This window comes from Gopherus flavomarginatus, chromosome 1, assembly GCF_025201925.1.
Source record: "Gopherus flavomarginatus isolate rGopFla2 chromosome 1, rGopFla2.mat.asm, whole genome shotgun sequence".
Classification (NCBI taxonomy): domain Eukaryota; kingdom Metazoa; phylum Chordata; order Testudines; family Testudinidae; genus Gopherus; species Gopherus flavomarginatus.
The window spans coordinates 165,566,597-165,687,037 of NC_066617.1; the positions used below are offsets into that span (position 1 = coordinate 165,566,597).

Here is a 120,441-nt window from a genome sequence, read left to right on the forward strand (position 1 = left end):
TTGAGGGCGCACAGCTCCTTGCAGGAGTGGGGTCTTGGAGGCAGCTCTGTTACACATATTTCAGTATAATACCCCCATGAAAATACAGGAACATAGGGTCCCCCACCAGTGGATCAGTCCATCTGATGCGGTTCTTGCCTCTAGCACTAGCCAAAACCTGAGGCACCAGAAGAAAGTAAAGTCCCCCATCTCCTCATAATACACCTAGACAATGTTGTTTAATGGAGTGAGTATGTGTGGTGTGGTGTGGTGTGGTGGAGATGGGGGAAGGGGGCTGGGGCTGGGGCAGGGAGGGAGAATTGCTTCCTGATTCCTGCAGGTAATCAGTCTGTGCCCTGGAGTGGGAGGTTTGAGTGCCCTTATCACTGCCTTAGGCTAGGTCTACATTAGGAGCATGTTGCTGGTGTAGCTGTACTGGCACACTCTACCAGCAGGGCACTCTTAGCACAGACACAGATTATACAAGCAAAATAAGCCATCCCGGCAAAAGCGCATTTTTGCCAGAATAGCTGCATCTACACTACAGGTTTTGCCAGCTCAGCTCTGTCTGTCTCAGATCATATCTCTTCACATAGCTATGCTGGCAAAGGTGTGTAGTGTAGACCTGGCCTTAGACTGCAGCACTACAGGAATTTTTAGTGGCAATAAAATATCCAGACCTTTTTAAAAATCTACCCAACGTGTTTGACTCTGATTGTCTGCAGTTATGCATTCCACAGGCTGACCACACACCGTGTAATGAAATATCTTCCTCTTAAGAGAGTTGGACCCAATCCAAAATGCCACAGATTTGAACACCCGCTTACCTGGATCCAAACTTCCCAACTGGCCTGCACCTCTAAAATGAGCCATGACAAAACCTGAGATCCAAGCAAACCCTGAACTTCATGAGTGAGGCCCATCTCCTCTGTTGACATGTTTCTCACTGTGCTGCCCTTTAATGCATTCAATATTCCCCTTGTTTTCATTCTGTTGGGCAGACTGATCCGTTTTCATTGTCACCTTCACTGCTTTGAATAATTTAACCAAGACCCTTCTCATTCTTTTCCTTTAAAAACTAAATAATCCAGTTCAAATATCAGCCCCATCTAATCCCCTAACCAGCTGTGTTGTCCTTCTCTGAACTATTTTGGTCTCCACTATACCTGTCTTAAGGTAAAAAAAAAATGGAATTGTGTACAGACTCCAAAGGATGGCCAAGTCATTAACATGGCAGGTCAGCGATGTTTAATATGTCATCATGATACATGTGTAGGAACACAGATAATTGCTATATTGGATCAGACCAGTGATCCATCCAGTCCAGCATCCTGTTTCTGATGATGACCAGTACAAGAGCTGTACCACAAAGGTGTAAAAATACCTGTAATGGGCAATGATGGAATAGCTTGTCTCTAAGGAACCTTTTTTCCTTACCTCAGACATGGGTCATCTTATGCCCTGAAGCATGCGGACATTACAATCTTATAAATATGCATCCTGTGTCATGCAGTTCTGGATGTTCTTATTATCCATACCGACGAATAATCCTCTTCTGAATCTTTCTAAGCTCTTGGACACAATAATAGTGGCAGTATTAATTATGCATTATGTATTCTCATTTATCTCCCAGATTTTCCACTGTCATATCTAAGCATCAGTGTATTTGCTCAGTGTTAATCTCTATCCCTATTTTAAAACAGCCAAGCATCCTAGTTTCTTTTTTGAAACTGCAGTTATACAGGTCATTAAGCTGCCTGCAATGACTCCATCCTAAGCCTTTGTCTTTAGAGGATCCTGCAAGTCCAGGTGTAGAGAAACTTAGATTACCTTTGCCAGCAGGCATTATTGGAGCCTTCTCTGTGTTAAATTTCATCTGACATTGCCCTGTCAAACCATCAAGATGTTTAAGTCCCTCTGGAATTTCTAACAATCATCCACAGCTTTCGCTAACTGAAACAAATTACTGTAATGAGCAAAATTCCCCAGCTCACTGTCTATTTCCTTCTCCAGATACCGAATGCATGGAGAGAATACCACCAAGCAGACCCTGGATTGTTGATTCCTGGGGCTGCACACCATTAACCTCTCTTTGTTCTGAGAGAGCAGTGGAGAAGGCTGCTGAAATACAAGGTGGAAGGATTACAGAGGTCTCCTGTCTGTGGTCTGGTAGCCTGCTGGTCTTGCTGTGACAGAGGGCAAGAAAGCCTGTCTGCTTCTAATCTGTCCAACTGGATGTAGAGGGGTAAGTGGGAGGGTATCATAACCTAGTCCCAGATTTGGACCTTAGCGTCCAAAATATGGGAGTTAGCATGAAAACCTCCAAGCTTAGTTACCAGCTTGGACCTGGTAAAGCTGCCACCACCCAAAAAATTAGAGTGTTTTGGGGCACTCTGGTCACCCCAAACCTTCCCTGGGGACCCCAAGACCCAAATCCCTTGAGTCTCACAACAAAGGGAAATAAACCTTTTCCCTTCCCCCCTCCAGGTGTTCCTGGAGAGACACACAGAAGCAAGCTCCGTGAATCTAAACAGAGGGATTCCACCCTCCCCGTTTCCAGCCTTGGAAAACAGAAGAACCGAGAGCTAATCTCTCTTTCCCCCTCACCCAGAGGGAATGCAAAGTCAGGCTAGTAAATCTAACACACACAGATTTCCCCCTGACTTCTTCCTCCCACCAATTCCCTGGTGAGCACAGACTCAATTCCCTGGAGTTCCCCACTAAAGAAAAACTCCAACAGGTCTTAAAAAAAAAGCTTTATATAAAAAGAAAGAAAAATACATAAAAATGGTCTCTCTGTATCAAGGTGACAAATACAGGGTCATTTGCTTAAAAGAAATATGAATAAACAGCCTTATTCAAAAAGAATACAATTCAAAACATTCCAGCAACTATACCCAGGTAAATACAAAAGAAAACAATAGAAACCTTACTGCCTTACTATATTTGTACTTACAACTTGGAAACAGAAGATTAGAAAGCAGGAAACAGAAATCCTCTCATAGCCGAGAGAGAGACGGACAGAAGACCCCAGAACAAAAGACTCACACACAAACTTCCCTCCACCCAGATCTGAAAAAGTCTGGTTTCCTGATTGGTCCTCTGGTCAGGTGTTTCAGGTACTTCTTTCCAGGTGTAAGAGACATTAACCCTTAGCTATCTGTTTATGACAGAGGGGCCAGGTGGGAAGGGGATGTCAGTTACATCTGGGCTCGTAGGTGCTCAGCTGATCTCAGGATTTGGCCCTCTGTCAGTTGGTTGCCTGGCTGTAATTCCTGGGATCACTCTCAGTTCAGTTTTGAAGATGGCTGTAAGCACCTGTTAGCGAAAGGTTGCTACAATTTGATTTTGTTCAGCGTTGTTCATGCAAACTCTAGTTCAAAGTGCAGCCAAACAATACTGTCTTGGAGCTCTGTGTGTGAATAATAGCGCTCCGGAGAATGGAGATGATGGCAGAGATGGAGTTCAGAGGGTGGTACCTCTCCTGCCTCAGAAGTCTTACTCTCCATTGGCAGGCATGGTTCTAGGCTTGGCATTGCTGGGGTTACAGGGGTTGGGAAAGTGAGTCTCATCATTCCTCTTCAATGGGCTGGAAGGAGACTAACAGGCTACTTGGTGGGGGACAGAAAGGGGCTTAGAGCAGCAACTTGGCATCCATAAAAAACAAGAGCTGTTCCTTCCTGCTCATCTCTTGTCACTTCTCTTCTCCTAGCCCAGATTCTTAAAGGCAGCAATCAGAGGAGCTCTGCCTGCCCTATGCAGGCGAGCTGTGGGTTCGCAGCCCGGCAAGCGCTCTACACGCTCAGGGCTGAGGCCAAGCGAGATGCAATAGAAACAGAGAAGCAGTCATTTCCCTGACATGATGAGGGCCTACCAGGAGCTGTTGATAGAGAGGATGGGGCAAGCACACCCTTCCCTCCAGTTTCAATAAGCTGTTCCCCTAATGGTCTGGGTTAGCTCCTCTGGGCAGTCTGGCCTCCTTGTATAGGCAGGATGTACCTGGGCCTCCTCATGCACACAGGAATGAAACTAAGCTCTTTGCCGTAGTAGCTGTAACTCAACTCACTCTTCTGCCTCAATCTGTGTTTGCCCAGGTCCTGTGTTCACGACTCCTGGGCTACACGTCTACCTGAGCATCGTACACCATGCGCCATAGGTTCTCGTCAGGAGTCTCTCCGGGACCCTGGGGAAACTGGCTGTTCCTCAATCCTGGTTGGAAATTATCTTCCAGCAGTAACTCAAGCCCAGCATGGTTTGGGGGCCCAGAATTTCTGACTGATCCATGCCACATTTCACTTTAATCCATCCTGGGTAAAAGGCTCAATTGATCAATATTCAGCTACTTGCCTTTCAGGCACTAAATGTTGTTTTAGTGCTTGTTGACCAAGAAGTGAGGCCCATGGAATTTTTTGCAGCTGGATTTGGATAGTAAGCTAGGTTTGTGGCAGCCCCACAGCAGTGATATAATATGCACAGAGGAGGTGGGTGCAGGCTTGACCAGGATGCAGCAGTTGGTGTTATTTCAATACTTGGCTCACCATTAAATTGCAATGCTTTTAAGCTGTCCTTTGGCTGATCCGATACCTCACTGTTTTGTTAGGCTGTCATTAGACACCCTGGCACTTCCTCATTCATTAATAATAGGAGATACACCAATCTCCTAGAACTGAAAGGGACCTTGAAAGGTCATCAAGTCCAGCCCCCTGCCTTCACTAGCAGGACCAATTTTTGCCCCAGATCCCTAAGTGGTCCCCTCAAGGATTGAACTCATAACCCTGGGTTTAGTAGGCCAATGCTCAAACCACTGAGCTACCCCTCCCCCATATTAATAACCTGTATTCCAACAAACTAGCTATGAAAGAGGCTCCACGCTCACCTGCAGTATCATTCCTGAAAGCCTGGTTACTTGTAAGCAGACCTCTCCCTAGTGCAAGTGGACATCTTGTCCCTAACCCAGCACACCCACACAGCCTTTGCAGGAGCTGCAGTGGCTGCCATTGGCAGGCGTGAAGAGCAATAGAGCTGAATGCCAGTTATCGTGTGTTATTTGTCCCCCTTCATAGCCAACCCACAGGCAATGTGTCTGTTGCAGCAGTCAGCTACAAGAAGTGGTCCTTTAGTTCAAGCTGCAGAGTCTCATTTTTAGCTCAGGAGGTTCCCTCGTTCAGTTCACCGTGTTGGATGAGATAACGCAAGTCATGCCTCTTCCAGGCAGGCCTGCCTATCCCACTCTGAGAGACAAGGTGGGTGAGGTCATATTTTGTATGGAATCAATTTCTGTTGGCAAGAGAGGCAAGCATTTGAGCTGTTCCTCTCCTGAGTCGGGAACACACAATCTTAACCTGGTGCTGTGAGCAAGCCATTCACTTAGCTCCGAGTCAACATTTTCAGAGATGCCCAACCTGCAACACCATGGCAGGTAGCTTGCAGCTCAGGCTGAGGTGCACCACCATTGCTATGTCAAGCATTCTTCAGCTTCACTCGAGTCCTTGGGCATTTCTACATGGTGCCATCTTCACAGGCTGTAGGATATTTAAGCAATAATGGTCAACGAGGGGAGGTGTTTCCTGGCAGACAACGACAGCTAGGTGAGGTTAAATGCCTGTAGCCGTCTATGAAGTGCCCAAGTAACTGCCTCATGCCCACCTTAGCATGTCTTATTGTTATTATTAGGGTCTCGCCACTTAATTTAACAAGACTTAACTAGTTGTTATATTTTGGCCACATCCCTTCCACCTCACCCCACTCCCACCTAAGCATTCCTCCCCACCCTGAGTCACATCACCCTTCCACCTCCAAAGACCTGTTCCCCCGGCCATTTGTCTCCCACCCCATCACCTTCTCTCCCCACATGACATTCTCTTTCACTGCCAGATGCATGCCCCCATCCTCATGCTACCCCATCACTTTAAAACAACTTTCTTACACCCACACAGCCACCCTAGTCACCTTCCTCTCGCACTCCTCTATGACACATTGCCTCAAAACCACCACCTCCATTCACCTTGTCACATGTCCCCTTATTTCCCATGCCTCAGGGACAGATCCACCACCTGACTCCCCCATAATTGCCAATCCCTCCCTCCTGCCACCAGGGGCTTCCACCCCAATCCTGACAATCTTAAGAAAAGTGTCCTGATTTGGTGGAATTCAAAATCTGTTCACCTTTAGCTGTTAAAATGTCTTTCACTTTCCTGAGTACTAAAAATGCCTGAGGAGATCAATCACACAGAGAGAGAGAGAGAAGCAAAGGCATAAAAGCCTGAACAGAGTGCATTTAAGCCACATCTGCACTTAGAGATGGACTCCTTGGACATGTACTCAGGGTGGCTAGCTTGTGCCACTGCTCACTACTGCTTATAATACTGTGAATACACTGCTATTTTTAGTATGCTAGCTTTGATGAGAACTAATGCAAGAAGGTTTACATAAGCTGTGTTGTAAACAAGACACGAGAAGTCATTCTTCCGCTTTACTCTGCGCTGGTTAGGTCTCAACTGGAGTATTGTGTCCAGTTCTGGGCACCGCATTTCAAGAAAGATGGGAGAAACTGGAGAGGGTCCAGAGAAGAGCAACAAGAATGATTAAAGGTCTTGAGAACATGACCTATGAAGGAAGGCTGAAGGAATTGGGTTTGTTTAGTTTGGAAAAGAGAAGACTGAGAGGGGACATGATAGCAGTTTTCAGGTATCTAAAAGGGTGTCATCAGGAGGAGGGAGAAAACTTGTTCACCTTAGCCTCCAATGATAGAACAAGAAGCAATGGGCTTAAACTGCAGCAAGGGAGATTTAGGTTGGACATTAGGAAAAAGTTCCTAACTGTCAGGGTAGTTAAACACTGGAATAGATTGCCTAGGGAAGTTGTGGAATCTCCATCTCTGGAAATATTTAAGAGTAGGTTAGATAAATGTCTATTAGGGATGGTCTAGACAGTATTTGGTCCTGCCATGATGGCAGGGGACTGGACTCGATGATCTCTCGAGGTCCCTTCCAGTCCTAGAGTCTATGAGTCTAAGCTGAGAATCATGGTCCTAGCTCCAAGTGTAGACATAGCCTTAGGGGGATTTGGTAAATAGTGTAGGCACAAAAATTTGACCTGCCTTCAAACTATTAAGGTCTTGTGCAGAACAACCCACAGATTGTAAGTATCTGTAGATGCTGAGGTGGAAACTGGCAGGTACAGAGAACAGAGGAGAGACTGTGCAGCCAATGTAGAGAAAGAGACACTTTCTACTCCAGTGTCCCTAATAGGAGGAATTCTCTCCAATTATCAAGAATCTTAAAAGAAGAGTGCTCACCAAAAAGTTATTAGAAAAACCAGTACCTGACCCTGGGAGATAGGAGAGAGATGCCAAACATGGCATCATGCCTCCAGATCAGGAGTGGGCACTAATGACAAAGGGGAATCAAACCCCAGACACAGTGCGTAAGCTATCATGGGTGGGTGGTACCTGCCCTCAATAGATACCCCAGCGGTCTGTCTTTTCCTTACCCTTTGCCTACACTCGTGTAGCTTGTGCTGCCAATAAAGTCTCAGTGAATTAAAGTGAATGGAAATGGACTGTGTTTTTTCATATCAAGCTTCCTCTTGCTGAGCAGCCCCACATGCCCTTTGGCTCCCTGTCACACAGAAATCAGGATACATGCCTTGACATGGACTCGCCCCCATTAAGGCAACAGGACCTTGCATTGGTTTTGCTCAGTCAAGGCAGCTATCCTGTCAGTAGAGGGCGCTCCCGTTAATTTCTTTGTCCAAATGAAAAGGACAAACCAAAAGTAGGGGCACATTGTTCTTTTCAAGCTTCTAAAGAATCACAAACAATGGAGGGTATGAATCTCTCAGCTACTATCTGGGCTGGGATTTTCAAAGGAACCTGACTGAGGGAGTGAGGCACCCAATTCCCATGTCGGATTTGGGCAGCCAAGTCATGTAAGGTATGTCTGCACTGCAAACCTGCTGCGCTGAGCTGAGCCCCATGAGCCTGAATCAATTGACCCTGGCTCTGAGACTTGGCACCACAGGATTTCCTGTGCAGTGTAGACATACCCTTAGCCTCCTTTAAATATTCCAGCCTGAGTGCACCTATCTCAGAAACCTGACATGTAGGAATAGCCTCTTACTCAACATATCTGATGCCTAGGTTGGAGGCTCCTCGGAGCTTTGCCTGTCCTGCATTGAGTCTGGTACAGCTTGATCTTTAGTCGATGCTGTAAACTGGCTCCGATCACAGTTTTGTGTGTCAGTTTTGCCTTCCCACTTTCAGATATCATCAGGCTCTCCCTGAGTCCTTGTGCCTCTTCAAGTCACATTGGCACACTGTACTGACCAAACATGGGCTCATTATCTAGCTTGTATACTGCCTCCATCACCACAAGCAGCTGAGCATCTCATGAGTTTTTATAACCAATTGAAGTAAGTTTCTCTCTGTGCCTGTAGTTGGGAGAAATTATTCTTCTGATTAGAGGTTGTGAGGGGTTTTATCCCCCTTTTAACTGGGAAAAAATTATGGCGGGGAAGCTAAGTGGAAGAAATGAGCTTTGCATTTAGTTCTGAAAGCCCTGAAGTTTTATCTTCACCCTTGTCCCTCACACAGAATAGTGCCCTAGTGAAAGTTCCATCTCCTGCACTCACAGGGCTCCCCCTAGTGGTCCACTGCTTCATTGTTACCTTGGAATGGCGCTGTTATGGGGGGTGCTCATGGTTAGGAAGGGAGTGGTGATCTCAGCTATCTAAGGTCAGATCCCTGACGGGTTTTGAATATTAATGTATTGTATAGAAAGCGGGTAGTATCCCTTTAAATAGTTTGGGAGCCCTCTAGCCCGATAGTCTGTTGCTGAAGCCGTGAGAACCTAACAGAACAGCGATGTAGCTAAGCCTTGTGAGTTGTACATAGTAAACAAGGCAATTTGGAACCCAGCTACATCCATTTGGTTATCACATATCCTTACCATTGTGTAAAGAGTAAAGACACAACAATGAGGGACAAGACCTTGGATTTCACTATGCTCAAAGGGGAGACAGTGCAGACAGCAGAACACTAGCCTGATATACTCCACCTATCCCAGAGGATCTGCATAATACAGCTGTGGGAGAGGGAGCTGAATTCTGTTATGGTTTATTTGTCATCAGCGGAATTGTCAACCAAGTTCCTATGGCAGAATTTGTGCTGCTGGTGGCAACTTAAGCAACAGAAGAGCCCGTGGTGGGGTCAAGCCTCAGGCGCCATTCAGAAACAATAAAATAAACAGCTTTTGACTCAAACAGAGCACTTTAGAGAGGGAATCTTTGAAATAGAATAGAACTGGGACTTCATCATTCCATTTTTATAGAGTCCTTTTTCCATTTCTTCCACCAGTTGCCCCCATGCAACCCGAATGACTCCTTGGATATAACTGAGAGCAGAGTTTAGATCTACAACCGATCTTCAACAGTATCCCTTTTAATAGTGATCAGATGACGTTTATTAAAGTTACAGTGTAATCTGTAGTAATGAACTATCATCAGAAAGTTCAGTTTGGTTCAGAGGAGCATCCAAAGCCTGAATGCTTATGCAAACCTCTTTGATTTTGAAATCTCACAATAGCTGGATAGCCTTGGGCTGTCTCTAAGAGCAGTTTTTCCTGGGGTGTTTTGCTAGTGTTTCTCAAAAGAGTTACCAAGCTTTCTTTGAATGGCATATATGTGAAGAGAGTATACCTGACTTTGTCATAAGCAACACGCAGGTGTTGGTTCAAGGCCACTGGCAAACAGCAGCAAAATCTAAATAAGTAATGATAACCTCGTGGTTTGTACTGTTTGTTTTACATTGAATGGGGTCACACAGGTGCATCGGACAGTAGAATTTGGCCCTCATGTTCTAGGGTACTTTGCTATTTTTTAACTATGCTGTACAATCCCCTGAATGCTTCACTTTAATAACAAAAATATTGTTAAAATGAAGGGGTAGAGGCTGATTCTCCTCTCACGCTAGTTTTACTTTGACATAACTCCACTGACTTCTGTGACATTTCTGCTGATTTACATTCATGTGACTTAGATCACAAGTGGGGGCCATTCTATTTTTTCTGATTGTCAACTAGTTGATGTCGCAAGCCTATTTCACTTGGCCAATCAGAAATGACTGTTGTAGTTACACTATGGTAAGGAATATTGACTGAACCCCTGCAAGAAAACTGAGGCTTTCTCCTTTTGTTTGCGACAGGTAACAAGGGAGGGTGCAGGAATTCCAGGATACATATAAGGAGAGAGATGGTGGGGTTGGCTCCAAATTGCTGGGACAGGGAAAGTGGCGAGTATAAGGAGGACACAGTGAGTGCCAGGACTGTAGGGTAACAAACACCCAATTCACCCCGCCCCTCTAACATTAAATCCTCACACCTGTCAGACACCCCAGATTCTGCTGGCTAGAGACAACAACTTCCACTTTTGAACCCTCTACATTTCTATGGCTTTGCCACAAGCCCTGTCTGACAGGGTAGCATGTAGCTGCACAGGGAAGAATTTGTGCGCCAAAGGCTTCCTCTACACTGCATGCTTCTTTCAGTGGTGTGTAGAGTACATACTCCGCTGGCCACCCTAATACGCGTTTAAGTAGCAGTGTAGACGGTGAGACATGCTGAGTAGAGCACAGACACATCTGAAGGATGCTGGTACATATCTGAATACGTACCTTACATGATTCTCTACTCACCCAAGCTGTGCCTTCCCATGTGCACAGCTATTTTTAGCCATGTAGTGTCCCGCTGCCTCCCAACTGCTGAAGACTTTCCCTGCTGCAGGAAAGGACTCCAGCAGCGGGGAAAGACTTTAGCAGCAGGAAGGCATTGGGGAAAGACTCCAGCAGCAGGGAACGGCTCTGGCAGTGAGAAGGCAGCGAGGAAAGACTCCGGCAGCTCCCCATGGCTGGAGCCTTCCCCACTGAAAAGAAAGACTCTGGTAGGGGGAAGGCATCAGGGAAAGGCTCTGGCAGCAGGGAGACAGAAGGGGAACACTGCAGTGTGGACACAGCTTGCTTTTCACTGCTACCTATAGCTACACATACGCTACCCACTGCAGAAAGAAGCATCCAACGTAGATGTAGGAGGTACAATCCCTCCTTGCACTGAGTGGGTAATTATTTGTGCTAGCCTATGCCAGCAGCAAATGAGACACCCCTGGCTCGGCTGCACTGGCTGACCCATTGTGGGATAGTACCAGGGCTCTGCTGACTACCTGCCCACCCACCATTCACCTACTCCAGGGCAGAGTAGTGACTGCAAAGTGTCCCACTTACTCTTGACCATCTGGGTTCTAGGTCCAGGTAGCCCGTGAGCAGCAGATCTAACTTCTCTTCACATCCAAGGCACAATCTAGCCCTAGGTGTTTTGCCCAGTCCAATTCTAAATGATAAAAGTGATGGTGCATCTACCGCTTTCTTTTGGAGACGATTGCACTGCTCAGTTACTGCAGTGATGGGAGTGGAGTTGCTACAAAGTTTAATAAAACTAGACAGATCTCTTGGTCAGGAATGTTCCTGTTACATTCCGCCTACATTTTCCTTGGATCACTTTCATCCCATCGCTCCTAGCTATGCTCCTTGTATCATTCTGAATAACACCTCACCCTCCTTGTCCCATCTTAGTTGTCATCATTTAACTGAGCCATGCAGATTTCTTCTTTTTCATTTTTCCTCATCAATCAATCTCCATAGATTGGTTGCTTGCCTTTTCCACATAGGGAGCCACCATTATTTCCCCTGCTTGGCATTTATTTATTTATTTATTTATTTTTGCCCTTTACGGTGAATCTCCACATTAATGTTTTCAACGGAGGAAACCCAGACACATTTTAGTGACTCAGTCAGCAGTTTCCAGCAAACGCATGCATGACCTCTGCAGTTACTAATGCTGAAGTGCTGCATACACTCCAGCCGTTGAGATCAGAGCCAGCACTGCTGGGAGGGCTGAAATAAAGGAGACACAGCCCCCTGTGCTAATAGGAGTCACTTACAAGGTTACTCTCACCAGGGTAAAGAAGGAAATAACAGGTGAACAGAACAAGATCTTGTCCTTTAACAAAATTCAGTAAGGAAATGGGTACTTACGCCAGCTACTGGGTAAATTCCAATTCAAGTAATTACATTCTGCACACCTAAAGTCAACCTGAAGTTTCTTTTGGCTATGATCTAATGGAGTGTGCTAGGGGCAAAGAGCGAGGAATGACTGAATTCTAATCCCAGTCCTGCAACTAATTTGCTATGTGGCCTTGGGCAAGTTACTTAAAAAATCCAGTCAAGGCTCAGGGAGAGCCCTACTCTGGAAGCCTCTGTACAGTGCCTAGTACAATGGGGCATTGATCCTTGACTGGAGTTCCTAGGTGCTACTGCTATACAGATCACAGTAATTAACCAAACTGCATCAGTTTTTCCTTCTGTAAAATGGGACACAATAGTTGTTTATCTACACCCTAGGACTGTTGGGAGGATTATTATGACTTAACCGGAGAAAGGGAGGTCTTTTAGTCAGGGCAGTGGATTGAGACTCAGATGGTATGGGTTCAGTTTTTGACTCCACTGCAAACTTCCTGTGGGAAGTTGGGTAAATCAATTCATCTTTCTGTTCCTCATCTGTAAAACAGAACTAATAACAGTTCCATTGTCCCAACCTGTATCTGCCTTGTCTCTTTAGGCTATAAGCTCTTAGGAGCAGGGACTATGTCTTACCAAGCGTTTGGACGGCTCACAGCACAGTGGGGCTCTGGTCTCAGCTAGCGTCTCTAGGTGCTACCATAATACACAGTCAGAATTCACCCCAGTTAATATTTGCATAATGATCTGAAAATGGTACATGCTAATTATTGTTATTATCCTGCATGTTCACTTCACTGCCTGTTCCAAATTGTGGGCTTGGGTTGCTACGCACTGTTAAGCACCAACTGTGCTCTGTCCCAGAGTTGGCTGCATTTACTGGAAGGTGAAATTAGCCTTTCATGTAGACTGTAGGGAGCTTTGGGATCCTTCTGGCTGAGAGGTGCTGCAGAAATGTAAATTGTTAATAACAGAGGTGAATGCAAAGCTTATGGCAATGACTCCCACTGTGCACTCAGTGCTCTCATGTCTTTTGTAAGCATCACTGGGGAGGCTGTTGCTCAGCAGCTTTCTGCCTCCAATATCTGCTTTTTCCAGCAAAACCTTACTGCAGCATTCAGAGCATAAATCCTAGCAGAGTGCAAAAGGACATCTGCATCCCTGAATTCAGCTGTCAAGAAGCTTCACTAGCATCTAGCCCCAGCAGTGGAAATGGCAATTAAGGACCCTGGGCACGTCACCACTAAACTGAGCAATAGCCTAGAGGGTCTTGATAGATGTGGCATGGCTGAAGCGCTTTGTGTGAATCACAGGACAGCTGTTTTCCACGGAGTAATAAATCCCCACACAGAAAACTCTAAACCGAGAGGTAAAGTTGCTAGACTGTATCTTACTGACATAAACCCTAAAAACCAAAGAAATATGCAGCAGAGTCGTTCTACACCCCCATCTACGTTCCACTCATCAGTCGCCCTTCTGCTCTTAGATCCCCACCCTCACCCTCACCAGCCCTTAAACTCAGGCCTGTTTGTGGGTTCTATGTACAGCTGTCCGACAAATGGTCATTGTTTTCAACTCGTTTCCCTGCCTTCCTCCTTTTCTTTTTATTAACACCTTTCTCTTTTCCTCCCCTTTTCTAGTGGCAAAACAGGGGGGGAGGGTTAAGGGAGGGATGGGAGGAAGAAAGGAAGGAAAAATGGAAAAACCAAAAACCTATAACTTGACCTTGCTAAAATGGAGCGAAAACTGCTACCCTGCATCTACGCTAGGCAAAGTGGTTGAGTTTAGATCAGGCTTAGCTAGTGTGCCAAGCCCACCTCAGACCTCAACCACCTTTCCTGAAGTAATCAAAGCCTAAATTGTTAAAGAGTTTTGGTGGCAATTTCCTAGGCTGTTTTTAAGAAGTGCAGCTATAGGCTGGTGGTTATTCACATGAATAGCTCTCGTTGGTATGTATCATCCCTTTGCTACCTGCAGAGCCCTGATTTCTTCCCTGGCCCCTGGGGAGCTGTATTCTTTCCCTGTGTCCCACCATACAACAGATTGGACCCATGCGTCTCACCCTGCACAGTCCTGTTCCCACCCCCCCCGCTGCACCTCAGTATATCTTCTATATACCTATTACATTCAGCTCTTAACTATTCAAGTGTCTCAGTGCTCCTACAGATTAAAATTGTGCTGGTAAATAGAAAGACAGCCAGCTCAGGGTCATGGCTGCTGGAAGACAGGCACCTGAAGCAAGAGTGTAAAGGCATGATCGTAAGACAGAGATGAAAACAAAAGACAAGGGGGGGAACCAAATAAACAAACAGGTACAATACAGGGCCCAAGTGAGGAAGTGAAATTGTTGTCTGTAGTGTTTGAGAGCGAGGGCATTGGTTCTGGACTGACTCAGGGGGAAGAGTGCCACCCACGGATCGCAAGCAATGCTGCCTGTGGCATCCCAACCTCACAGAACACTAGAAAAGCCCTGTTAGTTCACCCATTAGTACTGACACTGTGGTTGGCAAAAGAGCTGCATTCTATTCTTAGCGCTGCTCCAAACCTGTGGTATGAGTGAGGCGAGGCAAGTCACTTCCTCTCTACATCTTGGTTTCCCTCTTACTTTTGATCATTTTATCTACGTAGGCTGTAAGCTCGTTAAGGTGTGCACTCTTTTACTTTATGATTGAACACTGCCTCGCACAAGAGGTCTTGATCTTGGTTAGGCTTCTAGGTGCTACTGGAACATGACTAATAATCTTCAGCCAGCCCATTGCCTTGGGAGCTAATGCAGGATTGTTCCCTACAATTATTAGTGTTTAGACCTGTTTAAATGTAAAATTTCCAAGAGATGGGACTACCACCATGTATTCCACACCTAAACACGTGTAATTGTCTAGAAATCTTCCCTGGTATTAAGAACATAAGAACTTCCATACGGGGTCAGACCCAATGACCCATCGAGCCCAGTGTCCTGTCTCTGGCAGACCAGGTGCCAGCTCACTGCAAAGCCCGTAGGTCCCAACTGAACACTGATGAATACATAGCTGGAAACCAGTCTGGCACACCTGTGTGTTAGTATTGTGAACATTTATAAAAATGTGTTTAGTGTTTAGACTTTATGAAATGCTTGTAGGATGCTGCATGCATTCATCTCACAACGTCTGTGACCACGTTATGAGATTATATTAAATGTTTGCTCTGAAACTGCAACACACACACCCAATCAGGAGAGATGCATTACTAAGTATGAAATACTAGTTTTCCACAAGAGGTGTCATTTCTTGCCCAACAAAAGAAGGCCCATAGACACCAGACAAGCCGTTGTGTAACATCAGTGGCTAAAAGACTTTGGTGATTGTTCCCCCCATCACCCATGAAGAGGAGACATTTGCAGCTAGACCCATCCGATCAGTTTGAACTATGGGGGAAATGAATAAAAATCCCTGATGAGAAGGAACTGTATCTCTCTAGGCATTATATTATACAGACATGCTCAGCCTACATTTTCCCTAACTTAATTTCATCACAGTCTTCCCAGCTATAGCCTCATGTACCACAGTACAGCTACTGCTACACTTGGAGCTACGGGTGTGATTCCCAGCTCACACTGACATACTCAGGCTAGCTCTCATCAAGCTAATGTGCTACAAATAGCAGTGTAACCATGGTAACATGGGCGGTAGCAAGCAGTGGTGCAGGCTCACCACCCCGAGTATGTACCCATGGGTCCAGGCAGGTTTGTATGCCAGCCACCACTCAGCACTGCCCATGCTACCACAGCCACGCTCTTATTAACAACATGCTGGCTCAATGAGGTCTAGCACAAGTCTGTCCCCTCAGGCAGAGAATCGCACCCGGAGCTCCTAGTGTAGACATAGTCTCAATAATTCCTTTCCCTTCCTATGCTAATCCCATTCAGATACTTGTAGATTGTTGTCACGTCCCTCCTTGGCTGTCATTTATCCAAGCTCACACAGTTAGCTCTTGTAATCATTCCCCTTAAATCAAACCTTCCATCCTCCTGATTACTTTTCTTGCTCGCCTCTGAACTCCTTCCAGTTTGTCAATAGCTTTCAGGTCACGTGGTGCCCAGAACAGAATGCAATATTCCCTCATTAACATTCTAAGAGTGGCCTGGCCAGATGAATAGCTCTGTCATAACTTGCTGCCAGCTGACCATGTTGAAAAGTTCACCTTTTTAAAACGCCATCAGATTAAATCATATTAATATGGTTCCTCTCACAGTGTCACAGCAGCAGTGCATTTCAGTCCAGGCATACATGGGGAGGAGAAAGGTATCCAAAGGCATCAGTTGCTAGTGATATTGGAACTTTCTACAGGTGCTGAAAAGAGTCAGAGCACTTCCAGCATCTCACTTGGTAGAATTCTACCCACAGAATGCTGGGGAGCCTCATTCAGATACCCATCTTCTGCAGCTGCATGGCTCCGTAGCAGACCTAACCAGCTTTAAATATTCACCACTGCTATGGGGTGCCATTTGTCTCTCATGGAGTTGAACAGCAAATGTGCGGGCATTCCTTCCCTTCTTGGTACTTCACTGTGAGAGCAAAATGGCCTTCCATCAAGCAATAATGAGTGGAGACTGGAGAATGGCTGGCCAGCAACTAGCTTCATAAGCCATTTCTCTGGTTGTGGAGGGTATGAATACCCAGAGATGGAAAATCAACAACTGATTATGGTTAAGATACGTCTATTATGGCAGCACCCAAAGGTCCCAGTCATGACTGGGGTTGCATTGTGCTAGGTGATATACAAACACAGATAAAACAGGCTAGTGATGTTCGCCCAACACTCACTATGCTTGCATCCCACATAGCAGAGAAGAACTATTATGGGACAGAAAAACTACTCCAAATAGGCTATAGCCATTGTTGTCTGCAGTGTTGTTGTAGCCGTGCCAGTCCCAGGATATTAGAGAGACAAGGTGGTAATATCTTTTATTGGACCAACTCTCACCACAGAAGCTGGTCCAGTAAGAGATATTACCTCACCCACCTGGGTCTCTCTTTAGCCATTGTGTTATTTGTAGAAAACAGGTAGCGAAGCCAGTGCAACAGTTCAAGTATATTTATTTAGATTTATAAGCACACACCAAAAAGGGCACCTCTCCATACGCTCTTGGCACCCTTGACATAATTTAGAAATAGCCACATGAAAAGTAACACTCCACCATGCACTACAGCAGTACCATTCAATGTAACCTATAATGAGCACAGCACTTGCACCAAAAGCTAAAACCACCCTCCCTTTCCAAGAGTTCGCCGGTGTGTTTTTAACTACAGTCGAGAGATAATTAAACCTTCTTGGCTTTATCCATGAGCATGCAAGCAGCAGGATGGATGAATTTCAGTGCAGAACATTTTATCATTTGCAATTTATTGGTTTCAGCGGTAGCTCATGTATCAAGTGGTTGAGGCAAAACACATGTCAAAGAAGAAGAATGGGACATTGGTTAGTGCGAGTCTGAGATTTTGGAGACCTACATTCAGTTCCCTGCATTGCCACTGGCTTCCTTGAGCTCTCATCACAGGATTGCTCTGTGCCTCAGTTTCACACATCGATAATGACACTTCTCTTCTTGACAGGAAGTATTGTGAGAAGAAGTGAATTAAAGACTATGGAGCGTTCAGATGCGGTAGTAATGAGATTGTCATAGAAGTACTTAAGACAGATAGATCCAATTCTGTCAATTTAGTATGCTCCAGCTAAACTGGCAAATATTGTATTGGAGAAGGCTATCATGTTCCATGCTGACACACAAGTTTTAGCTGATATGGTAGAAGAGAAAAGGTTGATATTTACTAGCATTGTACTCTGTTAAGATGCCCAGCATACTAAGTAAGATTTATATGCACAAACAAGACACTCGCCTTCCTCCAAAGGGCAGTGGGAACAATGCTTTTGAGTCAGATTCAGCCCTTGTTTACTACAGTGTAAATTCAGAGTAATGCATTCTGGATTTCTACCAACATCAATGAAAGCAGCCTCTTGCCCTTCAGGAGCTAGGACATTGAGATATTTAGTTGCTTCCCCCAGTTTACTATAAGATATTATGCTTGATTCAGCCATTGTTAATTTGATTCTGCCTTCAGTTACCCCAAACAAATCTCTAGACTAGCTCCTTTGACTACCATGTAACTGAGACCAGGTTTTGAAAATAACAGTCCCTCTGTGCCTGTTCTGTAACTTTAAATTCTGCCTTAAAAAGATTTTCTGGCATCAAGGACACTTTTTCTTGTACCTAGCATCATAACTAATGGCTGGTGTCAAAAGATTAGTTCAGTCAGTATGGCAGAGTGATCACTCATGTTTCAGTCCCATGCTATTGACAGATTCTGCCCCGTTTTGCTTCTAGTTCCAAGTGTGATGTTCAGAAGAGTTCATCACCCGACCAAAACATTCCCATCAAGAATGCTGAGAGCTGCTGGGTGCATAGGTGCTACAACTGGGGTACTGGGGGTGCTGCTGCACCCCCTGGCTTTAAGTGATTTCCATTATATCCAGGGTTTACAGTTTGGTTCATTGGCTCTAAACAACCCCACTATACATATTGGTCCAGTGCCCCTGGCTGGGTGTTGCTCACTCATAAAAATCTGGCCATTTAATTTAGCTCCTGAATGGGAGCTGAGCCATTTCGAAAACCTGGCTCTACATCTTCTAGTAGGACTAGAGACTGAGCAACAGGGCTGGACAAAAATGTTCCATCAAAATTGATTTTTGACGGAGAATTGGGTTGTTGGCTAAATGTTGTTGTTTTTTTTACTGAGAAGTGTCTATTTGCCATGGAAAATTTCAAGTATTTATCAAAAACGTTGGGGCTTGGGCCAAAAATGTTCAGTTTTTCAGTTAAAAGATTTCCACAGAAGAAAGTCAGTTTTCTGGCCAGCTCTTCTGAGCACTGAAAACAGAGATGATCAACTGGACACTCCCATAATCTGAGAACATTCCCAGATCCCCAAGTAACCTCTTTCAAACCTCCTGAGTAAAGTCCCACCTATTCCATGAAGCATTCCAGCTATGGCTACACACCATCTTGTTCTGTATCCTATCGAACTGTGTTTTACTGACTTGGGCCTTCAGATTTGTTGCTCTCAAGGGCTAGGATTCTGCTATTCATTCAGCACTTTTTTACCCCTGCACAACACATGTGGCCATGGAGACACTCTACATCCATGAGAAATCTTCTTGTCATAAGAGCTATCCTGTGGTTGTCAGTTTTGCAGCTTATTGGGCAACTAACTGGGCAATATTTAAAAGAAAAACCCTAACCATTGTACTGATATGTGCAGATAAGAATAACACCTGCAGATGTATTATTTTGCTATGACATGTCAGGAAGGCAGGATGCCTGGCTACTTGAACCACCAGTGTGTTGTGGTGTAGCAGAGTGACAGGAAAACAGATTAGATCGGGGTTCTCAAACTGGGGGTCGGGACCCCTCAGGGGGTCATGAGCTTATTATATGGGGGGGTCGCGAGCTGTCAGCCTCCACCCCAAACCCCGCTTTGCCTCCAGCATTTATAATGGTGTTAAATATATAAAAAAGTGTTTTAACTTATAAGGGGGGGGTCGCACTCGGAGGCTTGCTTTGTGAAAGGGGTCACCACTACAAAAGTTTGAGAACCACTGGTTTAGATGGCCCATTGCTCTGGAGCGATGAGACAATTCCCGTATTCCAAATTCTCTTCTCTCTTGCTAGCATCATCAAATGACTCTGCTGTGGGCTGGAGGAGTTTCTTCTTTCATTGGTGTTAAATGCCTTCAGCGGGTTTTCCTTGCTGGTGCTGTGCTGGCAAATGCAATTCGACGTGCTGCATTGCTGCACTACGCTGTGCATTGCAATGTCAGGAGCAGCGCATGCCAGCTGATAGGTGCTAAAAACTGCAGTGCAAACTGTCTAGCCTGAGGTACCTTGTGCTAGTGCTGCAGCCCTTTGCACTCACATACTTCCTGTCTGCACTTTGATGCCTATGAGCCATGATAAGCAAACTTTTTTCCTGTTTGGGGTCTCCTCCTGCAACCAATTCCTTTCGTATTTATTACATCTCCAGACTGATGTGTCTCAAAGGACACCCTTTTCTTAAATCCGAGAGCATCTCGTAACTGTTGTGTTTTTCCTTCTACAACTGTAGAATGCTAATAGGTACCTCTATCGCAAAGGATCGCAAAGCACTTTACAACTGTGAATTCCTCCCAACAGCCCCCTCTCCCCAGGAAGCAGGTCAGATATTATCCTTCCCTGTGACAGAGTGAGGCACAGAAAAACTAAGGGCCCGCCTACACTAGAACCGCTACAGCAGTGCAGCTGCACCGATGCTGCACGTCTGGTGAAGGCGCTATATGCCGACAGCACTTAGGCCAGTGTAACTTACGTCGCTCAGGGTGGTGGCTAATTCACACCCCTGAGCCACATATGTTTTACCGACATAAGAGGTAATGTGACCAAGCCCTAAGAGTCACTGCACCAGAGGTTGTGTTGCCAGGGCTGTGATCTGAGCTACAGAGGGCTGTCACTCTGCCCTGGCACAGCACAGCTCGTGTGCAAGGTGAACACAGGGCCCACCAGAGGCAGTGAAAGGGTTATAGAGGCAAGAAGTCTGCAGTTGTGCCCCTGCCCTCAGTGCTGATCTACTGCTGCCCCTGCTAGAGTGAGGCTCCCCCTCTTGACCTATATCCAGCAAACAAAATAGTAGTAGTACAACCGAAGGAGAAGGAACAGCAACAGACCTATGCACAAACCCCACATCCACGGACCACCGTCTTCCTGATTAGCTAGGCAGTCGTGTGGGGAGATTCATTCCCTGTGCCAAAGATCCTGCGCATGTGAGATAAGACCACCAAATGGTACAGCCATATAAGCAATGGTCTGCTTTGCCTAATGTTCATACACCCCTAATGCATAACCAGAACTTCAGTCTGTCTCAGTGGGAAAAAATTACCCGGAAATCAAGCAAAATGGCAATTTGCCATCTGACGTGTTACTCATGCTCTCAAGTGCACATAGTACAATAAGGCCTCAGGTCGTCTTAGCATCTACAAAATGCAACACCTTCCACTGAGCAGACAGACACATTATTGCTCGGCTCACGCGCACCCCAGCACACAGCAGTGGTTACTAGTGTCTATGCACAATCAGCCTTATGTACAACTCAGAAACCAAAGAGAGCTTTATTTAATCAAAGTGATGCCGCGTCTGGAAACAGAAGGGCAATTGCTGATGCCCGGCAGCATTGCAGTCTATTGAATGTATTTATCAAGGTGCTCTGCCATTTATGTTGGGTAAAAACAATTTTATTGTAAACATATCAAAAAAGCAACAATAACATCAAGCTTAAATGACAGCAGGCGACATGAGTAGTGTCTTTGCTATCTGTTAGGTATATGCCCATGAAACAAATCATCTGGGCTGGGCACACAGCTGTAGAGAGAAAAATACTTTTTTTAAAATGGCTCCTGCTTTCCCTAGCTTTATCTCCCAGAATGTGTGCTAAACAGAGGTACTAATCATCAGTAGGATCCACAGTGGACCACATACGTACTACTGGATCACTGTGTTGTTCACAGGTCGCCATCGACCACAAAAGTGAACCAAAAAACGTATCAGAAAATGATGACCACAAATACCCCTGTCTTTACATTAGAAAATTGCCAGCCATGGAAGGACGATCCAGTGGTTAGGGCACTAGTCTACAAGTTGGGAGACTTGGGGTATGGCTACACTTACAGTTGTACAGCGCTAGGAGTTACAGCTGTCTTCATACAGCTGTGTAGGGAAAGCGCTGGAGTGTGGCCACACTGACAGCTACCAGCGCTGCACTGTGGCCACATTTGCAGCATTTGCAGCGCTGTTGGGAGTGGTGCATTGTGGGCAGCTATCTCAGCGTTAAAGTGGCTGCAACATGCTTTTCAAAACAGGGGGGAGGGGTGGAGTGTGACAGGGAGCGTGGGGGAGACAGAGAGAGTGGATTTTTGGAGCTGACACTGTTCTCAGCTCCCTGCCTTGCAAGTTCTAAGGACTGGAAGATACACAGCACCAACCTTCAATCATTTTAAAAGTTTCGACCCCTTCCCCCACCCCTCTCTTACTCACTCAATGCAAAGTATGCACTCCTAAATAGCCTTCAGACCACATAAGCAGCTGCTCAACACGGACTCCCCTCTCTCCTCAAGCAAACAGCTGTGAACATTCCAAAGCAATTCCCCTGCCTCCGCTCACTCGCTGGAGCAAAGAGCAGCTGTGTTTGGTTTTTAGATAAGTAGCTCCAGGAAGCTCGGAGTTCAGCCATTCTTCCGGTGTGTTGTGGACAGGAATTCTAGGATACCTCCTAATACCCTGGAGGCCAATAACAGCGCTTTTGGTGGCCACACTTGATGAGCAGCGCTGCATCACCAGCACTGCAATAGTTACACCCCAAGCAGACCAGGTGTACAGCCAGGGAGTTGCAGCGCTGGATGTGCCTTGCAGGTGTGGACAGTTACTAAGTTGCAGTGCTGTAAACCCACCACCAGCGCTGCAACTCTCCAGTGTAGCCAAGCCCTCAGATTCAATTCCTTGCTCTACCACAGACTTCCTGGGTGACCTGGGGCAAGTCACTTAGTACCAGATTTTCAAAGGGATTAAGCTGCAGAGGAGGGCTAGATTCACAACGGTTCTTAGGAACTGCACCGAGGTGCCAGGCTGCCTTGTGGATTTCCCAGCAGCCAGGCTCCCAATGCATCATCTGGCCTGGGAGATTTAGGTGCCTAAAAAAGGGGTTCTCAGAAGCCAGGGAGCTGCCTAAGGTAGCCAGGAGTGAAATGCAGAGAAAAGAAGAGGGGCTCAGGCTCAGCTCTGCAAAGTCAATTAGGTGCCTAACTCCCATTGATCTGGGCTTTAGCCCTCTCCTCTGACTGATGGGCCGGAGGGAGGCACCTCCCTCTGCTTGGGATTCTCAGCTGCAAACCCTCTTTTGGAGTTAGGTAGAGAAGGGCAATGCCCTCTTCTAGCCAATAGGCTGGGGGTTGGGGTACTCCCCTGGGCTGTGGGAGATCTGTGTTCTAGTTCCTGCTCTGAGGCAGAGGGGAGATTCAAAACTGGCTCTCACACATCCCCGGTGAATGCCCTAAGCACTGTTGGGCAGGCTGAGGGCCTGCCTGCCAGCAGTCCCTTGTACTATTTGCAGGTACTGGGACAGATAGGTCTAGGCCCACCTAAAGCTAGAGGCCAGCAGTCCCTTGTGCAGGGCCCCAGCCTGTAGGTACATTCAGAGCACACCTACAGGATTAGGCCCTGCTGGCAAGACAGACAGGGGAACACAAAGTTTGAGAATCCCACTTCAGGGCCACCAGGGCAACCAGGCTCTGAGGAGCTCATTAGCTGTGGCATGGCATAAGGATTTAGGCAGTTCTGTGCACACCCATCAGCAGAAACTTATGCCCCTCCTCAGTTAGGCAGCAGCTTAGTAGTGGTTTTGAGAATGCCACTGCTGTCTGAATATTGGATTTAGGTGCCTAAAGAGGCAGTTTGGTGCCTAAGTGCCTTTGTGAATCTGGCCCTAGTGCTACTTTCAAAAGTGCCTTGGTTCCTAACTCCCATTGGTTTCAATTCAGGACACCTATCTGCCTCTGTGCGTAGTTACCCTGGTACATCTGGCCCATAGTCTTTCTGTGCCTGAGTTCTCCATCTGTATAATGGGGATCATAGCACTTCTCTACCTCCCAGGGCACTGGGTGGGTAAAAACCTTAAAGATTCTGAGGTGCTCAGGTCCTCTGATGGTAGAGGCCATGTATGTATCACATATACTTTAAAAAATTGCCTAAACGGTAAGATACTGGGCATTAAGTAACAGGTAGGTGCTTAAATTCCACTAATGAGGCTGGTTATTGGGTTAACAAAATCATAAGAGGCACCGTCACATACTCTAGCCCAGGGGTTCTCAGGACAAATTTTTTGGTGGCCTCAGAGTGCCGCTGCTCTCACACTTTTTCCTAAAATAGTCAATCAGCTTTAGGAAAAACAAAAAAATATGCACATACACACGTCCAAATCATTGTAATGTATTTATTGCTAGCTAGTAAGTCTGTTGTGACAATTGATATTAACAAACATACAAGTATCACTTTTCACAGCCAACTTACTCAGCCCTGGCAAGTCTGGGGACAAATTAAGCCCCGGATGGGGGTTGGGGGAGGAAGCAGGGGCCAGGGACAAGAGGATGGGTGGGTGGGGGGTCACGGAAGTAGCAGGGGGCTGAAGCCTGAAGCCCCACAGCCAGAGCCTGAAGCCCCATGGTCTGGGGACGGGGCCTGGGGATGGCGCCCAAAGCCATGTGGCTGGAGCCTGGGACCTGCTGCTGTGCAGCCAGAGTCAGGGGATGGAGCCCAGAGCCCCATGGCTAGAGCCTGCTTCCCTGCCACCCTAGGGCTGAAGCCCAAAGCCTGAGCCCCACTGCCCCTGGGAAGGTGGGGAAATCACTGGCTGCCAACTCCTTCAGCATTGTGCCCCAGATGTCTACAGAGGGGGGCAAGGCCCAACCCCTGGTGGTGGCCCCAGCAACCAACACCAAGACAGCGTATCCAGGAGCAACAGGAAGGGGAGGGGCCGCTACTTTACCCCTCCCCCCACCCCCAATCACAGTCCATGAGGCTCTGACCGCAAGAAAAGCCCCTGGTAGCCTCATTTGAGAAACGCTGCAGTTTAACCACCTCTTACAAGTAGTTAAAACCACATTTAGTACAATTACTATAAACAAAAGAAATAGCAACAGCCTGACAAAACAGGAATAACCACATCTGCCATCCTGTGCATAAAATACAGAGAAATTCCCCCACCCTTCCTAAAATTCATTTGCAGGCAGCATTTCCCTCCCCAAAAGCAGAAAAATTATGCACCCATCTATCTACTCAAGCTTTGAAAATTCCTGTTCAGTGCCTTAAATTAGTGAATGCAAAGTTGCCCAATCAGCAAGATAGCAGGACAGACAGCAGGCTGCCATTGCATTCCTGCTCAAACACGTATCACTGTGACAGAAAGGAAAATGCCTATAGACTAGCTAAACAAGTTACAGCAGCTGCTGATCCAATGGCTTCTTGAGTGGTGATGTGTCAGAGATGTATGAATCATAGGATGCTTCTGGCTATTCTGCCTATATATTCTATATGACAAAAATAGCATCAAAAGTTATCTGCATATTCATAGCATGAGAACTCTTCTTATTCCTATACATTTCCTCAAGCTAACTAGAAGCAGTTATAGTGCAACCAATGGCAGTGATGACATCAAGGAACCCTGCTGTGCTGTTTCTGAAGAATACATATAGGCTGCCATATGGTTCTCCATGGCATTGAAGAGTTTTGTGAAGGAGTGATTCCCCTCCATCCCCTCTTCCTAGGGTAACCAGACAGCAAGTGTGAAAAACCAGGACAGGGGGTGGGGGATAATAGGAGCCCATATAAAAAAAGCCCCAAATATCGGTACTGTCCCTATAAAATAGGGACTTCTGGTCAGCCTACCCCTCCCAAGCATTACACTGACATCCTCTGGAACCACTCCAGATCCAGAATGACTAATAAGACCAAAAGAAGAGCTCTATGTCAGCTCGAAAGCTTGTCTCTCTCACCCACAGTAGTTGGTCCAATACAAGATATTACCTCACCCACCTTGTCTCTCTAACAAGGCCAATCATTCCTGTAAAGCAGGCAGTGCATGGAGTTGACTCAACCCCAGCTTCCAATTCCCACGCAATGCTGCTGTTGCATCAAGGTTACTCTGTCTCTTCTGGTGGAATTTTGGATATGCTCTGTGTCTGGCAGATCCAATGCTCTAATGCATTCACCTGACGTGCATCAGAGGTGCATCACATTCCCTTCTCTGCCATCTGTGCTGCCAAATCAGCACACATCATGTAAAGCCACCGCGTGGCACTGTTGACAGACTTTATACCAGCAAAAGACTTAGGGCGCAACTACACTGCCCCTCGATTTGGACTACGAGGGTGTGACCCGCAGTGCACACCAAAGTGTTCCGCTGTAACTTGGGACCTTTAAGTTCACGCCCACAGTGTCCACACAGGGGAGTTACAGCACAGCACTTTGGGGCGCACTGCAACTCACATCTCCGCAGTGCAAACGGCTGAGCAGAGTAGACATGCCCCTACTAGATGGAGTAATGCTGGGCTGAAAACCTAGCATACCATGAGCAATTTCACTAATCCATGCAAATATTTCATTCCATGGATCATCACCCCATTTTCATTGCAGTTCTTATCAGATTGACCCAAGCCTGTTGCCGATCATAAATGTTCCTCACCATAAAACAGCATATTAACTTCATGCAACACATAATATAGTTCATATATTGCACTATTTCAGCTATGGACACATACGAACATATGGCAGGTGTGTTATGCATCTAAAAGCCTAGAATGGTCCCTGAGTACTGCAAGTCCCAACCACTGTAGTGCAAAAAAGCAACCATACTTTGAAAGGCAGGCTGCCAGGACATCAATCCCTGTGCATAGAGCATGCTTATTAACACATACAGTGTTATTTCTCCATACTGATGAAGGTATTGTTAGCCTCTATTCACTATAAATGGTCACTAGTGACCTTTCCCAAAAGCCTAATTAGAAACCTTCAGTTAGACATTCTTGACAAGCCAATAGACTACGACAATCTGTTCAATGGTTAAAAACACACCTAACATGCAAGGCAACATTGTTCATAAGAATTTGTAGAAGAACCACACACTGGATGAAAAGCCGTGTATTATACTCATTAATATCCATGCTCAGGCAACATCCTTATTGCTGAATACTATATAGATCATGCAAAACATGCAGTCATTGCTGTCCGCACATGAGCGTAACTATTCTTAAACCTTCTCTCACACACGAATACAACAAATGACGCTGAGCATTTCACTGTGAGACAGATGCTAATACCCTTTCTCCTACTGAGTAGTATCTTACTCCATGATAGTCCTATTGATCACTTTGGCACTACTGAAGTCAGTTACTCAAAATGAGTGACAGTATCAGAATCTGATCTACACATTATTATTTATTGGTCTGGTGATAACACTTAGTGTCCCCAGCCCCCTCGTGCCAGGCGCTACACTAACCCATCACAAAAAGATGGTCCCTGTCCCCAAGAGCTCACAATCTAAGGGCTTGGCTACACTGGAGAGTTGCAGCGTAGGTGGTGGCTTTACACCTCTGCAATTCACTCACCATCCACACTTGCAAGGCACATACAGCGCTGTATCTCCCTGGCTACAGCGCTGGCTGTATTCCACCTCGGCCTGGGGAATAACGACTATAGAGCTGGTGATGCAGCACTGCTCCGCCAGTGTGGCCACCAAAAGCACTGTTATTGGCCTCCAGAGGTATTCGGAGGTATCCCAGAATGCCTTTTCAGCCACTCTGCTCATCAGTTCGAACTCTACTGCCCTGGCCTCAGGTGACCCGCCCTTTAAATGCCCCGGGAATTTTAAAAATCCCCTTCCTGTTTGCTCAGCCAGGTGTGGAATGCAATCAGTGAGTCTTTCCAGATGAGAATGCCTCCATGCGCCAAACGAGCCCCAGCATGGAGCAATGGCGAGTTGCTGGACCTCATCAGTGTTTGGGGGGAGGAAGCTGTGCAGCCCCAGCTGCGCTCCAGCCATAGGAATTACGATACCTATGGGCAGATATCAAGGGCCATGCTGGAAAGGGGCCATGACTGGGACGCGCTGCAGTGCACGGTTAAAGCGAAGGAGCTGCAGAGTGCCTATTGCAAAGCCTGTGAGGGAAACTGCCACTCTGGTACTGCCCCCACGACCTGTCATTTTTACAAGGAGCTGGACGCGATACTTGGGAGTGACCCCACTGCCAATCCGAGGACCACGATAGACACCTCAGTGTGGGTGGAGGAGGAGTGGGGGGAGGAGGAAACTGAGAATGAGGGTACTGGGGTGATGGGAGACACCCCAGAGTCCCTGGAGGCATGCAACCAGGATCTCTTCTCAAGCCAGGAGGAAGGTAGCCAGTCGCAGCAGCCAGTACCTGGTGGAGGACAAACAGAGGAACAGGTTCCCGGTAAGCAGCTTTTATTTTCAGGATGGAAATTTTTCGGAAGAGGAGGGAGGGTTCTGCATGCATGCATGCCTAGATGTGGAATAGCGAGGGGTGGGGGGACCATTGCTGCACACAGGCAAGCTGCACAGGGGCCAGGGCGGAACACGCATTACTGTAGAAGACCCTCCCACTCTTCCCAGGTGACCCGCAACAGCGAGATATCTTCCAGGATCAACTCCCTTGGAAAATGTTGGGAGAGTGTTTAGCGTAGGTGCCCCCTGCAGCTGTTTGCTTTCCCCAAAGCACAGAAACCGCGAGGACAGTACAGCCCTGAAGCAATCAGTCCCCCTTACTCACCATTTTGGGGCTCCTGTGGGTTATGTGCGCTCTCTTTGGTATGAGAAAATTATGCTATTGTGAAGAATGTTACTCCTTCACTGTGGGAATAACTGTCTGAGATATAAACAATGTTGCCTAAGTTAAGTGTTGCCTTTTATGCCTTTCCGCAAGCAACCTTGAGTTCTCAGCTGCCCATGTTATCAACAGCTCAAAGACTCCAAAACCTCCAGAAGAAGCTGCGAAAAAGCAAAGAAGACCTCCTGCAAGCAGTTATGGATCACTCTGCCACAGAGAATCAAAAAGTGCAGGACTGGAGAGAAAGGGAAAGCAGGATCCGCCAGAAAAACACAGCAGCAAGGAAGAAAAGCACAAAGCAGCTGATAAGCATCCTGGCGCGCCAAGCGGACTCTATCCAGGCACTCGTAGCCATGCAGGCAGAGCACTACTGCACTGCCCTCCCCCAATATCCCAAAGCTCTTTCCCTTGTGCCCCATTGTCAGCTCCAAACCCCCTTCCCTAGCATCCAGGTTCTTACCAGCACCAGCTGCCTCCAATACCTGTATGTTAACCAGCCAGCCCTGAGAACTACGACCCTTACCCCCACTCATCCCCCATCACCATGCAGTATAGGCATCCTGAAGTGCAGCAGTCATTGCACAGCACTCCAGACAGGACATATTCAACCCTGTGACTGTACAGTTCCCCACCCTATACCCCTGCCCTTTTAGGTTCCCAAAATGTTGTGTATCTGTCAATAAAGTTATTTTCTTTTCAATAAATGAATTCTTGGCTTTGAAAACAGTCTTTATTATTGCAGAAAATTAAAGATACCTTAGCCCAGGAAAGAAGCAGGCACTGCAAATCAGCTTAGGAAAAACAGATTCCTACTAATATTATAACCACTGCACTTCACTCCCGTGCAAGGCACCAAACATTACTGTTGGCTTTCAGCCTCAAATTCCTCCCTCAAGGCATCCCTAATCCTTGAAACCCTGTGCTGGGCCTCTCTAGTAGCCCTGCTCTCTGGCTGTGCAAATTCAGCCTCCAGGCACTGAACCTCGGAGGTCCATGCCTGACTGAATCTTTTACCCTTCCCTTCACAAATATTATGGAGGGTACAGCACGCGGATATAACCGCGGGGATGCTGCTTTCCCCCAAGTCTAGCTTCCCATACAGAGATCTCAAGCGCCCCTTTAAATGGCCAAAAGAACACTCCACAGTCATTCGGCACCGGCTCAGCCTGTAGTTGAACCGGTCCTTGCTCCTGTCAAGCTTCCCTGTATACGGTTTCATGACCCAAGGCATTAACGGGTAAGCACGGTCTCCAAGGATCACAATGCGCATTTCAACATCCCCTACTGTGATCTTCCGGTCTGGGAAAAAAGTCCCTGCCTGCAGCTTCCTGAACAGACCAGTGCTCCGAAAGATGCGTGCATCATGCACCTTTCCAGGTCAGCCTGTGTTAATATCAATGAAACGCCCACGGTGATCCACAAGCGCCTGGAGAACCATAGAGAAATACCGCTTCCGATTAACATACTCGGATACAAGGTGGGGTGGTGCCAGAATAGAAATATGCGTCCCATCTATCGCCCCTCCACAGTTAGGGAAACCCATTTGTGCGAAGCCAGCCACAATGTCCCGCACTTTCCCCAGAGTCACGGTTCTTCTTAGCAGGATGCAATTAATGGCCCTGCAAACTTGCATCAACAAGATTCCAACAGTCAACTTTCCCACTCCAAACTGGCTTCCAACCGACCGGTACCTGTCTGGAGTTGCCGGCTTCCAGACTGCAATAGCCACCCATTTCTCCACTGTCAGGGCAACTCTCAATCTCGTGTCCTTGGGCCGCAGGGTTGGGGCGAGCTCAGCACACAGTCCCATGAAAGTGGCTTTTCTCTTCCGAAAGTTCTGCAGCCACTGCTTGTCATCCCAGACTTCCATGACGATGTGATCCCACCACTCAGTGCTTGTTTCTCGAGCCCAAATGCGGCGTTCCACGGTGCTGAGCATTTCCGTGAATGCCAGAAGCAATTTAGTGTCGTACACGTCAGGCGACTCACTATCATCGTCAGACTCCTCATCACTTTGTATCTTAAGGAATAGCTCAACTGCCAAATGTGATGTGCTGGCGAGACTCGTCAGCATACTCCTCAGCAGTTCGGGCTCTATTTCCCACAGAAATAGAGCTGCACAGAAACCATTGAGAGAGTCAAGATGGCGCCAAACGTGGATGGAAAAACAGGGATTGCTGGGATGTGAAGCGATGCATCACGGGGGGTTGGGACAGGAAGCAGAATGACCCGCACCCTCCACCCCCTTCCCACAACCCACGGTGCCAATATGGCGCCAAAATGGGACAAGGTGCTCTGTGGGATAGCTGCCCATAATGCACCACTCCCAACACTGCTGCAAATGCTGCAAATGTGGCCACATTGAAGCGCTGGTAGCTGTCAGTGTGGCCACACTCCAGCGCTTTCCCTACACAGCTGTACGAAGACAGCTTTAACTCCCAGCGCTGCACACCTGCAAGTGTAGCCAAACCCTAAATATAAGATAAAAGACAAGTGGTGAATTCAACAGATGGGGAAAGCACAAGGAAACAATGAGATGACTCTGAACAGCAGTGGTCACAGCACCCCAGCTGCCTTGCTTGGCTACACACATATTCAATCTTGCTTAGATTCATAGACAGAGAACACACATATGCAGTTCCCATATCTCTATATAGACACAGAGACATAAATACGTATTGCTATCAGAGTACATAGGTTTCCATGCAGATGTAGATATCCATAGGTTCCCACCGATACTCCCACAACTATGCTCCCCCCTAGTTCAGAAACATATTGGGCTCAATTCTCCACTGGGGGCCTGTATGGAACTTGGGAGGGAATGGGGCTGAAAGGGAACTGACTGTGGCTCCCTGATTCTTAGCTATCCAGCCCGGGTGGAAGCTAAAGCACTAGGGATGCAGCTCTTACTTTTGCCACAGTCATAAGCTCTTACGCCAGCTGAGGATCAGCTTCACTGCACCATGCCCACTCTTCCTCCTCCTCAGGCATCTCTCTTTTTCCCCTGAGCTACCTCTGCCTCCTCTCTCTGCCCCCAACATGCCCCCGTACCCATACACCAGGTGGCAAAAGAAGCAGCAAGTGGTAGACTTGATACAGGAGGCAACAAAGCTCCCTCCACCAGCTTTACACTGGCTGCTCCCATGTGCAGAGAACTTAGCAGACTGGAGAATCCAGTCATTATCTATATCAGGGGTGGGAAAACTACAGCCCGCAAGCCGCACCACGTGGCTCTGCCCAGCGCTGGCACTCCGGCGGGGGGGGGGGGGGCGGCTGGGTTGGTGCCAGCACCCGCTCCAGCTCCTACGCACTCCAATGGGAGCCGCAGGGGTGGTGCCTGTGGATGTGGCAGCGTGCAGAGCTGCCTGGCAGTGTCTTCACATAGGAGCCAGAGAAGGGACATGCCACTGCTTCCAGGAGCTGCTTGAGGTAAGCGCTGCTTGGAGCCAGCGCCCCCTGAGCCTTTCCCCACACCCCAAACCCCTGCCCCATCCCTGATCCCCCTCCTGCTCTCCAAACCCCTTGATCCCAGTCCAGAGCACCCTCCTACACCCCAAACACCTCATCTCCAGCCCCACTCCTGAGCCCACACTCCCAGGCAGAGCCCTCACTCCCTCCTGTACCCAAATCCCAATTTTGTGAGCATTCATGGCTTGCCATACAATTTCTATTCCCCAATGTGCCCCTGGGGCCAAAAAGTTTGCCCACCCCGATCTATATAGTTACACACATGCACGATGAGTTCACTTGCAGCTAAAGAAGATAGACTGCATAGCCCACCAACACGACTCCTGAAAGCAAGTTAATAAGCAGTTAAGTTATTCAATACCCAATTAACATTCCTCATATCAATTCATCTTCTCAACCTTAGCGACCTCCCACTGCCCATATTCCGCTATCAATCTCTTTTATGTTGGGATTGGTTCAGTAGTTGCTCAAGGTGAAGAACCCCATCTCCTAAATCACCTAAACTGCTTCTATCAGCATACCAGGTTTTCCTGGGAGATCTCCTGTCGTGCACCAGCCCTACCTAGCTGAGCTGATGAGATCTCTCAGTTTCACATGCTGAGGTGTTATGGCCACAGGCTATGCAAGGACACATACACTCTTAGGCCTTGGCTACACTGGCGCTTTACAGCGCTGCAACTTTCTGGCTCAGGAGTGTGAAAAAACACACTTCTGAGCACAGCAAGTTACAGTGCTGTAAAGTGCCAGTGTAAACAGTGCCCCAGTGCTGGGAGCACGGCTCCCAGCGCTGCAAGCTAATCCCCTCGGAGAGGTGGAGTACCTGCAGCGCTGGGAGAGCTCTCTCCCAGCGCTGGTGTCATGACCACACTCGCACTTCAAAGCGCTGCTGCGGGAGCGCTCCCGCGGCAGCGCTGTACGGCTGCAAGTGTAGCCATACCCTTATACCCAGCCAAACACTTTAAGCTGGTGCTAAGCACATAGTAAATAAAACATCATCAAAACATTGTAGTTACCATAAAAAAAGTAGTAGAAAGCTGGGTAATTCAGAGTGAAGGCTCCATGGAAAAGAACCCCAAAATTTTGAAAGTATGGAAACTACAGGTAAGGCTACAGCTCTCCCCCCGCCCTAGCAACACCAACTCCCATCTTCCCTTCATGACTGCTTTATAAAATCCAGTATTTTGGATCGAGACTACCTCCTGCAATGTGGCTCCTGCTCATTCTGGGAAAACACTGAGTTCTCATCACCCTGATACTATTGTAATGGACACTCATATAGAGGACTCGGTGTGCAGTTTGGAGGAGGGACACGAGTGTGCTCTCTCTGCACACAATGGCATGAGGATGTCACACAGGCAAGGCAGACCAGAGGAAGGCTGGCCCAGTGGTTAGGGCATTGGCCTAGGTGACTGGGTTCAATCCCCTGGTCTGCTGTGAACTTCCTGTGTCACCCTGGCCAAGTCACTTAGTCTCTCTGTATCCCCGTTCTCCCTCTGGAAGATGAGAAGAACAGCACTTCCCTACCTCACAGGGGTGTTGTGAAAGGTTATGAAATATCTTGAGAGCTATTGATGAAAAACATTTACCAGAAATGGGCATTATTATTCAGAGATAGGATTTGCTTTTTAGACCATGAAAGATTTACCTCTCTCCTCTATACCTAAGTGAAGGGTACCCTGCCTCTCTGGGCTTGGCTAAGTATTCAGATGAGGTATGATATGTAAACTATTTCTTCTTAATCTGACTCTCTTTTTTAAAAATGCATCTTGTTTTAAAAGAAGCTATTCTTGTCCGGGCTTTTCACTGAGTCCACTCAATGTAATACCAGGGAGTATGATCAATGTTCATGTTGCACTTCCTATCAGTACCCAGCCCAAGCCAGGGAAGCTAATGATCCAACCAGCTGATTAAATTCGGTGATGAATCATGATCACGTGCCACTTGAGGCACGTTGCGCATACGCTAAGAAGACTAAGTCCATTCCCAGAAAGAGCAAAGTCCTTCAACCTCTAAGGAGAAGTAAAGAAGGAAAAAGGTGTGTCTGGAATCTAGCCCTCCACCTAGTCTTGGTCAGAAGGGTATGGACAGAGCTTTCCTTCCCCAGCAAGGGGTGCTGCAAAAGGCTATAATGTGCATACACAAGAGGAGAAAGCCTAAGGACCTAAGGGGGAGATGCTGGTAGGAAGCGTGCAGGAGACAGTAATGTCTATCAAGTGAAGCTTTCCTCAGCATTCCAAGCACCGAGATCCATGTCATTACTTCAAGCATCTGTCACCCTGTTGGCACACCAAGGTCCAAATCCACAAAGATATTTAGACCCCTTGATCTCAGTGGGAGTTAGATGCTAAAATAGCTTTGAAAATCTGAGCCCAAGTGACTAGAGCATCATTGGTGCCCTGAGTGTCTGGGTTAATGTATCCTGTGCCTTGCAGGGCTTATCAGTGCCTTCAGTACCTGGGGAAGTATATCATACCCTGGCATCTTGTAGGAGGCTTTTGGGCCCCTAGAGAGTCTCAGGAGGCTCATCAGTCCCTACAGTGCCTTATAAGCTCTGCAGGAGGTAAACCCAGGCCTACAGAACTTTGCATATGTGAGGATTTCAGAGAATGCGTGTGGTTGAGTGCTCTGGTTTGCTGCCGCTAGGCTTGTGGTCTAGCAAATGCAGTGATGCTCCCTAGTACTCCACCTAATTTTCTAAGCATCTTCAGAGCCCCAATGCCTCTCACAGAGGCCTCCAGAGTCCAACATGCCCCATGTGACATTGCTAGTTCAGCATTTAATAACATTTAAAATCTGATGTGAAGATTCAGATGCTTGTTTCTCTGCCCCCATAGGTGGGTCCAAGAAACTTGATTTTAATCCTTTCCCACTTTCCATCCAAAGGGTAGAATCTGGCAAGAAGCCCAGCCATGTTTTCTAGCTATGGGGAATGCTTGGTTTTCTTTCTAAAAGTCCTTTTAGAAACAGCTCACCACAAAGTTGGTGAAAACTCCCCGCTGCACACAGACTGGGTTTGAAGCTGGAAAGACTTTTCTTGGGAACTTCAAAGGTGGGACTTCCTAAATCAGTCTTGTGATGGAAACCAAGAATCCAACTGAATTATGACAAAGCCTCAGCCACTCCAGGATAGAAGAAGGGGGGCTGCATCAAACTAGTGGAAGATTTGTGGTGACCGTGGTTATAAAAAACCAAAGAAAGGTTTCCCTGATCATATAACGGGACATTCTAAGAGTTAATTTTCTGAAACAAATATGCAAAAGTCCAGATAAAGCTGCTTGAGTCGATCATGGGTTTCTTGTTTGCGGTGCCTTAAATGTACTCGTAGGTTTTCACACTTCTAACTTGGCGGAGGGTGGGGGGATATTTTAAGTTATCTGGTTCATCACTAAGAGACGGAGCACGAAGTCACACCCACAATGGTCAGATGTGCTGCAAGCTCACAGGAGCCACAAATGATCATTTCAGTTGTTTACCTAGATCTAACATGAGTTGTTTCTCACCCACTTTTCACTTTCACTTCACTTTCTTCTTGACCGTTTCTTTACATTCTTTTAATGCAGACATATCTCTCTCTGCTTGCAGCAATGACTGGCTCTCTGCGTCTCGGTCTCTTCTTTTATTGCTCTCTCTTCTCTTCCCTACTGCGCAACAGCACTGTCACACTGTCAACCCCACCTCCCCCTATTTATTTATGCTAGCAGTAATATCAGTTTAGGCTTGAACTCACTAAGCAAGGCTGGTAAGGTCAGTGCTTTCATGGTAAATAGTTCGGTGCAGCAGGAAAATAGGATTGAAGATTCAGAAGATGGAAGTCTTCCCTCTCCATCAGTACTGATGTAGAAAATTCAGTACAATAAGCTATGCAAATGGAAAGGACAGGCTGACAATGTAAACACACAAGAGTCAGAAAATTAAAGGTTAAAGTTCCAAGAGCCGTAGCTCAGCTGCGGAGATGATACTATTGAAAAGCGGCTCTGCTCTGAAAAGCGAACATGTAAAAATGGCCCCTTCCAACTCCACAAATCCGCTCCTTGTGAGACTCAGATTATGATTGGCTGCTTTATGGCAAAACTTAAGTGTTTACTGCTTACTACTCCTGTCAGCCCTGCAGATGTAACCCAGCTGGAGTGTATTCCTCATCAACAGATTTGTTTAATGAGTCCCAATCAATTACACCTGTTGAAAACCTTTGACAACAATGGGTGTCACATGTGACCAGCAGAGCCTTCATTATTATTGGTGATGATGCATGAGAAGCAAAGAAATCTGGGCTGACTCTAAGGGCCTAACTTTTAGGTGCTCGTAAACAGGTGCAAACTCACTCAGCAGCTCCTGCTGGTCCTCTCAGGAATTAGCTCACCAGTCGTTGGAGTGCCCTCTGCAGGCCAGGTGTCCCACCTGTCATTGGCCTCCATGTCCCTCTCGGACCCCAGTGCCCTTGTCTTGGGTGCTGCCCCACCAGCAGTACCCCATTCTTTCTGAGTCTCCCCACCCAGGAGAACCCCCACCCCCTCTCCCCACATCTCCTCACTCATGGTTACTGCCAGTCACCATCTAGCCCCAGCACCCTGGGGCGGACTGCAGTCTATCAGCCAGTCATCACAGGCAACAAGGGGTTGGGACTGCCTGCCTTTACCCACCTTCAGGCTGCCCCTCTGCAACCCCAATACCTATGTGGGCCTAGGACCAGGCCCTGCAGCCTGGGGAGTTGCTGGCTTAAGACATCGCAGCCCCCAAGGCCTTTCTGCAGCCCTGCCTCACTCTAAGTCCCCGGGTGAGTTCCCCAACAGCCAGACCCATCTCTCTCTCCAGTCAGAGTGAGACTCCTTAGCTTCTGGCTGCCCTGGCCTTCTTATAAGGCCTAGTTGCTCAGTTTGGGGCATGGCCCCAGATGCAGCCACTTCCGCCAGTCAGCCGGGGTTTTGCTTTCTTCTGCAGCACCAGCCCTCTGCAGGGCTTCTCCAACCCCTTCAGGGCTGGAGTGGGTGTTCACCCCACTACAGTGCCCTCCTGCTGAGTGGAATCCATAACCAAGTGGAATGCCATGGCTTCCTGTAGAATGCATGGTGAAAGTTAGGCACCTAAGAATTGGATTCGCAGAAGCCAGCACTCTGAGTGGGGAGCTGCCCAAGCTAGCCTGTCAGCAGGGGCAGCTCCAGGCCCCAGCACGCCAAGCGCATGCTTGGGGCGGCAAGCCGTGGGGAGTGCTCTGCTGGTTGCCGTGAGGGCGGCAGGCAGGTTGCTTTCAGCGGCTTGCCTGTGGAGGGTCCGCTGGTCCCTCAGCTTTGTGGACCTCCCGCAGGCACGCCTGTGGGAGGTCAGCCGAAGCCGCAGGACCAGCGGACCCTCTGCAGGCAAACCGCCGAAGGCAGCCTGCCTGCTGTGCTTGGGGCGGCAAAATACCTAGACCCACCCCTGCCTGTCAGAAATACTGAGGAGAAGGGTGAGGCTTATGTTTAGGCCCTACCCTCAAAGGGAGTTAGCACCTAGCTCTGAGCCAGAGGGAATCACTAGCTGCACTTAATTCGAAGCAATGAACCCTCTCCAGGAGTTGGGAACTTAAGTCAGGTCAGCTCTTTCTAGCAAAAAAACAAAACAAAACAAGGAGGCAACCCCCTCTCCCTTATACACAGTAGCCCGGTGGTGAGGGCACTCACCTGCAAAGTGGGAGAGCTTGCTTCAAGTCTCTGCTCCAAATCAGGCACAGCAGGGACTGGAACCAATTGGCCAGTAGATAGGCCACATCTTAAAGGAGAACCCTAGCCACTGGGCTTGCAGGCAGCAGCTCTGTTGCCTGTTATGTGGGGTAGGCTTGCCTTGGGCATGCCTTCCAGATCAGGCCCCAAAGGCAAGATAGAGAGGGAACACCTTGTTTGTGAATCCTGCCAGGCCTCTGAGCAGCTTGGCAGCATCAGAGGATGTCACTGGTGGAAACTTAGGCACCTAGAGGGTTGGCAGAAGCTCATCAGGGATTTTGTGAATGCCAGCAATATCTAAATACTGCATTTAGGCACTATAATGGGACTTCTCCGGTGCAACCGGGACTGTGGGACTGCTGAGCCCTTCAAATGCACCAACCTGGGCTGCCTTTCACACTGTGACAAGCTACAAACCTCTGACAAGAACTGCACTTCCACAGCCATCCACAGGCAGGCACACACCCAACCGAGCTACATGAATGACCTCCGAGCCACACATGAACTGTCAGCAGAGAGGCTCCAGCCAATTCCCCCCGGCTCTCCAGCCTTGCATCTCAGAATTGTACCATCTTGCACTGCTTAAGGTTCCCTTGGACAGTGCAAACTCATTAATAAGTTTGCCACTTCTTCATAGAAAGTGGACATGCACCAGCCTTTTTAACCTGAGCTGAGATTCCCTTAGCATTTTGGCCAAAACCACACCATTTTAGGTAAAATATAAAACAGATTTATCAACTACAGAAAGATGGATTTTAAGTTATTATAAGTAGCAAGCATAGGAATCAATGTTTGTTACCCAAGAAATTAAAAATAAATTTGCCATCTAAATTCTCACTTAAACAGACTAAGCAAGATTTGAATCAAGCTGTGTCTCACCATTACGGATGGCACAAGCAGGTTACAGTTCCTCAGTACCAAACTTCCCCAGTTCAAAGTCTTTGTCTTCCAGATGTTCTTCTAGGGGTTGAGTGAGGTGTGAGGGGGAGACCAAGTGATGATGTTACTCTCCCTCTTTTATACTTTCTTCCAGCTGCCAGAAAGATTCTTGCTGTGACATGCGTTAGTCTAATAGTGGATAGTCATTGAGGAGCCATTAAGGCCTGCATGGCTACTCCTTTGTTGCAGCTGAAAGGCTGACTGTGGGTGTCTCCCAACCTCACAAGATATTACAGTAACACACACATAGCAAAACTTCATAACTTCACATACAATTATAGCACATATGATCCAACAGGATATTAAAGCTCAACCAATCACGACTTTTAAAATGATAGCCCTCAAGGCATACTTTGTACAAAACATATCATAACCATACGACAGTGGTGAATATGAGGGTTCCAGGAGGCTACTTTGAGGTACAGAGTGTCACATGCACCTAAAGAGGCAGTTAGGTGCCTACTTCGCCCTTGTGAATAGCCTTTAGAGCTCCTTAGCGTTCAAATATTTTGAAGCCGAAAAGCATAATATTAAGTCTTGGAGGTAAAATTCCTTGGCAACCATCCCCTTAACTCACACCACAGCCACTGCACTTTGTCAGTAAATGCTTGGTCCCTTTGAGGCAGGATGGGGGAGTTGGTTACCTTCCAAGCAGTTGCCTGGAGCCTGGCTTTTGCTTATCAAGGCTTGTCCTTGAGTGCTGCATTCCCAGAGGAGTGAGTTCATTTGTGTTTCATTTGCAAGGTACAAAATGGTTATTTCTCATGGAGCAAGGGACCTGAGATGCAGCATGTTCCCAGACTGTATTTGTTAATGGTAGGAACAGCTTTAGGGGCAGGTTTTGGGAAGCTGCCATCCCTTGCTGACAGACACCTATGTCATGTCCTAGGCAAAGCAACTTAGCAGGGGGAAATGGGGTTGTGCCCTGTTTGCTTCTTTAAGGTGTGTCAGGAAGGCCTGAAAAGTGATGTTGGTTGGCTGGATTTGAACCAGTAACCAGGGGGAGGTGAGCAGGGGCACTCGGCCTGGGGGGTGCCACCTTCCAGGGGGTACTGCACTGCTGTTCCATTCAGCTTTTTTTAACCCTTCATGCTCTGGTTGGCCGGCCATTTTTGCTTCATTGATTGGCTGGCTGTTTTTTGGAGGGGGGGGGGCAATTCTTGACCCACTTGGAGGGTGGGGGGGGAACCACAAACATTTTCCTCTCTAGCCAACAAAACAGCTAGAGCTGCTCCTGCCAGTGACTGGGTGGTAAAATGCCTTCAACCCTTCCAGCCCCTTTGCTCTGGCCTAGATCATTGCAGCTGCAGCTGCTCATGAAGGAGGTGTGAAGATGCTGTATCGCATCAACCAACCACCTACCCTCCGCCCGGCCCAGGAGGGATTTTGGTTCAGTACGCCAGGCGCCAGAATTCTTCCTGCTACCAAAGCTGCAGCTCCAACATCTTGGGGAAGGGTGGCACTTGTGCTCACTTCATGCCCAGCCAGCTCCATGGACCAATGTGGTGAGGCTCACTCTGCATCTTTTAGTGCCACCACCGGTGCTAACTAGCATGCACAGGCTGTGCACTCCCCACTCAGACTGCAGCAGCCCCCGGTGCAAGGTGGTGGCGCTCACTGAGTCCATCATCCTGGGCAGAATCAGCCACAGCCTCACCCTGCATATGTAAGAAACACTGGCATGAAATGCTGTCAGCTCCATTCCAGGCATTGAGACATAGTTTGTCAACATGGAATTTCCAGTTACTGCAGTGTGGCCTGATGCACTGTGTTAACACTGATTATCAGCTTTTGCCCACAGCTATCATGCAGTGGTATCTGAGATCTTCACAGCTATCCTTAGACTAGGAGATACCTTAGTAACCATGTGGAAACAGCTGACGAGTGCTGCATTTTTATGGCCTTACTTTATGTGTGGCTGGCTTCTGCTTTCTATATGATTTGGATATTCTATACGAATATAAATATTCTAAAGATGGCACTCACAAGAACATTTGATATGACTGGACTCATAGACTCATAGACTCCAGGACTGGAAGGGACCTCGAGAGGTCATCGAGTCCAGTCCTCTGCCCTCATGGCAGGACCAAATATTGTCTAGACCATCCCTAATAAACATTTATCTAACCTACTCTTAAATATCTCCAGAGATGGAGATTCCACAACTTCCCTAGGCAATCTATTCCAGTGTTTAACTACCCTGACAGTTAGGAACTTTTTCCTAATGTCCAACCTAAATCTCCCTTGCTGCAGTTTAAGCCCATTGCTTCTTGTTCTATCATTGGAGGCTAAGGTGAACAAGTTTTCTCCCTCCTCCTGATGACACCCTTTTAGATACCTGAAAACTGCTATCATGTCCCCTCTCAGTCTTCTCTTTTCCAAACTAAACAAACCCAATTCCTTCAGCTTTCCTTCATAGGTCATGTTCTCAAGACCTTTAATCATTCTCGTTGCTCTTCTCTGGACTCTCTCCAATTTCTCCACATCTTTCTTGAAATGCGGTGCCCAGAACTGGACACAATACTCCAGCTGAGGCCTGACCAGTGCAGAGTAAAGCGGAAGAATGACTTCTCGTGTCTTGTTTACAACACACCTGTTAATGCAGGTTAATGGAGAACAATATTAATAAAGTTAAATGAAAAAGCCTGTTCTGACGTAATTCTAAAGGGGTTTCTGTAATAATCTCATGCACTCCCAGCAGGATGAGAGGCTGCATCTGTAGCTCAGTTGTAAAGTGATTACCTGCAAAGAGGGAAATCTAGGTTAGATCGATTTGGGCCATCAGACAACAGCAAGCCTTGATGCTGTTATATATTTCGCATCTCTGATATGCTGAGTTGTCACTGCACCTGCAAAGGAGCAGGGTGAATAGGGCTGCAACTTCTGGGAGGATTTCTACCAAACCAAAAGGGAAAGCTTGAAAATGGATTCTGCAGTTTAGGAGTCTGCGGGCTGCTTTAGGACCTGACCTTGCAAGGTGCTGTGTGGTCTCCGCTCTCACAGACTTCATAGGAAACTGAAGCTGCCTAGTACTCTGCAGGAGCAAGCCCTTATACTGTAATGTGCATTTCCCGGACATCCTCTTAATTAGAGATGGGCCTTAGAGACCCAGGCCCCTTAATTAGAAAGGAGAGTTCAAAATTCAGATCTGGTTTTCCAAATTCCCCAAAGCGGGGAGTAGGGGGAGAGTTTCCACATTCAAGATCCTAGTTCAGCAAATTATGGAGCTGGAACAAAGTTCAGATCTGAATATGGATTCTGGAGGAAAAGATTCTGCCCCTGTTCAGTGGTTCTCAGTGATCATGTATGATTCTTATTTGGCCAGTACATTTGAGTGCTATTTTTTTTCAAATGTTCATTATGGCTAATTTAGTGCTGGTGAAAGGTGCTGGACTAAGTGCCTTGGAAATGGAAGGCACAGAGCAGGGCAACAGCAGAGCAGTTTTTCCTCACGCTCTCTCCCTGCCAAGGTGCAAACAAGCTATTACTTCCATTGATGTCCAGTTTCGACACATTCAATCGAGATGAAAAGGGTTCAAAATGGACATTCCAAAATACATATGTTCTTACACCTGAGTGCTTCACAATGACAGGCCGCTTCAGTCACCATTGGGGTGGAAGAGAGAGATGGATGGACGGGTGAGTGAGGGCTTTTCATGAGTGCTCAGTGTCACAGTCAAAAATAACAGCTGTCACAGTTTAAAAAAACCAACACCCATCTTCACTGAGCTTCCTGGATGCCTTTTCTACCTCTATTCAGCAGGCAACCACTTAGCCATGATGGTCAGCAACCAGCTTCATAGTTAACACCCTGTTAAACAGCGGAAAGCTCACCACGCTCATGGGGACAATTTGTTCTCAGCACAGGAAGAGAGCTAAAGATGACTGCATACCCCACAGAGGCTATTTATTCTTGTGACCATAAATGATGTAGCTGCTGGCTCATTGCGGGGAAATGCCCTCACTCCACCGCGCCCAGCCAGTGGACGGCTCCAGAATCTCCATACATGTAAAGGAAGTTCTAGTCTGAGGTCAGAGGGGACCAGGCTCAACAGAGGCTGAGTGAGAGCAGGTGCAGCAGGCAGTCTGAGAACAGCAGCTGAGAGTTGGCCAGAGACACTCCCTGCTATAGGCAGGACACGGCAGCAGTGCGCAGACAGAAGAATAGCATGAAGAGGTTTGACGGAGACTCCTACCATTACCCCCCTCTGCTGGACTGTCCCTAGGGGTTGGGCTAGGGACTGTGGTTTTGATCTTCATTGTTTTTGTAACAAAGGAACTGTGTCTAGTTTCAGGCCACCCTAAAAAGGGTGCTACTTCCTCAGAGCATGTGAGTGTTTATGGGAATCCACAGAGGTCTAGCAGCTCGGTAGCCTACTGTTTGGAGTGCCTACAACACCTGCCTTTGAGCTTGTGATAGACAGAGCACTCTAGCAGACATCTAAAGGGGACAGGTTTACTGCTGCACTCAAAGGGACACCCTGCAGTAACATTGGTTACATCCTTACTATTATCTTGTTCCCCAATGAGCCTTTACGCATTTGTCCACCTGTTACAACTTGTCATGTTCCTATATTGTGAGTTCTTGGAGGCAGGAACTGTCTTTGTTTCACTTACTGAGAAGCACCAAGTACAGTGAGGCCATGACCCCTGAGTGGAACATGTAGGGCCTGTCACAATAAGGAAAACTAATCTGTTCAACCAGAAGTCCTAAGGTCACTTTTTCTCCCTATGAAAGCTTAGATTCTGAAGAATGCAGCAAAATATGTGGGAAGACCTTAAATCCACTGCTTCTGTGGCAGGTCCCCATTTCACATCTTTCTGCAGGTACCGCTAGTCACCTCCCACAAGATAAGCAGGGTCAGGTTTTGCTAGAACTTCAATGGCAGACCTCCAAGGAAATCCCACTGTGTTTCAGGAAGTTGTGTTGGGGATTCAGTAGGTGGCATTCTTACCTCTAAATCGGTACTGAACCAATGCTTCAGAACAGTGGGGCATTGAGCACTTACTGCAGAGAGAAAATTAGACATGAATTTACCATGTAACTTTGTAGCCAAAAATGCTGGTGTGCTTTTGGCATGCAAACACACTGCAGAGAGAAGCATAAAGTTCTGGTGTGACTGCACCTGAAATACAGCATTCCATTCCATGCACCTCAGGACCAGAAAAGTCTGGATAAGCTGGAGGGACCTCAAAAAAGAGCAGCAAAAATGATCCCTAGCATCATTTCACTTTCTAGGATCTTAGAACCCCGAATACCAGGGAATCTTGACTACAAGTGAATAGGGTCTCAGTGTTATGTCTCCTCCAGAAAGAGACAGCCCCTGAAATACTAGTACCTTCTACATATAAATCTAAATTAAATGGAGAAATAAATCCCATAGATTCATTGAAATTCTAAATGAAACAGTCCACTGCTGGGCTACTGCTTGATCATGTGTCTATTGAAATCAAAGGTAAAGCACTTATTGACTTCACTGCGGCTGGATCAAGAACCTAATCTAGCTCCCTCACACTGCAGGACTGATCCCTGGAGACAATACTTTCTAGTGGTTTGTTCTGTCTATTATTATTTCTGTTATTAATTGGTGTTGCAGCAGAACCCAAATGCCCCAGTCAGGATTGGGACCCCATTGCGCCAGGCACTGTACAAACACACAGGTAGGTACAGTCCCTGCCCCAAAGGGTGGGGCTAGCTACACTGCAATAAAAGACCCCATTGCACATCCACAGCTGGCCCAGCTCAGCTGACTCGGACTCAGGGAGTTCAGGCCATGAATTGTAGTGTAGACATTCAGGGTCAAGCTGGAGCCAGGCTCCATGAGAGGGGAGGTTCTCAGAGCCCAGGCTCCAGCCTAAGCCCAAATGTCTACACTGCTATTTTGATTCCTGGAGCCCAAGCCCTGAAAGCCCGAATCAGCTGACCCTGTCTCTGACACTGGGTGCTATGGCTTTTCTATCATGGTGTAAACATAGCCTGAGAGCCTCTAATAAATGGTTTTCAGTCCCAAGCAACTGGGCTTCCACTATTTTCCTTAGCAAACTATGGCACAGATCAATACATCCCTCTGTCAGGAAATACCACAGGGGAAACGAGTGTTTTTATTATAAGACATTTAAGTATTATTAATCACACTGCCATGCTCTTTCACTTCAGAGCCTACAATCTTAGTCCAGTTCTCAGTGGCAGGCATCCACATGGCAACAAGCATTTAGAATTGACCACTTTCTCCTTGGCAGTCTCGGCAGAGTGGTGCCAGAACTGCACCGAAGAGCGCTGATGGCTAGAGGTAGTCCCTGCAGCTGCAGTTTAAGACACCTATATTGGGGGAAGCGGGGTGTGGACGCATGAGGTTCACATTGCTTTGTCTTTTATCTTAAATCAGTTCTGGTACTAGGAAGTGGCAGGTGCAGCCAGAGAGGGCTGAATCTTCTGACTGAATGTAGGAACCTTCAGCACCCTATTTTGCTACCACTGGTAGTACACTGAACACATCTCTGAAATGAGTCCTGAGTGTTTACAGAACCACAGGGATGGCTTGAATTACAGAATTCCAACTATATCTGAATTTAAAATACTCCAAACTATGTGACCGTTCAGGGCTGGGGAGGGAGGTTTGGCCCATTATAAAGAGAGGGGACATTTCTGAGATTCATTTCTAGCTCTAGGCTTGGCTTCCAAGCGCCACTTAGCCCCCAGGGGTTTGGTTCAGGCCCATCTCACAGCTCTCACGTTATTTAAACCAGGACATATTTCATTTGTGTCAGTTTCAGATAAGAGAATAATAGCTTCTCTGTGCCTATTCTGCAGTGTTCTCTGAGGAGACCAAGGAGGCTGGAGCTCTGTAGTGTCATGGGCGGCTGCAGATCATGTTCACTACCCAAAAGATGCTTTGCCAGCTCCTCGCTGTGCTGCAGAACGGGCCAGCTCAGTGGAATGTCACCTTCGCTAGCAGCCGTGATGGATGAGGCTTCTATTCTGCCAGCTTCCAACCTGCCAGATGGCTGGGGAATCACGCACATACTGAACGAAACTGCTTACGGCTTAGAACGATCCCTCGTCACACCTCTCTCACACTATTATAGAGAACGAGCTTGGTTCTCTGTAAATCTGATAACAATCAGACTCAAATTCATATCCGCAATGAGTGTGCAATGTAATGTTAATTTGCACGGTTTGTGACTATGGGTGGGGACAGGGTTCAGAGTCTGAGATGAGGGCTTGATCCTTCGCTCCCTAACCAGGATTGGCTAGGAAGCAAGACTATGCAATCCCTGGGGCGTAGAGGGGAGAGGAAATACCTTGTGTCACTCTGCAGTGACCCCTCTGGCTGATGCAAGAATTGCTCGGATGGGCTTTGAAGGGGGTCATCATTGTCACCAATTCTATGCCCTGGGCCTGCCGTGATGCAGAATAATCAAATCCAGGGATACTGGAAGGGTGTTAACTGTTAGGATGGTGCACTGAAAGGGGCTCAGAAAATTTTTTTCCCCCAGGGAACAAATAAAATAAAATCCTGTTATATACTTTGAGGGGAAATAGAGGCAAATGTGATTGATTGTCATTTGTGAAGCACCCCAAAGGTCTTGTGGATGAGGAAGGAGGCACTTTTATTAATCATTCATCATTTTTCATGGAATTCCACTTACTAATAACTCCTCCTTCTTATAAGAACAGATATGAAGTCAGTGGGAGTCAGGACTGCTGTGTTCTGGTCCCTCCTTAAAAGCATGCTATTGTCCAGCCAGTCCTAAAGAGTCCTTCACTGGATGCTATGGACCTTGCCAGTTCCTGCCCAAAGTCAAACCACCCCTTTCCCAAGAAAGCTAATTGAGAAGCTAGTATAGAGCTGCTTCCAAATAATTCCATCCACAGCCAGGATCCTACATCCTTCTCAACCAGGTTTCAAACAATGAAAAGGGTGTACCCATGTATTGTACTGTACATGAGAAAGTCAGCAGATCTGCACTAATAGTAATTTGCAATTAATATTACAGGCTCATTGCTGCATGGGTTCAAGTCCTTTTTTTAGCATCCAAACCAGAAAGCACTCCATCCCCCTTCTGGGAACTGTGAAATGCATGTGCTCCTTTAATGCCTCTAAGGATCGTTATTTTTTGCTATGCAGACTTTTTTCATAACTAAAAATCAATGGAGCTATTAGTAAGTTTCAGTGGCAATGTTTCCAGCATTAATCTGATGGAGCAAGCCACTCTCTCTTTCTCTAGGAGACTAGTCACACTAGTCTGGCAGCAAAAGAGCCCTGTCCTTGATTTCAAGATGGATGAACTCAAACCTTTGGATCCTCTCCTTTTACTCCATCCTTGGAGCTTTGTGGCACCAACAAATTGCACTTTGTTGCTGGAAGATCCTACTTATTGACCATCCTGTCATTTAACTTTAGTCCTTGCAGAGGAATATCACCTGGAACAGTCACAGCACCAGAAGTAATTATCTTCTGAAACTCCAGTAGAGTTTGCAACATTGCACATACCAATTATATCAGACACTCAAAACATGCCAGTGACATAGGACAGTTGCATGCGGATTGAACCCCAGGACCTTGTTCAGTAAAAGCCTGAGCCTGGATTGCTTGAGTTAAAAGAGTAACTCTCCTGGCTGGCAGCCATAGCATCCTCATTAAGTTCTTATGTGGTCCAGCCACCAAAAGGGCTAGACCCATACTAGGGTAATGAGGATTATTGTGGCAGCCAGCCTGGAGAAGAATGGCCTATGCCATGGGCTCTGCATCAATCTTTACACAGTTAAACAATAAACAAACTCAGAACTTGAGTATCTGTTCCCCTAGCCTGCACACAAATATAAAAAGTAACTATTTAGCCACAGCACTTTAAGCCAAGGTTCTGGGCTAACACTGACGGGTTCTCCTCTGTCCCAGCATCACCCAGCATTTCCCTTTCAGAGAAAGCAGGCAAGCCTTCTTAACTGGCTTGCTAGTTCCCAATTGTTCAGTGTCTCCTCATGGCCCTTCTAGGCCTCTGGAGGACTAAGTCTTTTTAGAAGCTTGGCCTGAGCAGATTTTCCTTAAACAGGGGGGTGTTAGGATGCTGATGCAGCCAGTAAGGGGCAGAGAAGGCCTGCTAGGCCCCGCTACATTATATATTCTTTAACTGGTAACCATCCCAGATAGAGGTAGAAAACAAACATGATGAACGTCTTCCTGATGTACATGATCTTGGTGGTCTCTGGTGGGGTTAGTCATCAGTTCATTACATCTGTACAGCCAGGTCAACTGTCAGTAGCTCCTGTCTACTGAATGACCTGCCAAAGTTAAACAACCAGGTGCAAGGCAGTATTTTGTGGCAAAAGTTGGTGGCTCCCTCCAGTTCCCAGTGGACAGATGTCCACATTTCAGAAACCACAAATGACATTAACTGCTATCCTTTGTAATCATTCTTATGTACTACTAGTATTGCAGCAATGCCTAGAAAACCCTGTAGAGAATGGGGGCTCACTGTGATAGCCGCTGTACCCACACATTGTAAGAGACTCTCCCTATGTCCAAAAGCCATCAATCTAAGCAGCTAAAACACAAGAGAAAGGCAGTATTATCTCTAGTTTAAAGATGGGAAACTGAGGCACAAAGAGAATAATTTACCTAAGTTCACACAGGACATCTGTGACAGAGACAGAAAGCAAACCAAGGTCCGCCAAGTCCCTATCTAGTGCCGGAACTACAAGACCAGCCTTCCGCTCGGCCTCATCATTGTTAGTCTCAACGGCAGGGTAACGGATTGAATGGGACTCCGCTCCACCGAATGAACAAAGAACTGCATTCCTACCCCTAGTGATGGATCCTCTAAGTCAGTGGTTCTCAAATTTTTGTACTGGCAAGCCCTTTCACATAGCAAGTCTCTGAGTGCAAGCCCACTTATAAATTAAAAACACTCTTTAAATACATTTAACACCATTATAAATGCTGGAGGCAAAGTGGGGTTTGAGGAGGAGGTTGACAGCTCGCAACCCCCCCCATAATAACCTCACGACCCCCTGAGGGTTAATGACCCCCAGTTTGAGAACCCTGCTCTACATCAAGTTGGAGTGAGAGGGAAGCTGACACTTCCGCTGCCTATGTTGTATCTGTTCTGGGGCAAAGAGGACATCAGTCTTCAGAGTGGTTAATCTGATACTCATAGACTTTAAGGTCAGAATGGACCATCATGATAATTTAGTCTGACCTCCCGCACATTGCAGGCCACGGAACCTCACCCACCCCTAACCTCTGGCAGAGTTACTGTAGTCCTCAAATCATGGTTGAAAGACTTCAAATTACAGAGAATCCACCATTTACACTAGTTTAAACCTGCAAGTGACCCGTGTTCCATGCCGCAGAAGAAGGCAAAAAAACAAACAAACCAGGGTCTCTGCCAACGTGACTGGGGGGGAAATTCCTTCTCGACTCCCAGATACCTTTAATCAGCACTAAAACTCACACCATATAACAAAAAAATATGCATAAGTGATGAAAAAGGGAGACTACCTTGTTGAAGTGCATTTGTTGAATATAGATCACTTTGCCCTGGTTAACTGCCTGTGCTGAATACAGATTACATTCGAAGGTTGCACAGCCCTGATAATTGCTACAAAGAAATCAGGTGAGGATGACATAGTCATAACATAGAGAAGCCAGTCCAGGGTTAGTATAAGAAATGTGATGCCAGTGGGGGCTGAGTTTGGGTTTTGCAGCTTGCAATTTCTAGTTCTATTTTTACTCTTTGGAGGCTCTGTTTCACTCCATCGAGTGGTTCATCAGCATTATTCCGAGCTGTCCCTGTGACGCCATCCGGGGTAAGCACTGTGGAGACCTGTTCTCTGCATCACGTAAGGCTGCAGTGTGCATAGAGCTGCAAAGGGGGGCGGGGTGAGAGGAGGATTTCTGCCTTTCAGAGTGAGAAAAATAAAGAAAGAATAAAGAGCTGGATTAAGCATCTGGAAAATTACTGCAGCCTCACAGCTTTTGCTGCTTGCTACCCAGGATGAGTCATCTGCCGGTTGTCTAGGCAACGGCTATTTTCCTCCTGCTGATCAATTTGGTTTGCATGAAGGTCCCGTGAAACCATGAGCTGTGAAGACAATGTAATCGAGGGAATGTCTTTCCTGCAATGTAAGCGCAGAGTTAGTAGAACTCGAGTTAGCAAATCTTGGCTCTGTTAACCTACGGCTTGAGCACCTGAACTCATTTGTAACCCCAGGTTAGAAATTGTTGAACCCTGGTCCCAACCTAGCAGGGCCATCCCTATCCATATGCAAAGTACGCAGCTGCATAGGGCACCAGGAAATTTTGGGCACCAAATTCCTGGCGCCCTACGCAACTGCGTGCTGCTCCAGTCCCTGCTCTGCCTCTTCCCCATGGCCCCTGCCCCTGCTCCACAATGTTTGCATTCTGAGTGTGCCAAGCCATGGGCTCTTTGAAAAACAAACATAAAAACACCACTTCTGGGGATTATACTCATTTTTATCCAGGCTGCATCCCCTCGGGGTATGTAACATTGGAGACGTAACACACAGGCTTTTTAACGACAACTCCAGAGACCTGGTCTGGAAATGGAATTCAACGTCTCATCCTAGAAACTAAATTAAGTTTGGCAGCATCATTACTGGATGTTTAATGGTTCAGTGCATAAACCGCTGGTGGACAGGGAGTCAGGAATCCTGGATTCTACGCCTGCTTCTGCCACTGACAGATCATGAGACCTTGGGTAAGTCACTGCACTTCAGTTCCTCCCTCTGTGAAATCTAACCTACATGGAGGAAGATGATACTTAGGAACCATCTTTTAAGTGCTTTTTAAACTAGTGATGAAAAGGGCTAAGTGCTAAACAATATGAGACTCCCTGGAACTACAGTTTTGCATCCTAACAAGGTTTTCCCCCTTTCTTATCTTTCTGCAGTAGATGCCTGGAATGCTGTGTAGTTTCACATAAAACCTGAAAGCCTGAATTCCTGTCTGTTCTGCATGGATATTCAAGACCCCACCAAACACTTTTCATAAGGTTAGGGGTTCACCCCAGTGTCCCTGGTTATTTTTTTTTCATTTTGCCATGAGCCTGGATTCTAACCTGCACCACAGAGGTAGCTGAAAACACTAACCTCTGCTGGTATCTGAGTGAAGCTAGACATGTGATTGGAATTTGGAAGAGGGAAAGGTGGCAAGAGCTCACTGCAAACAAAAATGAGGCCCTGGTGGGGAAAACAGCCTGACAAGTCAGTAGGAATGATATCCACACCCTGTCTGAGGATCATGGCAGCCATCTGTCACACAGTTTACAGCTAGGGGGTCTTATTGGATCCCGAGCTGCTCCTGCGTGCTCGGGTAGCCGCTCTGGTCCAGAACAACTATTTTCTACCTAAGCCTGCTGAGAAGAGTGTGACCAATTCTCCCCAAATACAGACCTTGCTACAGTCATCCATGTACTTGTCATCTTGAGACTGTGCTATTGTAATGCATTCTGTGTGGGGCTGCTTCTTGGCACCATTCAGAAACTGAAGCCAAGCAGTTGCGTTGTGCACTGCATTGTTCATCACTCAGGGGTACCCTTACGTCATGTTCTAGGGACTTTTCTGGCTGACTTTTAGCTTCCCACTTGGGTTCAAAGTATTTGTGATGGGCCTATGGAGTCCTAAATGGTTTAGAAATTGGTTGCCTAAGGCAGTGATTCTCTACCTTTTATGGCCTGTCGCAACCCAGTAAATATTCTGGGGGTGGTTTTGATTGGGTCCTGCCAACCACAGGGCTTGGGTCCTGCCTGGCACTCACCCCACAGTGGTGGCTCCTGCAGCTCCTGTGCTATGGGGATGGCTGGACTGGGCTCTCCACTCTGGGTATTGCAACCTCCAGGACTGCAGTGCCACTCAGATTTAGCCCCCGTCCCCTGACTGGACCAAATTTGTGTGAGTTCAGTTGTGAGCTGGTGCATGGGGTTGCAGTGCCACTCACTCAAATTTGGCCTACCCGGGCTCCCATCTTCATAACGGCTGGGCCAAAGCTGCATGGTGCTGGGACCCCAGAGGCTGAAGTACCTGGAGCAGGGAGGCGAGCCCAGCCAGCCCTGCAGAACAGGAGCTACAGGAGCTGCCACACAACCCTTTGAAACATTCTGGTGACCAATTTTGGGTCCCAATCCAGAGGCTGAGAAACTCTGACATAAGGGACCGTTTCACCCACCAGTTTTGTGAAGCCTACCACTGACAACATCCACACTGACCCTCAGTATCCAATTGTAAGTAAACTCTTTGGAACAGGAATTTTGTTTTGTCTGTGTGGATTTTAATTAGTATAAAGAATGGAGGTGACCCGATGAAAGACCTGAAGCTGAAACATATAGGAACCTTTAACTCATACAAGCTACCTACTAGGCATGATTGCTATTTCAATGGAAGGCAGTCTGTTCTGCAGTTGCTTCCCAAACTGGCCTGAAACAGCCCAAGTCCGGGGACTTCAGGGAATGATGTAAAACACGTCTTAGACATTTGCCTACATTTGAGTAGAGTGGATGGACCGTTTTTCAGTCTTTGTTTTGGTGGAGGGTGGAATGTGCATTTCAGTTTTGCTCTATATATGTGAAATACTATATGCAGTTGTGTTGAAGTTGTGTTGGTCTCAGGCTATGAGAGCGACAAGGTAGGTGAGGTAATATCTACTGCACCCCCATATTCCTCATAGTTGTATTATTATGATATAATTATTACATAGTTATGATGCATTTTGTACAAGATGGGTCATGTGAGATGTCACTGGAAAAGTTATGATCTGCTTACCATGATTATCCTATTTGTATGCATGAATCATTTTTGTATCTTAAGTTAGGAATACTGACTTTGTATCTGTATTTCGAATGTGCTTACTTTGGAAAACACCGCAGCTAGCCTTTCAGATACAACTATAGTGAACCTAGACAGTTCTAATGGCTCTTCAGCAAAGACGATGGACTATGATATGGTTTAGCCTTTCTGTAAATATTTCAGACAGCCTGCAACTCAGGGATCAGCAACCTTTGGCACGCGGCCCGTCAGGGAAAGCCACTGATGGGCCAGGCTCGTTTGTTTACCTGCCGCATCCGCAGGTTTGGCCGATTGCAGCTCCCACGACGCAGTTCGCCATTTCAAGCCAATGGGAGCTGCGGGAAGTGCTGCAGGCCGAGAGATGTGCTGGCCGCCCTTTCCGCAGCCCCCATTGCCCTGGGACGGCGAACCACGGCCAGTAGGAGCTGCAATTGGCCGAACCTGCGGATGCGGCAGGTAAACAAACCAGCCCGGCCCATCAGTGTCTTTCCCTGACAGTCCGTGTGTCAAAGGTTGTCGATCCCTGCTGTAAGTAATCGCTGCTATGACTCAGCAAGAGCATGTGACCAGACCACCTGATACTGAACTCCATTTTCGGTATCTATATTTTTCCACAAACTAGGATGGGAACTGTTTCTGGAACAAAGGGTTCCTGCCATATGTTAAAGTTAGATAAGGTGGGGTGTGACATCATCTAGTGGCCTCACTCCCCACACAAGAACACTCCTGGAAACACCCAAGGACCAAAGACTGAACTGGGGGAAGTGCTAGTCCCCAGCTAAAAGGATTTCTAGCTTGTGTATGGAAATCTGGTGGACTGCTTGCGTCATCAGCCAGGGTGATAAATTGCTAATTCAGATCCAACTTACTAGTATTTTAGGCTTAGTTTGCGGTTTTGTTTACTTGCTAGGTAATCTGCTTTGATCTGTTTGCTATCACTTATAGTCACTTAAATCTATCTTATTGTAGTTAATAAACTTTGGTTTTTGCTTTATCTAAACCAGTGTGCCTTTGAGTGAAGTGTCTTGGGAAAAATCACAGCTTGGTTAACATGGGCTTGTGGTATATTCCTCTCCACATTGAGGGAATGGTGCACTATTTATGAGCTTACATTTTACAGATCCCCGTGCAACGCAAGACGGTATAATTTTGGGTTTATACTCCCAATGAAGGGATGAGCCTAGGAAGCTGGGAAACTGGCTGGTGTCTCCTGCCTGTCTTTGAGTGCTTAAGTATAGCAGCACTCAGCTAGCTCAGTTTAGGTGTGTGGTACCACCTACTGTTGTCAGGGCCGTCCTTAGCCATAGGCAGAACAGGCAGCCGCCTAGGGCACCACTAGGTCTGGGGGCACCGCTCTGCTGGGAGCCTGGACAGATGGGAAGCAGTGGAGCATGTAAGAGCAGGGTTGCTGGGTCCTAGAGAGAGATGAATGCAGCACAGTCTGAGGGAGGGGATTGGCTGCTGGGGTCTCTGGGAAGGGGTAAGGGAAGGAACTCACCTGTAGGGTGACCAGATGTCCTGATTTTATAGGGACAGTCCCAATTTTGGGGTCTTTTTCTTATATAGGCTCCTATTCTCCCCCACCACCGTCCCGGTTTTTCACACTTGCTGTCAGGTCACCCTAGCTAGTGGCAATTGGTACCTCTATAAGACAAAGCCCCAAATATCGGGACTGGCCCTATAAAATCAGGACATCTGGATCTGGACACCCTAGCTGGAAAGCGTGTCTCTCCCCCGGGCTGGCCATCTCATCTGGGGGGAGCTGCACAGGGCAGGATGAGCTGCTGTGGCTTCATGGATGCCCCATCCCTGAAATCAGATGCTGTGCTAATTTCACCATGGTCCGTAAGGCCGGTGGTGGTGCCCATTGGTGTGTGATCGGACCTGAGGGTTTGCTGCTGCTGTTGACACTCTGTACCCCAAGAGGTGGATTTTGGGGGTCCTGCAGGTTTCCACCTATCTCCTCCTCTACTGCAGCTATTGGATCAGCAGGTTGCGGGGTGAGCCAAGCATGAAAGCAGTACTGTGTTTCCATTTAGATTGTCATTTAACAAATTTGGTCCCCAAAAAATGTTTGCTAACAATCCTGCATTCAACTTCAATATATTTTTTTAATCAATATCTTAACCAAAAACAGAAAATTAAGTTGACAATTATTTGTGACAAGTTTGGTATGGAGAAGGGAGTGGGCTAGTTTTAATCAGAGAAACCAAAAATGTTGACTGACAAAGGACCGTGGCAGTGGATAAGCATCTGCCAAAATGCCACCAAAATTCGGCGGCATTTCAGCGGTGACCCCTCTGGATGACGCTGCTTATCGGCAGCAAGCAGCGTCATCCAGAGGCATTGCCGCCAAAATGCTGCCGAATTTCTCTGGCATTTCAGCAGATGCTTGTCCGCCGGCCAGTAAGCAGGTGCACTGAGAGGCCCTTGCGGGCGCCATGGCACCCACGGGCACCGCGCTGGGGACCCCTGACCTAGAAAGCCTCCAGAAGCACGGCGATCGTTTTGATTTAAATGGACTTGAACTGTATGAAGAATTGAGTATACTGTCATCTGTGTTGACATATGCAAAATCGACGATGGACATCGTACAGTTTACTCATACCAGCAAACTTGTTGACATATATCCTAATGTGTACATTGCCACTCGTATTCTACTGACAATTCCTGTAACAGTAGCATCAGGAGAACAGAGTTTCTCTGAACTAAAGCTCATTAAAAACTATCTCCGCTCTACAAGGAGTCAGGAACTCTTGACTGGTCTTGCTATTCTTGCAATCGAACAAGACATCACTTTGTCTGTGTCATACCATGACATTATTCCTCATTTTGCAGCCAAAAAAGCCAGAAAGATTGCTTTTAATTAAAAACAAATCCTTGTTTCAATACCTCTTCATATAAATTTCCAATAAAATGTTGACAAATTAAAAAAATTATATTATTTGCATCATTCTGTCAAATCAGAATTTTTTCTATAGTGCTACTTTAGTGCTAGTCCATCAGCATTACAGGCCACGTCCACACTACAGATTAAAATCGATATTAGTAAAATCGATTTTATAAAACAGGGTTTATAAAATCGATTTTACGTGTTCACACTAGGGCACATTACGTCGGTGGTGTGCGTCCATGGTCCCAGGCGTCCACTGATTTCCGAAGCGTTGCACTGTGGGTACCTATCTCATAGTTCCTGCAGTGTTCCCTGACCCTTGGAATTATGGGTTACTACCCCAGTGCCTGATGGGGCAAAAATCACTGTCGTGGGTGGTTCTGGGTACAGCCTCACCTCCTCCCTTCCTGAAAGCAGCAGACAGCCATTTAGCGCGTTTTTTACTGGGTGAAGTGAGCAAACGCCATTTTACAGCAAGCATGGACCCTGGTCTGATCAGTACCTTGATCGTGGACGTTGTAAACAGTTCACGCATTCTCGTGCTGTCTATGCTGAACCATGAACAGCAAACACAGGAGAGGAGGCTGCAGCTACGGCAGCGCGGCGACGAGAGTGATGAGGACCTGGAGACTGATTTCTCCGAAACCGCGGGCCCTCGCGCTTTGGAGCTCCTGATGGTAATGGGGGAGGTTCTACCCATTGCTCGCCGATTTTGGGCCCGGGAAACAAGCACAGACTGGTGGGACCACATAGTTTTGCAGGTGTGGGACGATTCGCAGTGGCTGCGGAACTTTCGCATGCATAAGAGCACTTTCTTTGAACTTTGTGACTTGCTTTCCCCTGTCCTAAAATGCCATAATACCAGGATGAGAGCAGCCCTCACAGTGGAGAAGCGAGTGGCAATAGCCCTCTGGAAGCTTGCAACGCCAGACAGCAACCGGTCAGTCGGGAATCAATTTGGAGTGGGCAAATCTACTGTGGGGGCTGCTGTGCTGCAAGTAGCCAAAGCAATCATTAAGCTGCTGCTACGAAAGGTTGTGACTCTGGGAAACGAGCAGGTCATAGTGGATGGCTTTGCTGCAATGGGATTCCCTAACTGTGGGGGGGCCATAGATGGAACCCATATCCCTATCTTGGCACTGGAGCACCAGGGCACCCAGTACATAAACCGCAAGGGGTACTTTTCAATGGTGCTGCAAGCACTGGTGGATCACAAGGGACGTTTCACCAACATCCACGTGGGATGGCCAGGAAGGGTTCATGATGCTCGTGTCTTCAGAATCACTACTCTGTTTAAATGGCTGCAGCAAGGGACTTACTTCCCAGACCAGAAAATTACAGTTGGGGATGTTGAAATGCCTGTAGTTATCCTGGGGGTCCCAGCCTACCCCTTGATGCCATGGCTTATGAAGCCATACACAGGCAGCCTGGACAGTGGTCAGGAGTTGTTTAACTACAGGCTGAGCAAGTGCAGAATGGTGGTAGAATGTGCATTTGGGCGTCTCAAAGGTCGCTGGAGAAGCTTACTTACTCGCTCAGACCTCAGCCAAACCAATGTCCCCTTTGTTATTGCTGCTTGCTGTGTGCTCCACGATCTCTGTGAGAGTAAGGGGGAGACCTTTATGGTGGGGTGGGAGGCTGAGGCAAATCACCTGGCCGCTGATTACGCGCAGCCAGACACCAGGGCAATTAGAAGATCACACCAGGAAACGGTGCGCATCAGAGAAGCCTTGAAAACGAGTTTCATCATGGGCCAGGGTACGGTGTGACTGCTGTGTTTCTTTCCCCTTCATGAACCTCACCCCCCCGTATTGAGTCCTGCTGCAAGCAACCTACCCTGCACCCTTCCCTAACAGCCTGCTTATGGAAATAAAGTTACTATGTTTTAAAAACCTTGTATTCTTTATTAAAAGTCAGTCCCTGTAAGCAACCTACCCTCCCTCTTGCTTTAAAAAGCATGTAATTAAAAATAGATTACAGAGAAATAACAAGGTACACCGGTAGTGGTTTTGGAGGAGGATGGGAGGGAAGAAAAAGGCCATTAAGGAAGCCTTGAAAACGAGTTTCATCATGGGCTAGGGTACGGTGTGACTGCTGTGTTTCTTTCCCCTTCATGAACCTCCCCCCCCTGTATTGACTCCTGCTGCAAGCAAGCTACCCTCCACCCTTCCCTAACAGCTTGCTTATGGAAATAAAGTCATTCCCTGTAACCAACCCACCCTCCCACTTGCTTTGAATAGCATGTCATTATAAGAAGAGTAAGAGAAATAAAAAGGTACCCCGGGAGTGGTTTGGGAGGAGTATAGGAGGGAAGAAAAATGCCATTAAGGACATTTCAATGTAATGACAGCCTTTTGGTTGGACTGTCCACGGGGGTGGAGTGGGCAGGTGCAGAAAGCCATCCCCCACGCGTTCTTACACGTCTGGGTGTGGAAGATATGGGACATGGTGAGTACTGAGGGAGGTTAAACATGGGCTGGAGTGGCACTCTGTGACCCCGCAGCTCTTCCACCAGACGTCGGAGGATGTCAGTTTGATCGCACAGCAGCTCCAGCGTTCCATTCCGCCACCGCTGATCTTCCTGCCGCCACATCTCATCTCGAGCGTCCCTCCTGTCCTCACGTTGGTCCCTCCTGTCCTCACGTTCACTGGCAGCTTTCCTGTACTTTGCTACCACGTCTTTCCACTCCCCCAGATGAGCTCTTTCACTGCGGGTTACTGCCATGATTTCTGTGAACATCTCCTCCCGCGTCCTCTTCTTCCTCAGCCTCCTTATCTGACCTATCCTTCGGACTGGAGTAGGGAGGCTTGAAAAATGTGCAGCTGCATGAGTGGGGGAAAAGAGTGATAGAAGGATCATAAGAGATACATTTCACAGAACAATGGTTATACTCTTTCACAGTGAACTACACTATTCACCGTACGTAGCACATGTCACTTCACTACAAGGTCGCCTTTGGATTCTTTTAGTATTTAGTGCTTGAGGCTGTGGTGTAACAGATCGACACAGACGCAGGTCCGGGGATTACAAATCAGCTTGCAGGCGGACATGGTAAGGCATACATCTAATGGCAGTTAACCGTACAACCTCCTCCTTTCCCCCCACCCATGGCTATTAGCAGGTAAAATTCATGCTGGGCAGCCAAACTGCTAAAAAGCACATCTTTTGCTTCTTTTCTTATGCCATCAGAAAGGTTAAGCACTAGAGGAAAATTGTGAATGGTTTCCCCCCCCCCGCATGTCTGCTGTAATGGCAGGTCACTGAAACCTTACCCCCTCCCCCTTCCCCCCCCCTTGGCAATTAGCAGCGAAAATTCCTGCTGCCCAAATGCGAAAAAGGTCAGCGCCTTTAGAGACACCTCCCCGTAGGAATGGGCTGCTTTTTCCCTTCCCCCCGCATGGCTAACTGCAAGGGAAGGATTTCTTTTAAGCCGCAGGAAAGCATCACTGAAGGAATGGTCATCTCTGTCCCCTTAATAAAATACATTAATTTTTACCAGGTGACCATGAACGATATCACTCTCCTGAGGATTACAGACAGAGAAAAAGAAATTATGCTTCTTGAATGCCAGCAATCCCGGGGACCATACGCAGCTAGGCTTTGTCATGCAATGATACCCGATTACGTGCTCCAGGCATAGCGTGGTAAAGTTTCGTACCATGGTGGACGGAATAAGGCTGCCCTGCCCAGAAACCTTCTGAAAAGGCTTTTGGGGTACCTACAGGAGTGCTTCATGGAGATGTCCCTGGAGGATTTCCGCTCCATCCCCAGACATGTTAACAGACTTTTCCAGTAACTTTAATGCCAGCTAATGCATGCCAAGCCCTCATGACAAATCAATCATTAAAAAACGCTTGCTTTTAAACTATGTTTTATATTTAAAAAAGTACACTCATCAGAGGTCGCTTCCATGGCTTCATTGTCTGGGCCAGTGGCTTGGGAGGGCTGGGAGGTAATTCTGTCTGGGTGAGAAAAAGCTCCTGGCTGTTGGGGAGAATGGAGTGCTGTGTGGTCTCTGCCATCTCATCCTCCAGTTCTTCCTCCTCCTCATCTTCACCCTCCGCAGAATCATCAGCAATGGCTGAGATTATTACCCCCACCTCGGAATCCACAGACAAGGGGGGGCTTGTCGTGGCGCAGCCCCCTAAAATTGCATGCAGCTCCGCGTAGAAGCGGCATGTTTTTGGCCCAGATCCGGATCTGCCATTTGCTGCTTTGGCTTTCTGGTACGCTTGTCTGAGCTCCTTCACTTTAACTCTGCACTGCAACGAGTCCCTGCTATGGCCTCTCTGCCTCATGGCATTAGAAATTTTTTCAAAAGTTTTCTCATTTCGTCTACTGGAACGCAGTTCTGATAGCACAGACTCTTCTCCCCATACAGCTATCAGATCCAATAACTCCTGTGTGTTCCACGCTGGAGCTCTTTTCCTATTCTCAGGAGACTGCATTGTTACCTGTGCTGCTGAGAGCTCCACGCTGGCCAAACAGGAAATGCAATTCAAAAGTTCCTGGGGCTTTTCCTGTATACCTGGCCAGTGCAGTAGAGTTCCTTTACCTGTCCAGAGCGGCCACTGGTGCACTGTGGGATACCTCCCGGAGGCCATTAACTTCGATTTCCGTCCACACTAACCCTAAATCGATTTAGTAATACCGATTTTAGGGTTACTCCTTTCGTTTAGCTGGAGTACAGAAATCGATTTTAAGACCCCTTAAAATCGATTTTAAGTGCCTTGTAGTGTGGACGGGTACAGCGTTAAATCGATTTAACGCTGTTTAAATCAATTTAACGCTGTAGTGTGGACCTGGCCACAACAGTGTGCTTCATTAAGTTAAACTGGTTTTAATAACATGCATGTGGCAAGTTTTCCAATAGTGTAAGCTTATGTTTGTGTTGCTAAGAGCAAGACAGGCACAGGGGCACCAGTTTAATAATCCCGCCTAGGACACCATAAATCCTAAGGACGGCCCTGACTGTTGTGTTGGGTGTTACCAAGGCCTGATGAGGCTGGCTGTAATTCCAGCACAGCAGTGTGGGCAGGAACAGCCCAAGTGTGTGTCTTAAAGGAGTGTAGCGGTTCTCACAGCTCGCACACTGCACCCCAGGAGTGACAACCCACCATGCTGATATTGGACCCACTTCTGTTGGTGAGAGAGACAAGCTTTCGAGCTCACACAGAGCCGGGGCAGTACATTTGTATAATTTTTTGTGGTGCCCAGAACGGGTCCAAGTCCCGCCCCTCTGCACCTGCCTTGTAAGCCAATATATATATTTTACAATAATGTAAAAATGTCAGGGCCCAGGGGTGGGGCTAGTGATGAGGGGTTTGGGGTGTAGGAGGGGCTCAGGCAGAAGGTTGGGGTGCAGGAGTGAGGGCTGCAGGGTGGGGCCATGGATAAGGGATTCACAGTGCAGGAGGGGGCTCAGGGCTGGGGCAGAGGATTAGGGTGTGGGGAGATGAGGGCTATGGTTTGGAATGAGGAGCTTGCGGTGCAGTCAGGTGCCCCGGGGCTTGGGCCAGAGAGAAGGACTCCCCCCAGTGCTCTCCCCGCCGACAGCACACTCACCTCGCACCACTGTCACTACACATGCTCTTAGGACCCCTCTCAGGTCCAGGAAGCCCCCTCATCTCCCTGTGGTAGGTGCGGGGGGGGGCTGTCATCACATGTGCATCTCCTCCACTGCTGCTGTCCCTCACTGTAGCCTCACTGGGGGTGGGGCTGCCCCTTGCCCAGCATGGGGCATGAGCGGTGACTGGAGGTGCGGGGGGGGGGCCCTGTGCTGGTGGAGGGTCCCACTGGGAAAAGCAAGGGTCCGAGGTGGAAGGGCAGGGTCAGCCTGCCCGGGCATTAGTGGAGGAGGCACTAGGAATCTGCAGCGGCAGTTGATGCCAGGAACCAGCAGAGCGGAGGCAGTGGGGAAATGCAAGGGGCAGCCGTCCACTTGAGGCAGGGACGCTCCAGGGCCCAGGGCAGGCGCGTAGGGCCAGGGGCGAGACCCAGCCCCAAACATTGGTGGAGCCGGGCCCCCAGCCCTGAATATTGCTGGAGCGCAGGCACCATTGGCCAATATAACTCACTGCCCCTGCACAGAGCTCTTCTTCAGGTCTAGGAAAGGTGCTCAGGGTGTCACAGTTAAAAACAAGGTGGAGCAGATAGTTTAGCATAAGTAGTTAACACAGATTCTAAGGGATCATTCAAGGTGAAGTGGCCTGTTAATACCCCTGCAGTCATAGGACTGAAGATGAGGATTAGTGGGTTACAGATTTATAATATGCCATAAATCCAGTGTGAAAAGATAGGCGAGATAATATCTTTTATTGGACTCACTTCTGTTGGGGAGAGAGATAAGCTTTTGAGCTTACAAAGCTCTTCGAAAAGCTCAAAAGCTTTGTCTCTCTTCCCAACAGAAGTGGGTCCAATAAAAAAATATTACCTCGCCCACCTTATCTTTCTAATATGCTGGAACCTACACAGCTACAACAACACTGCAGAAATCTAGTGTCTTTATTTAGACCATGATTTTGAGTGCCTAGCAAAGTAATGAATTTAAGCTTCAAGGTTCATCTTTCAAAAATGTGCAGATTTCCTTTGAGGATGAGGACTGAGAGGTCAGATATGAAGTGATTGCTTTGTGAAAAGTGTTCGCCCAGGGGTGATATGACATTTTTATCTTTTATCATTTTTCTGTGTGAGTTCATTTATAGTTTATTACAACAGTCCGTAACCCACTAACCCCCCTTTTTTCATCCTATGACTGCCGGGGTCTTAACGGGCCACTTTACCTTGAATAGCACCTTAGAATATTTGTTAACTACTTATGCTAAATAATCTCTTCCACCTTGTATTTAGCTGTGACAATCTGAGTACCTTTCCCAGATCAAAAGAAGAGCTCTGTGTAAGCTCAAAAGCCTCTCTCTCTCACCAACACAAGTTGGTCCAATAAAAGATATAACCTCCCCTACCTTATCTCTGAAATATATCTCATTTAATTTTAAATTCGATTCTGTATTTGTGTTGGAGGTGGAATACAGTGAGTGTGTTTCATGAAGACACACACGCACACATGCTCACACACACAAGACACCAGGCACCACCACAAATGAATGAAATAAAATTTCCTTTTATACTGCACTGACTCTCTCACTTGATTGTCTTTTGCATCCCAAGATCATAACCCAAGTGGGTGGTATCTTCTACTGAACACAGGGACTTTTGCCATGTGTTCTGTCTTTATATGATTCAGCTTCATATTCTGATCTGTGTTTACAATACACTACCTAATTTATAGTGAAAAATAAGCAGATCATGAAATATCCTATTGCAGAGGATGAGGAAGGCTTACAGAATTCTCTCTCGGACTCATAAACATTTGGTGACACAAGCATTTAAGATAACGGCAGCTTTAAAAGACTGCTTTGAAATAACAAAACAAACAGCAACAGTGTAAAGATTTTGTGTAGGTTTTTGGCCATGGGAAGATTGTAAACCAGTAACTTGCCATGACTATCTCCCAGCTGTTATCCTTAGAATACGACAGCACAAAAGACTGAAATTCTCTTCTCTTCTTGTGTTAACCTGGGGGATTCTGTTGCATATAATGCTAATCAGAAGGGGCCAGAAAACAGCAAATTGAATTTTTGTTTTCTGAAATGCTTTACAATATTAAGCTCTAATATTAAGTATTGGTGCAGCAAAATTATGCAAAACCAGTGAACTCATTGCCACTCAGAAGTGCATGGGTCTGGTCAGGTCCACTCTAGGGTTTGATAAAGAAACCTGGATCAGCACAGCACAAGAGTACAAGTCTACTATATGAAGCCAGGAAAGCAGTTCCTTCTCTAGGCCTTGATCAGGTTGCTTTGTATCACTGATGGAGCAAAGCAGACCTGAAGCTAAGGAACCTTGCTCCCCTTACAAGTCACTCAGCATAGGGCAGGAGTTTTCAACCTGGAAATTGTGACCTCCTGCTACATAGGAGGGGGATCCAGGTAGGATCCCCGAGGTGGTCCTGGTAGGTAAAAGGGGATTGTGGTGTGGGAAAGGTTGAGAACCTCTGGCATAGGGCAGTTATCAGGTGCTACACCTCATGCTGATCTCCCACATAGTGGTTATGGCCAGGGGAAAGAGGACATGACAGGGGGGTACTTGCAGAACACAAAGCAAGATTTGGTCTACAGTGTGCATAGCACTCTGGGATGAAGATGTAAGACTCCACTGACTAAAATTAGAGATGGACTGTCAGGCCTTAGGACCTTGTATGAAGGCACAGATCTATTCTGCTGACTCATCCAGATTGCCAGAACAAGTGAGCCTCATTGGATTCAGCTCAGGAATACAAAATTTGAATGGCTCCTCTACATGGGGACATTTGCCAGCAAAAATATACTTGTATAATTATAGTGCTACAGTTATACCTGTATGACTCATAGTGCAGACACTCTTATTCTGGAGTATGAGTGTTTCTTTCCAATATAGGTTATGTCACTTTGAAAGTGGTATAAGATGTACTGGAAAAAGGCACTCTCATACCAGAATAACAGTATCCACAAAGGGAGTTATACTGGTACAACTACAGCAATATAATTATATCGATAGAAGTCCTAAGAGTCTCTCTCAGGACTCAAGTGTCTGCGTAAAGGTAAGCACATGGTGAAACACTTCGTTGAATAAAAATGGATTTAAGCATGTGCTAAATGCTTTTCTAAATTAGTACCATAGTACATTAAAGTTTGTCACCCGATTTCCAGTTGAGTCAATGGAAAAACTCCCATTGACTCTAATGGATTTTGGATTTGGCTCTGTCATAACTATAAAGAGAAGGGTAACAACCCTCCTGTATACAATTCTATAAAATTCCTCCTGGCCACTGGCACCAAAATCCTTTTACCTGTAAAGGGTTAAGAAGCTCAGGTAACCTGGCTGACACCTGACCCAAAGGACCAATAAGGGGACAAGATACTTTCAAATCTTGGGGGGGGTAGGGGCTTTTTTTGTGCTCTTTGTTTTGGTGGTGTTTGCTTTTGGGATTAAGAGGGACCGGACATCAATCCATGTTTGCCAAATCTTTCTGCACAAGTCTCTCATATTTCAAACTTGTAAGTAACAGCCAGGCAAGGTGTGTTAGTTTTATCTTTGTTTTCTCAACTTGTAAAGGTTCCTTTTGCTAGAGGGTTTACCTCTGTTTGCTGTAACTTTAAACCTAAGGCTTGAGGGGGTTCCTCTGGGCTCTTTGAATCTGATTACCCTGTAAAGTTATCTCCATCCTGATTTTACAGAGATGAACTTTACCTTTTCTTTTAATAAACTTCTTCTTTTAAGAACCTGAATGATTTTTCGTTCTTTTAAGAGCCAAGAGTTTTGGATCTGGGTTCACCAGGACTAATTGGTGAGAGTATACTCTCAAGCCTACCCAGGAAAAGGGTGTAAGGACTTGTGGGGGGAGGAATTAGTCTCAAATCTGCCCAGTAAAGTGGGGGTTAGGGACTTGGGAAATAGTTGGGGGAAGGCAAAGTTTCAAGTGGCTCTCGCCTAAGATTTGAAACACACTTGGTGGTGGCAGCTTACTGTTAACCTAAACTGGTAAATAAGCTTAGGGGGTCTTTCATGCAGGTCCACATATCTGTACCCTAAAGTTCAGAGTGGGGAAGGAACCCTGACAGGCCCAAAGGCAGAGGTCCTGAAATTGGAGTCTGTGGTTCACAGAGCTGCTTCTATGCCTATGGTGAACCACCTATTGGTCTCTATGCAGTGATGCCAGCAGGTAGTTGTAGCCTGGTCTGGAAATCTGTTAGTTTCCTAAGGCTTCTCCAACTAAATTATCACAAAACACCTACCCAAGCCTCTTTGCATCTTGCACACTTATTCACGTATTCCTTTCTTGAGTGTCTATTTGGTGCAAATATAAACATCACCAAATTTTCAGACATGACCAAAACCGAAGGAACATAAAACACACAAAGGGAAAGGACCCAACGGCAAAGTGACCCCGGAGAGACCAGAGCAATAGATGATTTTTGTAACAAAGAGAGATTCTTTACTTATTATATAAAGTTCCAATATCACGAGAAAAAAGAACAGGAGTACTTAGAGGCACCTTAGAGACTAAAACCACAAAAGCTTATGCTCAAATCAATGTGTTAGTCTCTAAGGTGTCACAAGTACTCCTGTTCTTTTTGTGGATACAGACTAACACGGCTGCCGCTCTGAAACCTGTATCATGAGAGGAAATAAAGAGCACAGGTACAACAAAATGGATGGGATGTACCATAGTTGCACCCATCCCAATAAAGAGACTTGTTTTCATCTTCTCTACAGTAACTTAATACAACAACTGCCCCAGAGAAGATGCTGAACCAGGAGGTTAGGAGGGAAAATGTCCACAATAGGATCTTTGTCTTAAGAAATGGTCTGCAGTCCAAGGAAGACTGTAAACCATTCCTTTAAGGCAACCACAATACTCTAAAATAAATCTGTGCAATTTCCTTGAGGGGAATCATGTGAGTGTAACCAAGAACTGGGACCCAGAATCAAAGATACCCTGTGATTAGAGACTACACAAGAGGCAGCATGGATTTATGGTCTGAGTTCACAGCACTTGGAGACAGAAAGTCCTGACTTCTAATCTCATCTTTCTGACTTGAGGAAAAGCATCTTCACTGTCTACTTCAGTTTCCCTACCTGTGCAGTGAGGTAATACTGATTTGCCTATCTCACAAGGTGCTTGTGACAATTAAAAGTTGCCTGTAATGCAAGGCAAGAGAAATGTGGAGTGAAACCCTGACCTCATTGAAGTCAATTGGAGTTTTGTCAATGGACCCAGGATTTCACCCATTGTCTGAGGGCTTGGCTACACAGGAGAGTTGCAGCACTGGTGATGGGGTTACAGCGCTGCAACTCACTCTGTGTCCACACTTGCAAAGCACGGCCAGTGCTGCAACTCCCTGGCTGCAGCGCTGGCTGTACACCTGGTCTGCTTGGGGTGTAGCGATTCCAGCGCTGGTGATGCAGCGCTGCTCATTAAGTGTGGCCACCAAAAGCGCTTTTATTGGCCTCCAGGGTATTAGGGGGTAGGTATCCCAGCATACCTTTTCAGCCACTCTGCTCATCGTTTCTCACTCCACTGCCCTGGGCTCAGGTGACCCGCCCTTTAAATGCCCCGGGAATTTTAAAAATCCCCTTCCTGTTTGCTCAGCCAGGTGTGGAGTGCAATCAATCAATCAGTGACCATGCCTCCATGCTCCAAACGAGCCCCAGCATGGAACACTTGTGAGCTGCAGGACCTCATCAGTGTTTGGGGTGAGGAAGCTGTGCAGTCACAGCTGCGCTCCAGCCATAGAAATTATGATACCTATGGGCAGATATCAAAGTCCATGCTGGAAAGGGGCCATGAATGGGACGTGGTGCAGTGCAGGGTTAAAGTAAAGGAGCTGCGGAGTGCCTATTGCAAAGCCCGTGAGGGAAACCGCCGCTCAGGAGCTGCCCCCACGACCTGCCATTTTTACAAGGAGCTGGATGCCATACTTGGGTGTGACCCCACTGCCAATCCGAGGAGCACGATGGAGAGTTCAGAGCAGGGAGAAGAGGGGGAGGGTGTAGAGGAAGCCGAGAGTGAAGCTACTGGGGTGGAGGGAGACACCCGGGAGTCCCAGGAGGCATGCAGCCAGGAGCTCTTCTCAAGCCAGGAGGAAGCTAACCAGTCGCAGAAGCTGGAACTTGTTGGTGAAGAAGAAGCAGAGGAGCGGGTTCCTGGTAAGCAGCTTTTATTTTAAGGATGGAACTGTTTTGGGAGAGGAGGAGGAAGTGGGGGTTATGGCTGCATGCATGCATGCATGCCTAGATGTGGAATAGCCCATTGATGTGGTCTATCACGTCACGGTAATCTGCCTCGGTAATCTCTTCAAAAGTTTCAGCCAGAGCGTGGGCAATGTGCTTGCGCAAGTTTATAGGGATAGCCTCCGTGGTTCTTGACCCAGTCAGGCTAACACATCCACGCCACTGTGCCGCAAGGGGTGGGGGGGACCATTGCTGCACACAGGCAAGCTGCATAGGGACCAGGGCCGAATCCACATTGCTGTAGAAGACCCTCCCTCTCTTCCCAGGTAACACGCAGCAGTGATATATCTGGCAGTAGAAAATCCTGTTGAAAATGTAGGCATAGTGTTCAGTGCAGGTCCCCCCCAGCTGCTCTCTGCTTTCCCCAATGCACAGAAACCCCTGTGAGCCCTGACTGAAGCAGCTCCCCTTCCCAGAGGAGTAACTGCTGTGGCAATTGTGGGGGTGGTGTTCAGTGCACTTTCCCCCCAGCTGCTCTCTGCTTTCCCCAATGCACAGAAACCCCAGTGAGCCCTGACTCAAGCAGCTCCCCTTCCCAGGTGAGTCGCGGCAGAAACACTCACCCCATTACTCACCATGTCTTCGCTGCTGTGGCCTCTCTGTGCTATGTTTGCTATGTGTAAATGATGCTACAAACAGTCTACAAACTCCTTCACTGTGATAATAAATAATGCAGCCTCTGTATTAAATGTTTCTATTTCTGTTTTTTTTAAGTGTCCTTGAATCCTCCGGCCCTATCACAGCCTGCTGAAAGACTACAGAACTTGAGGGGTAAACCAAGGGAAAGCAAAGAAGATTTGGTGAAAGCAGTTATGAATCAGTATGCCAGAGAGAATAAGAGGCTGCAGGACTGGAGAGAGAAAATGCATGAGTGGAGGGAAACACAAAGCAGGAGAAAGGAATTGGGTATCAAGAAAAGCACAAAGCAGCTGATAAGCCTCCTGGCGCACCAAACAGTCAATGCAGTTTCTCATAGCCATGCAGGCAGATCAGTACCGTGCTAGACGCACCCCCTCCAAAAAAAGCTCTCTCCCTTGTGCATCAGTGTTTGCTCAAAACCCCTTTCTCCAGCAGCCTGGTTCTTACCACCACCAGCTGCCCCCAACACCTGTACGTTCACCTACCAGCCCTGAGAAAGACGACCCTTACCCTATGCACTTAACCCCCATCACCATGCAGCATATTAATCCTGAAGTGCAGCAGGCATTGCACAGCAATCCAGGCACGACATATTCAAACCTCTGAATGTACAGTTCAGCACCTTATCCCCCTGCCCTTTTATGTACTGTATTTTGAATAAATGATTTCTTGGCTTTTAAAACATTTTTTATTATTGCAGAAAGTGAAAAATATTGTACCCCAAGGGAAAAATAGGCACTGCAAATCATTGTAACCACTGCACTTCACACCCGTGCAAGGCACCAAACATTACTGTTGGCTTTCAGCCTCAAATTGCTCCCTTAAGGCATCCCTAATCCTGGAAGCCCTGTGCTGGGCCTCTCTAGTAGCCCTGCTCTCTGGCTGTGCAAATTCAGCCTCTAGGCATTGAACCTCGGAGGTCCATTCCTCACTGAATGTTTCACCCTTCCCTTCACAAATATTATGGAAGGTACAGCACGCGGATATAACAGCGGGGATGCTGCTTCCCTCCAAGTCTAGCTTCCCATAAAGACACCCCCAGCGTCTCTTTAAATGGCTGAAAGCACACTCCACAGTCATTCTGCACCAGCTCAGCCTGTAGTTGAACTGGTCCTTGCTCCTGTCAAGCTTCCCTGCATACGGTTTCATGAGCCATGGCATTAAGGGGTAAGCGGGGTCTCCAAGGATCACAATGGACATTTCGACGTCCCCTACTGTGATCTTGCGGTCTGGGAAAAAAGTCCCGGCCTGCAGCTTCCTGAACAGGGCACTGTTCCAAAAGATGCGTGCATCATGCACCTTTCCAGGCCATCCTGTGTAAATGTCAGTGAAACACCCACGGTGATCCACAAGCACTTGGAGAACTACAGAGAAATACTCCTTCTGATTAATGTACTAGGATGCCAGGTGGGGTGGTGCCAGAATAGGAATATGAGTCCCATCTATCCCCCCTCCACCGTTAGGGAAACCCATCTGTGCAAAGCCAGCCACAATGTCCTGCACGTTCCCCAGAGTCACGGTTCTTCTTAGTAGGATGCGATTAATGGCCCTGCAAACTTGCATCAACACTATTCCAATGGTCGACTTTCCCGCTCCAAACTGGGTCGCCACCGATCGGTAGCTGTCTGGAGTTGCCATCTTCCAGATTGCAATAGCCACCCGCTTCTCCACTGGCAGGGCAGCTCTCAATCTCGTGTCCCTGCGCCGCAGGGTGGGGGCGAGCTCCTCACACAGTCCCATGAAAATGGCTTTTCTCATCCAAAAGTTCTGCAGCCACTGCTCGTCATCCCAGACTTGCAGGACGATGTGATCCCACCACTCAGTGCTTGTTTCCCGAGCTCAAAGACGGCGTTCCACGGTGCTGAGCACGTCCTTTACTGCCACAAGCAATTTAGTGTCTTGCGCGTCAGGCGAATCAATATAATCGTCTGACTCCTCACTGTCACTTTGGAGCTGAAGGAATAGCTCAACTACCAAAAGTGATGTGCTGGCAACATTCATCAGCAAGGTCCTCAGCAGCGTGGGCTCCATTTCTAACAGAAATCGCACTGCAGACTCACAATGGCGCCAAACTGCTGGGATCTGTAGCGATGCACCACGGGGCGTTGGAACAGGAAGCGGAATGACCTGCACCCTTCCATCCCCTTCCCACAACCCACAGCGCCAAAATGGGATGAGGTGCTCTGTGGGATAGCTGCCCACAATTCACCACTCCCAACAGCGCTGCAAATGTTGCAAATGTGGCCACACTGCAGCGCTGTCCCTACACAGCTGTACGAACACAGCTGTAACTCCCAGCGCTGCACAAATGTAAGTGTAGCCATATCCTAAGTGCGCTGAGCTGAGTTTCAGCTCGGACTCTACACGCTTCTGTGGCTCCAAGCAAATCACTTAACATTTCAGTGCACCTGTGAAGTGGCAGTGGCAACTCTTGCCTATCTATCTCACTGGGATCTTGTGAGGGTTAATTGGTTAAGGCTTATAAGGAACTTTGAAGATGAAAGATGTTAAGTGTTATTATCTTTGGCTTTTTGAATGAAGACAGGACTTAGCTAACAGGTCATGATAAAGGAGATTCAGACTATAGGTGGAACATTGATGTTCATAAATTCTTTATAATGGGCATACGTAAGTGTTATTGGTAGAGCTGGGTGAAATTTTTCAGGCAAAACTTTTCTTTGCTGAAAAGTGCAGATTCAGGCGACTGAAACATTTTGCAAATTTGTGGTAAATTTGCCAGATTGTTTCAGTCAAAAAAAAGTAAGAAAGAATCTAAAAGTTTTGTTTTGATATTTTAGAAATTAAATGTTTAGATTTTTCAATTCAAAATGACTTTTTATTTTATTTTTATACAATTTTATACTTTTATACCATTTTATTTTTAAAAGATTTTAAAAACTCAAAAATGAAATGAAACATTTTGTTTGACCCAAAACAATTTTTGTGTGTGATTTTTTTGCCCAGCGAACTGAAAAATCATTTTTTTTTGCACAGCTCCCATTATGGGTTTACGTTGCCTGTTTTTGAATCCTTAGTACAATATTGATCAGTGAATGGTCCAATTTTTAGGAGTCAAATCCCATTGAAGTCAATTGGAGCTATAGGTGTTCTGCACCTTTGACAGAACACCTATGGGTTTTGTGACATCCCTACTGTATCTTCTTCATCCTCTGGCCTACTTCAAACAGTCCAGACACACATTTGCAGGCACCACAGTGTTATTTACTGAGTCCCCCTTTACCAGTACAGCCTTGCGCATTATCATACAAGTGGAAGTAACTTCCCCTTCACCCACTCCTGAGGAAAGAAGGAAAGATCTTCTCCTCTTCAGATTCCATCCCCCATCAGCCTTTTCCTTTGTACTTCCTTCCTGTCATTTATGATTGCAGTCATTAGCTCATCAACCATTGCCTAATTAGACTATTGAGCATCCTGCCATCTCCCAGTTAAGTCCACTTGAGGGGAGGGGTGGGGGAAGATAGCTAGTACCTTAGCTCTGGTCTACACTACAAGTTTAGGTCGAATTTAGCAGTGTTAGATCGATTTAACCCTCCACTCGTCCACACGACAAAGCCATTTTTGTCAACTTAAAGGGCTCTTTAAATCAATTTCTGTACTCCTCCTCGACAAGGGGATTAGCACTGAAATCGACCTTGCAGGGTCTAATTTGGGGTAATGTGGTCGCAATTTGATAGTATTGGCCTCCGGGAGCTATCCCAGAGTGCTCCATTGTGACTGCTCTGGACAGCACTCTCAACTCAGATGCACTGGCCAGGTAGACAGGAAAAGCCCCGCAAACTTTTAAATTTCATTTCCTGTTTGGCCAGCGTGGCAAGCTCAGAGGTGACCATGCAGATCTCATCAGCACAGTTGACCATGGAGTCCCAGAATCGCAAAAGAGCTCCAGCATAGACCGAACAGGGCCGCTGGAGAGGGGGGGCAAGTGGGGCAATTTGCCCCAGGCCTCGGGCCCCACAGGGGCCCCGCAAGCCCTGGTCCAGCAGCAGTCCGGGTCTTCAACGGAATTGCGGCGGCAGGGGCCCTTCAGTGTTGCCGAAGATGTGAAGCGACTGAAGAGCCCTCGCTGCCGAAATGCCACCGAAGACCGGTACCACTGCTGTGTGAGTACAAGTGCCACAGCTCCCTCGCTCTGCCCCAGGCCCCCTGAACCCTCTGGGTGGCCCTGGGACTGAACGGGAGGTACTGGATCTGATCGCTGTATGGGGAGAGGAATCTGTGCTATCCAAACCCCATTCCAAAAGACAAAATGCCAAGACATTTGAAAAAATCTCCAAGGGCATGAAGGGCGGAGGCTATAACAGAGACTCGCAGCAGTGCCACGTGAAACTTAAGGAGCTCAGGCAAGCCTACCAAAGAGCCAGAGAGGTAAACAGCCGCTCCAGGTCAGAGCCCCAGACATGCTGCTTCTATGATGAGTTGCATGCCATTCTAGGGGGTGTCCCTACAACTACCCCAGCCCTGTGCGTGGACTCCATCAATGGATTCTCACACAACAGGGATGTGGATTTTGGGGACAAGGAAGATGATGATGAGGAGGTTGAAGATAGTGCACAGCAAGCAAGCAGAGAAACCGTTTTCCCCAACATCCAGGAACCGTTTTTCACCCTGAATCTAGTATCCTCCCAACCCACCAAAGGCAGGCTCCCAGACCTAGAAGGCGGAGATGGGACTCTGATGAGTGTACCTTTGTAAATATAATACATGGTTTAAAAGCAAGGGTGTTTAATGATTAATTTGCCCTGAAGACTTGGTATGCATTCGCGGTCAGTACAGCTACTGGAAAAGTCTGTTAACATGTATGGGGATGGAGCGGAAATCCTCCAGGGACATCTCAATGAAGCTCTCCCGAATGTACTCCCAAAGCCTGTTAGCCACAAGGTGGGGGGAGGGGTGAAACGATCATCCCAGATATTTGTGGGGGGGGGGTAGTTGGGTTTGTGCTGCATGTTAACCTGAAAACCGCAGCCCCTACTTTTAAATGGCCAACTCATTTTAAATGGCCAACCCAATGGGTGCTTGGTATGTGAAATGAGGGTGCTGCTGTTTGTAACCATTCCCACATGTTATGAAGGTTAAAGAAACCAAAAGACTGTGGCTTACCATGGCTGCCTGCAAGCCAAATTCTGTTGCCTGCCAGCCCTGCGTGTGTGATCTCTCACACCAAACTGGCAGGCCCTCAATATAAGAGGCAAAATGCGACCTTGTAAAGAAAGCACACGTGCTATGTAATGTTAACAGCTTGGTTCACTGTGAAAGAGTCTACCCATTGTTCTCTAAAATGTGTCTTTTTAAAGACTACTCTCCCATTTTTTTCCTCCTGCAGCTGCAAATGTTTCAGTGCTCCCCGTATCATCTCCATTCCAGAGGCTAGCAAAGATTAGAAGGCAAAAAAAATGCACTCACGATGAAATGTTCTCTGAGCTCATGCATTCCTCCCGCACTGAAAGAGCCCAGCAGAATGCATGGAAGCAGACAATGTCAGAGTGCAGGAAAGCACAAAATGAACGTGAGGACAGGAGGGACGTGCAAGAGGACAGATGGCAGGAGCAAGAGGAGAGGTGGTGGGATCAAGATGATAGATGGCATCAGTGTGGTGAGAGGAGGCAGGAAGCAATGCTTAGACTACTAGAAGATCAAACTGATATGCTCCGGTGTATGGATGAGGTGCAGGAAAGGCAGCAGGACCACAGACTGCAGCTGCAGCCCCTGTGTAACCAACCGCCTTTCTCCCCAAGTACCATAACCTTCTCACCCAGACATCCAAGAACGCGGTGGGGAGGCCTCCGGGCACCCAACCACTCCACCCTAGAGGATTGCCCAAGCAACAGAAAGCTGGCATTCAATAAATAAGTTTTGAAGTGCAGTGTGGCCTTGTCCTTCCCTCCTCCCCTCCTCTACCACCCCACTTGGTGCTTCCCTCCTCCCTCACCCCTCCCGGGATACCTTGGAAGTTATCCCCCCATTTGTGTGACGAATTAATAACGAATGCATGAACTTGAAACAACAATGACTTTATTGCCTCTGCAAGCGGTGATCAAAGGGGAGGAGGGGAGGGCCATTGGCTTACAGGGAAGTAGAGTGAACCAAGGGGGTGGGTTTTCATCAAGGAGAAACAAACAGAACTTCCACACCGTAGCCTGGCCAGTCGTTAAACTGGTTTTCAAACTTCTCTGATGCACAGTGCACCCTGCTGTGCTCTTCTAACTGCCCTGGTATCTGGCTGCGCATAATCAGCGGCCAGGAAATTTGCCTCAACCTCCCACCCAGCCATAAACGTTTCCCCCTTACTCTCACAGATATTGTGGAGCACACAGCAAACAGTAATAACGATGGGAATGTTGGTTTCGTTGAGGTCTAACTGAGTCAGTAAACTGCGCCAGCGCGCTTTTAAAAGTCCAAATGCACATTCTACCACCATTCTGTACTTGCTCAGCCTATAGTTGAACAGCTCCTGACTACTGTCCAGGTTGCCTGTGTATGGCTTCATAAGCCCTGGCATTGAGGGGTAGGCTGGGTCCCCAACGATAACTATAGGCATTTCAACAACCCCAATGGTTATTTTCTGGTCTGGAAAGTAAGTCCCTTTCTCCAGCTGTTCAAACAGACCAGAGTTCCTGAAGATGCAAGAGTCATGTACCTTTCCCGGCCATCCCATGTTGATGTTGGTGAAATGTCCCTTGTCATCCACCAGTGCTTGCAGCACCATTGAAAAGTATCCCTTTTAGTTTATGTACTGGCTGCCGTGGTGGTCCGGCCAAGATAGGGGTATGCATTCCGTATATCGCCCCATCACAATTAGGGAATCCCATTGCAGCAAAGCCATCCGCTATGACCTGCACATTTCCCAGAGTCACTACCCTTGAAAGCAGCAGCTCAGTGATCACATTGGCTACTTGGATCACAGCAGCCCCCACAGATTTTCCCACTCAAAATTGATTGCCGACTGACTGGTAGCTGTCTGGCATTGCAGGCTTCTGAGGGCTATTGCCACTTGCTTGTGAACTGTGAGGGCTGCTCTCATCTTAGTATTCTTGCGATTCAGGGCATGGGAAAGTGAGTCACAAAGTTCCATGAAAGTGCCCTTATGCATGCGAAAGTTTTGCAGCCACTGGAAATCATCCCAGACCTGCAACACTATGCAGTCCCACCAGTCTGCGCTTGTTTCCCAGGCCCAGAATCGGTGTTCCATGGCATGAACCTGCGCTATTACCACCATGATATCCAGATTGCCAGGGCCCGTGCTTTGAGATAAGTTTGTGTCCATGTCCTCATCAATCTCATCACTGCGCTGTTGTCACCTCCTCGCCTGCTTTTGAAGTTTCTGGTGCTACATATACTGCAGGATAATGCACGTGGTGTTTACAGTGCTCATAACTGCCACGGTGATCTGAGCTGGCTCCATGCCTGCTGTGGTATGACGTCTGCGTGGAAGAAAGGCGCGAAACAATTGTCTGCCATGGCTCTCACAGAGGGAGGGGCAACTGATGACATGGCTTACAGGGTTGACTTACAAGGAATTAAAATCAACAAAGGGGGCAGATTTGCATCAAGGAGAAACACACACAAATGTCACACCAAAGCCTGGCTCTTCTAATCGCAAACAGCCTAGTCAGCAAACAGCACAAGCAAGATTTTAAACGTCCAAAGGCACATTCTACCACCATTCTGCACTTGCTCAGCCTATAGTTGAACTGCTCCTTACTACTGTCCAAGCTTCATGAGCCATGGGAGCAAGGGGTAGGCTGGGACAGGTGCGCAGTGCTGCCGGCTGGGAGAGCAGCCTGAGACAAAAGCCTCCAGCTCGCATGATATTCCAGGCAGGACTGACAGGGGTGACTCTATGTTTTTGCTGCCTAAAGCACGGCAGTCAGGCAGCCTTTGGCAGCGTTTTCGTGGGAGGTCCATCCCGGTCACACGGATTCGGCGGCTTTCCTGCCGGAGGTCCGCCGGTCTCGCGCTTTCAACGTACCCGCCACCGAATTACTACCGAAACCGCGGGACCGGCAGACCTCCTGCTGAAACGCCACCAAAGGCTGACTGACTGCTGCCCTCACAGTGACCGGCAGGCCCCCCCCCGGCTTACCACCCTAGGCACATGCCTGCTGCGCTGGTGCCTGGAGCCGCCCCTGAGGACTAAATCTCCATTAGACTAAACTTAAAGAAGAGAATGACCTAGAGTCACTTCCATTTATGTCCAGGCGCCCCCGACCAACCTCACCAAGGCTGGCCAGGAGCACCCATGTCTGCCCAGGCGCCCCTGAACAATCTTCTCGAGGCCGGCCAGGAGGAACCAGGAGACAGCAACAGACGGTGCAATATGGCTGCTAACTGTCTTTGCTAACTTGCAAAGGCAAGGAGCTGCTGCTGTGTAGCAATGCAGTACCGCGTCTGCCAGCAGCACCCAGGAGACATACGGTGACAGTGAGCTGAGCGGGCTCCATGCTTGCCGTGGTATGGCGTCTACTCAGGTAACCGAGGAAAAAAGGCAAGAAACTATTATCTGTCGTTTCTTTCACGGAGGGAGATGGGGGGCCTGATGACATGTACCCAGAACGACCCGTGACACTGTTTTTGCCCCATCAGGCATTGGGAGCTCAACCCAGAATTCCAATGGGTGGTGGAGACTGCAGGAACTGCGGGATAGCTACCACAGTGCAATTCTCTGGAAGTCGATGCTAGCCTCGGTACTGTGGATGCAGTCTGCCGACTTAATGCACTTAGAGCATTTTGTGTGGGGACACACACAATTGACTGTATCAAACTGATTTCTAAAAAATCGACTTCTATTAAATCGACCTAATTTCGTAGTGAAGACATACGCTCTGCAACCAGAATTCTGGGTCAGCTCTAGGCTCCGAAGCACTCTGTCACATATCTAGAATGTGGGAAATTTTAAATAACGAGAAGGGTGCTGTACCTTCCACCACTGAAAACAGAAATAAAAACATTTCTCTTCCTGTGGAAGATAATGCTTCAAAATATGGGAAATAGCAGCATTTAGGTTACGGTCAAGACATGCATACTATTGAATAATATAGGAAATGGCTGCATACCTGGAGCAACCAGAAAACATCTTGATTCCTTCAAGACAAAAGTTGCTGATGCCGAAAGTACAATGAAGATCAACAATCCTGTCTAAAAAATAAAGCAGGGTCTGATTTCATGTAGTGCCTGCCATACCTGGAGCCTTTCAAAGCCTTTTACTGAGCAAAAACTGGTCATTTGTGGCCCATTATCGGGATGCTTCAGTCACATTGCAAAAGAAGTAAACATTTAAAGAAACAACATCTAGAAGTTTTGGAGCATTACTTACATTTTGCAAGAACAGAATTGTTGTAGGAAGGGATAATAAACCAATACTCCCTGAGCCTTAAAAATCCACTTCTAGCACTGGAAGGGAGTTTCTTTCCTACAGGAATCCAATAATATTCTGCTGAATTCACTCTGAAGAAAGGAAATTCCCTTCAATGAGAGCTGGACCTTTAAAGGGCCAGCATTGTTATGCAAATAAAAAAGAAACATTTTCTTAAATCTGAAACAAAACTCCAAGGGAAGCAAGTTTTGTCAGTTCAAACCTGATCTTATGTTCTTGAGAACCCAGCACAAGAGCATAGGGCTAGTGCATGGGAATCAGAAAGTGAAAGTCACTATAAACAGAGAGTGAAACTAACCAGACTAGATTCACTGGCCACATTGAGTGAAGAGCAAAAAAATAAAATAAACAGCATGAATGGTGAAAACATATTTGAATAATAGAAATTGTTATTAAAGTGACTGGGGAAGAATGTTTAATTTTTTTAAGAATATTGGCTTTTATCTTGAAAGAGTCTCTCTAACGTACAGACAGGAAGTATTACAAATATCATTCGGATGCCTGAGCAATATCTACATTTGATAGTATTTTTAAAGGGAGTTTAGTGCTGGTGAACAATGGCCTGGAGACTGAAGCAATCCACCAACCGAGTAGATGTGGCCTAGGCAGCAGCAATACAAGCTTCCTGCAATGCCCTGTCAAGATCCATCAGCAATTAAAGGAGGCCATTTTAAGGCGGGGTCTACACTAGAAACTTAGGTCGGTTTAACTGCGTCGGTCAGGGGTGTGCGAAAACTGTCCTAAGTCCCAGCACTAGGTTGACAGAAGAATTCTTCTATTGACCGAGCTACCACTTCCCGGGGAGGTGAATTACCTTCGCTGACAGGAGAATCCCTCCCATCTAAACAGGACACGTGATTAGAGACAGGAGCTTTAGACAACAGGAATAAGTGCACTAGCCGCTGATGCACAGCACTGAAGCACTACGGTGGCACAGCTGCAGCACCACCATGTAATATTTTAAGAGCGGACATGCCCTTCAGGGTGAAAAGGATGTCCATTCCTTATCAGTCCTTAGCCTCTTTGCTGAGACTGCCAACAAGGAGGCCAAATACTGAGGGTGGCCTTTTATCCTCTAACATATGGCCTGAGATCAACACACTTTTCACATAGGCCATGGAACAGTCAGTGTGACCTTGGTATCAGTCAACCCAAGCTAGTGCTGAATTGGTGATGGTACAGTTTTAAGGTCCCTTAAAGGCTTTGAATCCCTTTGCAAGTCCCTAGCGCCATTTAGTCCTTCAGATCCCTGGGAAGCAATAAGCAGAAATCCAGCACATCGAAAGGGACACACTAGGCGGCTGGCCTGACACAGCTCAACTGGTTAAACCCATCTCTACTATCTTGTAACATTCTGTCATGAAGGCAGCTCCCTCTCAAATTGATAATCTGGGAGATTAGCACCTATTGTTGAAAATCAAAACCACAGCCTGGGTTGCTTTGTTACCATGACAACAGTTAAAGGGTCATCATAACTTTTTTTTGCTGTCGAGGCTTAGGAACCATTTCAGAAGGCTCCAGTCCCCCTCAGCCCATATAGTGAACTATAGGATATTCAACCTAGCTACCTTGGAAGGGTGAAGAGCTAAATTGCCATGAACAGGATTTGAACCAGTAGTTCAAGGGAACGAAGGTACTACAAAGCTGCTGCTCAGGTGACTAACCCATCTCCTGTAACTAAGTGCTTGACTGTAGGTGTGAAGAATGGGGGAGCGGGTAGAAGCAATCTTTCCTTGTATGTTCCCCCCCTCCCCCCCTACGCACACTCAATCAAGGACAAGGCAAAAATCACAGTCACTCTGTTTGGGAGAGCATGGAGACAGCCCCTTCCTAGCATGGCAGAGATGCAAACCATCCCAAGGACCCAGGGATCAGGAAGGAGGAGCATGGTCATAGCCCTGCCCCCTCTCCATGCCAGACAGGCAAGTTGGCCAGCCAAGGAAAGGAGGGCACTGTACACCAACAGAGGGGATAGCACAGCTTTCACTATATGGTGCTCCAGGATAAATTGTGCCTCCTAAGGCACAATCCTGACATGAGTTGACCCTGGAGCAGCACAGAACCGCACTGCCCCCTAGAGGGGCCAGAATGGAACCTGCACAACCTCACAGTTTGTAGGGAGCTTTGGGTCCCTCGGAGGTGAAAGGTGCTATCTAAACATCAGTCATTCTCACTCCTGGGTGTGGATTTTATGTAATATCCTTCATAGCGTACAGGAGAATTACAATCTCTTGTCCAGTCAAAGGACCATGATAGCAAGGCAAAGCAGCAGTACTTCAGTCACTAAGGAGAGCTGTTCTGCAGTTCCCTCCTTTTCTGTGCCTCAGGCCAGGACATTTATATACCCCTTGTGCTATTCTTAGGGACTGCTCAAGAATAAGTATATCAAAGGGAATACATTATGCCATCATGAAAAGCTGTCACTTTATAAAACAAATTTCTTGGTGTTGCAAAAATTATGCCTTTGACTATCATATCAGGGTGGCTCAGCTAATGTTTTCCATGGGTCACTTGCTGGTGGATTCTCTGCAGCTTGAGGTCTTCAGACCACAATTTGAAGACTTCAATAACTCAGGCATAGGTTAGGGTTTGTTATAGAAGTGGATGGGTAGGGTTCTGTGACCTGCTTTGTGCAGGGGGTAGGACTAGATGATCACATTGGTCTCTTCTGACCCTAGAATCTATGAATCTATGAATCTATAAGGCCTGTATGAGAAGCATCCTGAGGCTGACAGTACTGAGTTACTTTTTAGCCAAGCCCACATATGAACTGTTAATCTCAGGGTGAGAGGTTCATAGTCTATCACTCAGCCCTGTCCCACCTCTTTTCTTTGGGAGCGTGGAATGTGCATTTCTCACTCACAGCAGCATGCTGCGGAGGCTGTCTTGCTGTGTCACTCTCCCTGCTGCAGGGTCGGACAACTAGAAAAGCAAACAGGGATTTTTTATTTCTTGCTCCTATTTTATTAGTTACTGTTAGGAATCAGAACAAGGACTATGGCAATGAGAAATGGTAGTGGACAAATAAAAAAATCACAGTCTAAATTAAGGTTACATGAATTCAGTGGCTCAAGAGTAACATAATCAAGCTGAAAGAGTGTTCTGTTAACCTCTTGGGAAAGAGACATAAAATACACAGAGCCAGGCTCTGGGTGTGATGAATAGCAAAACTAAGAAGCAACCACCCAAAATAGCTAGGCTAGTAGGATGCACACACACAACACAATTGAAGCAACAGCACGTCTGGGCTTTCAAATTCCACGCACATCCTTGAAAACTGGCAGCTTTCCTCTAACATCTTTCAGCTCTATCAGCAGAATGATCCTTTTTCCTTTTTGAGCCCTGTGTGAGTCATTAAACAGCTGTCTGACACCATCTGCTGGACCGAGAGGAAAAAAGTGCCAGCAACTGGCTGCCAAGGAGAAAAGAAATAAAATGGGAGGGGTTCCCCCCCACCCACAATTGAACAATGATTTAGGCTGTGGGATTTGGCATACATTCGCTGTTGACGGCAATCATTCCTTTGCATTGGATAGTGCAAATTGAGGAGGGGGAGGATACAGTCAATGTAATTATGCTTCAAAGCAAGAGTTTAAATGGTGAGCCAAACATATGCTGTTTTTCCCTTTCCAGGGCGACAAAGGGAGAAGAAAACAGTTAAAACCAGCCTCCTGCAATGTCAGATTCGAATTCCAGTAGCAATGGCAGAGAAGGGAGCTGGGTTTTAAAATACAGTACCTCAGAGCAGTGATGAGTCAGCCACTGCGTAGGCAAAGGAAGCGGCCATTATACATTCAGCAATAGCTTACACATTAGGCCTTATCTGCATTGTGTATTTTGTGGAGGATGTGGGTCAAAACACTCAGGTTCTTTTCCCCAAAACACTCTCTCTCTCTGCATTGTGTGTTTTGTGGAGGATGTGGGTATTCACACACATACACACACACACACACTCTCTCTCTCTCTCTCTGCATTGTGTATTTTGTGGAGGATGTGGGTCAAAATACCCAGGTTCTTTTTCCCAACACTCTCTCTCTCTCTTGCCAAAGAGTACCAGAGGATCTTTAACATCCACTTGGATACCTGCCACCAGGCAGCAGGTTTATTATGTTATTTAAATTAGAGGGGCTCACACTTCATAGATTCTAGAGGTCGAGTTCATTGCAGGTGCCAGGGGCTCCTTCCATCCCTCCATTCCACCCCACAAGCTCCCTGTGTCCCATACTCCCATCCCCTTCTGTTTCAGGGACTGCCTGAAACCCCCAAATCCTGTATGCCAGGAGCTTAGTGTATACTCTTTCCTCCCATGCCAGGGGCTCTGTGTCCACCATTCCCCCTTCTTTCCCAGGCCAATGGTTTAGTGTGTCCCACATTCTCTGCTCCTCTCCCATGCCAGGGAGTCTGTGTGGGCTGATCTCCCCTTCTCTCACATATCCATCTCCCTCCCTCCCCCTTATTATTTCTTTTCTTTCTGTCTGGGAAATAAGCCATTCAGGGTATCATCATTTGAAACTCCATTAGGACAATGGGCAGAGCTGAGCAGTGGGGGATTGTTATGCTGGAAGGTGTTAATGGCTGCCATCAAGCAATTATTTGATCAGTAGAGAATTACAGCTCTGGCTGCATCTGCTGGGTCTGTTAACCCGATGCCAGGGGCTCTGTATGTCCTCTGTCTCCCCATTTTAACACCTTGATCGTCCAGTGTACCCACTGATGGTTTGACAGGCTGCCTGCTGCTGATGCACTTGAAAAAACTTTTGCTGTTAATTTTTGTCTCTTTTTCTAGTTGTTCTTTAAATTCTTTTTTGACCTGCGTTATTATACTTTCACACTTGACTTGCCAGTGTGTATGTTCCTTTCTACTTTTCTTGGTAGGATTTGACTTCCAAGTTTTAAAGGATGCCTTTTTGCCTCTAACTGCCTCTTTTACTCTGCTGTTTAGCCATAGTGGCATTTTTTGGCCCTCTTACTATTTTTTTTAATTTGAGATTTATTTTTAGTTTGACATTTCTATTGGGGTGTTTTTAAATAGTCTCCATGCAGCCTGAAGGCATTTCACTCTTATAACTGTTCCCTTTAATTTCTCTTTAACTCACTTCCTCTTTTTTGTGTAGCTCCTCTTTTTGAAGTTAAATGCTGCAGTGGTGGGTTTCTTTGGTATTTTACCCCCTACAAGGATGTTAAATTTAATTGTATTGTAGTTGCTATTACCAAGCAGGTCAGCTATCATTACCCCTTGGACCAGATCCTGTGCTTCACTTAGGACTAAATCAAGAATTGCCACTCCCCTGCAGTTCCAGAACTAACTGCTCCAAGAAACAGCCATTAATGGTGTCTACAAATTTTATCTCTGTACCCTGTCCTGAGATGACATGTACCCAGTGAATATGGCTATCGGTGAAATCCCCAATTATTACTGCATTTTTTGTTTCTGTTTTGAGCAGGCCAGATGGTTGGTCATATTATTCCAGCATGGAATTTTTATCCATAGAGATTCTCTGGTACTGCTTGATTCATTTAAGATTTTTACTACATTTATTTTATTATGCTTTCTTTCATATATAGTGCCACTCCACACCAGCACGACCTACTCTGTCATTCCTATATATTTTGTACCCTGGTATTACTGTCCCCGATTGATTATCATCATTCAGTCATGTTTCTGTGATGCCTACTGTGACCATGGAGGCTTAAGCCAACTTCAGGCATATGTATCAGCTGAGAGTCTGTATGCAGGTGGAATGTTATTAAAATTAACTTGTTAAAATTACAGTTAAATATGTAGTGTTTGGACTTTCCTAAATGCTAGTGAAAGGATGACAGTAACACTCAGATGCTAATCTCTGTATTTCTCATGTTCAGAAGAATATCTGTACATGTGTGTTACATAATCCTCACATGGTTGGGACAGACTCCATAACGACTAGGCTCATTAATCATTGCTGAGTTTCACCCATAAAAGCAGCTACAACCCTTGGGGAGAGAGTGGTCAACTGATACTCATTAAAAAGCAACATGTCCAGAGGAAACTCCTCGATTCTCAATATAGTAGATAGAAACCAGTACAGGGGACAATTCAGAAGGGGGAACTCCCACCCAGAGATGAGTCACACAGGATGACTTCACAGAATAATTACTTCCTGGACTTCCCCACTCCCCTGCCATCTCTATCACCTTTTGCATCTGAGAGTCATAGGGTCAAAACAGTCACATGGCAGGGTTTTCAGATAAAAGCTCCCTAGAAAGAAACAGGGTTCTTTTTTTTAACCAGATTGGATCCAAAGAGGCAAGGACTTTTTCTGCCAGGTAAAGAACCCCTAGCTGCTACAGCTAGGATAAGTCTCCAAAGTTGACTGTATAAGAACTTTGTTACTTTGAACAGAAGTTTGATAAGATAGTAACCTAAGTTTGTCTTTTTCTGTCTGTGCCTTTAGTACGCTTAGAATTGTGCAAATATTTCTTGCTTCATTTTCATTTAAGTAATAATGCCTAACAAAGATGATTACAGGATCAGACTGAGCATTGAATAATTATATAAAGGCGGGAGATCAAAGAAGAAACTGACCTATGGCATGTGTCTGGTCTTTTGAAAACAAAGGAACTTGGAGTTTCCTTGATATTACGGTGAATAGGGCCTACTATCACAGGCATCCACTTAGTTGGTGTCAAGAGGGACAGGGGCTTTCAAGGGGATTGTTTAAAATCTATATTAAGGCTGGCCAAAGCCTTGGGAGTTAATAAGCAATGCGGATAGCTGGTATCTCTAAGGCATTAAAGTCACAGCTGATACTGGGTTAACTTCCCTGTTATTGAACAGCGTGCCCTGAAGTGGAACTCGGGGTCTTGAAATACCAAGGGGCATGACGCCTATTATATCAATATCCTCTTACCATCCTTAATACCAGGCACTCAAGTTGATCCATCTTAGTATTTAGACTGCTTGCATTTGTATACAAGCACTTATAAAATTTGTCAGTATTTAGTTGTCTGCCTTCATGTGGGGTGTCACTGAATGAGACTCTTTTTCATTTGAGTGGTTCTCTTCAGTTCGTACTTGTACTTTATATCATAGTAAACAGCAGAAGACAGAAGTTGAGAGAGTATCCTCTTTAATAAATCCTCTCCTAAGGGATGTGTCTGTCCGAACCCGTTGGCTTTCCCGCAGACTTTAGTTTAAAAACTCCTCTACAACCTTGTTAATTTTACATGCTAGCTATCTGGTTCTGTTTTGGTTTAGGTGGAGCTCCTCCTTCCTGCATAGGCTCCTCCTTTCCCAAAAGGCTCCTCAGCTCCTAATACACTAAATCCCTCCTCTGAACACCATTGTCTCATCCACACATTGAGACCCTGCAGTTCTGCCTGACTGGCCCTGCACATGGAAATGGTAGCATTCTCTGAAATGCTTCCATGGAAGTCCTGGACTTTAATCTCTTATGTTGCAGCCTAAATTTGGTATCCAGAACCTCTCTCCTACCTTTCCCAATGTAATGACCATGACCACCATCATCCCTCCTATCCTCCTACCCTTCCAGCACTGCACATAAGTCTATCTAGATGTCTCAATAGGTTCTCAACCTTCACACCCAGCGGTCACCACAAACCCAACTCTCTTTCTAAAAACTGAATCCTCCATTACTATTACTTGGGTATCTTCCTAATAATTGGGGTCCCCATATCCTCAGTGTGACAGGATACCGTGACATCATCTGGAAGGAGGGTCCCAACTATGGGATTGTTTCCCTTCACTCCAGCTTGATGTTCTCCGTCCCTCGGAATTCCATCCTCCTGAACATCACAGAGGCTGTCAAGTTGGGGTGGAACTGCTCTAGTGTGTCTCTGAAAATCTTGTCCATGTACCTTCCCATCTCCCTTAGCTCCTATAATAGACCCGCTCTGGTCTCAAGAGCCCATATGCAATCTCTGAGGGCCATGACTTGCTTGCACCGAATGCACACACATGCCACCTGCCCACAGGGCAGGTAATCGTACATGCTGCATACAGTGCAGTAAACTGGATTAGCTCCCACTCCGCTGTGGACTTCTGCCTGCATTATTTTCTTTACTCTTGCAGGGGGACGGGGGTTGTGTGTGCATCCGTTTGTCCTTTGTGGGGTATTTTTGAAGGGGTGGTTATTGGCCTAAGTTTAGGATATGTTTGCTTGGTATATCTGGCTCTGAAGCTCAGTAGCGTAACTGGTGGGATTCAGCGAAAGCAGCTGCTTCCGCTCAGGCCGGCAGGCGCGGAAGCGGTGCCTGTTAGCCACACGGCCTGAGGAGCCGCGAGGCGGCAGCAGCAGCCCGGCACGGAGGCTGCACTGCCCACTGCATGGCCGGAGGAGCCGCAGGGCGGCAGGCCAGCACAGAAGCGCAGGAGCTAAGGTGAGCAGTGGGGGAGGGGGTCCGGTCTGGGGGCATGGCCAGAGGGGGGGAGCCAAGGGGGCATAGCCGGGGGGGGGGGGAACTGAGAGGGCGGGCGCCTTTTTTATGTTTTTTGCTCCCTCTACCCTGAAAACCTGGCTACGCCACTGCTCAAACTCCCTCTCTAAACTCCCTTGCAAAACTCCCCTGGATGCCAGCTCCTCAGGTTGATTAGAAACTGGCTTTTTAACCCCTGTTCTCCATGAGTTAGCCCCGCCCCCTTGTCAAAGGATCCTAAAGGGATGAGGAATCAAAAGATAGCAGGCTAGAGCCTCATTAGAGAGCTTTCAGCCTAGCAGGATACTTGGCTTTGCACGCAACACACATTACCAAATTGCCAGGCACTGTAGCAACTTCTTTAAAAAAAAATCCGCAATTAGTTTAAAACAAATGTTAAAAGCTGAAATGTTTCATCAAAACAAATTGAGGAACTAGTGCTTCCTCCCACATGCAGTACCTTATAGCCAGTGATGAGCTGCCAAAATCTTAACAACCGGTTCCCTATAAAAAGTTCTGATTTAAGGGACGTGCCACAGTATGTACTTTTTGTACAGGGTTAGGGTTACTATACGTCCGCATTTTCCTGGGAAGATTTTTTGAAATTTAAAATTCCTCCTGGCCAGCGATTTAAGAACCAAAAAGCCTGACATGTCCGGGAAAATACGGATGTTTGTTAACTCTACCTAAAGTTCATTTTTAAAAAGTTGGGCCTGAACTAGAAATGAGCTCCGTTTCACATGTATGGGGCCCCACCACTCCCTGGGGTGTGCTAGGGTGACCAGATGTCCTGATTTTATAGGGACAGTCCCGATTTCTGGGTCTTTTTCGTATATAGGTTCCTATTACCCTCCACCCCATCCTGATTTTTCACACTTGCTGTCTGGTCACCCTAGGGTGTGCATATGTGTGGGTCCCAGCTGCTCCCTCCCCCCTTCATTGAAGCAGGTGTGCAGGGTTACTGCCCTGGGAACTGCAGGGCACCACTGGACATGGGGCTGGCTGCAAACAGGGGTACGGAGCAGGGTTAGCTGGAGGCAGGGAGTGCAGGGCTGGCTGCTGACAGTGCAGGGGGTGCAGAGCTGGCTGGAAACAGGAGGGTTTGGGGTTGGCTGGAGGCAAGGAGGTGTGAGGTTGGCTGGAGATGGGGGGTGTGGGGCTGGCTGCAGGCAGAGCAGAGGGGCACAGAGCTGGCTGGAGACAGGGAGGTGTGGGACTGGCTGGCTTTGGGCAGGGCCACAGGGGGGTGCCGCAGGGATTGGCTGGAGACAGAGTGCAGGGCTGGCTGGCTTCGGTTGGAGGCTGGCTGGAGATAGGGCAGGGGCTGGCTGGAGCTAGGGTGGCGGGTACTCACGGGGAGAGCAGCTCGGAGCAGCAGGACCCAGCCCAGGCCCAGCAGAGCACCCGGGGAGCCCCAGGCCCAGCAGCAGTGGGAGCCCCAGGGCCAGGGGAGCAGCAGCAGCAGCAACAGGGCCAGTGCCCAGGGCCAGGCGGCAGCCCACATAGGTTCCACAGCGGCCGGAGGAGGAATTATATCACCTCCCAGCCGCAGCCCATCAAAGCCACAGCACCTCCTCATAGGGAAGCGGGTTAACAAGCGGCTCAAAAACTGCTTTAAAATTTAACAACCAGCTCACGCGAACTGGCTCCAGCTCACCACTGCTTATAGCTCCATGAAGTGAGCGTTAGCTAGGAGGCCAAGCTGGCAAACTCACAGGAGCAGTCCTTAGAGAGACAGACAGACACACACACACACACCACCAATGCGATGACTGGCATGAGTAAATCTAATCTCAGTAATCCTACTCATCTTGGACAGTGGTGCTAGATTGCTCGATTTCACTGTTGCTTCTAGTCAGTTTCATTCACTCGCCCCCATATTTAATAGGCTTGTGCTTCCAGCACTGCAGGGTGTAATAGACATGCTGGTGAGAGGCTGAACTTTTATTTCCTGTATCCAGTTATATGATTTGGATCAGGGTTACAAAGTGAGCCCCCCTCCGCCCCTTTTCAGCAAGGTACTTACCTGCCTAACTGAAGCACATGCCTATCTTCTACTCAAATACTTAAAGTTAGGAATGCGCTTTAGTACCTTGTTGAATCAGGGCCCTGTTACGTGACAGAAGTCAGTATCCATTAACTCCAGTGGTTACCAACACACAGGGGAAAGTTCAGCTCAAATAATCTTGTTTTCATGAAGATGGGTGGTTATTTTTTTTCATGTCACGAAAATACTATATATACACAATGACTAAACTTTCATTTTGGGCTGTACTAATTTGACAAACAATTTTAAAAAGAAACAGTGTTTCCTAGGCAGTATAATACAAGGACAATAATGTTAGTAACACTCAGTACATTTATTATATTGCATTTACCACCAGCAAAACACTTTACTAATACCAATTAAAGCCCCTCAATACCTCTGAGAGGGAGATCAATATCCCCTTTTTATTCCCATTTTACAGGCATAGTTCCTCTATCACCAGACTTGTCCAAGATTACAGAATCAGTGGCAGAGCCAGACACACTGCTTTCCAGCAATCCCCATGTAAAGGGCACACGCTGGTAAAGTTGTCCACTTAAATCAACTCTTTTAACAGACAAGTCATTGAAGAAACATACAGGCTCCCAGAACTACAGTTCTTGCTATGGGCAACCTTGAGAAAATCTGCTCCAGGTTGCTGAAGTCTTGAATTTAAATGGATACAGACAAGGCATTTCACTGTACACTGACATGAGGTACCTAGAGCAATATGTCTCCTCTCTGTAGGCAGGACCGGCTCCAGGCCCCAGTGCACCAAGAACGTGCTTGGGGCGGCATGCCGCCGGGGGCACTCTGCTGGTTGCCGGGAAGGTGGCAGGCAGCTCCAGTGGACCGGAGCGCGGCAGAGCACCCACCATGGTGTGCCGCCATGCTTGGGGCGGCAAAATGGCTAGAGCCAGCCCTGTCTGTAGGATTGGCTGTTCAGTACAGAACTAATAGGCGTACAGCAGCATATGTTACAGAAATTGATTTTCTGTCCTGGTATTTGGTTATACACAGAGGGACTTTCATAGGAAGGGGCAGAGAGGGAATGGGGGACAGTTAATCACATCAGACTTGGAACTGGGTCATTTTCCATACTGCCAGCTATAGCTAAGTGAATGGTTTGCAGGACAGATTATACACACGCACGCGCACACTTAACTTTTTGGTCTTCAGTAGGTTAAAGGGCAAGAACCTCATAGAGGTCCCAAAGTAACATCTGTCTCCAGATTCTAGGGGCCTGATTCTCTGTTGCGCTGCACATTGCATATTATTTACAATGGTGCAAAGTGATGGCAGAACGGATGTAAAATGCTACCATTCTGATGTGGAAGAAATTTACACCCACTTGGCAACAGTGTAAATGACTGCACGAGATCCAGGGCAATAGAAAATCAGGCCCCAAGAAATGCAAAGATGCGCAACACAGAAATCAAAACCATATCCGTTACACAGCTACATACACATCCCAAGTAGAGGTGGGGCGGCAGGGAGGGGGAACCTCTCTTACCTGTGCACAAATATTTGCATTTGGCTCCCAGAAAATGACTGACTGTGTAATTTAGTTAGTGGCTTTGAAACTGCTGTCATTCCTTTCAAAGTTGCTGCAGTGTGAAAGTCTCTAAACATTTTTTCTGTTGTTCATTCCACAGTCAGTAGAAAGGAGTTATGCCTCTAACTCCCCACAAAAACCTATTTTTAAAAATTTTACAAATCATCTTCCTACTCAATGAATAGATATATAGTCAGTGAGAAAGTAATTTACATTTTAGAAATGGAGTTCTACTAATTGATTTTATCCTTATCAATACATTAATACAATTCTAGCAATATATATATATATACACACACACACATATATACACACACTATTTTCCATGCATACTACCAGTACAAGGAGACAGTTAATATCTTATTACATTGTTGTTAATTTGCTGTGAGCTGCCTAGAGGCCCCACTTGAGATCACAGTCCCACTGCACTAGGCACTGTACAGACACACAGTAAGAGACAGTCCCTGTTCTGATGAATTTATAGTCTAAATACCCGTGGCAGACTAATGGTGTGGGAGCAGAGGCAAAGGCCTATCCACAGTTCCATTGCAGGTCAGTGTAGAGCCAGAAAGAGAACCTAGCTCTTCTGAGACTCTCCACCGAAGGCACAGTGCAAATTCCACATCTTATAAGTCACGATGAAACTGATTTGGGGAACAGTCATCTTCTTGAGCAGGGGATGGATTTCATCATGTAATGGGCCTTCTCTATATCTATTATGATCCTACCACTCCAATTACATGTGATTTGAGCATCACCTTCACCCCGTATGTCATAATCAAGGACAATTTAAAGTCTGGCCGTTCTGAAGGCCCAATTACCCTTTCTGTACATATGTACAGACAGACAAGCATGAAGTTATTCAGAACAGCACTAGGATTGCATTGTATAGGTGCTCACTTACCACAGGGACAAATATGGTATAAATAAATAGATAGAGCAGATGGCTAGTTTATGCCATATTAAATCATAAGCCACAATATTTCAATGTGATTTCTGCTAACCTCTCATCATCGGGAAGTTAAAATTCTATTTTTTGTCCAGGCCATGTTCATCCCTTTCTAAAAAGAAATCTTGCAACAGGAAAAACACATAAACAAATGGCTGTTACGAATCATAGCAATCAGTAAGCAACATTTCAAAAGCATTTTTAAAGGGCCATTCAGTTTGTTAGAGCCAGAGCACCACCTAGAGTTTTAGATGATATAGTAAAAAGAGAACACAAGTGCTTTTTGGAAGGGCTTCCCTCAGTGTCTGATTCAAGGTGTTTTGGTGTTCCAGCTGTGCCAAGGATGCCTTTTGGTTTCCATGCACATTCTGTATCCTGTTTGTCATGGGCAAATCCAAAACATCACAGAACCACTGTAAGCTGAGAGACTGTTGAATAATATAAAGTAAAAAAATGGGACTTTCTAAGGGCAGACAGAGCACTACCTGTACTTCGGCACTGCAGAGTTCCTAGCTACTCTTTGTTTCCTTCTACGTGTCCTCCATCCATAATTAGGAGATTTCCACACTGGGAGAATAAAATAAACATCTCACTTGCAATAAACATGGTAACCCTGACTCTAAGCAAATAATCATCTGCCCAAGGGAGCATGTGCTTCAACTGTCTCACCCCCCAAAAAATGTTTAGGCTTGGAAAATAAATGATCAACATGAGAACTTAGGAACTGAATGTCTTATGGTGTGCGTTTAATGAGCCATGTCTCTCAATAGTGGGAAAAGGGGTAGAGGGCTGCAACAAGGAATCACCAATGGTTGTGTTAATACTTGCACAGGGCACACACTACAAACTGATACAAACAAGGACTCTGAATGAGTCACAGGCTGGGGGGAGAGCAAGGTGCTGCTAGAAGTGATGCTGGTGACTCAACAGCTGGTGCTTTTCCATCTTGGTCAGTACTTAGGATATGACCCAGGATGGTGTGGAGAGCACCGTGCAGCTAAATAAAGATGATTTTTTAGGTGCGCCCTTCCCTCTGTAGCCCCGCCTATAATACAAGCGCAACCTGTTCTGTTCACAGCACCTGGACAGAGAAGTTGGATAAAACATCAAATGTTCTCACTGGAAGTTGCAATGTAACGCTACTTTATTTCTTAGAATTCAGAACAATGACACACAAAAGCCAAAACCAGAGCAGAGAGACGAGGCAGGCTGCTCCATAAAACAGAGGCACAACTCACTCCACCTTATTCTAGGCTGGCTGGCCACAGACTGATTGCTAGTTGCATGCTTCCCTACAGAGCTCCTTAGGCTGGATGCAGGACCAGGAAACTCCCCTGCTCTCAAAGTGATAGCTTGCAATTTCAACAGAGTCCTCAATATGCCACACAACCACATTTCTGGAACCAGGCCCTGACTTGCTCATCTAAGCCAGTTACAACAAGAATGGCTGAACTGTGCCACCACATAGCTGTTCCCACAACAAAGCTATGTGTCAGTCATGGCTCCATATCCATGCTTTTCATGCTGCCGTGCCTGCCTATGTTTGATGAATGCATTCTGGGAAAATCTGGGCACCCATCCCATTGTACCTCAGCAGAAGACAGAATGTCTGCAGAACATGCACACACACGCGCACACACACACACAGGCATCAGCAACACTTGGCAAGATGTAGAACTGAGGTCCTGACCAATTGTGGCTGTTCATACTCTCCTCTTGAGTTGCCTTTAAGAGCAAGTGCCACTTCAAAATCCTCTCCCCATTTGCACAACATTTCCCTGAGGAATAACACACCTCGCCTGCTGGCACATTTAACCCAGCTGGTACTACTATGGAAATCCATTCTGTGGGAAACGGATGTCCTTACACAAACTGTTCAGATCTCCCAAGAAAAAGAGGGATACCCCCTGCTTGGCTCAGGTCTTATCTTCCACCAAATATTACTTTTTTAGAAAATGGCACCTCAGTCTTATGATGCTAGCTGATTCAGGGTTGTGGAGCTCAGGCTAATGGTTTGTTTAGTTGTGATGTAGATGTTTGACTGGGACCCTTCCACCTTGCAGAGTCCTAGGGGCTTAGATGGGAGATAAGGAAGCAGCCATGTTCGTGCCCAGAGGCAGCAATTTAAGGGCTGAGGGTATGGCTACACTTGCAGCTGTACAACGCTAGAAGTTAAAGCTGTCTTTTTACAGCTGAGTAGGGAAAGCACTGCAGTCTGTCCACACTAACAGCTGCCAGCGCACAGTCGTGGCCACATTGGCAGCATCTGCAGCGGCATTGGGAGCGGTGCATTATGGGCAGCTATCCCAGTGTTCAAGAGGCTGCAACATGCTTTTCAAAAGAGGGAGGTGGGATGGAGTGTGACAGGGAGTGTGGGGGAGAGAGTGAGTGGATTTTTGGAGCCGACACTGTGTATCAGCAGCTGCCTTGCAAGTTCCAACCCCTCCCCTACCCCCTCTCACTCATTGAAAGCAATTAGCCCTCTTTGTTTTTTTCCTCACAGACCAGATAAGCAGCCTCCCCGAAACGGACCCCCCTCCCTCCTTCCCGCTCGCAGTGCTGCTTCTCTCCTCAAGTCCCCTCCCTTCCCCTCTCTCCAAGCAAACACTAGCTGTGGGCATTCCAAAGGGAGCCCCCTGCCTGTTCACTCATTCACAGCAAACAGCAGCTGTGTTTGGTTTTTTGATAAGCAGCTCCAGGAGCCCCAATTTCACAACAAACCAAACAGAGGCATCAAAACATAACAAAGAGAGTTCTCTTTACTTAAAAGGATTATGGGAAGGTTCCGGAGGTCAGTTACAGCGTACTAAGATTATTCCCTGTTTACACTGGCACCCCAGCGCTGCAGCACCAGCGCTATTCTCTTCATTCCTCTCTTGGAGGTGGAGTACAAGCAGCGCTGTAGCCAGGGAGATACAGCGCTGTATGTGCCTTGCCAGTGTGGACAGGGAGTCAGTTACAGCACTGTAAAGCCACCACCAGCGCTGTAACTCTCAAGTGTAGCCAAGGCCTGAGTAAGTTTAGGCTCCTACAAGATTTGGTGGGAGTTTTGTGGATCACAGTGCAGCCAGCCCTGGGACTTAGATGCCCAAGTACCTTCTGTGGATGTGGGCCTATGTACGTAATCACCCTGATCCATTTTTTTCTCCTCTCGGTCCTGTAGAGCTAACACACCTATGGGGAAGTTCGCCGCATTCTGTCCCGGCTTCCACATCAATGAAATAAAACCGCAGTTTGCATATCTTCTTGTGATGGTAACAGCATAGCCAAAGCACAGCTCAATGACTCAAGAGCCAGTATGTGGATCTGGCAAAAAGAGCAAGTTAGAAGATGTGTTAACTCATCCTTTGTCATCTAACTATTTGGGGAGAACAGCACATCCTGTAACACTGTGGAGTCACTGGTTACCCTCTGCTAGGGTGACCAGATGTCCTGATTTTATAGGGACAGTCCTGATTTTTGGGTCTTTTTCTTATATAGGCTCCTATTAATCCCCACCCTCCTATCCAGATTTTTCACATTTGCTGTCTGGTCACCCTACCCTCTGCAATATCCATAAGCACACAATGCAGCTTTTGTGCTGTGAAAGGGGAGCTGAACAGCCAGCAGAGGGTAGCACAAGTTAGTCAATAAACCTATTCCTAGAGGAGACTGCTGCAGTGATCAGAAGGGCTCAGAACCACTTGTTTAAAATCTGTGTCTACAAACCAGAAGAGACCAACACTGAGAAACTTAATTATCATGCTTTGAAGAGGATTTGGAAAACAAAGATGAAAACTAACATTCATCGGCATTTCAAGTGCAGATAATTGCAGGAAACTAGAGTGGGGTGACAGACTTCATCACTTTTTACCAAAGCCATTAGCTCCCATTTGACCAAGTGTCTTGTAATGAAGAGTCATTAGCCGATGGCTGGCTTGTGGCAGTGAAGCAACCTGGTGGTTTCAGTTCTGAGGGCAAAGGGGTCCACCTCAAATAAACTAATGGCAGTGCTGAGTCAGGTGGGGACGTGGCCTTGACTGGAACACGTGTCCTGAGAGGGAATGATGTGTCTCAACAATACTGAGAGAATCTGGAGGGGACAGCACAGGGGTGTTGGTACCAGAGTGTTTCATCTTTAGCTTAGTCAGTTGTACACCAGCCAGCCTGACTGAAAATGCTTCCAGTCTGACAGTTGCCCTGGGGTGCCTGAATGAGACTGGTATCAGTCCAGTTCACGGTCAAGAGAAGACTCACAATCATGTTTGACACCAGTTGAAACACTTGTGCAGACACAACAATGTGGAGTAGTCATGGGGAAGCCTGGTCTGCCCTGGCCTCTTACGTAACTACAGTGGGGACTTAAGCCTGTCGTGCTGTTAATCCAGTACCTCTCATTAGTCAACAAGAATTGATTACTGGTTTTAAAGAGAATTTAAGAACTGTCGTGCTTTCCTTTTACCATAGTACAGATGGTCACCTCTAAAGCAACAGTCAACTAACGACACTCTTCTCTGTGTATCTCAGATTTGCTGACCTTCAGGGAAGGCTGCAAGGCCTGTCTTCTTAGGCCTTGTCTACAGCGGGTATATGCCTTGGATAGCCATCCACTGGCATCGCTACAGCTGCACAAATACAGGCACCTCCTGTACTCAAGGACGTTGCAGTTCAGTATGGTGCAGTTTACTGCTGCTTGAAAGCAGGATAAACAGCACAGCATGAGCTGTGGCTTTCCCTAGCTACACCAGTGGCTGGTATCATGGTGGAGCAAGGCCTTAGGCAGGCTTTGGGGGTATGAAGAAACTTGATGGAAGCTGGTGTTTGGGAAATGGGGGGAGATGGTCTGCTGGGGGCGGGAAGCTAGTAGTAGTAGTGGTAGTACACTAGCAGCTAGATGTCCCACGTGAGATCACAGCCCCATTTTGCTAGGCACTGTACATAGACTCAGTAAGACAATCCCTGCCCTGAAGAAGTTACAATCTAAATAGACACGACAGGCAAAATGAGGACGTAGGCAAGAGAAGGGAAGGGACTGCCCCAAGGTTATACAGCAGGTCAGTGGCAGAGCTGGGAACAGACAGTTCCTTTCTGGGTTGAGATTTGCTGCTGGTTGAATTATTTTGAACTTTGTCTGAAGCCTCTACAGTAAGAGAGGTGCTTTATTATTATTATTTTGGTAAGACAGTGAAACTAAGTCAAATCATTTCATTTGTGGTTTATTTTTACTCTGTCTGCACCCTGAAGCAAAATGGAAATGCAAGATTCTAATATTCTCTTTTGTAACTATTTGCTCAAAAATAATAATAAATATATGCCACTTAAAGAACTTACATCACTTTACGAACTCTGTATAGGAACCACTTCAACGCTGAAATGCAGCCAATTTTTTGGCAGCCTTGCTAGGTTTTCTTATAGCACACAAAGATTACACAACAGCTATAGGAGAGGAAGGGAAGAATACCACCCTATGCAGGTGAAACTAGAGGGGAGTGTCTTAGGGAGACAGAAGGCAATTTCCTCCAAGCTGGAAGTTAGCTTCAAGAATTTTAAGAACTTCATAAAACAAGTATTTAAAAACATTAGGGCATTTACGGGCAGCATTTCCACTTTAAAACACTGCTCTGGGACTGTATGAGGATGTCATGGTTTCTGGTTGTTATGAAGTCCCTGCCAGCAATCTAATTGTGTCTGGCCTAAGTTACAATACTTATGCCTTTGAAATCCCATTAAAATACCCAGAAGCCTCCACTGGGACCTGAATCTCTGGCCCCTTTGCTTTGACATGGAAGCAAAGCTGACTCTAAAGACTTGGATCAGTCATCTGTCTGCTGTAGTGCTGAATGGTACAACAAGAGGCCAGCTCCTCTCTAACTCTTCCCCCTCCTTTGCACTAGGCCTCTTGACACAATCTTTCATTGCCTATTTGGAAATGGAGAGGTGCAAGGTTTATCATGGAATCTGGTGCATCGCTGAAATAGGTTCCTTGTGCACATGTCCCCTCCCCACTCTGAACTGTGATCGTAGGAGGCGTTCTTGTCCTATCAGGCTTGCTTGGAACCTGTGGAACATTCCTAAAGAGCTTCCCGCCCGTTAAAATGAATGCAAGGACGTCCAGGCAGAATCAGCTAGTCTGGCTAGAGCGGGTTCCCCTGGTGTTTCCATGTTGCTGGCGGCTGCTCCCTGTAGAGGAATCGAGGCAGAAGTGGTGGGCAAAGGGATGTTACCTCGTAGGAACGTGCCTGGAGCGCTGCCATTCATGTCACTCCCCGGGTTGGCAACATTAAGGGCACTGTTGCTGACTGTCCACAGACAGGGATAGTGGCTGGAACAAAGCAGTGTAAACCACAATAGAACTTAAACAGGTATTTCAAAGTAGATTAACACTTACAGCCCCTCTCGCTCCCATGGCACAATGTAGCAAAGTAAAGTGCATTACCCAGTATTGGCTACTGTCCGTGATAGCATTCCAGATTCAACCGGCCCCTGGTCTCAACTGGCAGCTCCTATGTGAAAACCCAATAAGAGCTAGGGCTGGTTTGGGGCAACGGGGGAAAGGGGAGGAAATGTGAAGCTAATTTTGAAATCTGAAAAGGTTTATAGTTCTAAATTTTGAAAATAGGTCCACCAGCTCTGCAGCTGATCAGCCAAGGAGAGGACATTTTTTTTAAATGTTTTCTCCAGTGACTTTCAGAATTTTAAAATTAAAATCCGCATCCAAACTCCTAAACTACTCTTTGCTGCTTTGAAAAGACTAACTGTGCACTAACTAAAGGGTGGGGCTAATACTAATTACCATTTATTTAGTGCTCTCCATTTCAAAGAACAGCACAAAGATTAACTATTTAAGCCTCACAAAACTCTGCTGGTACACATTATTGTCTTCATTTTACAGATTGGGAAACTGAGGTAAAGTGATTTGGGCAACGCCATGCAATGAGGCGTGGTCAGAAAGTCCTGAGTTCTAAACCTGTGCACATGCTTCCAAGCCATGCTGCCTAACCACAGTGAAGGAGAAACTTCTGGACTTGTCCGTTCTCTAATATCTATGGTTCCACTGTAACCTTACCTAGGACCCGCAGTGGCAGTTCCCTTGGCATGTGGTACTGAAAGCAAGTTGGCATGTGGTGTGGATGGTAAAGAAGTCCAGCTATCGTGTCCTGGAAACATCTGCAGATTATTGCTTGAGCTCTCGATCAAATTCACTTTGGAGGGAACACAAAAGTTTGGTGACTATACCAAGTTATTGCAAGGCAATAAAAGAATGTAGAAAACAGGCAGGACTGAGAGAGAATTTAATTGGCTAATTAAGGCTCCTCCCCATGGGCTTGCAACAACAAGCACACAGGGAAGAGCAAACTTACTTTACTGATGGTTTTTTCACTCAAAAGGTGACTCACGACACTAGTGTGGACGGCAGAGGAATGGTAACAGGACCAGAGCTGGCTGACTGATTTCAAACAGAACATTTTTCAATTGGAAAATGCTGTACTGTTGATATCAAAACTTTCCATGGGAACATGTCTATTTGGACTAAATTTTGTTTGGAAAAAAATGGTGAGCGTTCTGAAAAGGTTGATGTGTTCTGTGCCCTTATCACAACAGAACGGTTCAAATTTTCATTTCAAAATGATTGTTTGCTTAGAAATGTATTTTATATTATAAATAGAGTTGAGTTAATAGCTGGGTGTCCCAGGGCTTCCAGGCTCCTGTTTCCACAGGGGAAGCTTGGTGGGGCTATGCACCCTGATCCCGGGGCAGTCTGGCAGGTGGGTCTGCCCCAAAGCCATAAAGCGGAAACCCTACCTGCCCAAGAGACCCAGCTCCAGCCAGCCCGCCAGGGCTGGCGGGCTCCCAGGCACAGAACTGTGGACAATGGAACACCAGCTGGTTTCCAATGAAAGCTTGCTTGTGTTTTGGCAATCTGCAAGAGATTCGGCGAAAATTTTGGTCCAGACAATTGGCATTTTCCAAAAAAGCCAAGTTTCAATGGAAAATTTCCAACCAGCTCTACTTATGACTAATATTAGAATTTAAAAAGTCAAAATCTCAATGAAATTTTTAATTTTATCAAAAAATTACCATTTTGGCTGACTCAAAACAAAAACAAACAAAAATATCAAAAATTTTGTTTTGTGGGAACTTTTAAATTTACTTTTGTTTTTCTTTCTGATTCAGAACAAAACAAATTTGGAAATGTCAGCATTTCCTGTGGAACAGAAATTCTGGGTTCTGACCCACTCTAAATGGAATGTAGAACCTTTCATCTCTAGCATTGTCGGTTCAAATCCAGGGTCAGCCAACAATGAGCAAAGTTACTACCAGTTGCTGATTGTTAAATGACCTATGTGAAACAAACTGATGCTCTCAGTCCTGTTCCTGGTGAACATGTATCCATACCAGAGAAACTGCCACCATGATTGGTATTAATTGGCAGTCACGACAGGAAGATGAAGGACTGAATGGGACACAGTAGAGCACCTCAGAGAATTTACAGACAGAGGGGGCTCTAAAGACACACTGACAATACAAAAACCTATTTCCAAATCAGCTCTTAATATTCCCTTAAGGGCTGCTTTAGACTCTGGAGGGATACTGTTTCATTACTTGGAGTGAAAGGAAGGTCTGAAATGGTTCTGGGATTTTTGGTATAATTAATAAGAAGTAATTTAAACACAATTGCTCTTCTCCCATTCTCATCTATCTTCACCTACTTAGCCTTTGTGACATATCTATCTCTGTAACTTTTTATACTTTTGTTTTCTGTAAACTACACCATTAAATTTCTGAATACTCTCCTCATGTATGGAGTTCAGGAGCTATTTTATTCTTAGAGTTCAGTGCAGACTGATACAGAAGAGACACACACTGTGCTCTCTCCACAGACTTCTGTTTTTTCTTGCTTTGCTGTTTCTTTTAATGTAAGGAAGAATTGTGCAGGCTATGTGCGAGGAAACATTGCAGCCTTACCTGTTGGGGAATGATTTCTCTGCATGTACGAAGCAGGATATGGTGCAGCCCGATGCCCTCGAAGGGCCGCATAATGCTCACAGCCCTGGTGGGAATGCGGGGCAGGCAGAGACAAAGCTCCTCCATACTGATAATTAGAGTTTCCTGCTGCGCACACTGCATCTGGGTTGGAAATCAACCAGCCACCTACTGCGAGGGGAAAGGAAGAAACAGCAAGCAAAATTAATAAAATCTGAATGTGGAAAGTAACCAGGCTTCCTAATAATGTATCCAGCCAGATCACAAGAATTCCAGACAGTAGGAAACCTGCTTGTTGCCTAGCATTTGTTTTGTACCAAAGAATTAGTTCTAAGCCACAAAAAAGACATTTAGACACCAGATAACAATATCGCTAAGGCTTAGATAGCATTTTCATCCCAAATGATCCCCCAGCACTTCACAAATTTTAAAAAGAAAGCCATTCACTCCCCCAGTGAAATGCAGCGGAGGGTGGAACATGGCAGCTTCTTATCTGCACAGAGCAAATACAACTTTTAGATAATGTTTTCAACTCTTAGTACTACACAACAGCTTAAGGCAGGATGTGAAGAATACTACAGTATTCAAATGAAGAGGGGCAGATTTAGGAAAACAAAGTTAGTTTCCTAGCAGTGTAATGTGGCCAGCACACAGAGGTGATACCTTTACTGTTATGAAAAGTACCATAGGATCTTTAATGAGCATAAATGGTCAGGACCTCAGTTTGCCCTCTAATTCAAAAGATGGGAGCAAGGTACCAACCCCTAACAAGGTCTGCCAAGATTACAGAGTGAGAGATCTTGGCTATTAACCTGGCACTTTCATGTATTGACTGTCCACTCAGATTTTAGAGGGGTGCAAAACACTTGCTAACGCAGAGACTTTTTCATCCCATGGAGTTCAAACAGCCCAAACAGAAGCATGTACCCTATGTTAGTTGTACATTAGGTGTTATGAGCAAAATTCAGACAGTCTACAAATCAAATTTAATCCCCAGGATACACATCAGGAGTTGGGTTTCATTTGTCAGTTTTTTTAAATGACACTATTGCCTGTTAATTATAATTAACAGGCAAGGTAGTTTTAGTCAAACAAATCAGTATCTATATTGAATAGAGTTGTCTTCTAGGATTGCTTCCTAACCCCTCACTCCAACTTTCACTTCCCTCAAAAGCCCCACAGAAGACTCATCAATTCCTCTGTCCAAACAGAGCTGGCTGTGCCTCCTTCTGGAATCCACCCAAACTGCACCTGAGTTTGGCATTTCTCTAAAGAACAGTGTAACTTGATGCCTTTATGCCTATCCACAATGCTGAGCTCACTGCCTCTCAAGCAATTCCGTATGCTGCACATCCATGGGCTACCTATTCTGTAACACCCACCATGTGCTGTACATACAGATGCCACAGTTGCCAGCTACCCATATGTATGATAAGGGAGACCACGAACCCAGGGCCTTCTGGCACACAAACAGAAGTACCTACTACTGGAAATAAAGAGGATCTTCTTCAACCAGACTGAAATAGAAGAGTTGTACTCTGTAGGCCTCCGGACACTGGAGGGCCGTGATGCACAAACACCCAGTATTAATAATACTGAGCAGATAGCTATGACTTTCTTGTGAACTATTGAGCAAATTAAATATCTTGTTGTTGTTTGCTGTGGTTGGGACTTCATAATGCAGTCTGTTCATGGGCATTTGTACAAACTTAATTTCATTCGGGAACAAAACAAGATGGGCAATCCAAAGTTCATTTATAGGTGGGAACAGAATTGCCAGTGTGACTGATTATAAAGTACATGGTGGCAATTAAAAATAATAATGGGAAATGAAATCAAAATAGTTTGTGGAACGGGCAAGAAGTGAAATATGTCAGTACAAATCTGGAAAGAAAACATTTTTCACAAATATCAGAGTTTATGAATGGAAGAAAAGCCAAATTTGAATAAAACAATAACCACCACCACCCCTCATTTTTTATGAATCATTCAGCCAGCGATAATGATGGGACATTTGTAGGGATAAGAAGAGATTCCAGAGTTATAATACTAAACAAACAAAAAAAGAACACAGCTTTGGAAAGGTTATAAGTCTCAAACTGCTGGGCTCAAGCAAACCTCTAAATATCGAGGATTATAAAGAAAATGTCCTTGTAGGTAGATTATCCCGTAGCTGCCTACTACATGGTTTCTTGAACCTCCCTCGGAAGTATTTCTAGTACTGGCTTCCATCAGTGACAGGATTCTATAGCGGCCATCTAGTCTAGCACATCCTGTGTCCACAATACCTATTATATTACATAATACTTCAAGTTCCCATGAGAAAAATGATGTTGAGAAACCTTACAGTGAGAATATGTCATATGTTGACCTTCCAAAACATTTTCGGGAGTGTCCCGGGGATGGTTTCTGAAAGAGAGAATAATGAGTGGTTATGTTGTGCTGTATTCAAAGGAAGGTGAAAGGGTTAGGGAAATGGAAATTGAAAAAAATAAAAACTGAAAATTGTTCAATTTTAGGTTTCATCAACAAAGGAAAATGACGAGAAAAAAGGAAGTCCGCCATCTTCAACTGATCACTAGAGAACTATAGACAGCTCTGCACTATGCAGGAGGTGCAGTCAAGAAGACAGGAGCCCCAGCCTCATTCCATGTGCAACAATGCCCCTGGCTCTGTCGTTTTTGGGGATTGAACCCTAGTGCTCTGGATCTAAGTACATGAACCTTTTTTGCTTGAGTGAAAGGACCAAGCCCATTAACTTCAAGGCAGTAGCAGACTCATGCACCTCTATACATGGTCCAGCCACCAAAGGGGGACAAAGAGCCATATTTTCTTAGCATGGGTGGCACATACAAACCATTTAAAGATGACAAATAAATACATTTATTTTCTGACAGTGCATGTCTCTCTAACTACTTAAATACAGTGATCTCCTATGAAGACTATTTTAATGAAATGGGTCACACTTTACCATAAAGGTATAGTAATTACAGTGTAGTAACATTGCAATTTGACTGTAGTTAGGTTGATATCTGTGATTAGTACTGATTCATATAACTGGATAGTTACATGAAATGAGAATATCTGAGAATAATTAAAGGGTAAATACAATGGAGCTTACATACCTAAAATCTAACACTATACGTATGAAATGCAACATTAAAGGGTTAATAAGAAGCATAAACAGTCAGTGTGTTAAACTTCTATTTCTATGAATTAGTGGTAATTTTATACTGAAAAGCAAAACTAAAGATAACCGTAATGTAACTATACTGTAATTATAGTAGTCTTATAAAATATGACCAATAAATGATATTTCAGCATTTTGTATCAGCAGTGTATTCACCCATGTAGGACCAAAATGTGATGACAAATACAATGTGATGACAAATCTGGCATTAAGACCACTGACCTCAATGGAGATACTCTGGATTTATAGCACTGGAAAGGAGGTTAGGATTTGCCCCTTATATTTCTCAGAGTATTGTTACAATTTTAACTGTAACAGCAGCAAAAGTCATCAAGCTGTGTAAAAGCCAAACTCACCTTTCCTTTGCATCCAGGAAGGCTTTGGCAAAGGGATTATACTTGATTTTGAGAGCTGTTATCTTGGGTTTACAAAAAACAAGGCATGTTAGTGAAGGTAATTTTAACAGAGACTTGACACAGCATTGTCCGGAATACGCTGAATGGACTGAGTTCTGCCTCAGTCAATGAAACAAAAGACAGGCATTTTATCTACCATGTGGCTATATGTCAGCCAGGTGCATTGTGTGGGAGCATTGCTCTCCTCTGAAGCATCAGACATTGGTCACTGCCAAAGGCAGGAAACCAGAACTGATGAACTAATGGTCCAATTCAGTATGGCAAATTCTGTATTACTGTGAATACTTCTCCCAAAGCTGCTGAATTGCATAGAAATATGAATATCTGTAGTGACATTAACTAGGAAAAAAGGGACAAGGGCCACCAACCCTCATGCTTCAGGGCACAGCCTGGTTATAGCTTGGGGTCAGGAAGAAATTTCCCCATGGTACAGTACAATAGTCTGGGTGGATTATAGGAAGAGTGGAGGGGTTATACTTCCACTGAAATATCTAGCACTGGCCAGTGTTAGAGACAGATACTGGACAAGACAGAAAGTCAGTTTGTTCCAGCATGGTAAGGAGATGGGCTACTGATACAGATAGACCAATCCAGTATGGCAGCACGCAGAATATCAGACTAGCCTGACTATTCACCTGTTTTGGTACTGCAGTCAGATTCTAGACAAGGTGGACCACGGGTATATTTTGTTCCAGCAAGGAGACAGAGTATTCGATTAGATGGGCCTTCAGTCCACTCTGGACTGACAGGGAGACAGGATACTGGATTATTTTCACCATTGGTGTGTGCTGATCTGGCAGGTCTTAGGTTTTTAATATTTCTCACTCGCAATGATCAAATTGTGTGACATTATTACCCACCTACCTCTTCATTTTGATAAGCAGTGACAGCTATGAACTGAGTTTCTGGAAAGGAGCAGTTCATCACCATCCTATGTGGGCCTCCCACACGAACAATGTGAACCTGAGGCTCATATTTATGCAAGGAATTCAGCATTATCTGCAGAAAACAAGAAGGAAGAGAGATGGAATTAATAGGCAGCAAGCTTAAAACAAACAAAAGGAAGTATTTCTTTACATAGCACACAGTCAACCTGTGGAACTCCTTGCCGGAAGATGTTGTGAAGGCCAAGACTATAACAGGGCTCAAAAAAGAACTAGATAAGTTCATGGAGGATAGGTCCATCACTAGCTATGAGCCAGGACAGGCAGGGATGGTGTCCCTAGCCTCTGTTTGCCAGAAGCTGGGACTAGATGATAGGGGATGGATCACTTGATAATTGCCCTATTCTGTTCATTCCCTCTGGGAAACCTGGCACTGGTCACTGTCAGAAGACAGGATACTGGGATAGATGGACCTTTGGTCTGACTCAGTATGTACATTCTCATGGACTGTCACAGCTCCATCAGTAATACCCAGCCTGAAACAACTGAAGAGCTATGTTTGTCACCAAACAGAGCCACAGAGGAATTACGAGCAATGAGCTGACCTTGGCCTTGTGGTACTTGTATCATGTCATCGATACTCGTTGTCAGTCCCATATTGAGGGGACATCATGTACCAACATCACAGTGCAAGCCCAATGTCAGCACAGCTCTCCAGGGTCATCCTCTCTGTGATTCCACACTACACTCTGTCCCCTCCCCAATTCCTGGTTGCTTAAGGAGAGAGAGAAGGATTTCTTCTCTCCTCCCTCTGTCCGAGCTGTGGGTATGGACAGGGACCAACTCCAGCTGAATTACATTAGATGCTTCTAATGCAGCAGTAAATATTTATATTATGATAGTGCCCAAAGAAGACCCCAGTCAGATTTGAGGCACAACTGTGCTGGAAGCTGTACAAACAGATGAGACAATCCCCACTCAGAGGTGTGTATGGCCTAAAAAGCACTGGGACCATACTCTTTTTCTGTGTTTTGCACAGTGCTGAACAAACCAGGGGTCCTCAGTGAATAATACAATTATTTGTTATTATAAAATACCTCCCTCCAGGTATCACATTGTGATTAAGAAGAGGAAGCAGAGCCTCAGACAGATTTGTTTGTCCATCATTTTTTCCCACCCTTCAAAAATATCCTCCCTTCTGGGGGTTAGGAAGGAAGGATGGTCTTATAATTAAGATGCTGAACCAGAATGTGGCAGGCATTGGATTCCATTCAAAGCTCTGCTACTGACACCTTGTATTACCGTGGGCAAAGCATGTCACTTGTCTATGCCTCTGTTTCCCCATCCATCAAATGGATATAAACAATTCCCTACCTCATAAGAGTGCTCTGAGGCTAAATTTTAAGGCTTGTGAGGTGCCTTGGTGAGCATAATAGAAATGACAACAAACAAATTAGAAATACTACAATAAGGAGATAGTACTCAGGACTAAGGTTAAAGTAAAGAAAATATTTATAGGTTTAGCAGAATTCAATTTTTATACATATATATAATTTTGACAGATAATATTGATGTTTAAAAATAAACATTTTTTCTATTTTTTTATATATATATATAAGTTCACAGTTGCACAAAATTATGGGCATGACAGACAACGGGAGGCGGGTCAGATGATTATTATTTAATGACAGTAGATGTTAAGATTTGAAAAATTAAAGCTTTATAATTGTTAAAACACGAATTGTCAACATCATGTCAAACCATGCTTAAATCAATACCCTTAAATCAAACTCTAATATGTTTTCAAGCAGCATTTTACTTACTTTGCCTATCTGTACATTTTGATTATCATCAACTGAAATATTTTTTGTTGGCTTGTGCGTATACCTAGTAAAATTGACATTTACTGATAAAAATCAAATACTTCCAAGCCTAAATATTTACTTGAAAGGAATTGATTCCTGGCTGACAAGTAGCTTCCAATATAGGAGTTTTGTACAAAAACAAACAAGCAAACAAAAAGATCTTGTGCAATATTTTACTTTCAGATACATCTTTAAAAAAAAAAAAACAGTCCAAACCAATTTTTCTGTTTGTATTTTTAAGGGGCTCAAAGTGAATGTCACTTATTTCTAGTACATGCAGTTTCCTTCCAAAGGCCAAAGCTGACTCAATAGAATATTGATAATTATCATGAGGCAGAAGCAGACATAGCAATTATTTCATTTAGGAGCAGCCTTTTATTCTGGTATCTGACTCTTGCCAACATTCCACTTACACCAAACAACATGGGGAAAAACAACAAAAACCTAATACCCACAACCATTTTTCCCCTTTCTCTAAAGTTCTATGTAAAAACCCAGCACACAAGACAAACTATGAAAAGCCCCCGATGATTAAATAACCCACAGCACTCTGTCTCTCTTAACATCAAGAAGTCCATTAAAATCTGAAAGTGCCAATTAAGACCTGTTTACGTTTGGGCTCCAGAGAATAATTGGCATCCGTGGGTGCATAGGGCCCCTCTAATTGCATAAATGCACCCTTGATATTTCTTGATTGGTAGGTGCTTGCGATGGAAGACAAGAGGTGTATGGGAAACATTGTCCTGTACCTGCCCGCTTCCATTGAGCTTGTTGGTAAGTTTTACTTTGCTGAAGGAAACAGAGGCTTTCATCCAGTGTGCCCCGAAGTTGGGAGAGTCTGGGTGAATGTAGACGCAGCTGTGGCTTGGTGGCTCTGGTTTCCCAGCAGGCACCCATTCACCGTTCACATACTTCCAGCGGTGGCCGTCGGTCGGGGCAAAGTCCAACAGGAAGGAGTACATGGCGTTGGGATCCAAACCTGACACGCTAATCTTTAAAACCGGGAACATCCGTCTGTAGTGGAAACAGAAGGCAGGAGTGGGAGAAGCATCATTAATCCTGCTATAAAAGAGGCTTGTTAGTATGTTTCTGCAAAGACGCTCCCTGAGTTGCTCAAAGAACAAATTACCCTCACTTTGGCTGAACCAGAGATGATGTTAAAGGGCTGCCATCACTCTGTTTTCATTTCCTGTTGATCAGTCAGAAGCAGTCACAAAATGCTTTTATGTTTCACCTGAAATATGGAATTTCACCCCAAAATCACCCTAACTGATGGGACCAGAACTGGTAATATTGTCCTGCACTAGTCACACTCTTAGGGCTACCAGCTTTATTCCACCGGAGAGGTGGTTGGAAATCCCTATGCCTCAGTAGTACAGAGCTAGAAAACAGCGAGAATTCAGATCTTACAATTGTAACATCTCAATTTCTAGAAAACTATTAAAAAATCATTCACATGTCCCCACTTTTATCCCTGATCAGCCAATGGGGAACCATAACTCTGACCGTAAACAAGATATATCAACACAGGCAGACTGAAATTCTTCCTTCACTACATAGACATTTTGGAAAATTCACTAAGATGGCAGGAGTTGTTCAATTCAGCAGAGAAAGGTGTAACAGGATCCAATGGCTGGAAGTTGAAGCTAGACAAATTCAGACTGGAAATCAGGTGTACATCTTTAATGGGGAGAGTAATTAACCATTGGAATAATTGACCAAGGGTTGTGCTGGATTCTCCATCACTAACAAATTTTTAAATCATGACTGGGTGCTTTTCTGAAAGATCTGCTCCAGGAATTATTTTGGGGACATTCTATGGCCTGTGTTATACAGGAGGTCAGACTAGATATTCAAAATGGCCTTTCTGGCCTTGGAATCTATGAATTATATAGGATGCTTGAAGGCACATATGGAACATACATACATAAGAACAGCCTCACTGGGTCAGACCAAAGGTCCATCCAGTCCAGCATCCTGCCTTCCAACAGTGGCTAATGCCAGGTGCCCCAGAGGGAATGAACAGAACAGATAATCATCAAGTGATCCATCCCGTTGCCCATTTCCAGCTTCTGGCAAACAGAGGCTAGGGAAATGATCCCCGCCCATCCTGGCTCATAGCCGCTGATGGACCTATCCTCCATGAATTTATTTAGTGCTTTTTTGAACCGTGTTATAGTCATGGCCTTCACAACATCATCTAGCAAGGAGTTCCACAGGTTGACTGTACATTGTGTGAAAAAATACTTCCTAGCTTCTGGCAAACAGAGGCTAGGGACACCATCCCTGCCCATCCTGGCTATTAGCCATTGATGGACCTATCTGCCGTGAACTTACCTAGTTCTTTTTTGAATCCTGTTATACGAAATAAAGCTGGGCTTTAAAGCCACCTGCATATCTATATGGTTGATTAATGTGCACAGTGAATGAGGAAGATCATTTCAAAGGGCCTGATCCAAAGCTCATTGAAGTCAATGGAAAGACTCCCATTGACACTGGTGGGCTTTGGATCAGGCCCTTAGTGCACAAAAATGCACACTTGTTGCGTGTGCATCTTGAGCGGGAATTCGTTCTACTGATGTCTAGCAAATAGCTTTGCATTGTGGAATTTTTGTTTTCTTGTTTTGTATGTGGAGACTTGTTTTTTTACATTGTATATATCATACAGTTTTATTTTTACACACACACACACACACACACACACACACACACACACAATCCATGTTGTAAATAAGCCTACTCTTGCCATGGTCCCCCCAACACATATTGCCCCCTTGGTTTCACCACAGCCCCACTCATTAACATCACTCCCTACACCTACATCGTCACGCCTCCTTGAGGCCCACACTTCTCTCATTCAACTTGCAAGCTATGAGATGCACCAGCTGTTAGCCATGTCAGTGATACATAACATTTAAAAGCTGCAGGTGGTAGGCAAGCATGGAGGCTGGGGTGGGGAGGGGCTGTGCGGGGAGCATGTTGGAGAGTAAGCCTGGGGGTGATTGGGAGAGTGCAGAGATGGGGAAAAGAGGGTTTGGGGGCAGCACTCTGGCCTGTCCATGGAAAAGTGGCCTGGTGGCGAAGTGCTGTTCTGAAAATGATCAGGAGGGGAAGTGAGTCTGGGGGTAGATGGTTTGGGGGAAGAGAACTCAAGTTTCTGTAGGGATAACAGCAAGGAGTCTGGTAGCACCTACTGATAGCTGTCCATGGGAATGATTCTCCATGTTGATCCATATTAATTGAAAACCTGGGAAAGGCACACAACCTCCTCCTCCCCACCCCCAGTTTTCACTGAGAACAGGTTGCTAGACCACTATGTCCTACCACTGCAAGCCTTAGAAAGCATGCAGTGAGGTTGAAAACAGGGGTGCAAACTCTGCTTTTGTTATGTTTAGGAAAAGCTGTATGACAGGGTGATCTATGGGGTTAGCGGGAGGGGTTCTACCACTGTTGTAGTAAATTCACCTCCCTAGTATGCAGTGGCTAGGTCGATGGAAGAATTCTTCTGTTGACCTAGCACTGTCTGCACCAGTGGTTAGGTCAGCATAGCTGCACTTCTCAGGCATGGGGATTTTTCACATACCTGAGAGATGTAGCTATGCCAATGTAAATTTTCAACATAGACCAACCCTTAGTCTCTCTATGCCTCAGTTTCCCAGCCATAAAATGAGGATGATAGCACTTCCCTACCTCACAGGGGTGATATGAAGATAAATGCTTTAGCGATTCTGAGACACTCAGATACTACAGTGATTTGGGGGCTATACCTTAGATAAAACTTTTTAAATCAGGAGTTACGTTATGCTTAGGATATGGAAACAGCTCTAACAAACAGCACAGAATAAAAACAGTGGTGAATCTCACTGCATCAGCATCACAGCTCAGATGCGTTTCATACTATCACAAACTAGGATTAAGTGGTATATCAATTTAATAACTGGTATGTCCAGCCCTTCTTGTGGCAATCAGAGTGCAGATGCCCCAAGGACAGAACAGATGGATTAAACCCCAGAAATGAATGGTTGATTTAACTGATTGTAGACAATGATATTGTACTATAAAAACATATTGAATACATATGCTCAAATAAATGTTCATCTCTAAGGCCGCAAGTACTCCTGTTCCTTTTGCGGATACAGACTAACAGCTGCTACTCTGTAACATATCGAGTAAGGTCTTTTATGAAAGCTTGCAATGTTCTGAAGTTGATGGTCATTAGGAGATGTGTACACACAAAGGTTAGGAATGTATGTATGAGTATAGATAGGAAGTTGTAAATTGTAACTGTGATGCAACTTTACTTCTAGGCCCTGTTGTGAGGTGATGCTAATTAGGCTGGGAGGGGCTACCTCCCAAGCCAGTTGTGTACATGATTCCAGCTTCAAGTACCCAGCCGTTGTCCAGCCCAGAAAAGGACAATGGTGAACCATTAAAGCTAATGGAAAGACTTTGAGACAACTGGAGACAGAGGAGCGAGAACACTTTGTATAGTGGGGGTGTTGAGAGCCATTGAATCGAAGTGTAAACCCTGTGTATGACAGGAACCACTTCAAGCCCAAGGGGTGCTGCCGCACCCTCAGCACCCGTAGTTCCATCCCCTATGACTGGGGATTTCCCCAGTCTGAGTAACCATGAATTACCCAGTCTGACAGAAAAAACAGGAAGTGGGGGGAAGGGAAGCCTTTTAAAAAGAAGGCTCGAAACTGAATTTTTCATCCAGAAACAAGGACAGTTGGTTGGCAGGTGCTGTCCATGAAACACTAGTTGCTCCTTATGGCTAGGGTGTACACAGGGAAACTGTTCCAAGGCACAAGGAATCTTGTATTAGACAAGAGACTTTATCCAATATGGAAATGGAAAGCCTGAGATTGCATCTTCCTGTTTATTTTCCATGTAACTTGTATGTTTGTTTCCCTTCCTCCTCCATCTTTGGATCTGTGGCTTTTCTATTAAATAAACCTTTTGTTTAGTTTTACCCCAAACAAGTCTACAATGTGCAAACCACGTGGAGTGTGTGTGCCAAAGTAAATTGCTGTCTGAGGGCTGGTTTCATGCCTTCCGCGGGGAGGAGCCAGAGGGGAAAGCCCAAGTGCCTGGAATTCATGAAGGATGGATTTGGGGAGTCTCAGGACTAGAAGGACCATTCATGTCACCCTGCAGGGAGGAACGAGGCTGGTGGAAGCCAGGGTGAGACCTTGTGCTTGTGGGTAGGCAACTGGTGTCAGGGGTCTGAGCCATCGCATCACAGCATAAAGGCACCCCAGGGTACAGAGCAGGCAGTGACAGAACTCCTTCCTGGGCTGCGTGATCCTCAAAACATCACATGTATCCACCTCTAACTTCTGTGAGTCCCTATATCCTGCTATGCCAGTTACATTATTATAAGGGAGCACCACATTGTATCAGATACATATATCAGCTATAGTATCAAAGTCTCTAATTCTGACTTGATATTCACTGTGGGCACTTGGAGTCACTATGATGCAAGCACATTTAGGGAAACATCAGTGCCTACTGGAGACTAATCTATTAGAAATTGTTACATTGTACATGTTATACTTGTGCTGCTAAGTCCTAAACTTTAAGGCTATGCAGCCTTACATTTTTCTGGTTCTATTTGTAGCACTGCCTTTGATTTGGTAGATGACTTTGGCCAAGTCACTCCACCACACTGGGCCTCAGTTTCCCCAGATAACAACACTTACTGATTTGACAGTGTGTTGTCAGGATTAATTCCTGGGTGTTCATAATAAAGTTCTTAGGATGGGATTTTCAAAATTGCTCCGTGTTCTTCCTTTGAAGTCAATGGGGGTTTTAACAAACTTCAGTGGGAGCAGGGTTAGGCCAGTGTCATGAGAATATAGTATTCTATAGTATTGCAACTTTTTTTAATGGAAGGGGCCCCTGAAATTGCTTTGCCCCGGGGGCCTCTGAATCCTCTGGACAGCCCTGTTGGATTCTGCAGGGCATTGTCTATGTTTCCCCAGCCTGTACTCTGGTTTTAATTAAAATACACTTTTAGAAATTCAAAGAGAGGCCTTTTTACAAAAGCCTACATCAAGGGTCAGCAACCTGTCAGAAGTGGTGTGCCAAGTCTTCATTTATTCACTCTAATTTAAGGTTTCGTGTGCCAGTAATACATTTTAATGTTTGTAGAAGGTCTCTTTCTATAAGTCTATAATATATAACTAAACTATTGTTGTATGTAAAGTAAATAAGGTTTTTAAATGTTTAAGAAGCTTCATTTAAAATTTAATTAAAATGCAGAGCCCCCTAGACTGGTGGCCAAGACCCAGGCAGTGTGAGTGCCACTGAAAATCAGCTCGCATGCCGCCTTCGGCACATGTGCCATAGGTTGCCTACCCCTGGCCTACATGATTTTATAGTAACAGCCCCAAACCCTCTAACAACATAACTGTGCTTAGGGCCATAAACCAGAGACTATTGTACTTCAACTTATTTATAAGACAACTTATGTTTTCTATTACAGAAAGGACCCAGTCCTGCTTCCACTGATGTTAGTGACAACTCTCATTGACTTCAGGGGGGGCAGGATCAGGTTGATAATGAAGGCAGAGTTTAGAACAAAGCAAAAATATTGAGAATTTGATCAGTGGAAAGCTATCCATAGCCTACCCAAAAGTAATCACAAACACCTGATAACAGACCCATCAAACTCCCTCTTACCCATGGCAAAAATCATTATCCACACATACTCACTTGTACGCTTTACCTCTGGTAAAGCATTATTCTGTGTAGGGATAGGCAGTATAGTCTACATTGATTGTTTACCGACTGGTCTACAAAAGGAAGTTGCATTGGTTTACCTAAGGGTGTGATTTGTAACCAATTTAGTTAAATCAATGCAAAGCCCTTTTATCTGAGTTTAAACAGGCTTGCCTGGGTTTGGCTTAAATTGATTAGGAATCAGCTTAAGCCAAGCTGAAATAAGCCATGCTTACAGCAAAACAAATGCCCACACAGGAATTGGCTCTGCGTTAACGACATTCATTTAAAAACCAATTGAATTTAAACAGGAACAACTTCTGAAAGTAGACGAGGCCTTTAGAAGAAACAGATGTCTGTTTCTCCATACAGGTCACTACAGGCGAGTCTCATCTTATGCTGGCGAGTCTCATCTTACGCTGGGGTTACATTCCGCTGTCAGCGCATAAAGCGAAAATCGCGTATAGTCCAAATTACATTGAGTGTAATGGCGGGCGGAATTGCCCGCACCACAGGTATAGTGTTTAAATTGTTATTTTTCTCTTTTTCTCTCTTTTTTTTTTTTTGGCTGACCGTGCAAAGCTGAATTTGCTCATGTTAAATGTACATGAGACTCGCCTATATTGGGAATGAACACAATACTAGTGAGGTATCAGTTCAATAGCTGATAACTCAGAAATATCAGATTTTTTTTAGCAGGGGAGTAAGCTTCCTGAGTGAATAGATTTTTTTGATCTCTAACTGCTATGATCCATGACAGGTGCTAGCAGCTAGTACCACAGTTCAGCCGATGTCCCCTGTTCCGCATCAGAAAATTGCTGGTCTTAACCTCTTTCTTCAAGATTGACACACGTCAACCCTTCCATTTGGCTCTCCCTCCCTCTTTGTTGCAATCCTTCCTTAATATGCACATCTTCTATGAAATCTCCCAGCGACAATCCAGCAAAGGAAGAACTGTGTGCTTTTAAAAACTGAAATTTATGCTCTGCTTTGTGACTGGATCTTCCTTTAATCACCCCCTGTGTGTTACAGATCTAATGGCACGGTCTGCCCAGTTTCGAGTGGGAGCACCTTGAGTGGACAGTTCTCACTCCCAGCTCAGCAGAGTGCTAGACTTTTCCACTCAGTAAGGCTCCAGCTTTAGCACTGTCTCCTCCTTTGCATTTTGTAGAGTGTCCCCACACACTGATTGTGCCCAGCACCTAGGAAGAATCATGAGCAATGCAGAGGACATTTTGACTTCCTTAGATCTTGTGAATAAATCATTTACCCACGTTCCATCCAAGTTTCCAAGTTCTCTGCCAAAGGCGATGGAGCAGAACAGTGTGTGGCTGGGCCAACAGGCTGAGAGACTTGGGTTCCAGTCTGAGACCTACTTTGACTTGTGTGATCTCTGGTAGGTGACTCATTTTCCTCAGCTGTAAAATGGGGATAATGACACTGCTTTGCCTTTGTAAAGCACATTCAGCCCTACAGACGAAAAGCTATCATCTAAGCACTGAGTATTGTTATAATAAGCAGTGTTGAGAGGGAATCATTTGCAACGCCCTTGCAGTGGGGTTGGGAGGTGGAACTATCTTTCCCCTTGGAAATGTTCTTTACTATTTTGTTCAGTCCCAAGGCAATAAATATTTTCTTGCAGTGTCTCTTACCATCAGGGATAAAAGGGCAGAGAAATGGTTGTCAGTATTCAGAAAGGAACATGAACACCCTTCTTAGTTTGTAGGCTGTCTCTGAGACTGCCTTTCCCTCCCTGCACAGGATATGTGGATGCACACACAGCACTAACAACATTATACCATGGCTACAATTTTCTTTAGCCTATGTAAACAGCAGTTGCTAATATTCCCCATATACCGTAGGATACGCTAATTACACTGGGGACAGTACAGCACTCACCTGCCGTTCTTGGTCACGATCATCTCGTTAGTGACTTCCCTGAACCTCTGCCACAGCGCAGCCTCCTCCAAGACAAGCTGGAGTTGTTTCTCAGTCGGGTCCCCTTTGTCTCTGCCAGCTTGGAGCTCGCTCTCCACGACATTGAGCAGTCTGGAGACGGTGCAGTCACTGGGCTTTTTACATCCCAGATCAGTCATGGTGTACTGTCACAAACTTCTCAGCTGGCTCAAAAAACAAACAAACCCTAAGCATACCTCAACCTAAGCCAATTAATTAGCCACACTAACAAATCTGCTCTCCCTGATCTTTGGCCACCTATTTGTTCCTCCCCCCTGGAAGTCCCAATGGGACAATGACACCAGCATGTGAAGGTTGACACACATGCACATACAAAAAGAGGACTATCTCCTAATTACTCATCAAGTCAGGTGGGAGGCAGCCTGATTATGCAATTGGCTGCCTCGGAAGAAGAGTTCTCCATCCAAATTAATGGGCTTTTATCTTTTATCAATCTGAAGTAGGTCTAATTGTTCTGTTTGAGAACCAGGTTTCCATTAATGAAAATTGTTTCATTTCCAGACTGAAACAATGCATGGAAATTGTGCTTGTGCTGATGCAAACCCCAGCCAAAGGGGTAAGAGTCAGCTAGCAACATTCAAGATTGGGGTGGAGAGATGCTAGTCTTGCGAGCTTTCCATCAGAAATTGCAATGTGCTCACCCTGCTCCCCTTTTTCTTAAAATAGAACAACAATAAAAAAAGGCCCCTCTGCACCTAAATTTTGCCCATGTAGTCTTGTGCCTAGAGGACAATTTAGTGCATGTTCAAAATGTCAGGAGTCTAGGACAAGCTGCGGTTCAGATCTATGGGATTTTTTAAAAGATACAGTTCTCTTTTTGGAAAGTATACTAATAATTTCTGGTCACCCAAAAATGACATGACAGAGAACTTCAAGATTGTTTAATTCAGCAGCCCTTGATGTGCTTTTATGCTTCCGATTTTTTCTGAGAAGTTGGAAGGGCGCATTTTTGGAGTTATTCGTTTCATTGTAAAAAACACATTCAGCTCCTGCATTGATAAAAGTCTGGTGCACTTCATAATGAGTGTTAAGGGTCTGGCAGACTTTCGACAGTCTGCAGAATTTAACAAGGTCCATCAGACCCATGGTATGTTTACAAAGTCCACCAGACTTTACAGGACAAGAAGCCTGATTGGTGTCGTGCTCCTAAGCACAAAGGGCTGGATTTTGCACCCTTTTGTGTTGAATAGTACCTCATTCTGCAAGTAGTCCCTTTGATTCCAGTAGAGCCATGCACAGAATGAGGCTATTGGAATTTAGCCTCAAAGGTGGGGAGCTCCAGTCTTGCAAAGATTTCATGCTGTACCAGACTGAAGAGACTTGTTTACACTAGAACAAATTAGGACTCAATTCCCAGCAGCAGTAGCAACAGAGGAAGCTATAATTTAGACAAGGCTCAAATGTTTTTGCCACTGTGCCACTTAGCCCTGCTATTTCCAACCCTTGGTTTTGTAAAGTATTTTGCTTCCTATAGAATCATAGAATATCAGGGTTGGAAGGGACCTCAGGAGGTCATCTAGTCCAACCCCCTGCTCAAAAGAGGACCAATCCCCAGACAGATTTTTACCCCAGTTCCCTAAATGGCCCCCTCAATGATTGAACTAACAACCCTGGGTTTAGCAGGCCAATGCTCAAACCACTGAGCTATCCCTCCCCCATAGATGCTTTTCAGCCTTAATGTACCATATTCTGATCAGCTTTCCCATGATAAAGAAGTGAGTTAGGTTACCTTGTCAGTTCCAAGAAATCAGCTTCCTTTCTCAGTTGCAATATTAGGGCTCATTCCTGCAGTTAATACTACCCACTATATCCTGATTTTCAGCATGCTGGATTCCTGCAATGCATGTTGAAGTCAACGGGATTTTGGGGTGCTCAGCTCCCTCTGAAAATCAAGCCAGGAGGTTTTTGATGAGATGGGTGGTGATGACGGTTAGTGAATTTGTGTAGGGTAGGGTATTTATAAATTAACATTTCAGCTGGTTGTTTCTGCTGCATGAAGAGGATAAGTTGTTCTTTTTGTATGCACTGCACAATGTCAAATGTTGTAACAAGCACCTAGAGGACGGGGCAAGTGGCTTTTAGTTGTTTATATATAAACATGGAAAAATACAAAAAATAAATTAAAACTAGTTGAAATCTTTTGAAAATTCAACATTGATACAAAGTTTTTGGGAAAAATCCTCAGTTTTTCAACCAGCTCTAAATACATATATACAGATTTCCTGCCGTTTTTTAAAATTTTTCTTACTTCATGCCAAGGAGATGAAATGCAAACATTATTTAGATGCAACTTTAATGTTAGGAATTCAGTTGCTCAGAACTCAGGAGTGTCAAAGATGGGGACCTGCAGCAGTGATGACTCAGCCACATAACGACGATATTATTTCTATAGCTGTAGTTTGGCATGTTCCTTTGACGGATAAATAAGATGACACGGGACTTGACGTTCAGAGATACTGACTGCCCGTCAGGTCCACTGATTTCAACTGGAGTGGTACCTGCTCAGCTGCATCTCTGAAAATCGATCCAAACTCCCAGCATCAAGTTGCTCAGATCTCAAGGCAAATCAATGTACACACAGAAATAACAGACCACAGTGGTTGGAAAGGGAAGGAAGCAGGACAGCTGTAGGGGATACTGTCGCTGAATCTCTAGAGGCCAGTTGTTTGCTGGTCACAGGCAGATGATGGATTTGATTAATGTTTAGCAGGCTTATTTGTGACACTGGAACAATTCAGGGGGCACGAGGATGGGTTGGAGGGGGTGTTCATTTGTTTTTGTTTTTTGGATGCAGCAAGTTACTTTAAGCAACTTTCTTTGGTGTGTTATATTAAAGTGAGCACCACATACAGTAATGCAAACTCAGATGTCGAGAGCCAGCACCTAGATCCATATTTAGGCCAACTAAACCAGTGGCCTGATTTTCTGAGATCTTCAGCATCCAACACTTTCACTGAAAACAATAGAAGTTGTGGGTGCTGAACACTTCCATAGCAAGCACTTTAAATGGACCCTCAAGATGGATCGAGGTGCCAAACTTTTAGTACCCCCATTTGAAAATGTCAGCAAAGGGAAACATACTTCAGGTGCTCAACTGTCCAAACATTTGCATAAGTAGAATCTCAGTCTTATAGCTGCATTAATATAGCTTTGGGGTTATTGAACCATCAGCATTTTCCAAAATGCAGGGTGTGTCCCTCCCTGACTAGTTGGAGGGGTTGAAGTGGGACAGACAAACCTCTCAATTAGCCTCCAGAGTCCCAGCTTTTATTTTACCTTTTAAAAATTAGTCTCCAGCTGTTGTGGTTGCAGAAAATAAAAACAACAACAAACCCATTAAACTGTGGAGTGAGTGTAACTGAGCTAGCAAGTGTGCCTGAGTTTGCAGACAGCCTGAAAAATAGCTCTGAGGTGTGAACTCAGGGATCAGACTCAGATGCCAGCAATAGTACTTTAAATGTCAATGCTGTTAATTATTTCATGGCTCATCAATGTATATAAGAAAGGAGCTGCAGGGCCATGGTAGGAAGATCTACACCAAGGTGTGGAAGGGCCCAAAGGACAAGCCAGGGCAGGGGCAATGAGGATGTATTAAGATGGATGGCCTTTAACAACATAAGGTTTCTGGGTGGGGTGGTGATCAGTTTCATTTTTGTGAAGCGGAGCTCAACTTTTAGAAGTTTGGCAAATGCTGCATTCAAGGCAAAAATAGAACATTTTTCTTCTGTATCTGGTCCTCCTGCAACTTTCTCATTCTCCCACCATGTAACAACTGTTCTCACAGCCATCGAGAGATGCAACAGCAACCCCTCATTGGGGCTCCAGCATCCTGTATGGGAAGCAAGAGTAATGCCTCGAACAAAGAACAACATTGGCCATTCTGTTCTAGAGTCCCTTGTCACCAGTCATTATCCCATGAAAACAGCTTTGAGGCCAAAATGTTTCAGACCACAGCTCTGCCCAACGGAGAATTTGTTTATCAGCGAAGTTGGAACTAAATGGATCTAAATCTATGTGAATTATTGAAATGGGAAAAATGCTCATTTTGTTCAAATAATTGGTCAGCTGGGTTTTTGGATGCGAGCTAATGTGGCTCATTTTTAAAATGACTAGATAGTGACTCATGCTCATTGTGACAGTCCATCCTAAGTGCGGTGATCTGCACTGGTCACTATTCTAGGTTTGGAAAAAACAAACACCTGAAGACACACCTAGGCTGCATGCCAAAAATATAGCAGAGCACTCAGGCCAAAGATGATCCATTTAAAATCTGTATCTCAAGCCTCATCTTGCTCCAGCTTCTTCATGCTTTACAAAATCTGCATGCCCCAAGACCTACTTTATAAAGCCTTTCGGGAAGACACAAAATATCTGCATGATCTAGCTGCCCGGATGGAATGAGTTGTAGGCCAGGAAGCAAATAATAGACTAGTGAACAGAGTTGTTTGGGGAAATTTAATTTTGTCTTTCCACTTTAACAGTGTTTATAAGAGAACTGGATAAATTCATGGAGGGTAAGTCCATTAATGGCTATTAGCCAGGATGGGTAAGGAATGGTGTCCCTAGCCTCTGTTCAGGGCTGTAGCAACAAAGAACGTGGCCCCCTCCGAACATATGTCTGGAGCCCCTTACAATGCAGAAACTGGAATGTGGTATTTATTTTATACAATATACAGGGTTCATATTATGTATACATAGGCCTACAGTGTACATGTATTCTGTATTTACGCAAAGTGCTTCTTTTGAGCCTTGTTCTCCGCAAATTGGTTAATCAATGTGTCATAGTCCAGAGATCTGGCAATCTTGTTTTCGATTGAGATAACTGCAAGCGCAGAAAGCCTGTCATCTGTCATGGTTGAGCGCAGGATATTCTTGATCAGTTTCATTCTGCTGAAGTTCCTTTCAGCACCAGCGCCAGTAACTGGTGTGGTCAGAAGAATTCTGATGCAAATGCAAAGATTTGGATATATCTCCTGAAGGCTGTTCTTGTATATGTACATTAAAAAATTGTTTGCTGTGACAAGTCCTCTCTCTTTCTCGATGACATAAATAAAACGATTCAATTCCATTATGAGTTCGTTGGCATCAATGTCTCCCATTTTTCTTTCAAAATTTTTGCTGTGATTCTCCAGTTCATTTTCTCTGTGACACTGCTTCAGGCTGTTAGCGTTGTACAGAAATCCAAACAACTTATACCACTCCACGAGTTGGTCATATCACGACGAAACAGAAGATATGGCCTGATCAGTGAGAACAAGAACTGATTTGAATTTTTCTTCGGCAGAAAGACGACTCAAATCAGCAGCACAATCGTAATCAAACATTCTCTTCTTACATCGCACCCTGGTTTCTGGAAACACCTGCTCAATACCCATATGCTCTGCTATTTCCCGTGCATTTGTGACCACAGAGTTATATCCTGTATTTCGATAGTCTTCCAAAAACTTCATTGTAGCACCGACTTCTGCCTGCAGTACGTCAGTTGACACATCTGGTGACTGAATTAATTTGCTGGTTTTATTGACGTGAAATAGTATATCATACCATGTGTACACAGTCAGAACAAAAGGCCACGTAACATGGTCTAAAAGCGCACCGGCTTCTGTTGCTGTATTGCCATCTTTCTTTTCGAGCGCATATTCTCGCAAAGATGACAAAGCGTTGCACAATTCTTCAAGGTGATAATGCAATGGCTTCACAGCATCAATTCTCGACTCCCAACGAGTGTCCGATAACCCTTTAACAGATATTGACATATGTTCTTGAAGTATATCCCAACGTGAAGGTGAAGAAGAAAAGATAACGTATATTCTGTTAATCAGACCGAAAAAGTCAACGGCATATTTCAATGACTTTGCTGCATCTGAGATCACAAGATTCCAAGTGTGAGCTCCACATGGTACATACAAGGCACGGTCATTTATTTCTAGCATGCGGGCTTGAACTCCTTTATTCTTTCCTCTCATCTTTGCGCCGTTATCATAAGCTTAGCCTCTCATGTCAGCAACATCTATTCCTAAGTTGTTTGCCTTTTCAAGAAACGCTTCCAATAAGCCCTCGCCAGTTGTATCATGAACATTAAGAAAACCAACAAACGCTTCACGAATATTGACACCATCTCACCGTTGCATTCAACAAAGCATAACACCACAGACATCTGTTCTTCATGTGACACGTCGGGAGTACAGTCCAAAATAACTGAATAATATTTTGCTTTTTTAAGCTGCGCTATGTTGGCCTCTTGAATGTTACTGGCAACAAGTTGAATCAGCTCGTTTTGGATCTGTGGACTGAGGTACTGAACATGTGT

The 120,441-nt window shown here is 46.0% G+C and overlaps 1 protein-coding gene across 2 annotated transcripts; it reads right to left on the minus strand.

The window, feature by feature from the left end:
• Window positions 1-75,145: 75,145 nt before the first annotated feature.
• Window positions 75,146-114,352, minus strand: TBX19 (T-box transcription factor 19). Of its 2 annotated transcripts, XM_050959840.1 has the most exons (9): window positions 114,054-114,352; window positions 106,178-106,442; window positions 103,544-103,678; window positions 102,620-102,681; window positions 101,421-101,482; window positions 99,056-99,244; window positions 97,155-97,290; window positions 96,313-96,410; window positions 75,146-75,212 (listed from the first exon to the last, which is right to left on the minus strand). In XM_050959840.1, the coding sequence occupies exons 1-9, from the start codon at window positions 114,248-114,250 to the stop codon at window positions 75,160-75,162; spliced, it is 1,197 nt and encodes a 398-aa protein (XP_050815797.1). In that variant the 5' UTR covers window positions 114,251-114,352; the 3' UTR covers window positions 75,146-75,159. The 2 variants fall into 2 exon arrangements, with proteins under 2 accessions (XP_050815797.1, XP_050815787.1); XM_050959830.1 differs by lacking the exon at window positions 75,146-75,212 and having other exon boundaries at window positions 95,309-96,410.
• Between the last annotated feature and the right edge of the window lie 6,089 nt (window positions 114,353-120,441).

Excerpts from the sequence above, each read along its gene's own strand:
- TBX19 (XM_050959830.1), bottom strand. The coding sequence starts at position 114,250 with ATGACTGATCTGGGATGTAAAAAGCCCAGTGACTGCACCGTCTCCAGA. Across the intron at positions 102,682-103,543 it reads CTGCTTATCAAAATGAAGAG|ATAACAGCTCTCAAAATCAA; the intron begins GTAGGTGGGTAA and ends TGTAAACCCAAG. Across the intron at positions 99,245-101,420 it reads ACATATGACATATTCTCACT|TAGGTGGCTGGTTGATTTCC; the intron begins GTAAGGTTTCTC and ends TTCCCCTCGCAG.